General features: G+C 42.2%; 1 protein-coding gene across 1 annotated transcript; it reads right to left on the reverse strand.

Moving 5' to 3' along the window:
- Positions 1-3,997: 3,997 nt before the first annotated feature.
- Positions 3,998-85,972, reverse strand: TMEM131L (transmembrane 131 like). Its single transcript, XM_059818212.1, has 35 exons — positions 85,849-85,972; positions 85,430-85,500; positions 77,993-78,036; positions 51,352-51,423; positions 50,299-50,422; positions 49,118-49,234; positions 46,931-47,041; positions 40,457-40,534; positions 38,412-38,565; positions 36,117-36,175; positions 35,644-35,752; positions 34,535-34,640; positions 33,733-33,886; positions 32,938-33,108; positions 32,581-32,650; positions 30,494-30,611; positions 29,596-29,734; positions 28,547-28,656; positions 26,838-26,910; positions 24,555-24,697; positions 23,764-23,906; positions 23,250-23,436; positions 22,020-22,205; positions 20,239-20,388; positions 19,044-19,660; positions 16,502-16,656; positions 15,070-15,194; positions 13,382-13,539; positions 12,304-12,489; positions 11,155-11,233; positions 9,991-10,073; positions 8,519-8,639; positions 6,805-6,893; positions 5,832-5,974; positions 3,998-4,367 (listed from the first exon to the last, which is right to left on the reverse strand). The coding sequence occupies exons 1-35, from the start codon at positions 85,970-85,972 to the stop codon at positions 4,089-4,091; spliced, it is 4,848 nt and encodes a 1,615-aa protein (XP_059674195.1). The 3' UTR covers positions 3,998-4,088.
- Between the last annotated feature and the right edge of the window lie 19,579 nt (positions 85,973-105,551).

Here is a 105,551-nt window from a genome sequence, read left to right on the forward strand (position 1 = left end):
ATTTCTGCAAGTGCAACAGCAAGCTGTTTGCTGGTCATTGCCTTTGAGTGGCTGGAACGGTCCTACACATCCAGGTCCAGCTGCAGAAGCTGCAGGACAGACCCGCCAATTGCCACCGTGCTCATGCCAAAGCTGTGCCCCCCAGGTGAGCCTGCCTTCAGGGACTTGTACTGTCCCCCAGGTGCTCTGAACCCCGTACGCGGTATTTGCCGCTTGGTCTGGCCAGTCTGTTGCTCCCAAGCAGTTCAAACCCGGCTCTCAGGCTGGACCAGGGGCAGCCAGGCTGTCGGCAGTCCAAATCCCTCCCTGCAGAAGCAACCTCAACATTGTAGCAGCCCCCCTTACCAAGAAACAGGGTCCCAGCGGAGCGTTGCCTCCTACTACTGAGAAGCTGCATTGGATGCTCCTCTTCCCTTAGCTCTCCAGCTTAATATTGTGGGGGGCTTGTTGCAGCCGGGGGAGGTTATGGCACCTGAAGACCCCTGCAGTCCAAATGTTCTCTCTCATAGTATCTACAAACATTCACAAAACGTGCCAGGAATATCCCCTGGCTCCAGGAATATCCCCTGGCTCCAGGATGGAAATTCTGGACAAACCAGGCAGGCTTGGCCAAGATGTCCTGTGTGTCCTGTCCAAGGACAGCAATAACACGGTACCCCCAGCTGCTAATGCACATCTAAGAAGCCACAAACCTGCTGGGAGCCAGGGTGGCTGTCGCTTCTCCCATGTCTTGTCTTAGGAAAACACTGAATGTCGTGAGTTTATGTAGCATTCACACTGGGCTAGAAATCAACACTGAAGGCTTGGAACTGCCCATGATCTTTCTTCCCCCTCCATAACCAGCCCTACTAGTGAACTGTGCAAACTATTCCAATTTTATACCAGTTCTTTTGTTTTTCCCTTTGCAATCTTAAGCATTTCTTGGGTTAACCAAGAACTTCTTTTGCTGAAGTTTCTCAGAAAAACGGTACCAGTTTCAGAGAGATCAGTGAAGCCCCCGATCCTGCTATAAGGAATTCCTGGCACAAGGCAAGAAATTAGGAATTATTTTGCTCACGACAATGAGATGTCTTTAGAGCAACCTCTCCAGTTTCACTCCAGTAAAATTATAATCATTTTGGTACAAAGAAATCTGTAGTGATTTATTTCATCTTCCCCTTTACTGTAGGAAAAATGATTTTTAACTGAGCCCAAATCCACTTGCGTTCAGTGGATTGCTAATTAAGCTACAGATGTCTCCTGATGGCAGCAATTATTCCTGGTAAGCTTAATGAGCTTGTTACATTCCTTAGTTATTGTTATGAAAAGTTATATGAAACACTTTGCCTAATACTACACAGCTCCTGGGGGAATTAATTCTTGATCTGTTCTGGTTTGATTAAAGAGAATGATTGTTTTCTTTCTTAGCAATATGTCTCAAGTTGTTTGTGGCTCATTTCCCTTTTCTTTTGCTGGCAGTTCAACAACTCTGACCAACTTTTTCACAGAGGTCGTCTCTTCCAAAGATTTCTAACTTTTTTGCTTTCCCTGAACTCTCCAGCTTCTTTGCTTGGTTTGTTGCATGGTTTTTCCTATTTTTCAGTGATTTAGTCTGTCCAGAACATAGACGTTACTTACAACAGGGACTCGGTGCCGATCAGAACTCTGTGGGGTTTTGTTGTTGTTACACTTTGTTGCAGATATAAGAAAAGCATCTCTTTACACTGGTACTTGCGGAAAAGCTTCACTTCAGTGCATGGAAAATACGTATCTCTAAGACAATTAACAGAATGAGCTGGGTAAGCTAACCGAGCGCAGCTTTGCACGTCCTCTCTTCTCTCCTGTGCCTTTGCACGTCCAAAATTCAATGAACATGCTTTACAACAAGCAACATTATCCAGGGAATAAAGAACTTCATTGCATTTCAAACCAAATGATCACATGGTTTTTTTCTCCGTATTTATTGTGTTTGCACTCCCACTCTATTCCTCCTGAAGTCTCCTGCCACAGGCAAGAGGTGCACAGAAAGCACGTCAGTAGTTATGACTAATTCTCATGGCTTAGTGCTGATTTCAGGAGCATCAAAGTTCATATGAACACTTGAACTTTCCTTCAGAATCACTGGCAATTATGATTAAACTCCAGAGTCAAACAGATTCCCACCCAGCACGACACATCATGGAAAGCGGCCAAAGACTCCAGGCGCTAGTCCCTGATCAAGCTGTTAAAACACCACGGTTTTGAAAAGCGTTCAGTGACGATCCCGTTTTTCTGACACAGAAACCAAAGGAAGGTTTAGGAGCACCTTCCACACGAGCAGTTAAAGGAGGTAAATGTAGCAGCTTTTGACTATCCCACCCAGTCGCTACCTCTTTCTGAGCTAATTCAAACGCACAGGAAAGCGTAGCTGGCAGGGTCTCTTTCAACAAAGCTTTCTTTGCAGGAACTGTTGATTTACTGAAATAAAACCTTCTGTGGAAACGCGCTGTCTCTGGTGAAACATTTCAAGACCTGGGATGGCATTTCTGGCTGAAAGCCGCAAGTCAGAGGAGCTGGTCCAACAGCTCAGCAACATGGCGAGACTGGCAGGGGCAGAATTTAGGTCTGGGAGCTCAGACTCCTGAGTAGCCTTGCACGCAGGCTGTCAGCTATTACGCAGCGCCTTTTCTGCTCTGCCTTCGAATGAAAACGAACGTGAAAGCCTCAACATTTTGTAGTCAAACAGAGTTCTTGTCTTCCAGTCAGCCTGCATTCAAAGGGCAAGAGAAAAACAACGTAGCAAAAAGTAAGGAACTTGCTCAAGTTCACAGAATCCTCAAAATGGTGACCGGACCCCAAACTCGCACAAGGAGCAGAACTGAAACCACCACTACAGCAGGTCACGTGAGGCTTCGTTCAGCTGCGCCATGAACTCCTCCAAGCAGAGATCTGTCCACCCCTTGGGGTTACCCATTCTCCTGCAGCACCCCCCTCCAAAGGAAGTCACTCATGTTCCACCTGAACCTCCCATGTGCCAACCTGTGACCGCTGCCATTTGCCTTAACGCCCGCAGCCACCACACAGGCTGTGCAAGGCTGCTACTGGATCCCCCTTTACTCTCTCCTTCTCCAGGCTTAACAAGTCCCCTCGTCCAGGAGATCTCTGAGTCTAAGGGATGCATTCCCCTTTTTCTGCCACCTAAGAGTGAAGATGCCCAGACTCACTCTGCCATGCCAGAACAACGGGCTCTACGGGAACGGTCAGCAGAGACAGCTTGGAGGAAGGAAAGATTCAGCCCCAACTGGGCGGCAGCACTTCCCTGGTTGCCTTTTCCACTACAAAGATTCAGTCTCATAACACGAGCTAACACAATGCACTTCTGCTTTGGAGAGTGGTGTGAACTCCGCTCTCAAAGAAATATTTGTTCCACTTCAAGCTTTAGCAGTTTAAACAAGGGCAATTAAATGCACTGAGAACGCTATTGCAACATGAAGGCTAAAAATATAAACACAAAATGTCAGGAGTCACTCGCAAGAAAAGCTCCTGACAGAAATGCCCATTCACCCACACTGCACAAGCATAACATCATCCAAGTGACAGCTCACATTTTGAAGCCAGACAAATAAGCCACAATTCAGCCTTTTTTCTATTGCAAGAAGTTTACACCCACAAATAACTATGTCAGCAGTAGGAGTGGCACCACTTGGAAAATCTCTGATCTACATCAACAGGTAGGACCGCAGTGTTGCTGTTTGGTACAGATGCGATTACTTATGGGTATAAGTTTGTACCTACAAATGCTAAACCACTCCTAGTGTATACGACAGAATGTAAACTTCAGAAGAAACATGTGCAGTACAGGTTCATGGACGCTTTTAAGAATCTAATACTGTCCTTATTCTTGAAATATTTGAGTTTTAAATTTATAGCCTTCACCTGACAATAACAGCGTCCTGAATATGCTTTGCTTTTTAAAATGCACTGAATGCTCAGACTTCAGTAAAAAAAAATTTATTTTCAATACAAAAGTGCCAAAATATCCACCAACATTGTAATCTATTCAACAACCAGCTTACTCTAGTAATCAAAATTGCAAGCATCTTTATTCACATTTTTAAATCAAATTCCTTTCACACGTTTCCACAGTAACCCGAGTCCCTCGAAAGTGGGAAATTTGCATTTCGATTGGCTGCTGTAGTCCATATGTCCAAGTTCATGTAGGCACGGAAGGGGTTAAACCTTGGATAGTATTCCTGCTTACACATAACTGCCTGGTTCTCCACGTGGGTCGAGTGTTGCGTCGTGGCACTGACGGGGCAGCAGTTTTCATAAATGTCACTCTGAGGTGCCCAGATGGAACCAAAAAGTCCAGACATTGGAGACAAGCTTCGGGTGCTTGAGAGGTAGGGCTGTAGGGCAAGATAAAATTACCACGGAAAACTGCAAAACGGACCATTTGCCAGAGAAAACGTACTAAATGGGAGGGAGCAGCATTTATGCAGAGAACTTAGGAAACACACAAGTAGAAAACTGCACGAGTTTACAAAGCAATATGGCTGCTGAAAATAGTACAGCAGCGCAGTGTGTGTGTGCAAAGGCACTTCACTAAATGAAGCCATATGAGCTCCTCCCTGCACGGCATTGACGCTACTGTAACAGGAACACAATATTCAGTTCTGGTCAGGCTGTTAAGAAAAATCAGGGAGAAATGGAAGACACGTGAAGAGCACCATGCATGTTTTGAGAGTTAAAAGAGAAGGACGCCTAAGAAATGACAAGAAAAAGGTTGAAGTATGTGTCAGTACTGAAAGACTATGCACACTGGGAGCAGAGAGGGATATTCAGTATGGAAAAGAGACTGTAATTGGGTGCTAGGGAATTTAGTTAGAAAATTTTGAAAGCTTATAAAGAACCTCCTGGAGGGCAAGATGTGTTAGTCTGCGAGGAAGTCTCTCTGAGAAGGTCATGGAAGTCTTGGGACTTTTAAAACTGAATGAAACACTGAAATGTATTGTAGGGAAAAGCTCACCAGGGAAATGAACTGAATTATCTAATGTATTTTCCAATCTCTACCTTCTGTGTTTCCTGGCATTCCTGAATAAAATATGAAACAAAGCCATGGGGTTTTTTAGGAAACAGTCTTCTACCAGTTTTGCCACTTCTTAACACAGCAGAATTCTCACTTTTGCAGTTGGAAATATTTCTTGCTTTGTTTGGTTAGTTTTATTCAAAATAAACCTAGTGTAAATAAAAAAAAATAAAATTCCAAAATAGAAGATTTTGAAATATGAACAGAAGAGAAGGTGGTTACAATTAAAGACCACCTTGAACTTAAGTCACTACATTGCACGACGGGATGACATAAACATGGCTAGTCTAGAGTGTAACAAGTCAAAGTCAGCATTCAGAAATCTGCACAAATCCAGCTTAAATCACTTGGATTTCCTAGCAAAAAAACCTGTCAAAGTCACTGAGAGCAGCTGTCCATTCAGCTCTACAATTTCCAAATCTCTTTGGGTTTTGCTGTCAACACTTTTTGTGTTTTACCCTCATCTGGAAAGGTTGATTTTGATAGGAAAAAAATCTCAGTAGACTATGTAAGTCCAAAATGTTTTTCCATATGTAAGATGATTTTAGTTGATTTTCAGGCAAAAGGATCTGTCTTAAAATTTCACAGACAAGCATCCAAGTAACAACCTTGACCAACAACTGGGAAAAAGCCATGCTACCAATGCCAGCATCAAATACATACATTAGGCTACTTAAAGTATTCATGAAGAACATGCGAGCAACAGGTAGGGGAAAGACAGAAATGCACTGGGAAGGCTTTGAAGAGGCACACGAAGGCAGCACCTCACAATGACAATACTCACTGTGGAGTTGACATAACTGGCGGGCTCCCAGGTAGGTGGCATGTTGGTAGGCGCGTTCCAGGTGGAGGGACAGTTCTGGTCAATGAAGGCTGTATTCTGCACCGCTGCAGTACCTGGGAAGCCACTGGGGTAGTTCATGTTTTCTGCAGTTTATAAAAAAGCAGGAGGACAAAATAAGGCTTTTGCAATATAAACACTACTAACATTTCTGTGGAGGAACATTGAATCTTCTCGGAGTGAGCCAGGCTGGAACCAACCTAAGTCTTCAGTGACTTCAGGCACCTTCAGGGCAGCACAGCAGCGAAGCATAACAATTTCTGTTAACAAGACTACCACTCTGTATTAGGGACTCACTAACAAATTGCTATCAGGAGGTTGGGATAAAGAATTGGCAATCTCTCTACTGGAGAACAGAGTCTTTATTAGCCACAGAACGTGCATGGCAGAGCCTACCCAGGCTTCACTGCCAACACGCCTCAGCTCTAAGCACCCGAGGGATCACCATGCTGCCTGTGATACTGTAGCCTGACCTTTAATTATTGCTAAAGAATTCTAGGTTGCTGCCAGTGTGCTTCCCAAGCCAAGAAACTCTAGCCTGGAAAGATAATTGGTCACAAGAGGCCTTCTGTTTCACACACTGGAAGGCAGAAGCCTGCCAGAGGGGAAACAAAGAAAATTGTGCAAAAAGATTTGTGTAATACTGTGGTCACGAGCATTTCTCTCTATCCCCCCTCAGACAGAGTCCTGTATACTGGCTTTTCAGGCTTAGCAACTCCATACGAAGATGAGCCTTCTCATCCGCCACGTGCAGACACTGTTTATTCCTACAGAACATCCAGTCAGCTGGAAACTGTAAAGTCCACTTAAGCAATGAATGCCCAGATGTTTATAGAGAAGCTCAGCCTTTTGTTCTACAAAACGTGAGAGAAAAAACCACGCTCAGTGATAATTCATAAGCTTTATTTCATCTTACCTTCTGGGAAAGCACCATATTCGTTCATCTCTAGTGGACAATACATATTGGAAAACTGGCTGTCACAAGCTGCATTCCAGTCAATGAAGCTGTGCCAAGAAAAAAAAAAATCTGCTGTGAGAAACAATTTGCAGAACTTCTGAAAATTATTCAGAAATACTTATTTAATGTGAAGCTGTTGGATGAAAAACGCCTGTAAATGATGATGAGGCTTTTCACATTCCACTTGCCAATTCTGCCAGTATCTACTCTGTGCCACTACGTAATCACAGTGATTCTCTTACTGAGCTTTTTCTCCTCTGGAAGGATGAACAACTTGTAATAACAGCTACCAGAGTCCTGCAACATCTAACTGGGTTCAACTTCTTCCTCTGTAAAAAGAAAATAATTGTACTTCTTTTCCACAGCCAAGGAAACAGTAGATATAAAGTGAAATAATGCGATTTGAAATAGAAGAAAACGTAACGCATTCTCAAGCGTTTGAATGCTTGAGAATAGCAATTAAAATGGAGATTTCTACTTTCCCTACCACACGTGTTAGTCCTGTTAAACACATTAATTTGTAGGGATAGGACTTGTTTTAATTAAAATAATTTCATAATTTCACGAAGACTTATGAAAAGTAATTCTTAAAGATATGCCAGAAGTGAAACAAGCCCTGCTATGCAGAGAGCTTGAAGAAGTCCAAGTCTGGACCCAGTCCCGACAAGGTAGGCATATAAAAGGATTTCAGGTCAAGTTGTGCTACTTCAGTTTTACTATTTGGGCAAGAAGTTATAGTAAGTTATCACTACTACATATGAATAAATAATTACATGAATTTTTGCATATAAAGTCCAACTTGAGATGGGCGTATGAAAGCAAAGTCGCATAATACAGAATCTGCCACAAATCATGTATTTTATCTGACTTAAGGGTCGGACAGACTGCTGGCCATTGCTCCCAATCATTAGGGCCACAGTTTGTTGACACGACAGAACGGAGGTTAGCAGGCTGGTTGGGATCACAAGACCATCACTTGGGGATTTCCCCGTTACCACTCTGTCATTTCAGATGACAGGATATGACCTGAAGAACTGGCCGTATTTCACTGCTATGTGGTGGCAGAGTATTTCTTCTCATTAGTTTGTTGTGCATCTTTCATTAGTAAAATTTGTGGTGTGGAAAGCCTGAAGTACCAAAATTACTCAAGTTCATTACTACAGGAAGATCAACCCAAATCTACACAGAACCTCAAAAGGACCAACTTTTATCCTTACACCACCTTCAGACTGGACTATTTGCCTTTATTTAACAATGACTGTTCATGCCATTTAACATGAGTACACACTGCATAACACACACTGTGACATACAGAAGCTATGTATTTAGCAAGAGGGAAACAAACGTAAAAGCCAGGCCCTCTGACTGGCTATGCAAAAGAAGTGGAAGAAATTAAAAGCTTTCCAAAAAGTATTTAATTAAATTTGAAAGAAGTTCTGGAATATCTACATATGAGCAGGAACACCAGTGAATTTGTCTTAGCAAAATTAATCATGATGTACTAATGAAAGAGCATAAACAACTAGAACTAAGATTGAAGTGACAAGCAAGGATTTTACTTTAACTATCACCTGCCTTACAAATATTGTAAGGTAAGCTCAAGTGCAGTCCTCTGCATCACAACAACCTGAACAAAGAGTTATCCATGCTGTTTACATAAAACATAACTTGCCTGTTGTGGACAGAGGGGGTTTCTTGGATCATGCATGGTATATTATTCTCAAGGTTGTAGTTTAAACTGTTTGTCAGACAGACTGGCTGGGCAGGCCACAAGTCCCCTGTTGGGTAAAGACCTAAAAAGGGAAAAGGGAATGAAATGCAGAACAACAGGAAGGAGGCTTCACAAACTCTGAATATCGCAATGACACTTTATTCTCAGTTCCACAATAAGGACTGTATGCTAGATAAAAAGTCCAGAGTTAATAACCAATTGGGGTTTTTTTGTGATAATTTCCAACTTTAAACAAATCTCAAAATCTCTATTTGTTAAAAAATATATATAAAAAGACTTGAACCGAGAAGCTGAAATTCAACAAAACAGGGCAAGATATTCCTACAAAGAGTCCTTAAGTCATCAGCTGCCAGTACCAAGGTGGCACCCTTTCTCACAGCAGGACGGATGGCAGGTATGCGATCCCCACCAGCCTCCCCCTCGCCCCATCCACCAGTCAGTAACCATCTCTGATATCCAACGGCACGAATGCAGCGGGAACAGGGTTGGGTTTTTAATAGACTAGAGCCATCCACAGCCAAACAACACATGAACCCGTTATGGCTGTATTTAGCCCCCAGGGCAGACGCTCATTGTGCTGCTCTCTATGGACTGAGTGCCCTGACGGCCCACAGATACTTGGTTCCTATCAACTCTGTGAGAACAGGGAGCTGGAGAAAGGAAAAAATCCAAATTAGCAGTCTCCGCAAGACAAAGGTTGCAAAGTTAGCTCTATTTCATTATTTCACACTATAGATATTATGCATATTGCTACTGCAGAAAAAGTTTAATCAGCATTTGTATCCTACCAGACACAGGTTAAACCTACAGCAGAAGGGACAGTCATGAGCAGGCAGTTCTGCTGCCCAAAGAAACACGTGTCCTAACCAGCTTTCAAATTCTACCTCACCAGATAGCCTGTTGCTTTTGTGAATCCCACTCAACAAGTTAATATTACTTCCTTTGAGATACAAACAATGAAAAGTCAAAGAGTTTTAACAGCCCAATCCAACCTCATTCATTATTGCTTTCAAAGACAGCAAGTCCCAACTGTGGAAATTTAGAGAGAAAAATGGTCATATTTGATTTGATGCCGAGCTTCTTTTAAAGACAGCAACCAGTGCTCTTGATCTCCCAACCGCATTACTTTTGGACATAAATCTGTGCAAAGCAAGAGGATGAAAAAACAAAAAATACCTAAAACATTGAGTTGAAAGCTAAACGCTGTCTTCACACAGAGAAGATGCAGCAAAAAATGTCAAGGTCATCAGCTTTTGTTTGCTATCTTTGCTCTTAATTTATTTAGAAGTTAGTCAAGTTGTAGTAACAACTTGTCTATCAAGTTGGTGTATACAACTGTCATTAGCAACATGACTGAAATGGCTTGACGAAGTGTGCAAAAAGCAGCTTCAGTTGTTAATAAAGTAACTGACCTTTATTTTTGTCAGGATCTGCAGCTATGTCAGTGAAATTCGGACATAAGGTTTCAGGATACTGGGGGATGCTGTTCATGTCTCTGCTGAATGAAAAGAAAATTTAATTTCTTGAGTCTAGGCACTGTTATGTTTCATAATCCAAAGTATTTACAAGGAAATATACAGAGATGTAAAAAATATTCTAATCAACATCATGTTTGCTATTACTTTCCCACTTTCTTTCCTGATTTTCCTTATTTTGAACAACCGCGTGCAATTTTTTTAACAGCTTTTTTTCCGAATTAAAAGCCAGCTACTTATTACACATGCAAAATGAATAAAATTAATATATCTCAATTACTGCACTTTTATTATCCAAGTATTAATCTATTGCAAATTAATTCAACAGCTCTTCTCTAAAATTGGAAAACAAGCTATAGTCCATGAAGATGAGTAGGATCTCTCATAATGTTTCAATGCTCCCAACAACTTTCAGGCAAGTTTACTTTTATGTGCATGAAGACACATAGGCACACATGAACATTGATTTCATATTCATCAAACCCTATCAAAGAAACTAGTCAAAAATGAGTGAAAAGGGAACATTTCCAAGCACCAGAATCCCAGAGAAAAAGGATTAAATTATTGCTGCTAGTGAAAACAGAGTCATGAATGAGAAGTGAAATGAGGACTCCTAGTAATAAAAATTGTAGATGCTATCTCTACTACAGTAAAGAGGTAGAAAGGAATGGGGGGGGGAATCAATTTTCATGCTGTGTATCCTAGGAGAACATTATTCCCATTAAAAAAAATAACATCAACTTGAAAGTCTCACTCCCACCTGTTGTTTTAAAAACCATTATTACTTTAATATAACTAAGTGCTAATGGAAATGTAGTAAGTTGCTAAGATCTGCAAGAAATGAGAGGGGAAAAACAATTTCCTTTTTTCCCCAGTTTTAGTTTACATTTGGAAGCATTTATCGTATTTCCCCAATATAATCCGTTTCGCATGTATCTTTTCACCTACTGAAGAAGGTTCTTCTTCCAACTAGAAAGTACAGTTAGATGATCACAAAAAAATGACAAGACAACAGGTAGGTATAATTTGTCAAAATGAGATGAGATTTCAAGTTGGTGGTGTTTCTTTAATGTCTTAGAGGTGTAGATTCAAATTTTTTACCTGGTATTGCAGATGTTATGAGACAGATTTAAAGTGATAGGAGTTTCAGATGGAAAATCATTTTGTGAAATATTCTCTCCTAAAGGAAAGAACGACTGTGAAAATCAAAGATCCTAAAAAAAGAAGTATGCACAGAATATACATACACACAAATAGACTCATCAATAGTGCTAACCAAGTTTTCTCTCAGACTGGAGTATCACTAACTGCATTTATTCCAAATCGTGCTATCTACTTCCACACGGTCTTAAATGTATTTTATGACTTACAAGTGATTACCACACTCTTGATGGAGGGGTTCCTTGTTATTACTAAATTAATTTTGAATTTGAAATGACTAATTTTCTTTTTTTTTTAAGAGGCATCAGAATTTGAACAAACAAAAAACTCATGTGCACACAATTCATTATCTATTAGATCGCAGGTTCAGATGCATCATGTACTATACCTTTTGGTAAGATAAAGTTTTATACATACAAAAACACACATGTAAGTACATGCACATTTTTAAATTATTCTAAACAGCTTTTTTCAGGTACTCAAAGCTGGTTTTACTTGTGTCACTTCAGCACCTTCTTTAAAATTTACTTCTAGTACTACATCAATCTGAATAGTGATGGCGGTGACAGGGTTTAGGCTTTCAACTATTTTAATGATATTCAGGCATTCAAAAAACTGCAGTAATGAACCACAGTTCCCATTTCTCATATAGTCAAGCAGCCCAGGTCTCCTGGCTACTTATGCCTTGAATACTGCCATCCAGTCACAGCATCCTCAGATCCTGCTTTCACACATTCCTCATTTGTGCATTTTCTTAAGTAACTCTAACAAACATAAATGCAAAGGAAGAAATTGCTTTGACTAGTGACTCTCAGTTCTTCCATCTTTGCATGAAAACCAACTGTGCAGCTTCCTCAGGGCAGAGTCTGACAACTTCTCCGTAGCCTGACAGCTCATCTTTGTCTTCACAAAACTTCTGGTACATTTTTTCAAGTACCAAGTTCTTTAAATCTCTCCTTGTGTTTCTGAGAGGTGCTCTCAACTATAAAAGGCAAGTTACATGCCCCGTGCCACAGTACCCCTTTCCATTTAGAAGGAAGGCTGAAACTCTGCCCACTGTGGTGCAGAGGTGATATTTGCAGAACTTACTGGATGGAAGATAATGCCTGGCAGTAATCATGGGCTTTTTATCTCCGTCTGAACTGCTGGTACTGCTCCAGCTACCCCAGCTCCCACGACTGGCACGAACGCTTCCCGATGAACTTCCACAATCTGAGCTTGAATCAGAACAGAACTTCTCCAAACACTTCTTTTTGGACCGTTGATAAAAGCTTTCTGAAGAGGTTGCAAAAACAAACCAACACAAAACATTTAAGAAAGTCTTTCAGATGAAGATTCAGTGAAAAGTCATCTGAAACATGAATTTACACGGATTCTCTGACAATAGGGCAGAAGATAATATTTACTGATAGCCTCAAGATAAATGTGCCAGCCCCTGCCACGAGGAGCTTATGACCTACATGACATCCCCACTGTAATGAATGCAAGTCAGGGTACAGTGCAGTTAGAGGCAATAGTTTGAAATGCGAAGACCGTACTGTTCTTTGAAATATATAGTTAATATTTTAAACATGAAGCATATCCTAGCTGTAGGAACATGCATACTGAAAGCAATGACAAATGTTGCAAGTAATTAATTTGTAAGTGATAGATGCTCCTTTCTTATTATCTCATCAGGGAGGCAAAGGACAATCCTATAAACATTGATACCTTCTTCAGCCCTCCTCCTCCCAAAAGCCAGGGAAAACAGCTGATTAAAATCCTGACAGAAAGGCAGGAAGCATGTACCCAAGCTAGTGGTGGTTTTTAAAAATGACCTGCCTATTCTAAAGGTGGCCTTCACAATACAGCCGCTTCAGTTAATACCGGCTTTAATTTGAACACACAAGCAGACTGTCAGTCCTTCACCCGGGACTGATGGATTATGGCTTCAGACTGATTCATCTTCTGATTTGCACCACCAACCAACCCTGCGGAGAAAGCATGCGGAGCCCTTCAGAAGTGAGCAGGTATTATTTCAGGCACTGCATCGTGCCAGGCCTGCCCTCTTCATGTCAGGGTTCGAAAGGGAGAGAAGCACAAGTCTCTCAAGGAAGGAATACAGCTCTACTGCCACAAAAACCACATTACATTTCTTCCCCCGTTTAAGACAATTAAGATTGTGTACCTGTTTCTCCTTGTATAGACAAGCTCCCAGCTTTTTGGTCTGCTTTACAATTTTCCCCGTTACTCTGAGGACACCAGGCTCTTATTCCAATATTCGCTCTCAGATCCGGCCTTTCATATTCACTGCACATATGCTTCAACTCACTCTGCTCAGGGACCCTAATACAACCCAAAGAAATATGTTTGCATTTTACATTTCAGCTGCATTTTTCCTTTTCAGGCATTAAACACATCAGCTCACACAGCTATCGAGGCAGGATGGGAGGCAAGGAATAGGTTTAGGAGTCTTATTCCCCAACTTTACAGAAACCTAAAAAACCTTTCCCAAAATGCAATATCCCATCACACAGACTACTACTTCTCAGGGGGAGAAGCAAACCAATGTGTGTATGTTTAATTCCATTCTCTAATACACTTGCAGAAGGAAATCAGATGGTATAGCGGTAAGCACAGCCTAGCACTGTATGAAGATCTAGATGCACAGAAAAATGTGACCTATGTCTATTTCACTGGCATAATTGTAACTAGAATAAAACCATCATCTTAAGTTTTTGCTAGTAAAACTCAAATATCTGGATCCAATATCATAATCAGAGAGTACTAAGGGAAAATTAATAAAATCCAGCTGTCAAGTTTTTACAGGAAGGAAATTATTACATCCTGACTCAGAAAGTAGCAACTGCTGAATCAGTTCAAGGAACAGGCACCAAATCTCAGTATTTCACTTCCGTTTTTTTATCCTTCCTACCTACAAAGGTGTGCATCCTGCCAAGATTTATACATGTGCTGACTTCCCACACAATGAGTAGTAATTTGTTTATAATGAGTTAAAACAGCCCCTTCAGATTTACAATCTCCTTGTTAAGTCTACTGACCTCAATAGGACCACTTGCAATAAAAATTAAGTCTGTGAAGGCTTTGTAGGATCATGACCTTAATTCAAAGGGCTGGGGGAGGAGAAGGAGGAGGATTTTCTCCTCCTAAGTGTTTCTATTCTAGCAGCAGTTTATAACTGGTATTTTTTAACAACAATCCAAACAACTTAGATTTTAAAAATATGAAAAAATAATTGAGTAGTTTACAGCTGACTTTAGAAATGCATTTAAACAAACCTCAGGGGGAAAAAAAACCCTACTTTCCCAAGATGCTCTCAATATTCTTTTGAGCCTAGTGCTGCTCTAATCTTTTTAATCATTATGGCAAAAATGCAAGCTGCTGCCTCTTCTCTACATATTTCTCTTCCTCTTTCAAAACTACAAGACGACAACATTCCCTCAGTTACTCAACATAGTAGATGATTCTCCTGAAGGTAGAATCATTTCAACAATTTTGTTTTCCTTTTTTCACTGAAGAGAATACACGACTGGATTTTATCCACGCAATGCACAATGGAAAGGAAGCTAACCATCCAAACTTCAGAGACAGCAAATGCCAGACTATAACGGAGAGCGACCACTGCTATGCAGAATGGGGTGTGTCTATATACATTCAGATTTACCAATGGAAAAACTTTTTTTTTTTTTCTGGTGATACTTAGTACTGCACATTCATAAAAATAAAGGCTTAGGCCAGGATTAAAGTGTGTTTATTTAAATAGATAAAGCAATCCTGCCTAATGTACTATGCAAAACCTGCGGAAACATTACAGCAGCTCCGGATTGCTTCATGATTTGGTGAGGCAATACACACCTTGTAGATATATTAACATTCTTCTTCTTATTCTTTCTAGACGTTCTATTTCTATTCCAATTCATATTTGGTACATTTCCTTCCTTCTTCTCCTGAGGTTTCTTCTTCCTATACGCATCTTCTTGCTAAAGGTAAAAATATGAGCTGAGACAATACATATATTATAAAATGAAGTTACCTCAGTAAATGAACTCCATTGGATTTTTCCAGCTAAATTACTCTGGACAGAACGACCCGACCCAAATGCATAGTTACTTCATGATTTAGTGCCTTTCCACAGCACATCCTCTTTCCAGCACAATCTATTTGACCACCCTTTCCAAGACTCTGCCCTTCAAGACACCAACAGATGATGAGAGAGAAATTTTTGAATTCCCAATGTTAGCATTTTCCCCCTCGCAGCATCTAGCTCTTACTTCCAGGGAAATAAAAAAATAGGGGGAGAAAAAGGAAAGCAGTCAATAAAATTCCCAATGTGCTAAAAACAAAAAACATCTGCCAGATTTATGATCAGTTTGTGTGCAAGTTCAGCAGCAATAAATCCTCCCTTTCCTCAGCAGCTGGGGGGGGTGGAGGGAGGCATTCATTTGAATTACAACTGAGGAAATTATGGGGTAAATTAACCAACAAATAATAGTCATTTTAAAAAATGCAAGAAACAAACAGAGCACCATCAGCCACAAAAGGAAAGAAGTTTGTAACAACCGTTTCCAAACAAGACCAGACTCTGTCTTTTCTGACACATATTCCTCAAGTATGCTAAGTAATTCCTCCTTATACCTTTTTGCCATGGTATTCCTACCCAGTAGACAGAACACAAAATAATCCAAATTCTTGGGTCTACTAATTACCTGATGAAGTTCTTGAAGCGTTTTACGCTGCCTGCAACAAAGGTACAGTCTGCTGTGTTTATTGTGCTAGAAACCAGGGGTGAAGAATGATCCTTCTCAGCAGCTTCACAATCTGTTAAGGGGCTTCTGCCTGCTGTATTCTCAAATGCAAATTTCTGATGCAAAGCCCTGTATTTAGAGATCAGGTCTGCAAACGAAGGCTGATATGCTCATCTAGGACACCTCCCCTCTGGTGTATGTTCCCACATCATTACTGTGGCTGACTGCTGGCATTAGATTCCAGAATGTTTGTGCCTGCTCTGACAGTAATGAAGAATATCTCTGGTTGTGATACAGCCAATATCACAATACAAGGGCTGTCTTAATTTTTACCCAAACTGTTCATCATTCTACAAAGCAGCATTAATACGCAATGGATGTGGGACAGCACATCTGCACATTTCCTCATTCATCTGATCTACAGTGTTTCAAATCTGTGACTGTATGTAATAGACCCTACATACACACACATACCTATATGTATAAATAAACAACAAAAAGATCATTTTAAATTTGAGTAGCGGAAAGATCACAATACAAACCTCAGAAGAGGTAATCTCCTCTTTTGCGCAGCATGGAGTCTCTTCCTTAGGTCCTTTATTAATCTTTTTCTCCATGGAAGGCTTTAGGTTGATCTGCTTTTTTAAAGTCTCACAGTTTTCTGTTTCATTCCTGAGAGGCACTTGCAGGCTATTCCCTACAATTAAACAGTAAAATTAGTTTGCTTGGGAAAAGAATGGGCTCTCAATCATAACCACAGTATCTTCTACCTTTCTTTAAAAACAGACTTGTGCTGCTTTCCAAAACACTAGGAGACTAACCTCTAGGCTGATCACACTGAAAATTTCAAAATCAAAAGCTATTGCTGTATAAAAATTCTCATAGCAGTTGCAAAAAGTAGTTCTGTATTGATTCATGCTCATCAGCTCACCACTCCTAGCACATGCATAGATTATCCCAAGTCCTGCTCATCTCATCTGAATTTGAGCTATTCAGGTCCCAGCCATGGGTCTGTAAGGTAGAATCTGAAGCCAGAGAACACTGGGCTAAAAAGCAAACAGAAAAACCCCTGCAAGCTGGGTGGGGAAGATACTTTTCAAAAACAGGTAGATCAAGATAAGGACAGCCTTTATTTGGAGCTTTACATCTCTGAAGTGCCCTCTGCATTCACTGTGAAGACAAAGGTAAGCCATCCTTTCTTTAGAATGGGTTCCACATCCAAAGTTCATTTTCTTGAGAGGCTTGTGAGGAAGAAGAATTATTCTTGTGTAACAAAAGCCAAGAGATGAAGAAAATGAAAGGAAGCCCGCCTCAACAACTAGTTGAGTTGCCCAGTTGAGTCACAGTCCTCCACTTGGGCCCTGCCAATGCTGGACAGGACAGAATTAACTTCAGTTCTGATCAGTTCCAGTTATCTCAGATACCTGCAATCCATCCACAGTGATCTGCTACCGAGACTCTCAGCTGCGCTGCATGAGAAATGCCATCACTTATCACATTGAACTGGTCTTCTCAAATGGGAAAGGCACACCCAAACGTTTTTACAGTTTCCTATCTACCAACCAACTACAACATCTTAGCTCTGAGTCAGCCACCCTCTCCCCTCTGGAAGAGGCAGTCATGATGACTGCAAAAGCAGCCCACGTGAATGAAACACCAGGGGAGACACCAGGCAAGGGATGCTGTCAGAGCTCTAAGAAACGCTCCGTTGCTCTCCAGCATACAAACATGCGAGTACCTGAGATCTTGAAGACTCCTGTTTGCACAAAACCAGCTCTGTAACTATAATCAAGATATAAACATTGCAACATGGTACTTTTTAGACTTCGTTTATCCTACCAAACTTCTTGAAACACAGAAATACTCACATCCCTGACAGTGCAGAAAACCACAACTGTTAATAGGCAATGTGGCAGATCACATTACCACTGAATACAAGTAACTGTCAGTACTCCTGAAACACTCTCTCAAGGTGGAAGTTCTGTCAATGAAAACAAGTCTAGTATCTCCCAACTGGTTTATGTATAGCCATGATTTGCACAGCCTGTATTCAAAGTTAGTTTCCTGTGCACGTAAATACAGTTAAGACATAATTACTGATTTTTTTTTTTCCCCCCAGCTGATTTCCTAATTCAAAGCAAAGAACGAACAACATTCTGCAGTTTAGGAGCACATGAAGAATTTCAAAGCACTTCGTAAGTATGAGTGAAATTATCCTGCCTCCACCTGAGACAGCACATGTGTACCCGCTGTGTCTCACAGATAACAACACAACGGGAAGCAATTGGCCCAGGGTAACAACTACACGCTACAGCAGGGCCTGAAATCCCTCTGTAATGGGTCACCCACTAAATAAACTCTGCCACAGCTACAGCAAATACCAGTCTGCAGCATTCAACTACTTTGTCAAGTGCCTAAGTAAAGCCAAGCTTCCAGAGGACACATTCTCCTACCCTGCTCTTGATTTCCCGCAGGTGCTCTTGGGCTGGTGTTAAAATTTTAAGTTGCAAAGCTAACAGGTTAAGACTTCCCAGGCAGCTTAGTTCCACAATTAAAAAAAAAAAAAAAAAAAAAAAGATAAAAAATATAGCTATGCAGTTACTAAGAGAAATGTTGATCTGCAGGTTCCTACAAAATATAATTTCACAATACTCTGATGTCAGCTTTTGTTATTTTAGGTGGTTTTATCAAAGGAGTTCTGAATATCCAGTACTGAATGTGCTTGCTTGGTGACTCTAAAAATCAGGTGTTAGATTTTCCGTGGACCTGAAAATCACAAACTGGGATGTTTCTGAGTATTTGACAAGGGCAATTTGAGTTTTATAAGCAGATCTATGACATCAGTTACTTGAACTGTTAAAATGCTACAGCACAAGCTTGAAATCTGTAAATCAAGGCAAATCTATGTTTATGAAACAACTTCTAATGCAAGCTATTTCCTTAGGAATGTAAACAGATAAATCATAGTGAACACATAAGAAATACATCTCCTTGTCCCACAAAAAAGACAAAATCCTTATCACAGTGAACTCAACAGAAGATTCCACCCAATAATTTCGATTGACAGAAATTGAAAAAAGTTACCACTATTTTTCCTAGAAATTTCTTGCAGTTCCGGCTGTTGCTGAGGTGAATTTCTGGACAAGTGACTTTCAGGTAGCTTCTTGGACATCTTCACAGGACAGAACTCCTGTTCTTTGAGCTCAACTAGATTTTCTGAAGTTTTAAGGTTAGTTTCCTTAGGAAACATACATGTTTGAAGATCTTCCTTCAGATCACACTCTGAAGAAGTATTTTTAATGAGAACTGTATTTTTCAGTGCACTTTCTTCTTTACCCAGAAAGTTTTCTGGAAGAGTTAAATTCTTGTTAACATTTATGCCATTTGCATATTTTAGAGTTACCCAGTTCTCACTGACAGCATCAGTGCAAATGTCCTCTTTTGGTGCTGAGATTTGGTTCTCTGCAATCTGATTTTGTTTCTCATCTGTAGTTGCAATGGCACTGCCAGCTGCTGTGTTTGGTTTCTGCTTACTGAAGTAAACTGAACATTTGTGTTTCTTCTGAGAGTGGCTGTAGGTTGCAGGACTTCTCTTTGCTGCATTCTGACTTCGGCTGGAAGAAGTGCCCACAGACAGGAAGCCCTTCCCTTTACCTTTATCTGAGGAACTATAGGAATCCATAAATGTCTTGCAGCTTCCCCTGGAGAAAAAATAAATTATCTGAGATTTGTTTTTATCTACAAAGCTATCATGAATTGTTTTATGGGACATTTTTGTAAGAAAAGAAAGGGGGGCATATTCACAAGCCATGAAATTGCATTAGGTTTTCAATTTATCATTGCAGCTAAGCACACTCTCATTTCAGTGGGAGTTGCGCAAGACTCTAAGTATGTATTCAGACTTCATATACATTTATATGCTTCAGTGAGTAAGTGCCTAACCGACCACCCAAGAGGGTCAGATTTGAGGACCATTAATGTATTTTCCATTCTTTCCACGGCTGCCGCACATGGCGTATCCTTTACTTTCATCACACAGTTTTCACCCTATGTACTACTGACAATATACAAGATTAATAAATCCTTGAGTTCTTCCATTTCTCTTTTGTGGAGATGAATATACACCACAACACTGAAAGCTCTCTGAAAGAGGTTGCCTGGAACACTATCTCCTCTAAACCAGCCCCACAGCAGTATCAAAATACAGACAGAAAGCATCACTCCACAATAAACAGGGTACAAAAAAAGGCAATTCAAAAGAAGAAAAAAGTATTTTTACTTGTAGGAATCAGAGCTGATTACATCAACAGAGTTGCTGTTCTGCTGCGGTGAAGAACTAGGATTTGGTCTCTGTCTTGATTTCATGAACTCTGCTAGAATATACTGGGCTTGCTGGAAGGCTATCAGAATCACTCCGAGCAGGGACAAACTGCCAAAGAAAACAAAAGATACTGGTGTCTACAATTTTCAGGAGTATTCAGTGGAAGAGCTAGAAAGCTTCTAACAAGATGCATTTTTCAAATTTTTTTTTTAGTAACTTCTAAGTAAGATGACAGATGAGAAAACTCAAAATACAGTTTAAAATAAATAACAGTTGTAACAGTCTTTTCTTTCCCTTTTTTCCTTATAGCCCTTGCTAGTTATTCTCTCAATAAAATAACTCAGCCATGGCCTTTACAAAGAAAAAAATCTAACAAAGAAAAAATCCATTCTAAAAAGCTAATACTTGATTTTTAACATCAGTTAGAAGTCTCACTACAACACAATGGCAATATATCATAGTATGATACCAATCAGCCTTCTGAGTACCTTCTATTCATTCATGATAGTTATGTCATTATTTTGATATTTATTTAATACTGTCACTTTCTTTTCCTAGAGAAAATGCTGGCATAAAATGGGCTACAAATGCCACCATACTTCTGAACTAAAACTGAAGCTGCAAAATATCCTCTCATTCTCTCTGGTGTATTAATTGCACCAAATCTAAATCGATCAGAACAAAAATGTGTATAATTCATCAAACCACCTTCTCAATCATGCAGTAAAATTTTTTTCAGCAGGAAAACAGAATGAGACTTTTCTGATTTTTCAGATCCCTGTAGTCGTCTCCTGTTGCATCTAGAACCACGTAACGTGGTCACTGATGTTGCTTCATTTGTGCTCTGACTGTTTTCAATGTCAAAACAACAACACAAGCAGAACCACAGTGTGCATCAGGATCTCAGTTAGGTATGCACCGGCACATACATGTATCACCATGACATTCACATGCACTGCTTGTTAGTACTGACTGTAGGAATTCAGGGTTGGTGTGATGAAAGCACTGGACATCATCTGTGACAAACACAACATCCAGTTCACACTACACAGTGTGAAAGGTTAATAAAGGAAGACAAAAAAAGAGTATGCGTAGGAGCAGAACCCTTAATTGTTTTACAAAGGTACAGTCCTCTTTAAAGCAGTTTACCATGTGCAAGCAATGAGTCAGCTAACACAAGCCAAATCATCTTTCTGGGTAGCCTGTTTAGCAGTGTGCCTAGCAAAACCTAATGATAAACACAAATAATTTTTAAGAAATGAAAGGAGGAAAGAAGCAGAAGAAAAAGCAGGTCCTCACTTGGTTGTCTGAAACTTTATAAATAAAATTCATGTTCATTTTCCAGAAATACTTAAAGACAATCTACCAGTCCACTCGATTCCATTTAGGGCGTTCAGATACTAATATGTTACATGTGCGTCTCTACTGCGGGGGGAGTAAGTCTTCTAGCAAGGGGAGTATCCACCAGGTATTCCTGTGGAGGTATGCTATCCCTTTTTCTTTGCAGCCTTAACACGGAAGTTTATCAGGAGGAGCAGCAAGAAATGCTTGACAACTCCATCACCAGCTACTGCATCACACCTAAGCTGTCACAGTCAGCTGGCAGGACTCTTGGGAGACAAATGCAGTAGAGATTTAAGCCCTGTCACCACTAAAAATCTAACACAAGCCAGAAGTGCTTGCTGATCTTTCACTGGCGAGTCCCTTTCAAACGGGTGCAGGGGCCCTGAAAGCATTACCTTACGAAGAGGACAGTGAGCCTCCAGAAAGACTCTTCCCAGCTGGGTCCTGGCACCACATCTGCACACAGTGGTAACAGATGGTGAGGAAGAGTAACATTGAGCGTGAAGTGGAACTCCAGATCAGCAGCAGTCACCAGCGTAAGCTCCCGGATTACCCATGAAGATGTGAAGTCAGGAGTGAATCTGTCAGGAAAGTAGATGCAGCTGGTGTTATTTTTCCATTGTATGGCCGAATTTCATTTTCTGAAGTCACACTGATACCAAAAAATACAAAATAACTTCTGATTTAGTAATATGAAAAAAAGACAATGAAATAGGTGACCACTGTCTGCTTAGACTATGCAGATGGCATCCACACCTAACAGAGGTAAGATTCTGAGGTCATCTTCAAGCAGTAAAATACATGGTTTTATTGGACTCTTCACAATACTCTGATTACTGTGACGCATTTTCCTTTTCTCGAGGAGGTGCACATGATCAACTCATGTTAACTGAAACACTCCTTTACCAAAAGCACAGTTGTCAAGCGTACAGGCAGTATTACGTCAGAAAGGGCCAGGGACTAGGGTAAGTCTAGAACAAGGCTGGAAAGATAGGGAAAGCAGAAGAAAACATCAGATTGGTCTCTTCTTCCACTTATTCCCCTGACCCATACCATTAGTCTGTTTGGCTGCCATGGGTACTGCGAGGTGGTATGACTTGCCTTTCCAAACTGTAGAGGCGATACTCACTGTATACAAAACCGCAGTTACTGTAATATAGTAATATTGACTCTACTTATGTTTAACTCATGACTTACACTCAACAGGATTTTAAAAAGAATCCATTTTAGACTGATTATGTGCAATGTTAGGAAAACATGACTAGATTGTGGTCAGGCTACTTGGAACAAACTAGAGAAAAAGAAACAATGAAAAAAAAAGCCAGTGGCAAAGCATTTCTTACTCATTTGTGACAACTCTTTTGCTTTAATTTGTTACTTCATAATGCACTGATAAAAGCTTGTATGCTGCTTTTTAAAAATGATGGGAGTCTTATAAAGAAACATTATTATATTATTGATTTGTTAGTACTACCTTTACTGAAAAGGGGAAATGCTTATGAAATTTATATTCACGAAATTTAGTGTGCTATTGGAGTGTCTGTTACTGAAATTAATTTCAATTTCTGAAATTAATTTCAAATTTCCACTGAAGTTAATTTCTCAGCAAATTTGTCAGTGCTTACACAATGCTGATCTCTCGTGATGAGTTCTGAGCCAGGAAAAATTCCTGACAGTCTAACACTTCAAATCCGTATCCTTGGCAACTGTAACCATTGATTTTCATTGATGAAATTGTTATAGGAAGAGGCCCGATATTCTCTACTTTGAAGTTCTTCGTAATGGATAGAATTTGCTTGCTGTCTTTCAGTTCTTAAAGAAGAAGAAAAAAAGAGTAATTATTTTACAGTGCTTAAAAATTATTTTTTTATGTTTATAAATAAATTGCTATTTCTACTTTCAATCTAATTAAAAATTTAGAAGTGACCAACATTTTAATACAGACTGTTTTGTATTTCCAGAATTTGTAACTATCCTCAGTCAGTGTTTTGAGAAAACAGAATCTACACCTCCCATGACCAAGCTCTTCAGCTTTTTTCTATTTCAGCATTGTTTACTTGACATTACTGTACTGTATCAGTACCACCACAGAGTAACACAGCCAGCTACAAAATCAGAGACCCATTTTTCCTTACTCACGTCGTCTGCAGTCCATTAGTGTAGCTTCTGGCACCTTGAATCGAAGGGATCCTCCTGCACCAGGTAGTCTTCCCCCTACTTTAAGCAATTCTTTGGCTCCAAAGCCTTCTACGTTGACCACGTCCAGAACAGTCAAGTTGTTTCTGCCATAATATAAAAATCACGCTATCAGCCACTAAAACACAAATGAAGTTTGCAAAATCACAGCTTTGCTATCTAGGTGCCAATCCAAGACAACAGTGTTTCAGTAACAGAATCACTGGCCACACCTGGATAGGCTTCCCCTAAATACAGACAGGATGACTCCGTCAGAGTCACCAGTGAACTTCACACAGTGAAGGAACCAGCTTTGTGATCACTGCCACCTGATAACAACAGTGCCACCTGCTAAAAATGGTTGCTTCTTCCATAAACTCTCTTTTCCTCCAGCGATAACCAATGTGTGGCTGCAAATTAGACTCACTGTATACTTAAATCCTATCATTATGGAGTTAAATTGAAAATAGCATAGCCACCCAAGGTGCTGCTCTGTTAATTCAAAATTGCCTCAGTACATTCATATGCATTTTATAACCCACTGATCACATATCAAGGAAAAAAGGATAGGATCAACTAAAGTTCTATTTTTTAATGACCTAGACACAAGGCACAAAGACCCTTTAAGCAATTTTTATTAAACTGGAGGTATTCTGACTTTCAAATTTTGACCATTTGCCTTTGCTCCAAGACTTGGCAAATTCATTTTTACATTGAGTTTTTAGATTCTCACTTAAAACTGAAATCAGGCTTACCTGATTAAAATAAGGGAAGCTACTCTTTTGTAGTCAACCGGTGTAAAAATTACACCAACTTTTCTGGTTTCCAGTGGCTGTAAACTTAACCGAAGCAGCTCAGAACTGCATTTCTTGTTGATAAGATCCTCTTGATGTGCATTCTGTTAAACAAAATGCACTTCTTATTCACAGAAAACATGTGTGTTTAGAGATCTCAATAAAGAAAGCACTACGTCTTTACTTAGCACCACATAAGATATTTTTGGCAAGGTGCGATAACTGCTAACTGACTTGTTATACAAAAGTCTTTCAATCTGACAACATAAAACATCAGATAAGATTGTTTATTTGAGCAAAAGTTCATATTACTGCACTTATTATGAGGAATGTATTACTTCATTTTTTAAAACAGCTTTTATTTGCTCAGATGGAAAAGAAATTATATAGTGCCTTTCATATTCTGAAACACTTCAGAACACAATGAGAACTGACAGTATACTGATTGCACAGGGAAATGTGGCAACCATTATACCCCCCAGCATAAGACTTGCAACTTGATTTAAGTGAGAAAGGGACTGTTGGCAAATATGTTGATGATTTGAGTCACTGGAAACAAGCCAAAGTTAACTCCCTACCATATTAATTGAAGACCATAACTACCAAAAGTTCACTGAGTCTGGAAATAATGTTTTTTGTTTTGGTGGTTTGTTTTTTTTTTGGGGGGGAGGGGGAGCAGATACTGCTGTTTATTCTTTTTCCCATTAAAAATAATGACAATAGCCCTAAAACTTTCTATTCCAGAACTGGGGGGGTGGGGGGGTGTCTCCTCTTAGAAGGTGATCGGACATCTATAACAGTCAAAACAATCATAAACATTACAAAATGTGTTCTTGCTGGGTTGTTTTTCAATTCATGGCTGTTATACTAATGGCCTTTACGATCAAAAATGTTTTTATTCTTAGTCTATATTATGAAAAAGGAACATACAATAAAGTTTCAGAACCTGCATTCAACAGTCAATATTTATTAAAAGCAAACCGCATATGGCATTTGCAAACTTCACCCTGTCACTCCCTCCAAAGAAAGATACACATGCACTCACATGTGAGCCTAACAATTCGTTACACATGTACATAAAGTGACTAGGGAAATGATAATAAATTTAAAATGTACATATTAACAACTAGTGATATGGTTAACAAGCCAAGATCCATCTCATACATGCTGAATACCTGTCTAACCATACATGTTCCTCCTAGCTCTTCAAGTCTCGAATGAAAAACGGATATTGGACACACTGGTGTAAAGATCTACTGTTATTTTTCCATTTGGTCAAGAGTATGGTGTACAGGACTCTGTGGAAATTCAGTCCGACCCATGTGCTCATGGAACTACCTTCTCTTTTTCAGTGTGTGCCTACAGGCTAGGATTTATGAACTGCTGTCTCCTCTCTTTTACAACAACTCTTACAGCTGTTGCCAGAAAGGAAAGGTCAGCTTTGATTAGTGTAGCAAACATAGTCTTTTCTTCTTATAAGGTACCAATCTTTCATTAAGGTCTTAAAGCATGGGTGCAGAAATGTGTATCTACACAGGACATTAAAGATGGGGCTGCAGCATCAGCAAGGAAAATATGTTAATTCCAGGCTTTTGTGCAAACTAGCAGTCTAAGAAGAAATTCTCCAGGTACCCTGGACAGTACTCTGGTTGTCAGAGTACACCAACATCCCTAATACAGCATCTTCTCTGTTTCTGTCATCCATGACACAACACCTCAGGGTATAACCACAGCTCAGCACTGGTGTGACGCAGTCAAGCATTATCACACTTGTGTTAAAAACGGGAACCAGAGAGAGCCACGACATTCCAACCTGAATCCGGCAGGTGCAGTGAGACTGAGGTGAAGTGTAGAAATCCAGCCTTCTCCTCCCCTTAACTATTGGACAGTACTTCCCCCTACTGAAAAGATTATCAGCTAGCTTCTGACATCAACTCAAAAGCCTGACACTTCGCGATCAACCTGGGGCTAAACATTAAGTCCCAACACAGAATGGTACCGGTGGCCTCTTCAACACGTACGCACACGCATGCAGGCATGCACACACTCCCTCCCTATAGCTGTTCTCAAAACAGACTCAAACTCTGAAAAAGAATTAACTGCAAAGATACAAGCCTGATAGAGAATCAAGAAAACACTATTAAATTGCTTTAAATAGCACTTGGTAACAACTCAGATGTAGTGTAGCCTGAAAAAGCTTTTTCTAATGTGTCAGACCACTTCTATCAAAATTAGCCATCTTACCCTCTGAGCACATTCATCCATGAGCCTGAATTCAGTGGTTGTGAAATTAATAGCTTGCACATTTATGCCGAACCTAAATAAACCAAAACAAAAAATTAAGCACTTCAAACCTAGTCTGTCAGAACTACATCAACTTACTTTTACATGCTGGCATCTGTTCTTAAATAAAGAATACTTTTACAATTGCATTTTGGCAGATGTGAAATACGGTGGAAATGTGGGTCTGCATTTCAACAGAATACACTACAAATCAGTTTTATGTGGATTCCACACATTTGGAAAACAGACAAATGGCTGGGCATTTTAGATCTCTCAGCATACAATATTGCAAAAGATCACAATCAAAGAAATGTAATTTCTAAGCCACCCAAGCCCCAAAGCTTTTTCTGCCCACGTAACTGTTAAGAGATAATTATTATCTAATCTCAATAATTTACTCAAATACCCCTCTTTCTGCTCATGATTTGTTTGGGACAAATTCCTATTTTCTTTCACATACTTTGCAAATCGAATTCACTTACAGCAGTTGGTTATTTGCCTGACAGCAAATAATAAGCATTTGACATTAAGGTATTAAAAACAGACATAAGAAAACCAATAGGTAAAATTTAGATTACAGATGACTAATGGACCTCCAGCCACTGAATTGGAAATTCAGTTGTCACAACTTTCTATGATACTAGCTTAAAAAAACCCAGTTAGTAGATGTGCTGGAAAACCTAGATAAACTGCAGAAACTAAAGTGTGCATACAGAGAAAATGTAATTTCAAACCACTAGAAAGAGTCTATGTGGAAATTATATTTAGTATGCAAACAGATGTAGTTATTAACATGCATATATATACACACATATCTATATATATGCACATACACATACGTATGTAAAGAAATGAGGTTGAGGAAGCAATTACACAGGCATTTGGACCCCAAATAAGCAAGTTACACTTAAGCACGTCAGTAGTCCCACTCACTCCAACCAAGCAAACAGTCCTACCAACCACACAGTTTTTCAAACTTAAGTGTGACAGCCAGGGCTTATTTTGGTGAACTTCAGCCCACCTCGACATGCCCCTTTATACTGTTCATCTAACGCTTATCTAGATTTCTCATTAGATCTTCTCAGTTCTATATCAGAAAGTTCAAAACAATGTAAAAACATTTGCTTAGCTGGCCCTAAACATTTACGGTGGGGTTGCTGGCTCTGGACCTGCATTTTTCTTCCTGGCTCCTGTTTCCTCTTCTTCAACCAGGGTTTTTACCTAAGAGAAAGCTAAGAAGAACACTTTTTTCTGGTGGGAAGGTTCAGTTACCTTCCTCCTCACCGATCAGTCTACAGACTGTGTACTTCCCAACCAGCCTTGCAGGGAGATGCACATTCCCAATTCTGCAAGTTGCTCCCCTCACCTGGGCAGCTTGCACAAGCTTGCACCAAGCCTCAGACCTTAAAAGATGACCAATTATAGTTTATGGCTGGCAGACATAAACTTGCTGAAAACACGCTCGATTTGGTTTTATCGATGATCAGGTACAAAGTCATGTGTCATACAGGGAGCTGTTCTGAACATGACTGTATCTTCCAAAATGGGTCAGAACATTGTCTCAACCTAAGTTACACTTTGAAATATTAAAACAAACAATAAGCAACAATCATAAGGCAAGGCAAATAGATCTTTTTAAAGGGCAAGCAGTATCCTGAGATAGTTATTACCATTTGTTGAGCAGACTCAGTGAAGCTTGGGGATCAGGGTAGTAAGAAAGAGGCAGAAGCTGCAACGTAACTGGGAAGGATGAAGGATTTCTTAGTACGAAATATTTTACCTGAAGAGTTTGGAGAGGAAAAGAAAAAGTTAAAAACTACATACTTGAGAACTGAAACGTAAAATAAGTCAGCACTGGTAATATGATCTGCATTTTCAAGGGACTTCAACCTGGCTTCTGTCTTAATGAAATATAATCATATGTGCACAAAACTGCATGGAAAAGCAGGACATGTCACCACAATGTCATCATTTGCAAAAACGGCTAAGAGTGCATGAAGAACAGCATGTGCAGAAATACAAACCTCCCCCACCCCCCAAACAACCCTTTCATTTGGATTTTGATTTAAGCAGGCAGGCATGAACAAAGCTCTTCCACAGAAGAAGGTGAAATTAGTCAGAATGCCACCCTTTTTACAGAAGTCTCAGAGCAAGCAGGTTATACACATTACTATAATGACTGACAATTAAATAGTACAAATGGAATATTAAGCTAATTCTCAATATGTGCATATGGAAACTATCTCCATATGACTGGTTCTGTCCCAGGCTAGGTTAGCAGTGACCTAAATCTGACAAACGAGAAAGAAACAACCATCAGTGTTCTGTTACCTAAGGTAGTGACATGAGGAAGGCCATCCCATAACCACGTGTCATTAATGACAGTATGTCCTATCCCTAGTCCCTTGTTCAATTATTTTATCACAAGCATGTAACTTATACAATGATGCAAGGAAAGCTTTAACAACCACAACCAACCGTTAGTTAAGACCTATCCTGCTTTACTCCAATCCTTGTATTAAAATATCACAACAAGGTAGCTAGAGAACTTATCAAAGAGCCAAAGGAATACAAATCTGGTGTCTTAAATTAGACTTCAAAACACTGATCTACAAGCAGTATGAAAATGCTAAGCATCACCAAATGTTAACTGCAGACTTTGTTATTTAAACAAACTAAACATACATCAACTCAGTAAATGCATAACAACCATCCTCACCATACTACTTTTAACTGCTGTGGCACTGAAGTTGAGTGCAAGGCCAGGCTCTGTAGTCAACCGTGGCAAGAAAAAGGCAAAGGACTCCTCTTCAGGCTTCTTCTGGTGAATAAAGCGAGCTGATGCTAAAACACTTCTCCTGCTTTATTGGCAAAACCAGAAAGCTTTGTTAATTTTACCTTATTTTTCTTTCAAAAAAAAGAACAAAAAACCCTATGATTTGCCAGGACCTACAATTACATCAACTTATGTTTCCTTCAAAATGGTCTTCACAAAATAAAGCCCATAAAGCTGTAACCTAGTAGTAAAGAGTCAATGTAACTTATGTGCACCCCTTCAGTCTTCACTTTTCCACCTGCAACACGACTGTGGTTTTCACAGCTCTACCTCCTTATTCTGGAAAGGGGCTGATGTCACTGACGCACCATCTCTACAAGAACTGCTCAGCCACAGTGACTGCTTCCTTCCCAACATCCCCAGTATGCAGCATCCTTTAGGCCAGGGACTAAAAACCTTAAAAGCTATTCAAAGACCCAGATCCTGAAAAGACTGCTGTGTGACCTGTTGATGAAGGGCTCATGCAACTCCATAACTGATCCGGTAAAACATGCTTTGATGCTTTCACACTGGATAGTTGTGGTGGGGTTATTATAGTCAGAACATTATTTACATTCTAAAGTTTGGGCATCTGAAACGTTTACTTATGGCTGGCAGTGCTTTGAAATGGAAGCTGGGGGTGTCTGAGGTGCTCTGAAACTCAGGTGCTTCAAGATAACTAACTTAAGTGCAAGAAGGTAAAAAACGTTTGTTCTAATTAAGAATACTTCAGCACAGAAATATTCTTTCTTACTACACTGTACTGGCTTGAATTAAGAACCTCAATAGATTCTGTACAGACCTGCAGGCTTCCCCACGTCTTATTTTTTGCCATCTTTCATAAAGTTCACTTGCAAGCTCAGAATCCACATCCCAGGCAGAACGGTCCAGAGAGAGACTCTTCTGCCAAAGCAGATTTGCTAAAACGATAACAGATTTTTCATATTTTACAGAGATAACATTTGCTCCTTCCATCAATCTACTTCTGAACACAAGTAATCAGCATCTGCAAAGGGTCGACACAAAAATAAGAAAGGCAACCCACTTTTTCCCTTCAAAGCAAGCATATGTGAGGGTATATATATTATTGTCCATATCTGATTTGCTTAAAGAAATACATCTGCAAAACCACAGTAATTCTACATGCAAGCAAGAGTATGGGTATTGCACAGGCTTTGTATGCTCTAGTAAGCCCTTTTTACTGTTGCTATTTCTAATGGATGCCATAGAAAAGTCATTATGCTATCAGTAGTCTTTAGACAGAACTCTCCACTGATGCCAATAAAGTATCAAGATCATATACTATTCTCTACATAGTAGCACAAAATTATAGTATCATAGCACAACAGGGAGCAAAACAAATCCCACAATTTGGCAGAAATGCTGTTTTCATTTTAGCTTCTCTTTTCAAGGTGCTGATAATTTTCTCAAATTCTTCTTAAGATAAAATTGCAAGGCTTTACATCAGTCTAAAGATTAATACCTTTTAGAAAGTTACACTCATATTGGTTCAAGCATTTTCACATAGTAGAAAAGAGTTAGAAAAGCAAATTTCTTTTGAAATAGATTTATTTTGAAAGTACAGGTACTTTATTTTACAATCCTTAGTGTTTAAAGTAACCAACTGAGATTGATGATGACTGGAATAATCCAGCTACAAGTTCTTTAGGTCAGTATTTTCAGGCTTGCATATTAGACTTTTCTATTTAACAAGTACTAGTATCCTAAATTAGAAGGCAGAATACCTGTAGGTAAAGATCTGATTATGTGTATTATTAGAATGGAAAGAAAGTAAGCAACGAGGACTTACTTGTATCAGCAATATTCCTTTATATAGATTTAAACAAACAAACAAAACCAAAAAAAACCCCAAACACTTGCTTCTAAGACATGTACCTAAGTGTGCATATGTATCAGTAATTCTTCAAGCCACATGTTTCCATACGTCACCTCAATTCTCCTTTTTACATCTGACTGACTACTATTGCCTTCTTCATATCCTCATACATTTTAGGAAAGCATCATCTTGAAAACACATTCAGGAGAGCACTCACTTAAACATTTAAAGCCTATGGTACCCAGCTGCCTACTGAAATTCCTTACTGAGCAGAGATTTTAAAAAAACCACTATTTGAATCGGCTTCCGTCAGACTCAACATTTTTCAGGCAGTATTATGTCCATGTAATACCTAACACTGTATTTTGGTAAATGCCAGCCAGGTACTTAAAAAAGCTCCCAGCATTACAGGATCTAGAGATAGATTCCTCAGTTCGAGAAAGAATGAGACTCCTTCTTTCTGTTTCACATAATACAGCATTAAGGATGCTGTTTTATAAGGCTGATAAATGGTCTCTTGCAGAAATCGGTGAAATTATTGCTGTGAGAAACAGATAAAGAGAAGGCCTTCAAATTTCATTCTGGCTAAAGGCAGGATATTGGTCAACGTTTGTTTTTTGTTTTTCATCAAATGTTTCTCAGGATCTGGACTCAGATTATGCACATTTTCTAATCACTTTGAGCTAGCTGACAGCTTTATCATTCTACCTCAACACCTCCAGAGAACGTGCATACAAAGAAAGGAAGGAGCAGTACACCACCAATGAGAACTTATAGGAAAGTCTTAAATATTATGCTCAAAAAATGTTGCAAGACAGAACAATAGCTTAGCGCTATGGAATTAGAGGCCTGAAATACTGCACAGTGTACTCAGTACAGGTTACTCAAAGCCATTTATATGCTCCCAGAAAAGTAGATGTTTTTAAAAAACATAAAACTAAGTACTTGTATGAACAGTATCAATATTCTCATTACAAGTCCTGCTACATAAAATGAATTTTCTACAATAAAACTACCATCAGATGCCTAAAAAAACACCAAGACGAGCCTACCTGAATCAGACTTTCCCAAGTAACACTGAAGATCACAGTGGGCAATGGCTTCAAAATGAAGATCTCCCTGCTGGAAGAACAAAACAAAAACTACAACTGACCATATGACAAAACAACAAGACAAATTCCAGTTTCTCAGTGCATAATTTGGACGAGTCAAAGAAGAGTATTAATGTTGCCTAGAGAACTGTTTAACTCTGAGGGCTTAACTTCTCAAGCTACAGAATGGTTTCACAGAGTGCTCTGGTACTGAGTTTTTCTTTCAGGACTAAGGGACAGATTTCTGGCCTAAGAAAGAAGCTGCTGCAGTTTGGTTTGGAGTGAATAATAATCATTCAACACAATCGAATACAATACCTTGGATACAGTCGAATATATCTGCAGAGGTATTTCAAACATTACTCCCACATTTGTGGCCAAACAAATACTAGAAAGCACATTTGTTACAGTGTCTTTCACACTAAGCTTCAAAGAAAATACATTCCAGCAGCCTGGAGGTAGAGTCAAAGGTTTGGCAAAGTTCAGAATCTAGAAAGAATCAAACGACAACTGAATTAAAATTGGTGCAGTATTTCTGGTGCAAGCGGTACCGTGAAGAATGTAAACTTTCTCTTCCTTCATGTTTTTGCTGTTATTACACACACATATGTGCCCGTAACTGATCCATACAGTGCACATATGTAAATCTCCTATCTAAATATACGAAGAGCCAATTAGATGCCTACATCATGTGCATATTCATAAACCAGATTTGTCTGGTTTGAATCAAGCAATTGCATGAGTAAATTATTGGCTTCGCCTTCTAAACTTCAAAGTTCATCTATGTACTAAAGACTTCCATTACAGCCTATGAAGAAATGCTGAATCCTATAGAACACAAACAACACATGCAACAATTCTGAGAACAGAGCAATGGTCTCTAATTTGACGCATCTGTAGCTGCAACTCAAATGAAAGAAGAGTTGCTAATAAAACAATACCAAAACAAGCTGGACAGTGAATAATGCCTATTGAGAGAGTAAGCTCTTCAGGACCTAACAGTTACAAACGGACATATACCTTTATATTTAACTGATTTCAACCAGCTCTGAGAACACAGAGTTCTTCCTTAAACCAAGGACAAAACATTTATGTAGCAGAAATAAAGCTTACCTTTAAAGTTTTCTTCGTTTCTCTGGCTATGAAGACTTCATTCAGTTCAATGCTGAAGTCAAAATTGTTTGTAAACCATATGGACCAAAATCCTGAAGTATTATGATGTGGTTCTATATGAAACAATGCTGCAGAAGGATCTACATCAAAATACCTGTACGTAAATACAGAATAAAAATAAATACATCTGCAGTTGTCCTTGAGCACACATAAGTAGTCCACATAAGAGAAGATAACTGTAATATTCTTGCATAATGAGGCTCTTTTAAGGGTTTAAGGAGAAAGAACAAAATTATTTCCTTTGGAATACTTACACATACTATCAGAGTGAAAATTGACAAGAACAATGTAGAAGAGGTAGGCAGATAATCACTCTACCCTCTGGCTATGCTATAGTACAACATTGCCTACCACTTCGTCATATGGTAGTTTGGATGAAATTGGCAAAAGAAGACTGAAGACAAGACATTTTTTTCTATAACTATCCCGCTTTTGCATTGGATTAACAAGGATGTTGGAAATTGTATCACAGACTCTCAGCAACGTTTATATGATATGAGCTGCTAAGGCATATTTTTTTACTGGCTCCTGAAATAATTCCTGGATAAAATACAGAACTATTGAAATGTCACAGGTCTGTTTTGGCAAATGACAGAGCAACAATAGGAAAAAGCCTCTTCACTGTCCTTGGAATTACTCAGTGACAAAGCAAGCTAACCTCATCTCTTAAAGTAGGGTATAATATTCTTCTTATAATATCAGTGAACATTAACAAACAAACAAAAATCCACTGTCAACCTACCCTTCCATCACAGGACAAGACAGACAGGCTTTTAGTGTTGTAGTGCCTTCCAACAAATTATGCTTCTTCTTGTCAGCGTAAGGACTTTCACTGTCACAGGATGCAGCTGGGCAAAGAACAGATACAGGAGAATACAACATCAGCCAGAATGAAAGCAGATTTGCAATTATTTTCATGTGAGGACTTGGAAGAATACTACAAAGGGGAACATTTGCTGGTCCAATTCTCACACAGGTAAGCAAAGCATCTAATTGCTTATGTCCTAATTTTCAGAGGTTCCAAACCTTGCTTTAAGAAGAATTTATGAATGCTATACACTTTCAAAAAACACACACACAGCAAGGCTGCAAAGAGCAACCTGACCGATTTTAACCATGTGTCGCTGGCACAGCATTCTTACTTAATCAATGCACACGGCCTCCTTTTAAGAAATGAAAAACTGTTCTGAAAAAAAGCATCACTTAACATATAGTCCCTTCTTTCTTCTTATTTGCCTTTTTTTGCTAGGAAAAACAAGTCCCAATGTCATTACGAAAGCAGCCTCTTTCATAAATGTTTAAAGTCTATGCACTGCAGTCTAGTGGTCAGAATAGGAAACAGACTAGAGTCAGGAATGCTTAAATGTTAATCTTTGCTCTTCCACAAACACACTTGGTCTCAGGCAAGCCTCTTCAATGATCCTGCCAAGAAATGTCATAGAAAATGACCACCCAAGCACAATAGCCTTTTAGAAAATATATTGGAAACAGAAAAATAACCACAAATTATAAAAGGATGTTGAAAAAGCATATTCAATAATTATGCTTATTGTAAAATCAGCTAACATTTTAGCACATGTTTTCTTCCCCTTTTTGAATTACGTATAGCTTGGAGCCTTCGATCAGCATAAAAGGAAGCATAGATATACATATGTGTGTGTGTGTGTGTATATATATTCACACACAAAAATGGTGGGAAAAAAATAGCAGAAAGAATTCATCTTCCTTCTCAAAAAAGTCCAGAGAAGTTGATTTTGAGATCTTTCAGGGTGTCTATCTGCTGAAAAAAGCTACCCTTTCATAATCAAATCCTGTTTAATCATATTATCTATAAGTATACGTATCCTGTACCTTTACAAGGTATAGAAGCAACTTTTGTAAAGTTAGCAGATGATGAAGATAGCAGTACTGGCTCAAACTCCACAGGTGATGTGTCTTTTTGTGATAACTGCCGTATTTCCTGCATGAAGACAAAACACAATGATCCTTGCAGCAGTACTACCATTATTTTGTAGCTCCTGTATTAGTGTATCTTCTTGTCAGATTTGCAAGCCAGTATCTGCCATTTTCTCACATCTTCTAAATCAAACCATGGATTTTTATTCAAGTTAACAGCTCTTACATCCTTAAAAAAATCCATCACTGAACTACAACTCATCATCTAAAAGATCTATTAGACGTTCGGGCACATTTTAAAAAATATAGAAGCATCACATTTGCCACCAGCAAAATCAATCTGCTATTAGAGAGTAAGCCAGTAGGCTAATTAATTCCCCAATCAAATTCAACACCCTAAAATACAAATTCCTGAAGCCCAGGATTACCTGTATATGCACAAGGCTGTTCCCAGAATGCATGACGTACACATCTACTGAGAAATCACCTGTCCAAAAGAATGAACACTGAGGTAAGTTCACCAAGGATGGAAGCACTCTTGCTTTCTCAGGTACTCACATGAGAGGCAATAGCGATGTAAATTTAAAAATCTTTGTGTGACAGCTACCCTTGTAAAAAGGAGGAACTATTCACATTTTGAGCTGGCAATCATTTTTCATAAAGGAGTAAAAATCCACTCAACAAGATTTTTGGCCACAAACATGATGGCAAGCATCAACAGTGAACCTTCATTATCTCCTAAATTCCAAGACTGAGTACAACTCCCCCTTTCCTAAAGGCAGGGAGACAGGAGGCACAGCCAAAGGAAAGAAGGATGGCTGACGCTGCCGTAGCTTTCTAAGTCTAAGGGCCAACTTATCAATAGCATGGGCGAGCCCAGTAAAAACTGTTCTGTATATGCACACAGCTACACAAGATCCTGGCTCACCTGCTTTGAACAGCAAGCATTCTCAGGAGACAATGCAAAGCTGGATTTGGTACTTAACACCTTTTGGGCTTAAAACAGGAACGGTCCTCTCACCTGGTAGGGTAGTAATCTATTGACTAGAGCAACAGGAGATGGGTATAACTCAGCTTTCACCTGCCAATAAGGTGGTACAACTATATTGGGTAAGCACCCTTCATCACTGGAAAAGCTACGTTCCCATCCACAGGACACTATGAAGACCAAAAGAGCAGCAGGACGGAACAAGAGATGACTATTATACCAGGGTGGTTATCACACTTCCATGAAGGAAGATGACTTGAGTTCTTGCCCTTGCTTATACTTGAATTACATCAGTAGATGCAGGCTGACATAAAAGGACATTCTCCCAATTCATCAGGCATAATTTCTAATAATGAGTGTGCTTTGCTCAGCTGCTTGAAAGCAAGACTACATGTGCCAGCTTCCAAAACAGGGTTCAAGATGTTGATTCTGAGTGAGCAGATGCTCCACATACCCACACATACTCCTCTTCAACCTTTCCAACTGGCAAGTTCCCCTGTGCAGACCTTGCCTACTTGCTGTCCCCCTCTAGGTGCCAACACATGTGCCGTACACTAACACAGCACTGTATTCCCTTCTGTTAGGTCTTTCCCTCAAGACCACGTCTCTCATTTAATTATACAAATGGAAGGCAAGCAAACATTGCTGTTTGATATGGTAAAGCCATCGCCGGTGCTGATGGAGCAAGACATGGAACTTCCCACCAACAGCAAATCCAAAGGGCTTATATGACCAACCTCTAACACAGTGAGGACTTATAATTGCATTATATTTAGTAGAAAACAGCCTTAAAAGCATAATTCTAGTACTTTAACCATCAAAAGTGTTAACAGCAAGCACCCTTGACATGACAGATGCGAACAATTCTCTACCAGCATCAGAATAAATGTACGTCCACAACTCAACATAACAAAGCACTGGCGTCTCACCGGCAGGAAATTTTGGTTTACAGTGGGTATTGCAGTTTCAGCTCTGTGTAAGCATCACATCACAGAACAGGCACGGGGGGAACAGCATATATTATTTTGTGACTAGATCTTGAACAGAACTTCTCAAAAAAGATCATGTTCTTTTTTTACTAGTGTGTTAAAAAATATTATTTTGATCTGGATTCTTAAGCAGTTGTTTCTTCTTCTTCAATCAAAGTAAAACTGGCAGAACTGTCTAAAAAAAGCTATTCAAACAGACTGCAAAGCTCTATAAATAATTTAAAATCCTCTGGGTTTAAAGGATTTGTTCACCCAATAAATGTAGCATAAAGAAACTGCAAGGAGTTGATTGTTTTGCCTGTGGAATTCTAGCTTACAAGAACTAATGATGCACACATCCGTATTACCTCATTATCCTACCTTCCACAACAGCCACTATCCCCAGTACTGTACAAACCATTCTGCCTTCATAGTCCTATTATGGTTAATTTAATTAATGGGAAACCAGAAATGCAGTTGTAGAAATCAAAGGACCATAACATCTTTCCATAATATTTAAGCAGATGCAAGAATGAAACAGATGTAATTTACAACTTTACAATCTTTACCTTTATACAGAGAACTGCGCTTACAGTCACTCTGCCCTAAACAAAGTGGCTCACAAGCTGTGTTCATCTAAACTGATTTGTTTTCCCTTACTCGCAAAATTTAGCTGTCACTGAATTTGATTCAATTTAGCACATCAAATTACAATTTATGTATAAAGTCAAGTTCTATTACAATTAACGGTCATATTTAGGACTTACCCGAGGTCTTCGTTTTTTCCATTGCTACATAAACTACAAAAAGATTCTCCAGTAAGTATTGTCTGTGCTCCACAAAATCTTGTTGGGCATTTTCCATTCTTACCGTTAAGCTCATTTCTAGCAGCATTGGGTCATCGGACATAAAACAGCAACTCTGGAGTGAGACAAGGGGATATGGTGTGTGTGGTGGGGGAGGGAACAGAAAAAATTCATTATAGTAACGTATCTTGAGAAGTTAATCAAAGGTATTATCTAACAGACAAGGTTTCCAGCACCAAAGTGCTGGCTAAACAGGAGTAATTAGGACCTCTGCTAAAATTCAGCAGAAACCGCAGACAGTGCAGGTACAGATAGCACAGCAAAAACAAAGACGAAAAACAACTAAAAGGACACTGAACCTTGAAAGAATGCAAATTTATAAACTGTCTTAGTCAGTCTCACCTCAGGGACTGCAAAACAGTTTCCTTTGTTAAATCCTCTGCCTTCAATAAAATGTGCCATAAACAGACTGATGCATGTGTCTTAATGGTAGGAAGACAGTTCATGTTCACTGGTCTGTTTATAGTTAATTTTTCCAAATCCTGTGTTTTTTGTCTCCATTTCTCACTGAAGTAATTTTAAAAAAACAAACATACATGTACAATTCTTAATAGAAAACACTGTTGTCTGGCTAGAATACTTCAGATAAATACAAATAGGATCTTATTTCCTTCCCTAAGTAGTGGCTGCTGTTAAGACAGCTGAGTCTTAGCAACTACAAAGACACAGACACCATTTTACAAAAAAGTAAAGCCAACAAAGCAAAACACAAGTAGACAACCAACAGTGAGTAACATAAATTTGTCCTGCATCAGACCATGAAGGTCGTTAAACTCAGGCTCCAATGCCCTACCAAGACGGCTAATTTGCTCAGGAGGAGGAGAAAACCTCCACCCCGGCACGTGAAGTGCTCTCCCGAAGCAGCAGTAAAACACCTTCAGCTAATCTGAAGTGCCGCAAGGAGGTACAGCGGGAGTGGGGAAGCATCTCTGGGAATGGGATGCCAGTTCACCACTCCCACAGCATCAAAGAAACCCTCAGCACTTGAAGTGGCTGCTAGGAGCAGGAGAGGAGGCTGCTGTGGAGACTGGAGCACAGGGATGATGCGCCCTTGAGAAGCTCATGCCGAAGAGCGAGCGGGCAGCTGCACTACGTGCAATCTGAAACGTTCAGGTGCATCTCAAGCCTATAGCCTTACTCACCAACGCAATGCAAGAATCAAACATGGGAGTAAAGCAGCACAGGATCACTGTGATGTGTAACGTACAGAAAAACAGCTATGGAGTCTGGGCCTCATCACACTTGATGAAAGAAAGGTGCTGCAGCCCACAGTGCTGGCCTATATATCTGATCCAACAAAATACTCCATCGAGTACCATCATCGCTGTGAACCAACACCCATTTACTGTGTAAGGACATTTGAGGAGAGAGGGGAAGAGGAGATTTGGATGACACTGCGCAGGAGAAGGAGGAGACCTACTGTCCTGAACGCTCAGATCTTTTGGAGGGGGCTTTTCTGCTGACAAGCTCGCCCCTCCTCAGCTCTGCCCAACACCAAGGCCACCTTCAAAGCCTCCTGAGCACACAGCCAGACAGCCCAGACTTCAGCCTCTCAGCTTACTGATCTCTTGTCAGTATGAACCAGAAGAATCTAATCACTTTTATACTTCATGTAAGTAATACAACACCTACACATTAAAACACTTAGCCTGTTGAGTTGATTTTGGGTTTGGTTTTTTTTTTTTTGGGGGGGGGGGGGGGGCAGGGGTTGGGTGTCTTTTTCCATCTTCCCATCTCCTAAAAGTTATAGTGCAATGTGTGTGACATTTAACTTATACCACAGGGTACAGTTTTATAAAAGCATAGCTAAAAGCACAATTCCCCTTTAAACTGAGACACTGGAAACTGCATTGCTGCTAAAACTTCTAGGGCTCTGGAAAGTGCCCCTCTAAACTTGGATTACAATAAGAAGACTTAAATAGATAGAAAATGATAATAAAACATACCTTAACTTGCTGATATGTGTCGTTAGGTAAACTGCATTCAAGGTGAACACGTAAGAGACTGGCATTCATAGTTTCTGCCTGTAAGAAAGAAAAGTGAAGAAAACATCAAGCACATTGCTCCAAAAGATGTTATCATATAAATCCAATTCACACACCACAATTTATAAAGATAATAGGACTGTTTCCACATATGCATGACACAGCAACGTAAGGAGTTTTTTTAAAATAAATACAATTACTCTGTACAGTAGGCCAGCAATCAATCTCTGATCCTCAGGAGCTCCATCAATATCTACTTACTTATCAAACTATTATTATACATTATTATTAAATATTTATACACCATCAACACAAGCAACCCTTATAAACCTTCATATGTCAATAAACTGCGTTCAACAGAGCCTTTTTTGTATAGTAAAAGCGTCTTTCCTTGTTTTCTGTATATTTTCTTCGCTGATTGGATACTGAAATACAGCTGTAGGCCAAGAACATAATGCTTCTTGGACATGGTCTGATACGTTTGGCTTCACGCCAAAATGGACAAGACAGAAAATACTTGTTTTGCTTTTTTATTGATGAAGAGAAGAGAAGAGAAGAGAAGAGAAGAGAAGAGAAGAGAAGAGAAGAGAAGAGAAGAGAAGAGAAGAGAAGAGAAGAGAAGAGAAGAGAAGAGAAGAGAAGAGAAGAGAAGAGAAGAGGAGATTGATTGTGCCAGCTTTTAAAGCACTCATAAATCTAACAGGGCTACAGCGCCGACAAAGCCAAGCATAGTTCATGAAAGCTATCTGGAAATCTGGACTGCCAAATTACTTGCACAAACTGTTCAGCTAGTATATCACGATTCTAAATTAAAAAAAAAATTCAGAATGACAGACCTGTCACTTTAACAGTGCCTTAATTACAGCAAAATTACCAGGTGATTTTGAGACTGATGTGTAACACCCCCACAGTTTCTCTTGCGGTACTGAACTACGTAAAGTGGGGTATCTGCAGGTTCAAGTTTCTGAAGGTTTCGATGCAATTGACTTTAAAGAATGTCAATAATTTGATACTGAAAAGTGCAACTGTGAAGAAATGTTCTTAAGTATCCAACACCCTATCTCCTATCTCCCTGGGACTGGCAGAAGGGGGCAGGGTGCATATGAGCAGAGAGTAGATTTACCACACGCGTGGCGTTTCATGGGGTCCAGTTTTATAAAAGTACAGCCAAAAGGATGCCAACGTACATTCTGCATTCCTGATTCAACTGGATTTCATACAAAATGACTGGGGCTTCACACAAGAGGGCGATGTAAGCTCTGCAAAGGTGGTTAGCGGCAACCCAAACCCTGTCCCCAGCCCAGCTCTCTGGGGGATGCAAACCCCTGCCACCTCCTTTCTTTTTTACAAACCCTTTTGTTCTCATCAAATTTTGAGAGCAGAAAAAAACCCCATTTGCTTCCAAAACACGCACCACTTACTAACCTCTCATGGCCATGACTGCTAGTGGAGTTTTAACAAGGCAGTAAGATTATACAGAGCAACTTTGGGGGTCACTTTTCTGGTCAGGTAAAACTTGATGGTTAGACTTCCCTTCTCAGTGGTTCTTGAGAGAACACTACCGCTTTCACAGTCCTAAGTAAGGAGTTGTTAGCCCTTATTCAATGTCATTGTATTTTAAAGTAGTTTAAGATCCTGCACCCCTATTAAAAAAAAAAAATCTGCTAAATCATATTTTCCAAGGGTTTTTTTGAAGTTCTTGACCTGGCACAGGTCTACATGGGAAACTTCCGTCACCTTAAAATTGAAGCTGCTAATGTAACAAGCGCAGAGGGGCAAAATTTTATTGGGCTGTATTTGATGTTGATCTGTTTTCACGGAATTTTTTATTTCTCTTTGTAAAGCTATCTTCAGTAAAGGAAAAGGGTTTTCAGTTATCTAAGGCAGACAATAGATGCGTAACTGTCATGCCTACTATCTTACAACACTGGTAGGACAGCTGTGTTAACCATAAAGAAAAAATAGAGCATCTGAGAAGAAAACACTGTCAGAAGCAGAGTTTCCAAGAAGACAAACCCAGGACCTCGTCCACATATCCCAGCGGTGCAAGCGCTCCATTTACGCTGTAAATATCACTGCCTATGAATCAGAGCAGAGAGCTGAGTTATGCAGCGTATGTTTGCACTAGAGGCAAACTGAAAAGGAGAGGCATGGCACAAGCGGAAAAGTTACAAAGAGTGCTGCAAAGCAGTACAACCACTGCCTGGTCAGTTCATTACCTGGTGCCTCTGTTTCGTATTAGGTACGCATGCATACATACTTGCACGTACACACACACTCAGCACCCACACATCCTATGTGAACTGAATAGAGAAGTCTGATAGAAGCCACACGAATGAAATTCTTACTAGTTTGGTAAGTTCTTACATTTAAATTTTAAAGACACAAAGGCTTCTTTCAAAAAAAACCAAAAAACCCACCAAAACTAAAAAACCTGAATCATCTCATCTGCAAGGAGCCCCGCTCTCCTGGCGAAGCTCTAGGATTCTCGCTGGGGGACAGTATAGTAGGCAATTACTTAGGAAATAATTCATCCATAAAAAGAGAGACAGAGCATCAACAGGACGGCTGGCACAGGCCAGCTCAACAGCCACTAAACAATCACAGACCCAAGGTCACTTTTAGGGGAAGAATTCCTTATTCTGCCTTAGCTGCCCTGTCAATCAGACACGACTCTATACAAGATTTTCACAGAGATATTCTTGCATCATTATCAGGACTGCAGAGTTCAAACCACTTCCTGGAGTTTGGCTACAGTATAATTAAAATAAAACAAACATTGAACAAGCCTCCCCTTCTTCCTGCAGGCCGATACTTCAAAGTTTATCCTGGACAGTCCCTGGCTCTAAAGAGCTATTTCCACTCTGAATGGTGTTAATAAGCTGTCCCTGTAATAATGATTCAGCAGAGTTTCATCAGTTTTTTGCAGGCAGTTATCAGGATGGCACACGAAGAAAACGCTACTGTCCTCCTACCTTCCTTCTCCACACCCAAGCACCACACTTGCACACATTTGCTTCTCTGATCCTCTGTCCACCAGCACAAAACAGCTTAAGGAGTTTTGGGTTCCTGCCAGTACTTGCAGTATTTCCCATGTCGTTGGTTCATAAACTCCGAAATCCTCTGAGAAGTCAACAAAGTGATGCCTGTGTCTCCTATGATAAGACGTTCCGCCCTGCAGGTCATTCATTCCTCCACTGACATTTCCAGTGAGTTCGTACAGCATTTTGAACACAACGAGGCAGTGATGTAGCTGCCCTCTTAGCGCCATCCAAGTATTGAACAATGCCAAAAACAGACAACTGGAGCAAAGACTACACCCAGAAGCTGGATAAACAAAGATGACCTGTATGGTCTCCACCATCTGTTACAGCTTAGTGGTAACTAGCCACTGCTGAATGGCCACGTGGACATACTATGAATACACAGTGTTGGACACAGCTCTTCTTTCCTCCCGACAAGTGAGCCAGGAGCCCAGAAATCCTAGGATCCAGGACCACAGCCAGAGCACATGCCAATCCTGAACCCTTCAAAAGCTGAAACTTTGAAAAGAGTAACAGAAAGAGGGTGAAATTCAACAGTAGAAAAGGCAACTTTGTCTTTCTTTTTCTTTTCTTATTAATCACAAGAGTTTCTGCTAAAAAAACCTGGGGAAATGATGGAGGAAAAAAAAGAAAGGCCTGCGTACCTTTGACTGTTAAAGGATAAAAACAACCCACAAGATCAATGGAAGTTCATTTTCTACAAAAAATGCAAACACAAACCTGTCACATATTGTATTTCCAATGGAAATACTACTGTAGAAGTAAACTTTAATCTATAATCCCCAGGGATATATCATACTTCCAACATAAATACTCTGTAGAGGCAAAATTTCATCCATATCCCTATGTACAATTCTGGCCATTCACCTTCAAAAGAAATTTTAACAAATTAGAGAAGCTGCAGAAAAAGGTTGTCAATTTGGTTAAGAAATGGACAGCCTATCACTGAAGATGATACTACAGAGCATAGACCGTTACAACTTAGCAAAGCAAAAGTTGAAAGATATGATGTCACCTACAAATGGTTCTGACTGTAAGTGTCAGAAGCAGAAGGAGTTACATAAACTAAACGCATATCTTACCGAACAAATATAAATCAGCCACAAAGCAATTGGGATTGGAAGTCAGGTGTAGGTTTCCAACTATGAAAAGGAGTAAAACCAAGTATTTGGGGTTGTGGTAACAATGCCTCCAGCCACTTCACCAAGCACATGATGGGACTAAATGACATTATCTTTCTGGCCTTGACTATCAAGGATGTCAGTATTACTACACAGCTTAAACACAACCACCTTTAAAACAGGAGACAAAAACAGGAGGCAAAAAATAGACACACCATGCAGCACTCAGTGAGCTTTCTCACAGGTTTCCAAGCAGTATCAGTAAACTTCAGAGGTAAGCATATCTTTAGCGTGTCGAACTAGACATTGTCGCCCAAGGTTACAACTCATTCATCCCAAGACGACAAGGGATGTGTACATGAGGATTATACTCTCCTGAACTTACACTGCTATTTTATTTCAATTAAAAATAAACAGGGGAAAGCAAATGTGCACAGTGAAGTGAGTATGACTGCCTTGTTTTAAATGCTTTTTCACTACAAATCTCCACTGTATGTTTAATAGTTATGTATTCTTAAGTTTGCACATGTGTAGTCACTCACTCAAACCTCATTGACTTCTCTTCCTTCCACAGCTTCTGAGCCTAAAATATAAACAGGACGAGACAGAATCATACCAATTTTTATGGGATTTGGATCAGAATATTAGTAGGGTGAATTGAAGGAGGCACTTCTGGAGAGGACAGCTATCTGTAGAGCAACACTTTCTAAAAGGAACCAAAACTCAAGCCACAAGCTCCTCTTCAGTATTTAAATCTTGCCTACTACCTTCAACAGCTGAGGAACCCATCCCAATGATTCTTCTGTCCAAAACAGTAACATTCAGTGAACTGAAGAGCAATTCCTCAATTACAGCCCGGCACAGGAAAATTACATCCCTAACTAGGAGAACTGAGTCAACACTCTCTCACAGCTCATGTCCTGCAACAAGACTGGTGCCAGGTGGTACCATGCTGCACTGCCAAACATGACCTCAAGCTTGTACTCTAGAGAAATAAAGCATAGGAAAATGTTCCTCACTATACAGTAAGGAAAATGTCAAATGCTCCCCAAAACTTCTCTACTCAGGAATTCAGACAGAACTGCAAAGCAGCAGAGTCTGCATCCAAACTTCAGACAGTACCTGACAATAACCCATCGAGCTGGATGTGAAGATGCAGAGAGACATGTCATGAACAGCACCCAAATAACTCTTCTCAGTTCTACCCCTAGCACCCCAAATTACAAAACCTGAAGATTTTTGGTTCCTTTGCAAGAGTCTGTCTGTGTACGTCCACAAGCAAGCACACCTGTGTGATTACAGGAAAGAGACTGGTACAGAGGAAAAGAAAGGAAGAGAAGGAAATTGTGCATTATCCTCAGGTAGAGGTAAGACTGACCTAATATATACATAGCAGGCTGAAAAATACTACCTGAGCTGAGAATTTTTCTCAGGTAGAACAGAAGACGACATCATGAAGGCAATCAATGCAGCTTACATTTAGATTAAAGATTAAATTCTGTTATGTGCTAAGACACTCTAAATATGTTTTTGAAAAAACTAAATCTGTGTACAATACAAAAGGAAATTTGAAAGATCAATTTTTCCAGTCAGTTATTCACTGGAAGACCATGAAAATACCTGCAACTGCAACCAAATGACAGAAATCATTAAAGCTTCTTTCAATTGAAATAGTTATGCCTCGTATATCCACCTTGCTGTATTCTCTACAGCTCCCTACTTCAGTCAAGCTGAGGTAAGCAAAGCTGATACCTTCAGCACTGATAAGGGCAAGAGAGGATAGTCCAGCCTGACTCCTAGATCTCATTCTCATCCACGCAGCACGCCATGCTTTTTAACTGTGGCAAACTGTTGGCGCAGCCCTGCTGTGAACTGGCATGGGGAACGGGTCTGAAGTGAAAAACAGAACAAACCAAAACAGCCCACGCCCCAACTTTATAGTACAAAGTTTATTTTTTTTAGGACAGATCAATTCTCCAGTTTAGTTCCGAGCAGGGCCTCACAAACGATTTTGTTGGCACAACTGAGAGGACAGCACACCACAGGAGCATAAACGAGAACAAGTGGGAATAGTTTAAATGCCAAAGACTGTCTCATAAAACCAGAACATCAGCTGATCATAGGAGCCCTGTATCTTGCAACCTCTCTCCTGCAGCCACAGGTACTCGGACTTTTTGTTAATGTTCCTTGCATCCCAAAAACCTGAGGACTAAAACCTTTTCTCTCTAAGAAGAATTATGTTTCATCTTCATTTGAAATGTGTACTGTACCAGTGTGTGTGATGCCTGGATGTTTTGAATGTGTGGAAGCAGTAAGTAGGCATTTGCTAGCTGCACTCTAGGTTCTTCTGGAGAAGACGTCAGAGTTCCCGTTCCAAAAACCTGGTGTTAAAAAAAAAAGAGTTCATTATATCAACATCCAGTATTTCAGTTATCCCAGTAACATACAAAACTATTTTGCTAATAATAACAATCTTCCCAAGAAACAGATTGGTTTTTCATACTAGATTATTTTAAAAGACAATTTCTAGATATAAAGTTCGAATATGGGAAGTAACTATACACATAAATGGCCCTTTAGCATCTTCACTCATTCAGGCACTAATACAAAAACAAAACAAAGTACTCCCCAGCAGAGCATCAGGTTATCTCAGAAAGAAAGTATCTAAACTCTCTTACTATTCTTCAAGGCAATTACAATACACATATCACGATTTGGCAGTGCAGTAATTTCTGGAAAAACTTTGTTACTAGTCCAACTGCATATTGAATGCAATGGCTTTGCCTTAAAAATTAAGTAAAATAATTTTTGATCATTTTGGTTTTTAAAGTCTGTAGTTTTCAGAGCACTGTAAGATTTGCAAGTTGAATGTTTGTACTGCATTCCTATTCCGCTCCACCGAGATTAATTTATGACAATGAGATGCAAGATAAGGGCGGGGGGGAGGAAGGAGGTAATCATTAGAGGTTAAGAAAAATGCCTTGGGGTTTTTCACTTGTATGCAAAGATTATTTTTTTTAATAGAAAAAAAATCACGTTTTTAATTAAGAGGATAATACAATGCATTCTGTGTTCACTGAAGATCTCTGACTACCGATAGAAAATATCAACTCAAAGGGAATATGCTTTTTTTTTTTAATGGAGGCATTTACAAAGTACATTTTACTATAATGGTACCTATTCTCCATTTGGGTGAATCTTCTGTACATAGAATCACAGAATCACTAAGGTTGGAAAAGACCTGTAAGATCATCAAGTCCAACCATACTCATGCATAAATGCATTAGAAACATCAAACATGTTTCAAGGCTCTTGGGCTCTCAAGAGCACTGTAACTGTGCATCAACCACTCAAGTTACAACCGATTTTGAAACTCAAACCTAATGCAAGCTGAAATCATGGGCAGCTACTTCCTCTCTTTCAGGTGGCTGGTCCCTGAAAACCAGTCCATTACTGATTTTAGCAGCAGTCCAACAGGAGACAAACTGATTTTTTGGTGGCACTGACAACTGCATCCCCACAACCTGTTGATAAAAGGCCCTGGCTGAGCCGACGGGGCAATAAATCAAAGGGTCAGGAGTGAGTGCAAGGAGATGAGGGCTGTCAAAAAGAAAAGGTCAGTCACTCTATAATGCACTCTTCCCTCATCCTTGATGAAAATTTCCTGCCAAATGTGGCACTACCTCTAATAAATACTAGATAAATGCCACATTTGCACCAAAAAACACGTATTTCAATTGAACTTATCTATGCTTCAATTTAAGGAGCTTTGTCTTCCAGAACAGTATCAAAGTATGGGAATGGAATAGCTGGATGGTTGATTAAAGCTGGCATTGTTTTTAAATCACTGAATTCAGAGTTGGATTTTTCTTTAAAAATTAATAAAAGCAAAGAATTTGGAGTATATAATGTCCCTTAGAAAAATAAAAAGCTTAAAACTTGCTTGAATTCACTAGTTAATTCGACAACAGACAGCTTTAATGCACAACCGTTACTCCATCTTTAATATTTTAAGGGCCTAAACCTCTCACCCTGGGCTACATCCCCAATGTGTTTACATAAAATCCTGCAAAGTATCTGAAAACCACCTAAAATTATTTTCTAAATAGGTTTTTTCATGACAAATGCATTCCAGCACAGTGCAGTCTAGGCTGCAGTATTGTATGAAACCAACTAGTAGTGACAGGACCATGATTTTGTAAGTACACATATACAAATACAGTTAGTTTTACTACTGCAAGTAGCCCTACTAACAGTAGTAATTTTAACCATATACATGTATGAGGGATCATGAGACTAGCAAGATCTGGTAAAAGTGATGAATTGTAAACATTAGTCCACCTGATTTGTATCAGGAATTCAATGAACTTTCAAAGTCTCTAAGTTCAAAATGTATGAAAATCACTTTTTAAAGCACAAGTAAATCCAAAACCCAACCTAAAAATAAGAGTAGTTACCTGACATGAAAGTACTCCATGAGATGAGGTATTTATAAATAATGAGCTTTCAATACTGCCTTCTTCTGTTGGCACAAAGAGGACTCTGAAAGAAATTCTTCCCATGGCTGGAATCACCTGCAGAGACCACAAAGAAGCTTGCTTGCTTGGTGCCAGTGATCACAACACCCACCATTCAGTCGCATGGCCCGAAAGACATTTCCACATGTACACTGCTATCTGTAGATCCCACTAAGCAGAACCTCAGCCCTGCAAATTTTCATCTGTCCACAACTCTTGACTTGTACTACGGAGAAGAACTGAGACCACGCAGCAGCTTGCTGTATTATGGCTGGAGTTTCTCTGCCAGCTTGGGCCTCATCAGTCGAGACTCCTTTTTGCACAAGTTGATCACGCAGCACCGACAGCCTCTGCGTGCACAAAAACGCTTCCCCACATACAAATATCTATTACAAAGTGAATCAATCCCCCCTGTGATACATAGTCAAATGAGTCAAAGCTGAACTTGAGCAACACAATTAGTAACCAAATAGGTCTAACTGAAAGAACAATGACGTTTATGTCTGCACAGTAATACCCATTCAGCCCTAGCAAAAACACAAATCAGATGAAAGCATAATAAAAACCCTTTGCACATCAGTGGAGGATAAAATCTGGGCTTCATCAAACCGAGATCAGAGCAATTCATTCTTAACGTGCGTTATATCGTTATACACAGTTAAAAAAATCAGAGTTAAAATAATGGTCTTAGATCATAAGGCAATTATGCTCATAATTGCAATACAAATGCATAAAACATTTCACTGCAGGTTTTTTTGAGGAATATGCAAGACAATTCAAAAGACTGAAAATTCAAGGCTGTAGAACACCCACATGCCTGTGGATTACTGCATAATGCTGTACAGAGCAGAATGAGATTTAAACAGCCTCTTTAACACTGCAAAATTCTTCTCTTTCTCTGTTACTGTAAAACACATTTCCTACTGTAGGTTTTGGATGTCTTCTCCCCTACCAGTCTAAGTAGAAGTGAGCAAAAAAAACTCTAGCAAAACAGAAAAAAAGTTGGAGGTCCTACAAAAAAGCACAAAGAGAAAACACAGAACGAAAAGCTTAGGCCAAAGGAAGCACGAAGGCTTGGCACTTGGCCATTACATAGTTTCCAAAAGTACATCAACACTCACCCGGCTATGAGCAGGAGACACATGAAACTGTCTAGTAGCTGTAAACACTGAATTCACTACAACTTCTCTATCTCTACTAGGGTTGTAGGCATGCAGTATTTTAGCTCTGGGTAATCCCAGTAATCTAAAGCAAGGGGGGAAAAAGAGAAAGAAATGTTTCAATTTATAAGCACAGGCAATGCACAAAAAAGCAAGAAACACAAATCACTCTAAAACATGTTGATATGCAACAATTTCCTAGTTGTAACTATTCTTCGGAAACATGCCAAACAAATTTTGCTCTTTAGCATACAAAGACAAATAAGTAACATTGAGCTGTGGGAGGTGCTCTTAGCCAAAACTCATCTGAGTCACCGGGAGTTTTAAGAAAAAAACAACCCTTACGAGGCACAAAGTTTTGAATAAAGAAGTTTAAATAACCGATGTCTTGTTTTGTCAGCTAAAGCAACTATTGTCTTAAGGCTTTTGCTTTAGCTAATACATCCTAACACCCAGCATCTTACACATTCATTCTGTGCGTCCTCTGAAACATTCCTTTACCTCACTTTGGGACCGTGTTTCTTTTTGGTTACTGATAGACCAAAGGCTGATTATCATTTAAGAGTAACTGTTAAAGTTTTCTTAGAGGAGAACTAAAAAATAAAATCTCAAGTATTCTACCGGTATGTTTTGCCTAGGACTTTATGGATTTTTTTTTCAGAAGTTAAAGGAAGCAACAAGCTCCCCCTCCACTAGGAAGGCAATTTTTCAAGAAATGAACAACCAGCACAAAGAACGGATTTGACATCCGTGCAGAATCACCTGAAATGTACCCAGAATGTGTTATGGTTCTCTATTCCCTTTTCCTGCTTCCTAGAACTATGCTGACTTTGATTTACGAAGTACTGCAAGGCAAGAAACACAGTTCCAGCTCTGTGGCAATTACTTACTATTTCTCTTTTTTTCAGAGGATGGCATGATCTCAGCTAATGCTCTTTACCCAAAGGTAGCCCAGTATAGTTGTTCCTCCCTGCTCCGTTATTAATCAGAATAACAATAATGCAAGATACTCACTGCATTCCAAAATGCAGAACTGATGGGTGAAAATGTAAGGCCTTCCCATTTGGAGGCATCTTTGCTGAGAAGCTGAAAAAAAAGGGAAAAGAAGCCACAGTTAATATTCAGTGGGCATGATGCTACATGCGTCAGGGAAGGAATATCTGTTACAGGCTCTGAATCTTGTACTCTAAACACACTCTGTTTCCAAACCTCTTCGTACATTCCTCTTGCTGCCATAAGACTGACCTTTTAAGAAGGTTTCCATACAACAGCACATGCTGGAAAGCTCATGCCAGTAAAAGTGCAGTTTGAGAAGTATCCCATTTTAGAGGCAATGCTGGCTTGGACGATCTCCCTTCCCTGCACATACCCCCTCAGTCATGTTGACACACCTGTTTACGGGGCTGCACAGTGAACTGTAGAGGGAAAACAACTTAAGAAGAGTCCTGGGGAATGAAAATTACATCAGCATGGAGCAGATCCCCAGTCTCATCAACTGGTCATTCACACAAGCACTGGTACGAGCACACCTGAGAGATGCAGAGGTAGAGGAGTAAATAGCAGCTTGGGCAAAAGCCGACGTCAAAAGAAGTGCTTGCCTAGCTGTGGCTTTAATGCAAAATTTCTTCGATGCAAAAGAGAGTAAGAACTAATGCGAAATGCACACATCATCATCTTTCCTTCGCCCTAGGAAAATTCACAATGAAGTTCCCATCAGTTCTAGCACATTTTTAGCTTATTTCAACATGAGTCGATGCCCTATAACATAGACAGAAATCGCAGGATATCTTCACCACTTTCTCAATTAAAACTTGTCCTCCACAAGTCCCAACAACCTCAGTGGTAAAATACAAGCCCAGCACTTGTTCATCACATCTATGTATCCAGTGCTGTGCTATGCTGTTAAAATCTTCCCCAGAAGCAGTCTGCATGTTGCATACCCAGAACCAGCTTCATCTTTCCTGGATGATGCTAATAAGCATCCTAGCAAAGATGAGTCTGAGAAGGGAGGGACGGACTGTCGTCTCATTAGTGACCCAGCTGCTTTGCATAATGTGTGGTAGTACAGTTAATTGGCCTCCAATTTAAAAATGTAGTTCTGTAACATTACACCTTTAATATATTAAAGTACCTATATAATTCTGTTGTTATATTCCAAACCAATAGAGACATCATAATTGATTACCAGTCAGGAAAAATCAGGTTTATTATCATGAAAACCCACAGCTTTTATGAAAACATTTCTCATACAAGGAAGCAAACTCCCTTGCTGCTGTAGCAGGAGGAATGCAATATATCCAGGTAGCGTTTCTGGCGAGCTGCTAGAAAATAATGAAAGAACAGATGATGCAGAACTACAAAGTCTGGGTGAATGAGTCTCCTTCCAACCACCTTGCCTCTGCCACAGCCAGCTCTTGCTCTGTTCCTAGAAACACCGCAGCAACCAGCACCTTCTTCCCCTTCCAAAAGTCAGCCTCAGAGACATAGCCAGAAGGAAAGTTTGAGTACTGTTGTTGTAAACACACACAAATTAGAATTACTACTACAGTAAAAGCCCCCGACATTTGGAGGAAGGCACATTTCTTAAGGGTCCTCAGATGCCTTTTTTTATACGCACACAAATATATGGCAAAATAAAAGTTAAGCCAGTGGTTTATACACTACAGTATCACCCTGAACCCCGTTACTGCTCAAGTTTCCAATATTTTACAGGTACTGCTGAAATACATTTTCGCACCAGAAAAACCTGTGCTGAGAAGGGCAAGAAGCTGAGAGCTCCTCTGTGCCAATTCGTGTAATTGGCAGCAGCTCTCCAAGACTTAGTAATCTTCCTTCTGGGGAGCTCTAGCAGCATCAGCTCTTTCCCTCTCAAGCCTCACTCTTTGCAATAGGCAGCCAAAGCACAGGGTGCAAATGCAGCTGTGGATGTAGGAGACTGCCTTTCATTCCGTCCGGGTGAACAAGGCCATGCTGTAGCACTGGTTCTTAAAAATCCACTGTATTACTGTTCAGACAACAATCACAGCCAATCCTCTTCTACTCAGAAAACGGGAAAAGCCCTGTGAGAGCAGCAGCAGGGATCCCAGGGCTGCCGTCCCATTCCTTCTGGAGAAGGCAGCCTGGGCATGGGATGGCTGAAGCTAAGCCTCAGCTAACGAGCTCTCCAGGCTCTGAGCTGACTCCTGAGCACGGAGGTAACTTCAGAGCATCCCTGCACACTGCTCCCCAGCAGACCCAGGAACAGGCTTATAGTTACAAGACAGCCAGCTTCTGCTCTGCACCCCACAAAAGCTGCTGAACTGCTCCAAGCCCCAGCCTGGCCCCAAAAGCAGAACAGCCACATTCCTACAGTGCTGTGCTCATAACCCTGCCTGGTGGTGAGCTCCAGGGCGTCTGTACCGCTTATCAGCGGCCCCAAAGCAGTGCCAAAAAATAACTTGAGAGCTGAGTTTATTCAGCAGCAGGACTAATAGAAAGAAAAATCCACCACTGGTTTGGGGTTCCCCACACACACACCCCCCCCCCAGGGGAGAAGACCACAGGTTGGAATAGTGGGAATGGACAGAGAATCATTCTCCCCATCCCATCTGAACAACCAGGATGCATTTTAAAGCCCACCACTATAGAAAGAAAGGGTCAAGCCCATCTACATTAGAAGTGTAATTCTCCAATGTGTTAGCACAAGTCTCTTAAAGCCAGGTGGAAGCTGGCAGAATACCCTTCTGCATCCCCGCACTCCAAACACAATTCAACACGTTCAGATCTCTGCAGGGGATCTGACATGGAAATAAATGTCAAAGGCGATTTTTTAACACATTAAAAAGTTGAAATCACTTTTTAAAAGAAAACATTAACTTTTTGGATTTTTTTTTTTTTTTAAAGAACCTCATCTCACTAATAGATTCACCTCAAATTATACCAAAAATTTCTCTTTTGGCTGCAGATGGCATGTTCAAAAAAGTACACGGGTCATTTCACGAGAATGTTACAGGCCTGGGAAAGACACACAAATATCAGCCTAAGAATGGAAGTCTTGAAACAACAAGTGGAGAAACAGTCCTCTTCGTAACAGAAAAAGCTTGGTTTCCAACTACTCTTTAATTGCTTTTAAAATCAGCTAACGTCACATTAAGGATGCCGTCTAACAAAGCCGGACTCCACACTCAATGGCATCTCTCTGTTTTTTCAGACAGACCAGTTGAATACCAACTTCTGAATGATAAATTTTGATACAGCAGGTCAATTCCAACATTTCAGGGGACATTTTTAAGCAGAAATGAACAGAACTGGAGGGAAATGGGAGAAACAAATAGCAGAGGGGAAGGAAATCCCTGGCAACTACTTTGAACACTTAGTAGCAATTGCCTTTGTATCAAAAAACTAGTTTAACTGGCCTCGTTACCACTTTCTAGCCTAACAATTCAATGCCCTTCCTCCTCTTCATCCTGACAATATATTTAAAATGCTGAACCATCCATCTCCAGAAAGAAAAAAATCAGAACAGCTGAAACACAGGGGAGGGGAGGGAGGGCTCCACACCCAAAGCACCCAGGGCAGGGGGAAGATGCGGGGCAGCCTCTGGGAGGAAGGAGCAGCAGGTTTGGTTTGGGCTTGTTTTTTAGAAGGAGCATGAGCTGTAAAATCTTAAGCCATCATATGCCCTCCACTGAGAAGCCCCAGAGGTGCTTATCTGTAGGGAAAAGGACATCAGAGGAGCATGGAGAAGTTTCAGCCTTTTACAACATTTCCTGCTCCAGGAAAGAACATTTTGATGTGGGAGTAACAAAAGGGGATGTTAATACAGGGATGCTCGCTACACATATGCTGAGGGTGTTGTTAAATACACAGCTGAAATTGTCTTGCCCTCGCTTCTTTCAGTTCTGTTACTCTGATGTAATTAGTAAAAACAGGTGAACAACCAGGTCAGTATGATTTTCATGTATTTATTTGCAGCCCCAAAACCTAATGTTTATATGCAAAGTATATTATACATAAACATTTGTTCCAAATAAGCAAAGACCCTTTTATTTCCCCCAAAGTGCAAGAGAAAAAGATCTTTCTTCATAAAAGTATTATTCATACTTCACTAGCCAAGAATCACAAGAAAAGTACTTCTTCTAAAAATCCAAACAAAGGCCAAAGCTACTCTGAATAAATTGCTGGGGTTTATGTTGGTGTTTTTTGTCTTTGTTGTGCTTTTTTTTTTTAAATAAAACTTCAAAACTGAGTTAATTCATCTAATTATATAGATAAAAAACACTCAGCAATCCGCAGAATAAGGTGCATCTGAGCAGAAGCAAAGGGAATTTTATCCACTGTCCCTTTTTCTTCTAATAGCTCCTTCAAGTCTTCCTTGTATCTTTATTTCTTTGCTTTAATTGATTACTTTAGATTATCTTAGGATGCATGTTATCTGATGATTCAGATAGCAACGCCTGTAGTTGAGAATAATCGTAATTGCTACTTGGTGCCCCTTCTTCATCCTTCCTTTTTGTGCCCTTTGTTGACAGCAAATGAAGAAAAAGCAAGTCGGGGGAAGGCATTTTATTGTCGGGTCTTTTTCTTTATGGTTGCAGGGTTTTCTTGGAAGAAGCAGGCAAAAAGGACTGGATTCTTTAACACACAAGAGGTCCTTTTTGAGTGCATCTGCTTAGGCAGTACTGTTTTATTTTTCAGTATATTGATAAAAGTAAAATTTGACTTATGTTTGGCATTTTGGCACTTCATACGTTCACTGCAGGAATATTAATGAACCCACAGGATGAGGTTTTGAGATACAAAAGCATGTATGTATTGTATAGGAAAGCACAATTTTTATATGTAAACTGAAACAGAAAAATAAAATTAAAAAACCCTCATTTACGGACTAATTTAGATTCATCCCTCTAGACTATACCTGAAGCAGACTAAAAGATATGAGATCACATGTACGAAAACAACCAAACCCAAATACTTGTAATAGTTCTGATTACAGATGATGCAAAGAAATTATTTTGACGAATTAAAATTGTTAATTAAGAAGAAATTAACACAGAAATAGAAACAGATCCCAGCAGCAGCTGAACCAAAGTCTTCTGCAGAGCTCATACAAAGCTTTGGTTTGTCACATCACCTAATCCCTCTCTTCTCTCAACCTCCCATTTATTAAAGGCAGTAAAAGCACCAAGGAGTAGTTATGAACGTTAAACTGCAGCTCCTGGAAGACAGACAGTAGCTTTAAAACAGGTGATAAAATTGTTTGGAAATACAAAATTGAAACTTTTGTTTACCATCAAGGCAACTCTGCCAAAAACACAAACAGGAACATTATTAAATTACAATTTTTTTAGCCAAACTTCATTTTTTTCCTAGAAGGAGAAAAAGACATCAGAAATCAGAAAATAAGCTTACCTTGCAAGAATACAGCTCACAGGAAAGCTGTATGTGCAGCACCTGGAGAAGCACAGCCCCCATGGCCTCAGCCCTGCTGTGCTCACCACCTCGGCTCTGGAGACTTACAGGACTTCTCCTGAAGCCCCATACCCACATAAGACTCAGGTGATAACATATGAACCAGTCTATGGACTTTTTTTTTTTTTAAAAAAGAAAAAAACATCCAACAGGTAAAAGAACAAAAATGTGGATTTTAAAGACTGGAAACCTAGAAGTCAAAAAACTCCAGTATTTTTAACACCACATTGTTTAGGGAAGAGTGGGAGGACTGACTCACTGCTTCTGAATGCCTCGGGATTGGCAACCCATCGTTAGGAATTCACTTACATGCTTTAATAGAGAACTGCGCTGCTTCTGGAAGAAGGGTGGTTGTCTTTATTTCCTCTGAACTACGCTATGTACATCAGGGACTAAACCCTAGACTGTGGAAAGCAGGAAAGGCCAAAATGGTGTCACCCAGCAAAGAACGTGTGCGTGTGCATGCCTGCTATTTTGCGTATTTTGGCTACAGGAAAACAGGAAAGAGGACCTAAACCAAAATAAACCAGTGAAATGGATGAGACAATCTCTCCCTCAAAACAAATCCCATGATTTATGGCCAGAGCCATGATTTAAGGGGCCAGACAGGTCTAGCACTTTTTTTTCTTTAACTTCTGAAGTTGGTCAAACAGCATACAGCCACGAGCTGCTCACAGAAGTTTCAATAGGCTGGTATTTAGTTTATTTTAAAAGGTACTGAGCTAAAGAGGTAGGTAAGCCTAGCGCAACGTGTAGAGCACAGATCGCTCTCCGCTACTTTCATTCGGCCCCTCGTGCATTGCCCTCCTCCGGCAGCTTGAGCAGCCTCCTCTGCTCCTCTCCTTTCGGCCCCGTGTTTCCATCGCCATTAGCTGTGTTTCTGGGTTACCTTCTCTCCTCTCGCTGCCGGTGCTCCCTCTTCCCATAAAATTCTGCAATAATGTTTATACAAACCCTTCGCAGAACAGTTACCTAAGCCAGCAGTGCTTCAGTTTCATTTATTACAAAACTACAACAAAATTGCAATCATCAAAGCCACAATATCTCACAGTATAGTGCTTATAAAGTCACATTTCTCAACGGGATGTAAATGGAAGGACATAGATTAAAAAATTGGCTTTTCTCCCTACCCTCACACCCAAACAGTCTGCTTGAAAAGTGTCCAAAGAAGTTAAATGCAGACTACGATAAAAATCAGAATAAGACTCACGAAGAAATCTAGCAGAGAAGATGAGCAGTGAGGCACAAAGCGCTATAGCAAGCATCCTGGTAAAAAGAAAACGCTTTCTTCTCCAAACGTGCCTGTGGTTTGTATTTTAGCAGCAGTAGCACAATAAAGCGTGTCTAACAGCGGAACGGAATTATTCTCTCTCATAAGTCAGTCCTCAACTTCTGAAATAACTGAAATCTGTACTAAATTAAGAAATTAATTCACAGTGACTTGAGTTCATTCGAAATTGTTTTCTGAAACCTCTTCTTTCGAAATCTTTTAGCCACCCAGATTTCAAGCAACAACCAATGCTCTCCAGAGATGGTCCGCGGGACCCTGTATTTTTTAGACATCTTGGACAGAGAGTCTGCTTGAGCAGGGGAAAAAAAAAAAGCTGAAATTTTAAAAATTAAAAGGTATATAAACCCCTAGAAACCCCCACGCACAGATCTGGGGGAACAATATGTGGGTTATCAGTGAATTGGGCATGCAAATCAGGCACCCACGTGGCCTAAACTGAACCTGCAACTACTTGTGGACAGAAAAAAAAGGAGCCTTGTTTCAGTTAGGCTGAGAAATTTCTAAGTTATTTGGTTTGGATGAGTGTACGGGGCCTACTAGTTCAAAATGCACATCAAACATATTTTCCTCTGAAGCATCTCTACCACTGCCAGCAAATCCCAAATATCCTGGCAAACAGAACATCCACCTTCATTTTCCTTTTTTGCTTCGTATAATTTAACAATTGCCTGTTCATTTTGCAATGGTTTATAAGGCGATCCCTAAGTATCTAAGAGGATGATAACTGCTCTGAAATAAAACCTTTAGTTTGCTGTTCTTTTTTTTAAGCTTCTTTACAATTTAATTTTTTTAAGAAGTCAGCCATCTTCTGTTAAACTGTTCAAATCACAGAAGCGATCAAGTTTACTCTTTTTTTTAAGTTCTTCCCAAAACAAATTAAAAAAGTCACTTGCCTAATACAACAAACACTTTTAGCTCCACCAGAAGCCTTGGCATTCTTGACGTTTTATCTTGAATTACCAGGTCCTGGACTTCTGGGGTTATGAAAATACTGCATTTCACGTCTTTTTAAAGAATGCTTCTAGCCCACGAGTATGTGAAATAAAAACACAAATCCCAAAGGCACACAAAGCAGGTCATGCTTTTTTTTTTCCTTTTTAAACCTCAAAGCTTTTTAGTCAAATTAACTTTTTTTGAGTAATTTGCTTACCCTGTAGTTGTCAAACCCTCCAAAAAAAAAACCCAAACACACACAGACCACCTTTAAACTGGCTGCATAACCCAGGTTTATTCTTCAAAAACTGACACTAAGATCACAAATCATTTCCGAGATGTTAACTTTTGCCTATCTTACTTAATTAACAAGCATTAAGAAAGGCAGTCAAACCTGCAAGCACCCTGGCCTCCTTTATACGTGTAAATAAATGGCTGCTTTTTCAAGAACACTGCTCATCTCTCACAACTCAAGATCACCTGAAGAGCAGCTATGAGACTCCACACCTCTGAAAAATCACACCGTTTATCCAAGCTCCTGCCCAGAGTCTCTAAACCGAAAACGAAACATTTTCAAGTGGAGATGTTCTGCTCATAGCCTTTCTCAAGACACTTTGAAAACATGAAACCTAGAGAAAGAGTGCATGGAGAAGTACCTGGAGAAAAGGTTTCCACGGTGTCAGCACGCTGCCTTCTCCGGCTAAAAGCAACGCACTAACTGCAAGCCTTGTGCTGAAATACCATGAAATTTAAATGACTGTTCGCTACCCGCAGTCTTCAAAGCATTTTACTGAAAGCAGTCAAATTTCACAGCAAGGCTCTGTGAAAGAGGTAGGATAAAGGAACCTTAAGACAGACAGAAGATAGACCCGCCCTGCCTTGTACCTAAGGAGAGCGTGCTTATTTTTACTTAAGAGGTAGTAAAGTATTTAATTCTGCCTTGCAGTGGCAAAACCATGGCAGAAGATTTTAGTGGCAAGAGCTGTTTTTAAGCATAGTCCTGTACTAACATAATTAGGAGTCTAACAAAGGAAGAGACAAATACCGATTCCATCGCACCTGTCTCAACTAAATCAATTCCCTAAAAATAACAGTGAACTGGTTTTCTGTTCCTGCAGAGCGTCTACAGGACAACTAATAGTAAAGAAGGAAGAGAGCCAAGTGAAAACAGACCTCGCCTTTTTAATGTATCAATTGCAATTCTGTTTTTACTAGTTAAAATAAAAATTCATCAAGCGCACGCAATTTTACTCAAAAAATCTCTAGGCTGAAGAGCAAAGGGCCAATTTCTGTCAACTCAGCAGCAACCCTCCTTCAAGCGTTTCACATGCCGGGGCAATGCAGAATTTCTCTGGCTCCGGGGATGTGGCTCCTGCCTTGAGAGAAGGGGGAGGCCATTGGCAGGAAGCACAGTGGGGCTGCAAAGCTCACGGCAATAGGAAGTTACATTCTTGTCAAGTATCATTGCACCCGACCATTTCCTTTTTCTATTTACAGCCGCAGCCAAAAATTTCCACCTTGACAGAAGCCATTTTAAATTAGAACAGTTCAGCAAAATGCATGAAAGAGCTCTGTGGTCGCTGATAAGCTTGACCCGCTAAATAATTAAGAGTGATAATCTTCCTACAGCAATTAAGAGCGATAATATTCCCACAGGAGCTGCCTTTTGCTGTTTCTGCATTAATCCAAGCCTTTTAGTTTCTTTTTATAATGAAAGAGTACAGGCCTGTAGGACAGCTAAGGCACAGATGTGCACGGTAGATCTTAGGCCCATAGGAAACCTTTACACTGAACCTGTTAAGTACTAAAAATCCCCTTCGCTTTTTCCCCTGAAACAGGAAAAAGAATATTAACTAAAAAGGAAACTAAGCAAATACAAGAAAACTCAGACTTTAAAAAAAAATTTCTGCTTTTAAATTATTCCCTTTGGTCTGGACAACGTACCTGATACCACCTGCCCTGAAAAGAAGCCACAGAAAAGTCAGTAAGTTCACATCTCCTAAAGCTGCAAAATCCAAGTTTGACACAAGAGTGGAAAACATCAGCCTGGACTTTGCATTTCTTCTTCCTCTGCAAATTTCAGCTCAAATCTTTAAAAACAAAGTATAATCTTTGAGCATCAACCCTTAAGCATAGTAATTTACCTACAAACATCCAACACCATTCCATGTTTAAGCCAACATATGAAGATGGACAACCAAAATGGGTTCACTATGGAAAATCATACAAGTTACCTACACAGTACTTTACCAGATAGCTTCAAATGCTACTACTGTGGAAAAGCAAACACTACAATATACAGTTTAGACACATTAGGCAGTAAATTAGTTTACAAACTGGTAAGACACTGGGGAAGTCCCTCTTGAAAACATAATACATGCACCTCTTACAAAATCCTTTTACCAAACATTTGCTTGAGTAACACATCAAGACTAGCTTTCTCAGTGCTATGTTTCAGTTTTATAAGGAGAAAAACTATCGCTGCTATTGATTGCCAGACTTAATAAAAACTTAATTCTCTTCTCTAACAGAAAAAATGTCATACCAGACTTTCTGAAGCATGTGCAAACTACCCAGAATTTAAACTACATATGCTAGCTTTCTAAGAATACCTAATTTTTCATGTCATTGAATAGCATTTTCACAAGCCGTATTATACGACTGCGAAAATACGATGCAAAGAAGAAATATAAAGAGAAGGAGCAAGGCTACACTTTTCTTAAAGGTCCTGCAAGCACGGTGCTGCAGGGTGAAGCTGTGGTTGCACAGTTGTCCTGCACAGGGCAGGGGAGCAAAGCTGCTCTCCCACATCCCAGGGACCACTACCAAATCTTAAGGAGGAAAAGTTAAATGTAAGTCACTAACCAAATGGCAACACCGGAAAAGTAGCTTCGGCCCAAAATCAACATGTCCGTTGCACAGGAGCATCACTCTCTTGTTCTTGTTTTCCACCCCTCCCAGCTGGGGTGTATTATATCCTCTTTAGTGCCCCTCCAGATGTTTCTGCGTCACTTGACAAAGCTTTTTGTTCCGGTGCAGTAACCTACTGGATCTATGCCATTTTACAGATGTGATGTGTAGTATTATTTATCAGACGGGACATGTCTTTTCTCCAGAAAAATACAGAACTCTTTTCTTATTAAGAACCTTTTAAAATTACAATAGCACTAAAAAAAAATTGCAGACTACTTTTATTGTTCATTCACTTTTTATTAACTGATTGCACTGAGCATTTTCATCTTCGTCAATATGTTTCAATAACACAGTCATAGATACCTACTCTCAAACTAAAAGCTTTTCTTTTCCAACTCTCCATACAAAACTCCAGTTACACTTCCAAGTACATCCCCTCCTGCGGGCAGAAAAAGAACGGGGGAATCCTCCACAGCATCGGATCATTTCCACTTTCTCACATAAAGCCAGTAAACCCCCACAGTGGCAGGACACCATGCAGACAGCCTGCCAAATTCCCCTGCTTGCCTCCCTTGAAAAGAGCAGCGTGCTGCGCTCGCCTGTCTTGTGTCACTTGGCGCTCTGGGTCATGGTATGCAAAATGAAAAGACAGCTCCATGATTTAGTGCTATTAATAAAAGGAAGCACTCTCACAGCGTATTTGTGACCTACTCCTAAGTACTACCATGTATTTATAAGTCATTAGATTATGTTGTTAAAGAAAACATAGATATGAAAAAATTTATACCAGAAAATTCAAACTGGCAAAAATTCAGAAATTTTGGCATTACCAGGATTAGTAGTTACAACACTTATTGCAGTATTTACCAGGTCCTTACAAAACATCTGGGATCTGTTGAAGCCAATGGACAGCATATGCTCTGAGCCAATTCTTCTGACGTACAAAATGCTGCAACCTTCTGCTATTAAACAAAGCAGAACCATATGAAACACACCCCGATTCACAGGTTTATTAACAAAACGTGTACCACCAGAAGAACCTCAGGTATGTTATGGCTGGCACGTTAACCTCTAGAGCTCTGATTTCCAGCAAAGGGCACCTTGAGCCAACAAGTTAACATTTGTTTCCTTCGGCAGGATAGCTGGTGGGGGAAGGAAGAGGAGAAAAATGAGCTGAAAAAAATAGCAGGAAGTCAGCTTTTGATTATTTTGTATCGCTTAAAGAAAAAAGTACTTGCAATCAAGTACTATATTAAGACTCCACCTCCCCTAGATTCTTGCATTTCCTCATTTATTTCAAAGCTAAGAAGCTAACTGGAGTTCACCAACTTGAAATTTTCACCTGTGAAACTAAGCGCAAAGAATCAGTAACACTATTTTGAGTTTCTTAACAAGCCTCAAAACAGAGGTGTGCTTCCACTGCAAGAGAGGATGCCCTTTGCTCCTGCACGCTCCACACATTAACCTATTTGATACAGAGTTTTTCAAGCTGCCCGTGAGAGGAAAAGCTCCTTCAACAGGCTAAAGATCTCTCTGCAGCCCAAAGGTGTATTTAACCGAGCTTGGCTGTACGTCTCTCACTGCTCCTTCCTCTGCAAGATAACAAACAAATAAATGTCACGGTCCCGCGTGGGAACTCTCCGGGACCTGCGCAAACTCCCGCTGAAGCCAGCGGGGCTTCTCACGGGCAGAGGGGCAGGTGGGGTGTGCCTACCAGCAGGACCGGCATGGAGCACTTCGCCCCTTCCTACGGCCGCATTGGAAAGCATGGACACGTGTGTCCAAGTGCATCAAAGCAAGCTTGGCAAGTGCATTCAACCTCTGAACAGGCTTCGTCACGTCACTCCACGGCAGCATTTTGCACTAGGAAAGGAGCAATGAGGCTTTGTAAGGCAGATCTCTGACTGTTTCAGAATGGAAGATGTGGCTTTTGGCAGGAGTATGGCAAAAAGACAGAGGGAATAAGGAAGCGTAAGGTGCTGGCCCAAACCACGGCAAGCATCAGGTTAACACGTGGATTTGCAGCTACCACAAGATCACGTTTTCAACACCTCCTCTTACCTTTCCACAGACTGTAAAATTTCAGCAGCTAGAGGGAAAATAAGAAAAGGTGCAAGTGTTCAAACCAAGCGTCACCGTCGCCAATCCAGTGCTCACGCCCAGCAGGACCTAACCTCCAAGCCAGACCTCGCAACAAAGCCACGACAGACATGGGGCAGCTTGCAGTTCTCCAAGTCCCAAATGAGCTTCCTCAGCTTGGGAACAAAAGCAAAGGTGTTCGTCTTAATATCTGGAAGCGTACGCTCTTTATGGCTGCGCACTGCCCTCCCCTCCCTGCACAGCAAACATTTCAGTAATTATTCCAGAACAAACCATCCACCAAAACGCAGTCCGCTGCTTCCATGACCAGAAAGCATTAACAATTGTATTTATTTACACGAAGAAAAAAAAAGATTCCAAGCAAGACTGAAAGCATGGGGACCAGGGCAGTGGTGTGTGTTTGTTTTAAAGCAACTACCCGGAGCTGCGGGATCAGCCACACTACCCCAGCAACACTGGGAATGCTCACAAAGGCCAGAAATGCCCCCTTTTCAAAAGGGCAGTTTAAATGCTGCAGAAACTGGGTCAGCAACAGGCCACAGAAATACCTAAACGGGCAGCAGGCACCTCGTGGATTGTAGGCAGCAGGCTTGCGGCAAAGGACTTGAATAAAAGATAGAACACACCAAGACAGAAATCAGACAATAGCTATTGAAGAAAGGCAGTTAGTAGCAACAAAGCACATAAAGCACGGGTCAAGGAGTCGGTCAAGTACAGGCCCTTCAACTCCCTACCCTCCTCCAGTTGCCAGGAATCAAGATTTAGACATAAACCAGCGATGCACATGGCACACCGCACTAGCAGGCAGGCACAAAAACTAAGCAGGCATGTTAAATCCACAAAATGACAAGGAACCGCAAAACTTATTCTACAGTATTACATGGCTGCTCACTTCGAAGGCAGCGCAGTGCTCCTTGTTGTTCTAGTCTCATTCAAAAAAACCCCAGGAATTACACAATTTATGCTTACATACGTTCAGCATATTCATCATCTCTGTGTTCAGGTCTTTACTGTTTGTACATTTATTGATGTGTTTATTGCAGAGACCTTAATCTTAAAATGCCAACCCACGACTTCCATCGATAGGACAATGTAATTCAGCATAAAAAAAAATATATAAGTAGGCAAAATGTAAAAGGTGACCTACAATGTCACTAGTGAGGTCTGACCTGCTGACTGCTTTGCACCCGTGTAATAGCTGACATTAAATGAGTGTGCAGCAGGACTGTTGCACACTTCTGCCAGCCAGAGTGGGGAGACCTGATTCCGTTTCGCACAGACCCTTAAAAATCATTTTACATAAACGGAGGTGGTGGTTACACAAGGTGCAAGAAGTTATGAATCAGTCACTCCCTCATTTCTCTCATTTCACTTCCCTTTTGCTATTGTGTATCTGCCTTTCATCATTAGATTACAATCTGCTGTTGTCCCTTATCAGTTTTGCCTATCACTTGAAGTAAGCAAGTTTTCATTTTTCCCTTCCTACCAGCATCTTTGTTCACTTTGCCTTTTTTTTCCAGGGGCATCTTTTTTTTTTTTTTCCCTCTTTTTCTTTTTCTCTCCACAATCTTTAGTCATTTTTTCTCTTGTTACCATACTTGCCCCCCTGCCTCTGGCAATTACACCCCATCCTTCCCCTGCTGCCAAAAATCCCGAGCGTTTTGGAGTGGTGTTGCTATTGGCATTAACAACTACTGCCCAGCATCACGGTGTGATATTACTGTGCAGGAGCCGACCTACTACAGCATTACTTCAGCCAGGAGCTGGTGTCCGATGCCCAGAGGGCACCGAAACCGTGGGTGTCCAGCCCTGTGAGTGATGACAGTCACTTGCCAATAACTTTGGAGAAGTCCTAAGGTAAAAACACAAACCTTTTATATTTCAGAGACTTCTAATAATCCTTGCTGGACTGTTCTACTTTTCAAGTAGAGAGCAAACAACTTCACACAGTAACTTCTGCATTAACTCCCGCAAAGGCAACCAGACCTTTCAGGACAACATCTAGTATCTACAACTCCGAAATTTCACGCAATGTACATCTTCATACTCTAAGCAGTGCCTCAGTAGCAGCAGTCATGAAAGTGTAATTACCTTAAACTTTAAAATTACAGCTTTTATTTTCTACCAAACATAACCAACTTTTTTTTAATGAATCACTGCAATTTATCCTCGAAGAAAATAGAACTACTGTATTGTCAGATAATTCACTAATATTCAACCAGTTTTGCTTTTTATCCTACAACTCCCTCAGGATTCAGCTCTGTTGTGTAACAACTGCTAACACTGTAACATACGTGAAGATGGGTTTCACACTAAGTGAAATGTACCCGTAGACCCCACCTGTTTAAAAACCATCCAGCCTGCAACAGATGAGTAATTAACAGCTTTTACATATTCCCACCAAGAAAAGCCTTGAGAACAGGGTGCACTTTGCTCTGGCGCTCTGAAGGCAGCACAATATACAGGAACCTCAAGACCTTGGAAACCACACAAAGGGTCCTCCTCACAAATAATACAAAAACAAGCATGCATCTGTTCTTTCTCTCTCCAGTGCTAAACACATCACACTGAGACTGGTGGCTCAGAGTCAAAGAAGTCTCCGAAGTCTCTCCTTGATCCAAGTGTATTCCCAATGGCAGCGCAACACATTGCTCCGACAAATGTGGACTGGTGTCCTAAAAGCCAGGAGACAGCATTCAAGCACATACACATGTATTCATCTGGCCCAATTTCAGTTCGATACTTGACTGCTGAACCCATTTCTGTTCTCACTGATAAGAAACAAATACCAACAGCTGAAGGACTGCAAAGAGTTGACTGATCCCCCCCAAAGCCACATGCTGCCCATGGAAGAACTCTTCGAAAGCTCTCACGGGGAAAAGAGCACCAGCAGGATGCAGGATGCCAGGTGGCCTTTTTTTTTTGGCTTAATTTTGATAACCAGAAATCACAAATAATTGAAGCAGCTTCATAGGAAAGGTCAAGACCTCAGTACGCCAACAAACTTAAAAAAAGTCAAGTATTAATATTTGGCTCCACTGCTTGCCAAACACTGTCAGCCCTGAAAGAAGTGTGCAGGAGTTGATGGCAGCACTTGTAGTGACTCAAAGCTGGTCTCTAGAGCTTCTGGAAATCGGAGAGTCTCTATAACAATCCCGTTTTGGACCCTCTCTTAGGACCTGCAAAAGCTTTTCAAGCATATACCCCCCACAAGGGTGACCGGGAGAAATCCTCCAGTAAATCAGGAGGGGAACCAGGGCTGTAAGAACATGGCAGCATTCAGGGGGCACAGAGAAGAACAAAGAACAGTAAAACAAGAGATTATTAACTTTCCACTAGATCAGGTATCAGCATTCACACATGATTAAAAAAAGCTGGGAAATTCCAACTCAGGAAATAAATATATATGTGCTACCAACAAGGCAGAAAGCAGAAACTAAGATAAGCAGATTACAAACTGGTCATTTATCTCTATCTACTTTGTAAACTGAGACTGCCTATTTAATTCAAAGTTAACTTTTTTTTTTGAGACAGAGTTGCAGAGATATGTGACAACGGAAATATGTTTCAGTCTCTCAAAGAAAATAAGCAGGTCCCAGAGAGAAACATTAAAACAATGAACAGCCATTAAAAAAATTGGAAAGCAATATATAATTATTTATATATGCAAAAGAAATAGAATGTATGTCAGAACAATTTTGAGTTAAGGTCACTTTTTCTTCTTCATATATATCATTCAGGTTTCTGAAAGTCTTCCCAGGCATTTTGAAGTATGTCAAATCATCATCCTGTTGATACACAAGCGTCTCCAAAGGCCAGACCAGTTTCAAATCTTAGGACTGCAAAGGAACTGAGGTCTTTTATAACGAAAGCTCAGCTACATTACTGCAAGTGTCACCATCCCATCATCCAAAAGAACGGTTTCTAAGCTTAAAAAAAAAAATAAAAATAGGGTTTTTTTGCCTTTTTCATGTTTCCTTAAGGAGCTTGCTGTTGCAAACAAACATCTTAACAAAACTTTTCCTTGCTCAGAAAGCCCACCTTCTAACTGAAACACAACAAAACCATGAACCAGAGACAACACAGCCCAGGCTTTCAACAGCACTGAACGTGATCTACTGTCTTAACTTTCTTCTTTTTACTTCCAAGTCCTTACAGTTTCTTCATGTGTCTTCACACAGTTTTGAAGTAGAAGTTGGCTTTTATCAGGCAGTAACAAAAAGCATTATTTTGCACTTCAAATTTCTTAATTTTGACATCTGTGGAGTTCTGGTATCCAGGTGGGTGAGACGGTAAACCACTGACTACAGCTCACTAAGTACTGCAACAGTTATCTTGAAGCAGACTAGAGGCTATCAGAAGATGAGAGCTTCACCAAAAACAAGAACAGAGGGCTACTTCTCACCCTCCTCTTGGAAAACATTTTCCCTTCTCTCTTCTTTTCTTCATAATTCTGAGCAAAAAAACTTCTTCACAGTGATTGTTTTTGATTGAGGAATTCCTGCATTTAGAATTTATATGAAGTCCATTTGTTCTACAGAAAGCAAGGTCTGTTTCCTACACACACATAAAAAATATCCTGAGTTGTCCTTGTCTGATTATAGTTCTGTTGCACTTTCTGAAAGTTACCAAGACACAAGAAAAAAAAAAATGCAGCTTAATTTGTACACCACTTTGAGGGCAGGAAGTGGAGAGGAAGATAAGGTGACTATTAACACAGCCAGCTTTGCCTTCTATCTTCCTTATCTCAGGTGGTAGCCTGGACATAACATAGAATAGTGGACCCCTGAGAGGACAAGCAGACACCTAAATTATTCATACCGACCATGTGTTTCTCCTAGGCGATTAGCTTATTTTATTAAAGCAAACTCTTCTACAAATACAAAGCAAATATTTGCAGCGAGTACTCAGAACTCTGCAGAACAGTTAATACACACTGTCGTCACATGCAAGTATAACATTTGATATATTTTTCCTCTCTCTGAAGTGGACAGGACCATTTTTTCCTGATGAAGAAGAGAGTTTGTCATTCTGCAACAACCACCACAAACAAAAAGTCTCTTCTCAAAGCAGCTACCGAAGAAAGTGGATAAAAAAAATCATATTTAAGACAATGTAACTAAGATGTTTCTTAAAACTTGGGCTTGAATTTACAACCAAGACTGAACTGAAAGTGGTACAGATGAGCTATTTGCTTTGTTTTCCTCTCCATGTTTTTACTTATGTTACTATGGCAAACGCCAAAATTACTGAAAAGGCTCCTTCACCTACTTGCCTACAAGTTATGCACTCAGAGCCACTGCCAGGGCAGGAGCGCAGCTTTCCCAGAGCACATTTCCCAGTCAAATACAAGTATGTGAGACATTATAAGCTAGGTTTGTGTTACCTTTGAGTCTCTAGAAGATAAGAGGAAGGTAAGAGCATTGTCTATAACACTTTATTACACCACATCCTATAGATTTCAGGAAACTATATACTCAGTTCATAAAAATCAAGCCAGCATGCCAGGGTTGATGATTCCGAAGTGGACTGTCTGCAAATTCCTGAAAGTGAGCAAGCTGTTTTGTTTTTTTCTATTTTGCCACAATTTGCCAATCTGCAACAGCAGAAAAACTAGGAAGCTAAATGCTTAGAGTGTCAATTTTCAGTTTGCTGACATTGGTCTATTATTCCAGATGTCTATCATTTAACTGCATAATGGTAAAATTAAAATTACTGCAAATTAAGCCCTCTTAAGGGCAGCTATTAGGGAAGTAAAAATAATTTATTAATAAATGTATAGATATAAAGCTAAATCTTTTGTGGCCCACTGCCCACAAATCAGAAGGATTAGCCTGAGATCAACACACATCTGAAATTCATTATTAGCGTATTAAAAAGTAGAAGAGTAAGAAGAGAGTTCCTATTCTGAACTACTTATTATAGAAGCAGCATGATTGGGCTAAGGGGACGCTAAGTTTACAATGATTAGGACAAGGGCAAACGTGCCACAGCAGCTGTTTGCTTTTGCTTTTCTTTCTTTTTTTTCTCTCCTCTCTAAAGATACAAAATGTGTCCTAACATCCCCTTTTTCAAAACAAGGCAGGTTAAGTTTAACAAGAAAAATGCCATGTTCCAGAGGGACTTGCAGAGCGCTCACAGCATGCAGTTGCTTGGCATCAAGAGCTGGCCCTCCCCATGAGTTTGCTGAATGACTATACCAACAGCCTGTGCCACCACGAGATCTGTCTGTGCTCCTGCACAGCTTTGCAGCCAGTACTGAAACAAATACAGAAAGGGAAATAAGACACCGTACGTCTTTCTCCCACCTGCTCAGATGAGGATTGTCCTAACTCCAAAGGCCATGCATTCTGGGTGGACTCTGTCCCAAAGCATAGGCTACAGCAGTGTACCAAGAGCCTGAAAAAAATTAAAATTGTGCACAACAAATGATGTACATGTGTGTGTGCACTTGCCTTCAACATTCCATAGAGTGGCAGGCTGTGTGATTCACCACACCATCCACCCAAAACCCACCAAGTGCCTGCAAGGCTATCCATCACACCGATGCAAGTGCTTTACCCTCCTCCTACCCAACAGCCACTGATTTGATAAGGCTTTACTCCCAAAGTACAACAAGGTGCTCCCCCTCTCAGACCCACTTTTGGGGACTAACCTGCTCATCTATCTCACCAGCAGTGAGCAGAGCAAGAGATTTGGCTGGGCTCCTCCCCAGCTCCTCCTGTGCTGCAGTAGATAAGGGAGCAGAGAGTCAGCCTTGGCACGAGTACCACCACGCAACCACCCACCCCAACAGCCAAAAGGCAGGTGGAAGAAGAGAGGGGACACACGGACTGAGGAAAGAGCAGGAAGACACCACGACGTCTGGACCAGAGCCGCACCGAGACACAGGCAGGCCTCCCTGGGAGCAGCTTGGGAGGAGGGCAATGGAGATGCTGTCCTGCAGATGAGCAAATGAGGTAAATGTTAACCTGGCAAAAATACACCAAAGAAGTGCTTTTAATCCAGAGGAGTTTTCTGATACAACTTGTAGGGCTGCACAAGGCAGAGGACAGCAGCGGGGCAACGGAGAGGGCAAGGCAGCCTCTTCCTCTCACGGTACAGAAACTGCAACCGTTTCAGGCATGGCCCAGACAGAAACTAAAAAGAAAGAAGAGATGCCATAAAAAGGTATGCAAGGGATCTGCAGAAGAGACAGAAAGCTCAGAAAGTGGGAAAAGAAAGTAAAGAAATCATTAACAAGAGAAAGGAAAGAAAGACACAGGACACCAAAATGTAAAGCTCAGTTTATTTGTCCATTTAAAACTGGTCATTACATGTGAGAACGTTTACTCCAGTAGCACATATTCACAAATACAGCTTCTTCACATACACTAATCCCTGTGCAAACAATAACCTCACAGCCCCAGCTGGAGGAGACTGTCACTGCCTGCTATTTTTACCAGTATAGAAACTGGGGTAAAGACAGCCTGTGCAGCTTTTCAAGGCAGCGTGAGCCATATGAAAGCACAAGTGCCAGTTCTCAATTACCACAACAAGATTGCCTTCATTTCTTAAAGTCAAATTGTCACCCGTAGATGAGAAGGTCCACTTTAGGTCAGTGTACAAGCCGACGTACAGATCAGTCAGTCACTGATCTGACCACGGGCATCTTCCAGCCCAAGAGGGCTCACAACGGCGAGGGAAATAAATCCATACCAGCAGGGTTTTTTCAGTGCAAGCAGACAAGATTTTGACTATGAGTGGGATTGCAACAGCATATCAAAGAGTAATTAAATCCGGCCATGCATCGCCTTTAAAATATTTCAGTTAAGGTCAATTAGATCCTACACTGAGGACAAAAGTTTGACAGCTCTTTGCAAAACGCAGCAAGACTGTCTCATTTGCCATTAACTCCAGACCCTAGAAAGCCATAGCATTAGCTCCTCAGTCTGATGCGAAACACAGTACAGCTGGCCTAGGCCACTGCTCTCATTTCAGAAATATAGGAAAGCAACTTGGAAACAAATAAATAAATGGATAGCTGACTCATTTGCTAGCACAGAGCACTGGCATGCCATGTCCCAGGAAAAACAAAAAAACCACCAAAACAGGTTTTTTACTCCCTGTATCAGCAGACAAGCAATACAATTTTGCAAAAGGACAAATATTTTGGAAGCAGCAATGCACACAAGGGCACAGCTGTCCCTAACAGCATTTAATACAAAGTTCAGCAAGGCAAAGTTCATCAGTGAATGAATTACAACACATAAAACAGAGATAAAAGATTAAAGCAGCAAGAGTTCAGCCTGCCACCCTGGCTGTGCCTGGCAGAAGTGTAAAGAAGGAGAGCAAGAGTAACACTGATAGTTCCTTCCAAAACAATCTGTTTCGTCATCTACAAGAGATCCCCCAGCTTTGCTGACCTTCTAGCAGTTTTCTTCAGGAAGCTTTTATTATTCTAGCTTCACATTATCCTCTGTGTTCCCCTACAGGTGTTTCCTTAGGGATTTTCACCCAAGCATAACAGGTAAGCGTGTGCATCTCATTTCGACTCCTTTACTTTTAAGGAGTAAATTTCATTTCTTTAGGCGTTTAGTAAATCTTAAAAGTAGTAGACCCTTGGTGATTTGGTGCAATTGTAAGTAGGATACAACAGCAGTGACTTAGCAATTAAAAACAAAAATTAACCAATATCAAAGCAGTTTTTGGTGCAACCCAGTAAAAACACCCATTCTGTGCATAGAAATGTGTTACTTGATGCAAGTGCATTAATGGTAACCAAAAAGCTTTTTCCCCAAGAAATGCAGTTTTTTTCTTTTTTAATACACACATAGATTTCTGCTTCTTTTTAAAAAAAATAAAATGTAAAACTATTAAAAACTTAGTAAAAGCAACTTTCGCTATTACAAGTTAGGACCAAGCGTATATCCTAGGGAAAGTCATGTGATTTTTCAAATACTTTCGGGGGTAAGTTTAATGAGAATCTAAATGATTAATGGTATTCGATACAAGCTTAGGTTTAGGGTGGTTCCTTTCAAACAGTTTAAGCACTCACTGACATTCTCAAAACTACTTTTCAGCTCTTCATTTTGAAACACTTTCTCAATTGATACTCAGTTTGACTTTAATAAAGACGTTTAAAAAGTAAACACAACATAAAACAATGGGGTATTTTTAATATTTGGACATTTCTTCTGACACAAAATCAATTTTTATTCTTTTTAGTAAGAAAAAGCAGAAGGAAAAAAAATCCATTTGATCCTAACCTATTTTTCCATCTTTTTTTCCTGGCTTAGCCACCACCCGAGCTAGTTATCTGGTACACACACATACCACCAGTCCCATGCCATTACTTTCCAAGAACTGGACTGTCAGAAATTATGGCACTAAGACCACAGGCTTTTTTGAAGGATGAATCACCTCTGAAGCGTCTTAACAGTCCATCCACAGCACCAGACTCATCTGGGCCTCTTGACTGGAGAAGAGATGAAGTTGTGGCCAGTGAGAAATTGCCTCATACGACCTCGCAAAGCGAAGCAGCCTCATTCTCCCCAGCCACTCTGGATTTTTCCTGGAGCAAATACTAACTACATCTCTCAAGTATCCACTAAACCCCCAAGTAATTTTGGAGTCTGTGCACCTTAACTGCTTTGTCGTCTCTTAGGCAACTAGTAAGCTACTCCCTTGCTACCTTTACCTTCCAATTTCTCTTCCGTGTATGAAGCACCATTTCATGGAAACAGCAAAAATCACAGGATTAGGAGTAATCCCACTTGGGAATCAGGAGAGGTCAAAGTGCCGGGCACCAGCTGTCACTCCTGGGGCTGCACTATCACCCTAGCAGGAATCCAGTTGGGAGCTGATACCATCTACTGCCCCAAGCAGCTCCAGTCCACGGGGTCAAAGCCTCTCCCAGCGATCAAAGGCAAAGGTTCAACAGAAATGCTTGATTGAGCTAACTGCATCACATTTATAATTTTCTTAGCCGTTGATACCTATCTACTCAAACCAAAATATGCCCTAACTGTCACAGATAAAGGCTGGAAAATGTCCTCTTACTCGCTAATTACATACCATACTCTTTAGTATTGTATGGCTTTCCTTTCTCGTGGACTATTAATGCACATTATATATAAAGAGTGCATGCTCCACCTCTTGAGTACAGCAGTTTATTCTGGTGCAAACATTCTTTGACGTGTGTGCTGGTTTTGGCTGGGATAGAATTAATTTTCTTCGCAGTAGCTAATATGAGGCTATGTTTTGGATTTGTGCTGAAAACAGTGTTGATAATACAGGGATGTTTTAGTTATTGCTGAGCAGGGCTTACACAGAGTCAAGGCCTTTTCTGCTTCTCACCACCAGTGAGTAGGCTGGGGGTGCACAAGAAGTTGGGAGGGGACACAGCCGGGACTGCTGACCCCAACTGACCAAAGGGGTATTCCATACCATATGGTGTCATGCTCAGTATATAAAGCTGGGGGAAGAAGGAGCAAGGGAGGGGACATTTGGAGTGATGGTGTTTGGCTTCCCAAGTAACCATTACGTGTGATGGAGCCTTGCTTTCCTGGAGATGGCTGAACACCTGCCTGCCAAAGTAGTGAACGAATTTCTTGTTTTGCTTTGCTTGTGCAAGCAGCTTTTGCTTTATCTGTCAAACTGTCGTTATCTCAACCCATGAGTTTTCCCCACTTTCACTCTTCCGATTCTCTCCTCTTTCCCACTGGGGGGGTAGTGAGCAAGCGGCTGTGTGGTGCTTAGTTGCTGGCTGGGGTTAAACCATGACAGTCCTTTTTGGTGCCCACGACAAAGTGTCAGCTGGGAAACTGGATCCTCAAAGGCCTTTCTCCAGAAGTCCTCAAAACCAAGGATTAAGAATGTCATGCATGTGAAAATTTATTTTTTCTTTTGATAGTCCAACATCTACTTCATTGAAGTGGAAAGCTAAAAATTGATAACATCATTTCTGCACATCACCTAACAGTATTGTCCCTTTATCTGTGCCAGACTTCTGCATTTGACTCATTCTGCTGCTTTAGCAAAAGCGTTAGAAAAAACCAAGCACCTAAATCTTAAAAATCTGCTACTGCCAGCTGTGGCAAGTGAACAGTCACCAGCACGAAGGGAAAAAAAAACCCAAACTGTCTGTCAACACCTGTCATTGACTTTCTTCTAACAAAACTTTCTGAACGAAAGTTTTTCTGGAAGGCATCTTTTTACTGCTGACTTTCAAATGTAATACGCGTTTTTTAAGGAAACTTGAAGCTTTTTTAATAGGCTAGTCCAAATACCTACGGCTTTAATTCTGTCAAAGACTGTGGCCAGAAGCAGTACATCCAGCAACTCCAGTATCTACTGTCCAGCATTTCTTATTCCAGAGTCTGATCCAGAGAGACACAAAACAGTGGAAAGCAACCTGTGGTAGCACCCAGGCAATCAGAAAGACAGGACTCTTAGTCTGGAAATTAAGGAATTGCTAATTACCTTTTTCTCACTCAGGGCAGCTGCAAACCCACAGACCTCCAAATCAACCATTTCTCATTCACCTCTGAAACAGCTCTTTACAAAATTGCTATTTTGACAACGTCTTTTTACCTCCATACAAACTTCTGTATTTGTTAAAGATAACCTAAGGCAGAAATAATGAGACTACATCCATCCCCCTTGTGCACTTGCCACAAAAACAACAGCAAACCAAGAAGCCCACCCCAAATGGAAGATTCTGTGATGCACATGCACAGGAAGTCAGTTAACAGACTGTTAATACTTACCTTTTTTTTTTTTTAAATACATTAGCAAGCTCCCAGAAGAGCCCATTACCCTACAATTAAAAACCGAATAAAACAATGTTTTGGGGAGAGACTTTCTCCTTTATGCCCCAAGATGCTGAACTCTACTTTCTTCAGCTCTGGGGAAGATTTTTGAATTCTCTGTCTCCGTTAACTTCTGTTCATACTGCTACTTTAAGGTGCTTTGCTTATAGGGGCTTCACATCAAATTTCAGTAGCTTTAGCTGATTTCCCTAGGGCATGCTGGCAGACAACGAGATGGAGATGCCACAAGCTCTCAGATTTTGCTGCTACAGGAAAAGGAAATCCCCATGATTTCACCATATAGTAATATAAGCCAAGGGAATGAAAGTTAATCTGGAAAGAAACTAATAAATTCTAGTCTTTCTAATGTACCTTTGATAGATCTTCTTCATAAAGTCTACACTAAAACATTCCTTCAGTATACAGATCGGTGTTTACATACGGAAACAAACCAAAACAGTTTAAAACATGCACACAAACCAGTGTCTGTTTTGGCAAGGTTCCTGAAACATTTCAGTATGACAATAGAAGGGTGTTTCCATCCAAGCAAGTGAACCTTATACACTTTACTTTCAGAAAACAAGTTCATTTTTGGAAATGAGTAATTACTAGAAAAATCTTTAAGCACCTGAATGACAAAAAAAAAGTAATGAAGCCACTTTTTCCTATTTCCTATCTCAGTCTCAAGAACTATTTATCTCTCAATAGTATTTTTATTATTGTCAGAGTAGCCAGTTAGTCCATCCACCTCCATAGGTGGAGATTTTTTTTCCCTAAACTACATCTCTTTGCCTACTAACAAAAATCTCAGAAACCACCTTAAGCACAGCACTTGAGAATGCTGTCTTCTGACTACTTCTCAATAAAGAGAGCATGCTTAGGTAGGCAGTGAAAATTTTGCATCAAAACCATAGCAGTCCCCAGCTGATAATCAGAAAGTATTTGTATTTGTGCAGGGAAAACGCCAGCTTTCAATAGTTTACCCCTCTTTTCGCAAGGGGAGGAGGAAAAAAAACACACCTAAGCAGGTAGGAATTGGGGGACATAGGTAAGCACAAACCATCAGCACCAGCTGTCAGAGGCAGCAGTAGTTCTCCTATCCTGGTTCTATACCACCTTTGTCACTCCCACAGAGATGAGGCACCGTAGCCCTAATGTGATGCTGGGTTTGCATGAGAACGCTCCGATGGAGCAAAAAGAGGGGGAAAAGCCACGCTAAGAAGCATTGCAGTCCAGGACAGACCCATCACAACCATCCCCTTCCCGCCCCCAGGCTTACCCCTTCTGCCAGCTCCCAGCAAGGCTCATGTTTTATCAGATCTATTCACTCTCAAACCCAAGCTAAGGGCAAAGACAGGAGATAAATGAGAAAAGCATTTCTGGCTAACTGCAGCCATCAGAGCACAGTGGCGTTACACCTTTATTTTCAGTCTTGTGATCCTTCTGGCTGGCATGGCACTAAAAGCTGTACCCACATTAACACATACCAAAGGAAGGAAGTGTTTTACTGGTAGATGTCCAAGCATTTTAATCTGGACACTCAGAGGAAACAAAATGTGTATTTAAAAAATAATCTGTGATGCTATTTACCCAACCTTTCAAAACAGAGGAGGCCTGATATTAACAGAAACAGCGGAGTTGAGGCTACAGTTCTTAAGAGCTTTATTATTTATCTGATTTCAAGAAATAAGGCACGATATTCCTTGTTCCACAGCAACAAATTAATAAACCTTTGGCTTTAAATCTTCTTGACCTCCCTCCCCACTTTGGTGCACATTAACACTCCAAGACTACTTACGTTGGCAAATTTTGGAACAGAAAATTGTCCTCTTGTTTAAAGAAATTAATGACAAAATATACAATAAACAAGAATCAACACAGAATTTTTTGTGTAAAAGCAATGAAAAGCAAACGCAGCTTAGAGATAGAACAAGGAGAAAGAGCTGCAAGAGGGCATTTCAGTCTCATATACGCTGCGCACTATTTTTTGGTTTTGCTAACAAATTAATATTAACATTAGTTGAGAAAATCATAAGCCATAAGTAATGAAAATCTATTTAATATGCAGCAGAAAAAAAATCATATTTAGTAGTCTGCCCAATTACACTTCAGTATTTCCTAAAGCAAAAACCAAAACCAGCTTCAATACTCTTATTTTCATTTGAGTTTTGCTTACCTTTGCTCTTGTGGATGCTCTTCCACATCCTCCTCCGAATCAGTCTGACAAACAGAGAAAATACTATGTAAGCATCTCAGAATTGTGACAGGTTGCACTGGACATATGTACCATTTTTAACTCCTCCAAAGATGGACTCGCACGCAACTTGTTTGCAAAACAAACTCAGAAATCTAAAATTGCTACCACTATTCCTTTATGATTCAAGTAAGGTGGATGCTGGCCATCCCGTTTGAGGTTTCAGCTCATTTTGCCATGATAGATGGTGACTTAACATGGCTAATCCATTATTTTTTTTCCAAATGTTGATTGAACAGACTCATTTTCCATTTATACAAATGCATATACACAAAGTTCTGCTCACACACATAATTTCAATCTAAAACCATGTCCTTAAACTACAGGAAGTCTACTTCCTCCCCCTTCAAATTATCTGCCCCTGTCAGTAAATTTCATTAGCCAGTACCTGAGAAAATAGGATGCAGAATGCCTTGAAATTCAGATCATGTGGTAATGCCAAAAGCAAAGGCAAGGTACCACATTCCAACGGGGACGGCGAGATCCCAAACCCAGACCTTACCAGTGATCAGCAGCACATACAGAAATCAGAGAGAGTACCAGCTTTAAAGACAACAGCTTAGCTCAGTTGCCAGACTAAGGTAATTCTCAGGACACGCAGTTAACAAACTGTGCCAGCTTGCCGTTCGTAACTAACCATTCTGAGCTGTCTACAGAAATGAACTCAAGCGTTGGTTCAATGAGCTCCCTGCAGAAAATCCACTTAAAACAAGCAGGTAGCTGCTCTGAACCGGCCAAGATCTCCAGGAAAGCTTTAGGTACAACTCAAAATGGAGTGTGTTACAGCCACCCAACCCGCACTGATGAAAAAAGGGACAACTTTAGGGAGATTAACATTTTTCAGGAAGAGGTCACAGTTATCCTGCCAGGAACAGCTGGGAAGTTTTCCCAGCTAATGCTTCTGCAAGTGATGGTTCCACAAGACATGAGCTACAGACCTTAGCAATAAAAAGGTAGAAAAAAAAACCTTTTAATTTTAAAAGAGTGCACCTTCTACCGCCCCTCCTACACGTTTCCCATGTAAGTGCATCACGGAACAGGCCCCAAGTCACCAACTTTGACTCTAGCTCCTATTTTCACTACATACTGGGGGGGAGGAAAAAAAAAAAAAAAAAATCACCTGCACAAACACTGAACATCTTTCTACAGGCTTCAGATGCTTAAGTAGACCAGGCAGCCCTACTCATCTACTGAGCAGGACAGACAGGATTTCTGAAGACCTGAAACTCATAAAGGTGAAAAAACAACAACCACACTAAGGCAGCAAGTATGGTTAATATTATTGTTAATAATTAACATTATTATGGCTAATATTATTGCAGACCTTGCCAAAAGCTACGAGATGCATCTAAACTTCAAATCTTTTGCCACCAGCAGCTCATCAACAGAAGCAGCACAGCCTTCACCATAGCATAACCAAACCTGTAACAAGAGTGCCAGGGAAGTACAAGTTAATTTGAGAACTTGACAATCTTTCACACGCCTGCCCTTAAACGGAGGTTGGAGACACCATGACAATTGTCCAGGACCTGCAGCACATCACACGGCTCTTCAGCACAGACGTACCTATCTGGAGGTCCTAGCGCCTGGCCCTCACGGCCATTTCCTCTAACAACTGAGCTGAACCTTGCTGTTAGCCTCTACCAGTGAGGCACAACACAAACCCATCATCTCTTTTCCAGCTTCTCCAAGCTCCTTTTGTACTTCCAGGACCTCAGTACGATACCAAGCAGAATTACACAACACCTCATCCACCTCCTCCAGAAACAGCTTCTCTGCCACAACAGGCTGGCAAGCTATCCTCATTTTAACTGGCTTAACTCCTCCTTTAAATGGCTTAACATCTGGCAGGCATCAGAAACCTGGGACTGTGTCATTACACAGTGCTCACCCTTAACCCTATCTTACCACTTCCCCTCTTCACTTTTTCTCAAGCAACGATGAAGAAAACCTTCCCAATCTACAGTGCAGCCACAGCATAAAATCTCAACTGTGCAAAAAAAAATTTTAAAAATCACCCTTGACTCTGAGCATGCACACAGAGCCCCATGTCCAGCTTCCTCCTATCTTCTCTCCTCTGTATGCCACAGGCTACATGTATACTTACACTAAAGATTTAAAAAAAAAAAACAAAAGCAGCTTTCTCAAACTACCATATTGCAAAACAAGTACTACAGGAGGATAGGAGGAAGGGAACAACTCCTGAAGCCAAAATGCAGGTCCCAGCACCCTATCCATGACAAGAAAAAAATCCCCTTCCTCCAAACCTCATCCTGAATACAAGGCAGGTGCTTATCTTGTGCTAAAAAGCCCCTGAAAGCGCCCCTCTCATGTCACAGAAGTCATGAGAGCCTGGGCTGACAGCTTCTGCATAATCTGCACGGCCAACCAGCCCCAAGTCCTATCAGCGCCATCCAGAAGCTCAGCTGGGAGTCTGGAGGAGACTTAACAGCCCAAAGAGGAACACAATTCCCACCCCAAGTCTGTCTCTGACTTTCATACAAATTGTGCGCCTTCAGACAAACCCTGCTTTGAAGTAGGTGACTCCGTACATTCAATTTGTGCATAGCTGATGGGATGCGCCTCTGTTAATGACATACTGCAGTGCTGTGTATCTCAGATACATATGCAAGATCAAGGTCTTCAGCAGCTTTCGAAACTGGCAGAACAATTAACCTTATTAGCCCCTGAGCTGCACTGAAGAACAGGAACTGGAGACGAGTTGCTACGACACGGGAAAAGAAAAAATAATAAAATTATCTTTCAGAACCGAGAAGAACCTTTAAAGTGAAAACCCAGGCAGCAGCTCTATTTGCCCAGTATCTGTAACAGACTACGATACAGTAAATACTGTGGCATCTTTCTCTTTCTCCAAAATTCAAGCACCTGAAACATTATCACAGTAATCTGAAATAAGCAGTCACTGTAATCTCCTAAGTATCTGCAAGCAAATTGAAACATACACAAGGCGTTCCTCTAATGAAACATCTCACTCATCTCCTACATGCAACAAGCAGGAACAGTGCAAAACCCATCACATCAGACAGACATGGCACTGACACCAAAAGAGTTTGGTATATGTTGCCTTTGATGACTTACTGTCATTTTCAATCGTGATAACGAGACCTACAACTTAACCATCATTATTTCATTTTAATTTAGTTCCTCCCTCAAAACTGAAGGGGCTGAAAGGGAAGTGCTGAATGCTCTGCAGGTACCCAACCTGCCTGCCCCTGCCTTCGGATGCTCACAGTAATCAAAGTGGTTTCTGACGGACAAAAACGTGCAATTGTGACTTTCCAATACCTCTTTTAAGTGGTGTCCACCATGAACAACAAATGCCATTTGTGCTTCTCCTTTCATACACCTGTGGCCATGAAGACAGCAGGCCTGATACCCTCGCTGTGCTTTTCCTTGGGTTCTTTCCTCTCCAGCAAAAAAAAATATAACTAACTCTGCTTTGCACCAAAGTGCTCCAACATGGCTGGCTGTATTTGGAGCTCTTTCAGCCTTTAATGGTGAGGGGCTTCGGCGTCAAGTCCTACACAAAGGAGCTTTTCTCCCAAGCATTTTCGTTAAGTATCAACAAGTTACAAACAAACAAAACCACAAAATTATCAGGAGTCCGAATAAAAACCACAACTGCTCTAATCAAGCCTCCCGCTCTTGAGATTGTCCGTGTCAAAATCCCACCCGTTTTCCACGCATCACCCAACCATCAGGGCAAGCAAGACTTTACTTTTTCCGCATTGAGGACAAATGATGGGAAGAAAAACAAAAACCCAGCCACCCACCGCAGGGATATTTGCTATAAAAATGTCAAGGGCAAGGAGGAGAATGAGAGCAAGGTGGGAGCTCTGCAGCTACCCCACACTTCACACCACCTTCAACAAAAAAGAGGAACTGTGCGCAAGGGAGTATGGATGCCACATCCGACCGGGAAACCCAGCTCGTCTCAAAGCAAAAAGGGAACCCAGGAAGAACCATTAAAATGCTGGAGGAAGCTGCAGACCAGTGGAAGACTGTCGGCACACTAGATACAGCCAGCTCCTCCTCAGCTCTGGCACACAAGCCCACGCACACCCTCACCGACTGCAATGCTCCAGGCACCCATCAGCCTCGGCTGCGGAGCAAGAGCAGTAGGTGAGCCATTCCCAAACGGCTCTGCAGCTTCAGAGGAAGCCAAAATCCAGAGGAAAGATCCCAAGCATGGTGGGGGGGAGGGTGAGGGTGCGGGGAAGAAGAAAAAGCACAAATACATGTAAAGAGGGAAGCTGGGAGGGGGCACACGAGAAGCACAAACAATGAAAGGGAAGCAAGAGGAAACAGAAGGTAGAACAACTGACTGGGGTGGAGGCATGGGGGCCCTGGGCGGCTGCGCTCCAGCATGCAAATTCATGCAGTTCACGTAGACAAAGCGATGCTGTGAGAGGCCTAGAAAGCAACTACAAATATTAAAATGCTTTGTTTCCCCCCTCCCCGCCTCTTACACAATGTCTTTATTTGGTATGTGTTCTTGGAACAAAAGCACACGCAGGCAACCTGACGGCTGAATGGGCTACCCACCCGTCCAACTTTAACCCTCAATCTCTGCAGGCAGCAAGGAATGCTCAAAACTGCTCTGTCACAGGCAGCTGATGATGCATGGAAAATAAGATAATAGTGCAAAGCCACGACAGAAAAGGAAAAGCATCCATCAGACAGCGTTGGTAACCTGCCAGAAATAGGCAAAAGGGCTGGGCAGACAGGGCAACCTAATCCATACCCCTGCTCAGAGCCTGTGACACGCAGGGGGGAGGCAGGTGCTTTGGGTGAGGAGCACGTACAGTTCCTTCCCTGGATTTTTCACTGCTGCGTGCGAAGTCCTCGCTCTCCTTTGCTGCACTCCCACCCTCCCTCCTCCAAAAGGGAAGAAGAAGAACCAGATCGAGGAACCAGGACACTTCCCATTCCCAAAGTCTTCCCTGAGACCTATCTTTAAACACATGAATGAAGCAACCCTTGGATATTCCCTATCAAACAACATTTGTTATCCACTCAAAAGCCAGGAATTTCTTCCTCTTACTAGACCCTTACCGTCACATCACCACTGCTGTGGTACACGAACACTGGGCAACAACCCTCTGTGAGGGTTTAAGTGAGAAAGTCTGTTCTTGCAAGGAAGAGAACATGGACAACCTCCTCATAGCGTTAAGTCAGACCATTTTTTTTAGTGGAGCGTAGAGACCAACAAGCAATAAATCTCTTGCAAGCTTAAGCATCCCTCTAACAAAGAAAGGGCAGTCAGATGTTAACAGATGAAGCGGTTTTCCAAATCTCTGGAGCCGATACCGGCACCTCTGCTGATGGTCCTCGCCAACCCAGAACAGTCACCCAGCAAGCCAACGATGCTGAACTGCCCTCAGGACCTTACAGATGCCGCAGGGCATCGCGGCAGCGCAGGTAATCCTTGACTCCTCGGGCGCTCAGACGAGAGCCACGACCAGCCATCGCAGAGCAGTGACACCATGCTGTGGAAGCAGTGCTGGAAGGGTCACTCGCCACATGCGCAGGGACAGAAGGAGATCTCCTTTCCTCCTCTCCCCAACAACTGGAAAAGGCAGCTTCAAATTCAGCCACAGTCCCCAAGCCCGAGAGGTGCTGGGTAAAACCCAAGCCCACAAGGCAACAGAAATTCGGGCATCAGGGTTGGGCCTGGAACCAAGCTTTGGTCTTAAAACGTGTCTGAGGAACCCAGGCCCTTCTGCTTCAGCTTGAGCAGTCACCGATGTGTCAGATGCTACTGCGGTCCCCAAGCTCGGAGGGGAAAACCATGCAAAACAGACTGCACCACTAATGCTCAGAGCCTGGTTCATCTGGCTTTTAACGTCCGCCTTTTACTTCAGCGAGCCTATCGCGATTTTCACTTCTCGCTCTGTCACAACTGAAACTAGAAGACCTATTTTCTTTCCTGCATACCTAACACAGCGTCTACAGAAACGACAGAGGAGCAGCAGCCTCAGCTTCACCTTTCACTGCTGCAAGGACTCGGCAGGACCATACGCTCAACCACACCAAGTTCAAGGGCCATTCATGCCTGGTTTTGCTTCAGTCAGGCTAGAGCTTATTTTTATGAGGATGCTCAAGAACAACTGTTTTCCAAGAGGACCTAATCTCCTCAGGAAGTAAACATCACATCATCTTCATTCAGTTGCAGCTTTGCAATGAGGAGCAACTATAAATGACGGCATTACACGGTTCTACATCTAATGCATCTTAATATCTTCAAGGTAAAGACTGCACAAGCAAAAAGCTGAGTTCCCGAAGCATCCCCGGGGCACAGAGACTCTGCACTTTCCCTTAGCTTCTACCACATCTGCACCAGGCAAATTCTGAACAGCATAATATATAAAAATATTTTTTTAAAGTACTTGTATGTACAATAGATAATACTTTCATGACACCATGATGCAAAATGCTGGGCCCTGGTAAGCAGCATCAATTGTTAGCTAGCTGAGGAGAGAAATAACACTTCTGCTGTTTTTCCCCATGTTAATGGATATCAACGGCTGAGCACTAAACAGAGAATGATATAATGCCTTAAGAGAAATAAATTACTCTCTTTTCCCTCTCACATAAGACAATGTCCCTAAGGACTGCTTCTTCCCATTTACGAGCCTGGTGCCTTGAAGTCTAGGAAGGCCCAGCTCAACATATGGCAGAGTCCGTCAGGGACTGCCTCAAATGCCATAAACTCCAGACCACCGCTTCCAGCACCCCTCCTCGCTCACCCGCCCGGCCACGTCTTTTACCCTGCTGGCTCCTCTTCCCATACAGAGCATAACAAATCACGTTACCGCTCAACAAAAGCGGCTAAACAAAACAAAAATGCGCTACAATGAGAGGAACATCACCATAGACGATGTGTCATTTGAGGGGGAAAAATGGCTTCACCTGAGCAGGTCTGAGATATAAATATATGCATGTTCGTTATACGCACACCCAGTATTTACCTTGCACAAATACATTCATTAAAAAAAAAACAAAAGGGAAACAGAAAACGGGAAAAAACACAGAAAAAAAACCCCAGAGCTGAAAAATCACATTGCTGACTGCAGCCTGAGCAGGGGCGAAGCGCTGGCGGGGCGGGGGGGGGGGGGGGGGGGGGGGGAGGCCGCGGGGACGGGGCTGCGGCGTGACAGCGGGCGAGGCCGCCCCCGCGGGCCCGCGGCCCGGCTTGCCCCCCGCCGCGGCCCCCCGCCCGCCCCCGGGCCCAAACCCACTCCCCCCCCCCCGGCCCCTCAGGGCCCCGTAATGGCCCCCGACCCCCCTGGGCCCCCGCCCGGCCCCAACCACCGCCCCCCCCCGGCGCCCCCTCACCTGGGCGGGCAGCAGGAGCTCCCCCTCCTCGGCCTGCCACAGCTCCACCACGCCGGGGATAGGCTCGATGGCTGCGGGGGCAGAGAGAGAGAAACCGCGGATGGGCCGGCGGCGCTCGCAGGGGCCGGGAGGCCGGAGCCCGCAGGCGGCGGCGGCCCGGGGCGCCCCGCGCCGGAGCAGGCCCGCAGCGACGCGCGGCCCGGCTGACACCGGGACGCGGCGGGCACTGCGGGGCGCGGGGCCGGCAGGAAGGCGGGGAGGATGCGAGCCACCTCCCGGCTCCCTTTGTGTCCCCGGGCTGCCACCGCGGCAGCCGCCCGAGGGACGGCGGCGGGGGCGGCGGCCCCGCTCGCACGCCCGGAGCGGGCAGCGGCAGCACCCCCGCTCCCTCCCCCGACCCCCCCGATCGGCGCCCTCACCTTGCCCCTGCGCCTCCCCGGGGCGAAAGCAGGGCAGGAGGACGTGGAAGACGCCCAGCAGAAGGTTCATGGCCGCGGCCGCGCGGCAGTAGCCGCCCTGCTGCGGGTAGCGCAGCCCCGCCATGCCGTGCCGCGCCGCGCCGTGCTGCGGCTGGGCGGGGGCGGCGGGGGGGCGGGGCCGACGGAGCCGCGGGCACCGCCCACCGCCACGCCGCGCGGCTGCGCGCGGCCACGCCCCGCCCGCGGCCACGCCCCCGCCCGCCGCCGCCAGCGCCGAGCACATGGCGCGCCGCCAAGCGGGGAGCACCGCCCCCCGCCCCGCGGCCACCCGCGCCCCGGTGCGCCCGGAGGTGCCCGACCCAAACCCCCCCCGCAAAGCAAGAGGGGAACGCAGGAGGCGGGGGGGGCGTTGGGGACAAATGATGCCAAATCCTCCGTAGGACCGCGCTTGTGCAGTCGGCGCATGGGTTGCGGCGGGACCGGGAGCTCCCCTCCTTCCCTTACACCCGTGCGCGATGTCACCGCGCCGGGACTCGGCTGCTCCCCCGTTATTTTTAGAAAAAAAAGCATTAAAAGTGAGCGAAGGAAGAAAAGCAGGAGGCAGCGCGAAGGGGGAGGGGAGACCGCAGAGAGAAAGCGTGAGGGGAGGGGGAGGGGGGGGAAAAAACCCCCAAAATCGCCCCGATCTGGTGACCTGACTGCAGACGTGCTCGGGGAAGATGCTGCCAAAACACACGGCGGGTGTAAGGGTCGGAAAAGAAATGGGCAGTGGGGTTTAGTTCCCTGACTGCTTAGCAGGGCTGTATGTCAGAGGATTACTGCCGCTGTTCTGATCCGCTTTGGATCTTCAGTAACTGTTCTGGTGCCTAGAGCTTTCTGATGGGTCCCTCCAGCAATTACGGTGTTTATAAAACAGAAGTGTAGAACAGAGGCCAGCAATAGCGTATGCCGGTCATGTGGTTTTAACAGGCGTCTCACACGCCCTTCTAATTGTATTTTAAAGCACTTGTCCCTTTTGCTCAAAAAATAAACCCTCAAATACTTAAATTACAGGAAAAAACAGTTGTTAAACTAGTTCTGCAAACCTCGAGGAAAAAAGAAAGCAAATACTCCACTAACGAGGTTTGCACAACTCCAAAATTGCATCTGGTTCTCTCCTTACTGATCGCACATAGTAACTCACTTAAACAATGGAAACATGGTGCTCACTCACCAAAGGCTCATAAATAAAGCTAAACAAATGACAAAACCCATTTTCAGCCCCGGACTGAGACAACACACGAGGCCATTCGAGACCTTGGTCCCCGTCGGCAGCGGGACAGCTACGTGATGCCCTCTCCGCTTAGCCGTTGTAAAAGCTTTTCCCACCCAGAGGCTGTCCAGGTTTGACTGAGCAGCCGGGGTGAGGGTAGGTCTGTGCGTGGGGAGCGCGTCTCTGCCTGTGGCAAAAGCAGTGCTGACCCCCTCCCTAAAGGAAAAGACTTTGGCGTTCGCCCATATTGCGCAACGACCGACATATGGCAATGCAGTCTTGCCTCCTGCCCACATCCTCCTCTCACTTTCTTCTCTTCCCCCCTTTTTCCTGCTCTCTGCCTGTTAGATGGGTCTTTTCTTTTCCACCCTGTCCCTCTGCGTCTTTAATCGCATTGCCCATGCTTCCCCACACGCAGGCAGAGGAATGACTGCCCCGGTTGTATGGGCACACCCCGTGGCACCCCTCTGCCTGTGCCCCTGAGCACCCCAAGGCTTGCAGGTAAACAGCACCTTTTAAAATGGGAATGGTGGGATGTTCCTCTGCCGGCAAACGTGCAGCCGCACTTGGACAGGTGCTTGAATAGATGCTCTAGAGAGAAAGAGGGTTATAATGGCGTAAACTTTATATACCAACCCCACCCAGGGGCTGCATGGCACCATGAACATAGTGTGCATTCGGTAGGCAGCTGTTCCCACCACTTTTGCAACTGGTCCCAGCTGGAATACCAGTTAGAGCCGTACACTGACGTTACTTCAAATTACAAGCTTTTTCTTGCTGAGTTTTTAAAAACCAACTTCAGCACGAGCTGATGATTTTGCCTGTCTGAGTCTGAAAGTCGACAGCATTTTTAACGTCTGCAGAAATGGGTCTGCCTGGCAGTAGGTCGGTGTTTAGAGGAAAACTCTCCTAGGCAGTCTTGAGGCTGGTTTAGCTAAACAGGTTTTAGAATGATAGGTGAGAGAAGTGGCCTGAGCCGCAGTCCGGGTTGGGACCGGGCTCCCCTGGGAGACGCTTCTCCCATGAAAAGCAAGGGGCACGTTTGCAGCCTTGGAAAGGTGGGGCTGTGAGGCTTTCTGCAGGTGTGGTAGAGCCACCCCAATTTGGCAGCAGGGCTGAACACCTTGCTTTCTGGAGGCTTTTTCAGATGCGACAGGCAGGACTGGGAAGAAATCAGGGCCAGGATGCAGATGCTGTGATCGGATGGGGAGGTACATGTTGCATAACAGACATCAGATGGGAGCAGGCAACCTAATTACGCACCCGCTCCTGTGCCTCCGTGCATCCCTTTACCAGCTAAATATGCCTGGGACTGTTCTTCATGTGTGAGATGAAATGAAACGTACTGCTGCTAAATACACAGAGATGCTCCTGGGCCAGCCCCAGGGCAGCCTGGAGAGCTGCCACCCGCTGTACAGGGCGCAGGGGAAGACAGGGCAGGGACAGTGCTGGCTGGGCAGAGCGGAAGAGAAGTGGAGGGGGAAGCTTTTCATCCCAGAGAAGGCTCTAAGTGACTTCTGCAATCATAAGAAAATGGATATTTGGGTTCCTCCAGGCTGAAACATCTGCCTTTATTGGCCTCAATTGCACAGGAGGGGATCCGAGACCCCTCTGTCCCGCAGCGCTCATTGCCCCACTGGTTTCAGCCACCCCGTCGTCTCTCAGCCGCGCTCGGCGGGTGCTGGACCACACTCCCGCAGGGAGGGTTCGCCTTCCCCCGCAGCGTGTGGGGGCTGCGCTGCTCTTCCTCCCCTGTGGCACTGCCTGCAGCGAGCGGCGTGTGACATGCAACCCCGCTCTCTGCTCACATCGCCTTTAGGCAGCCTGGGCATCCCTAACACCGCATCCCTCGCTGGCCGGTTATGTGCGCATCTGCACCGCCGCCACCAGCTTTCCAACTGCATCCGACCTACATTCGCCGCCTTCTCTCTGCCGCAGCTTGATTTTATTTAGAGCAGCCTCGCTCCTCTAGCCTCACTGCGGACCCATCAGCGAGAAGGAGCTCAGTGCACAGGGCGCAGCAGGGGTGGACAAAAAGGCTGCCGGCATGTCCCTGCTGGCCCTCTTCGATGGGCCACCACGGTACTCTTCTGTTCCCCAGAAATGAGTGACTAATCTGGAGCCGATAGGGTCACCCTGCTCAACCTCTAAAAGCAAACAACTGCTAAAATGTTGGGATGAGGAACTTGTCGGGCAACGCTGCGGGAGGGGATGGTCCCACCGTGTGAACGCAGCCTGGCCTGGCCCGCGCAGCTCCCCCAGCTACCTGCAAATGTGTCAGTGCTCTTCCAAAGCTCGCAGACCTATTGACAGTGCTGTTTTCCAGCTCGGGAAGATTTTTTGAGGCTATACATGTCCTTACTATTGATGTGAAACAAATCCCTCCAGTGGCATACTTTAAGATCTTTGACTTGTTTTTCGGTAGTAGCACGTGCTGCTGAAATATTTGTTTTTGCTGTTTCCCTTGCCCTTGAACTACAAGGAAAAGGAGGTGAGTTCTACCTACAGCAGTCTGGAGATAATGCTGTAAACTTCTGCAAATCATAAGCACACAGCAATTAATTCAGCCCTAAATGCTGTTACGAATCCCCATTACTTTCAGTGTGGGAATTGCTACTCTCCTTTCAAAAAAGACAGGGCACTAGGCAAAATTAACTCCTCGGGGAATTGAGCCCAGCAGAAGCCTTTCTAGTCCAAGTGTGCAATCATTTCATTTGCAGCCATGTACTACACCATATGCAGTTAATGGTCAAAATAAGTATACTGGTCATCTACTTAGGGGCTTCCATTAGGTACAGTTCGAGAGGTGGTATGCACCGAAGGTGATATATTTTTTAAAAAAAAGCCCCAGGGAAGTGGTCAGCCCACTTTGGAGTATTATCTTCTCCTTGCCGTCCCCAGCCAGGAAACTGGCAGTGATAAGCCCCTTTGGCATGGGCTGAAATGTGCCCATCCCGGGGTCTGCAGTGGTCTACGGTTGAGCCCAGGGCCTCTTCTTGCCCTCCCCGGCAGCCTCCCTCCCTCTTCGGGCTCCGCTTTATCAGCCCCGTGGCTGTACATCCCCACACCCGCCCCACACACCCAGGGCTGGCCCTATCGGCAAGTGCAGTGGTGGCCAGTATCCCCTGATAAGGCTACAAATCCCAAAGAGAGATTCAGGGCGAGTAACGCCTTCATCTGGGTCATTTCTCATCCAGCTAGCTGCTTCTTCACTGAAGGGACAGCATTTCCCCAAACACCCACTGCCGGCACTTTGGGGCCGGGCACAAATCCCCGGGGGCTCAGTCCCACCCAAGGAAAGCCAAGTCCCACTGACCTCTGCCATAGGGCTGCGTGCTCCCCAAAGATCAGCTCACGGGTGAGTTCACAAGGAGAAAAAAAATAGAAAAAGAGGACCTGGCAGGGCACAGCCATAAATTTCTGTGCTCGGTTCCCCGTGTGACAACTGAAGATAAGCAGCCCTCCCTTTTCTCCCTGGTGTCTGCCCAGCTTGCTTAGCCAGCCGGCTTTCTGGGAGCAGAGACTCTCCTACCATCTCAGTGTTTGTGTAACTCCCGGCGGAGCAGGGCCGCGATCTCCGTCGGGGCGCCTCCGCATCATTAGAATAATAAAACAATACGGGAACAAGAGATTCTCTCTTCCTCCTGGTGACAATTACCGTCGTGCGCTCCCCCCCACCCGCATCCCCAGCAAAGATTTTTAGCAAAGCCGGTCCGTGCAGCTCGAGCTGGGCAGAGCCTCATTCTTTTAAAGACTAATTCAGCCCCAGGCTTGCCCGGGACAAAGCCTGCCCTGGCAGCGTAATTAAAGAAGTACAAATTGTTTCTAAAACCTCACGCTGGCAAAATTTTTACAATTAATGACCACTCGTCACTGTTGGGGCTTGTTGGGGAGGAATCGCTCTCATCTTACATGCCCGATCTGGGTCAGCAGCCCATCCATCACCTGTCTGAGGATGGGAAAGCAAACAGGCAGCGCGGCACTGCCCCAATAAGCTGTTAATGACATCGTACTCATTACCGTGGATTACAAATGTCGAGCTCTTGTTTCTAAGCAGAATTTTTGCCAGCTCGCTTTGACTTTCCAGGCTATGATTAAACGCAGCTAGAAAAATAGGGAGCTTACCTGGCCTACTTTTTTTCATTTTCCCCCTCCTCATGCATTTTTCATCGAAAAAATCTGCACAGTAAAACAAGCGTCTATATGATTGCATGGAAGACTTGATGAACGTAGGACAATATTAAGTTATTTTAAAAATGCAGCTTATGAAAGATTGAGAAAAAAAATAATATGGTTACGCGATCTATTAAAAAAGAGCCACTTGTTCTGGAATCTCAACTAAGAAAACGGTATACATAGATATATATGTATATCTATCCCAAACTTCTCTGTGTGCTAAAGAAGAAAGGATAGTAAACGTTTTTATTTTTAAAAGCCATGTTCCCATTGCCGTAGCAATCAAATGCTAGGTAATTCAAAAAATACGCTGACACGCTCTGTCCTTTCCTTGCCCTGCTCTGCCTACATTTTTTAGCACATACAGTGCATCCACTTGAAAGCGTGGTGGATCCTTGCACACAGCAGGATTTTGCAGTCTCCTGCGGGACCCACCATGTTACAATAGCGTTCAAAGCTTTATAAGCTTCATTTAGTTTCAGCAAGCCTGTTGGAGCATTGTCTGTGCTTAAAGAGGCATTTAAAACTAAAGCGAAGCTTTGAAAGCTTCAGAGACAATGACGCTGGACTCCCTAAACCCATGAGTTCACTGCATGGTTTGAAGTGATGGCATCATGTAGAAAACATGACACGCTGCTCTGAGAGCCCTACGGTACCTAGGTACGAAAGGGGGGGGGAGCAGGAAATCTGAGGAGCGCATTGAGATTCTATCGCTGAAGGTCACGCCTGTACCAAGGAGAAGAAAAGCATCCTTAATTTTTCCTGCCCTTGAGATTTGTACCCATGCATATTTATTCTCTCCTTCTGGAATGATTTCTAAGCCATTGCTATGTGCATTTCTAAGCTGTTACGAATAAAAGAAAACAACTCCCGGGGCGCACAAAATAAAAACATGCAGTGATGCAGCAGCCGTGCCACGAGGAGATGCCCGGCTTCTGCGACTCCTCCATCCTGCGGTGCTGCGTTGGTGCGAGCAGTTTGCACGTCCCTGGACCGAGCAAAAGGCACCATTTAATGCAGAACTACGCTATCTACGAGCCGAAGAAAATAGCTGCAAAACAGGCGCCAGTAAAGCTGTGCTTTCCCGAAAGGCACTCATTTTTCAACACGCAACCATGCCAGTCACCATTTCTAGGCAAGGACATGTCATTTGTATAACTACGGTGATAAACCGCGCCAATAACATCTCAAGGCAAGAGGAAAACATCCCCTTGAGTCCCAAAAATAAGCGTCCACTCTGCCCATGCCACCTTTCTCAGGCTGTGAAAGTCACCCGCGTCCTCGGGCTGCAGTGGCACAACGTCCCCGCTCCCGCCTTGTAGGACTTCACCGGCGAAACCCTCAGTGCTCGGCCACGGGCAGCAGCCTCTCGGCCACCAGCAAGAATGACGAGAAGAGGGAGACCCACGCAAAAATTGGAATGATCCATGTAAAATAGCACCTTATGGATCAAGTCAGCTATGGGATGCCCGTAAGCAGATCGAAAGGACAGTCTGCAGCAAACAGGTGTAATAAATACCAGCTTTGTGAAAAGCCATCGGGCCTGAGTGGGATCAGAAATAAAACAGTAGAATAGGATTTCACAGCGTGACAAACACTGTCAATAAAAGCTGGACACACCCCGGTGCCTAGGCAGCGCTTGGAGAGCCGTGTCGTGTCTCGCAGGCTGCATCTCGGTCATAAGACCACGGTATTTCATCGGGGCGCAGCTGCAGGCAAAGCTCGATGGAGCGGAAAAGGAGACGGCGTGAGCCACAGCAGAGTTACCATGTGGCTTAATTTTCAACTCCAATAGCTGTAGAAGGTTTTAATAAGGGTAAAATGTAGTTTTATTTAACCTCAGTCCAGCAGAGCTGTTTTTCACTACAACTAAAAATAAGGAAAATAAACCACTTGGAGGCAGATAACGGGCATGGGAAATTTTAGCCCAAAGGGTTAAAGCCTGTTAAAGGTGGAAAGCAACCAGAATCATTTTAGTACCGCAGTATGTCAGAAACAAGCTTAGCTGTCCAGGATGCAGCAGTTCCACGTGTGTGCAGATGCATTTGAGAGAGGAAGATGCCCTTATAACATTGAAAAAACACAGCACAAAAATAAGAAAGATTTCAAAATACATCCAAATTGGAAATGCTACTGTTAAAAGCTTACTTAAACACAGTAAAATATTGCTGTAGCTCTTTTTTGAAGTCCTGAGGTGCTACTATAACAAAAATAAACATGCTGATAATATATTGGAGAACAGCAATGCCAAACTCCCGGAGAAGTGAATGACCGATTTGCCCGAGCCGTGCTTCAGGCCTGGCTCCAAAGCTGGCTTCGCAGCCCAGGATCTGATGTTAATGGGTCACAGATGTTCTCCTGTAAGAAAAAAGAAGTTGAATAGGTTTATTTCTTTCGTGGTACAGGCCAGAGGGCAGTTAGGGGAGCAATTGGAAACCTACGAGTTGCAGTTATTTGATCGAAAAAGATGTTGTCGTGCAAAATTATCCTGCTCCCCTCCAGTTTCAACAGCAAGTAAGAGTTTCACTTCCATCTGAAACTGAGCGGGGAATTAGGTAACCTGGAACAACAATGTAATGTGCACAGTTTGTGAAGTACCAGGGATTTTTCATGCCACAGCCTTAAGGCCACCTCTTTTTTTACACCCGCGGTGTCAGGGCATCTCGCTGCACGCGCAGGTCGGGCTCTCCCGCCGGGGCAGGACTCGCTGCATGTTGCGCGAGAGCTGCCATGAGGAGGCATCACCTCCGGGCACGGCCCATCTTCTCGGCTCGCCTATTTCCAGACAACTAGCGTGGGGGCAGCCACCAGTTTCTCACCAAGCGCCCTTCCCCGGCACCTTGTTCTTTCACTAAATTAAGTGAGGGGCTAATCCTTTAGCGAAAAGAAAAGCCAGAGGATTATGAGGGAGAAAATAAATCTGTCCCTGAGTACAAGGACCACTATTTCAAAGTTGCCCCGACCACCCCAAAGCATTGCAATTTGATTTTATTGATGTCAGGGCTGGTGTTAATGGGGGACGAGGAGAGGCGCTGCCTTGCACCCGGGCTGCGCGGGGAGCAGTGGGGTGGGTGGCAGGCTAAGATAGAGCAGTACAACTCATCTGACATGGAAATGGGAAGGATAAGGGGACCCGCGCTCAACCCACAGCATCAACAACAGTCCTTTCTGGATGCCTATGTTGCATAGAGCAGTAAAATCCTGGGCAAGAGTTGAGTGTCTCATGACAGTCCTGTGGACATGGGGTACTGAAGTCCTCTCCAGCCCCAATTACACCACCACTGAAATTAAATGTCACATGTGAATATGGGGCGCTTCTTCCAGGGTGGCAGGTGTGGGTGCCCAGCTAAAAACAGGCATTCCTCAAAGGGTACACAATATACATGAACGCCCCACCCCGCTGACCTGGAACCACGTGGTACCCCACAGACGGCTCCGCCGAGGAAAGGTGGGGAGGTAACGCTCGCCCTGGGTCAGAAGCCACATCACCCCCCTCACTTGAAATGGTTTGATTTCTGGAGGAGCCTCTGCAGAAACCCTTGCCGTGTGGCAGACACCAGAGCACAGCGGGGAGCAGGGAGGCTGGGCCGCCCTGGGAAAAGCCAAAAAAGCAACTTTTTTCTCTTACTCCTATAGCCAGGGATCAGCCTGGATACTTAGGACTTTCTAATCCACTTTCAAATGCTACCTAAAAAAGCGTTGCAGAAAAATCAGATGATTTGGAGGTTTTGAAGATTATTTTTTTTTATTTCCCAGAAAGCAATTTTAGGCTTGTTCATTTCTTTTCACAGAACATCTGCAATTCCCTGCAACTGTAATCGCTGTCATTGTCTTCTGAAAATGACACTGGCACTTGTACAGCCTCCTTCCAAATAATTGCAGGTACTTTCAGTTCCTTAGGGGAGTGCATTTTTGAAGTGCAGGGCTTCACCTCATAGCACCTCTGCCCTTTCCCCAGGGATGTGTATGTATTCATCTGCTGTACTGACATCCCAGGGGCCATGGCACTTCGCTCACCAGCTCTTCCCAGCGGCACGGCACTCACAGCTGGACGGGAAGCGGTACAGCTCCAGCACAGCCTGGATGAGGAGCCGTGCGAATCCCGTCAGCCACAGGAGCCGGGTGCCTAATTCTCCGCATGCTATGCCAAAAACATACTCTGCCGGGTGCCTGGCAGCCACGCTTTTCCAAACCAATCGCATATGCTGGGTGACGCTCAAATGAGATGCAACTGCGGTATTGCTCTGAAGGGCTTGATAAAACATTAAACAAGTAGACCTCTGAAAACAACACCTCTGTCCTAGGAAATACATTTTGGTTGTTCTAATGAATTACATGTTTACATCCAAAATCTGTTTAGTTTCCAGCAAGAAATCAGAAGATGCCTAACATAAAATATTTCCTTAGATTCTGCCAGAACAGCCATCTGGTGGCTGGGTAAGTACAGAAGGATCCGGACTTTCTTTAGGATATTGAAGACTATCACACAAATAGGTTACAAATAATAGGTTGTGTTTCTATGTAAAACTGTTAGTCTTTTAACATTCAACGCTCCAGCTTTCCTCTTGGCTTTCTGAAGCATTATTCCTCATGCTGCTGACTACACACTTGCACTTACATGTTTTCTTGGTTTTTGGCTCAGTGGAGCAAGCAGTCAGCTTTTCCCTCATTCCTGAGGGATATCAGGTTACAACGAATGCTGTTCTGCTCTTATATACTTACCCAGTGGCATATTAAAAATGCATATTTTCCATTTGATTTCTCTCCTTGCCAGAGCTGGGTTTAATGCCACTTTTCTTCTCCCACTTGCTAGGTACTGTTAACAAGCTACTAGCTTATTCCCACGTGTAATAAGGCTGGCAACAACACATACCCTGTTTAACCCCAGCTGGGGATATAGTCCGTGCAAGTCACAAAAGTGCCAGTTCATTTTTAACTAAGGATAAAATCCCGTGGGGCAGGTTTGACTCCCCACAGGCGTTCTCCAGTGCTGCTCCAGCAGCCTGCACCACCGCTCAGCTGCCCAAAGCCCATTATCTGACCTGAGGAGAAGCCCAAATGCCACAAGGCAGCATCTGCCTGTGTCTTCCCTTCCTGCTCTCCGTGCTACAGAGGGGTGGTTCGTCAACCCCGCGCTCTCAGGTCAAGGCGTTGCAAACCTGTCTTCATGCACGTGTAGTAACCACGGCACCTTGTTCTCAGTCTCCAAACTCTTTAGGTCCAGGAGCAGGCTTACTGCCTTCCACATACGTGTGCATTCAGCAGTATAATAAAAAAAACCTTACAACTGATTTTTTTTCTTGTTTACAATTAGGTTAAACACTGAATCATTAAGTAGGACTGATGCTAATAATATTCTTTTACAGATGTGCTACGAAGTGTTAGTATCGGAATCTCGAGACGCAATTTATCACTATCATAATTCCCCAAAACACCAAGAGGAGGATTGTAACTGCTTTTCTTACAGCAAAAAAGGGTGAAAGTTTCAGCCTGAAAATACATTTGTGACTGGGTAATTGCCAGGTGTGAAGAGCATGAACTAGAGCACTAGGCAGACAGAGAGGGACAGTAAATCATACAGACGTAAAAGCACGCAAGCTAGAAATACTGTTTAAAGGAATTGTATTGTCTGTTGGCATAGTATTTTATTTTCTCTTAATTGAGCATATAAAGAAGTAGATCACTACTCAATGCCAACTTCTGAATTGGTGCCTCACTGCTTGGATTTATCTGTGGCCATACAATTATGGATGATCAAAAACAATTAAATGCATTTATTAAGTAATGATCTTACCAAATGAAAAACACATGAAACCAAAAAGTCATGCGATAAAATGTTCGAAAATTATTTTTATATTCTAATATGATGTACAATAGCAAAGAGGACAGACTGATATTTCTAAAAGGTCAATTTTTTGGGCAAGTAACCAGCAATGAAAATACCAGAATCACATATTCCACACGATTCATAGTCCTAGCAGCCAGAGGTAGAGAGTTTGCATGGACATACTGTAACTCCTAACCTACGAAGGGACATAACTAGGTTTTATGGCAACTCATGAATCTTCAGCAAGAGAGCGAGGTTATCTTTCTTTGCTTTATACAAATCTAAGCATTCCATTGCTTTATACAAATCTAAGCATGCCAATTCCATCCATTTGGGAAAATTTCAAAAGATTTTTTATTCTGTTTAGCATGACCAGCATATGAAAAGAGAACAGAGGATGCTTGATGCAACTTTCTCAAGGAAAAAGAGTGCAAACTCACCTCTAACTCCCCTGGGAAACCCTCCCATTCCAAACAAGAAAACAAGAGCAAAAAAGCATAATGGACTAAACTTGAAACTTGGTTTGTTTCAATTTCTGGTTTAAGTAGTTGAAGATAATGCATCCATCCTTCGAAAGCATTGAAAGCTGATGAGACGGCTTCTCAAACTGAAAAAGGACACAAGACTTCCACCAATTCCAAAACCAGTTACTCAGAAAAAAAAAATCTCCTTTACTGCTGGTCTCTGTTGAGACCCCAGATCCTACCCAAGGTATTTGGGCTCTGAAAACAGTAGTAAGCAAAATGACTTTCATCTAGGTTGCATATTCCTGCTGTATGCAGAACCAGGCTCAATTGCTCCTGCAATAAAGGATGATTTACAATCCTGCTGTCTTTGACAACAGAAAGCTTAAGTGAAAAAAACCTCGCAATATCTCCCTTATTTACTTGCATTCATCTAGCTACCTTAGGGAAGAGACCTGAGACTAACTCAGACAGATTTTTAGGCTCCCAGTGATTTCAGTAGAACTTGGTCTCCTGAAAAGCTCTGAAGAGACACAGACTCACAAGTGCCTTGCACGGCATTTAGCAGAGCTGTACTCCGAACCCCTGGGGATGTCGAGGCAGATGCTGAAAAACGCTCAATAACCTGCTGAGGGGCTGGGAGGAAAAGAGACTGTATTGTGCTTGAAGCACTCCAGGAAAGCTTCTGTTGGAGAAATTGCACTGTGCAGTAAGATCTTTTCCTTATACCTCCATTTTACCTGCAAACTAAGGAAAAAATAATTCATTTAAAGAAAATAATTAGCAATACTGTTTATGATGCTCATGAAAAGGTATGATCAGGCTGGTCCCTTCCAGAGGCTAGGCTGCAATACAACCGCACTTTAAGTTGCATTCGACAGAAGCACATTTTTCAACAAAACCTCTTCAGTCTCAAAGCCTTCTGATGCTGCAGAGAGCTACTTTTCTGCACAGCGGGCTGAAGCTGCATCTCACGTCTCATTTCGACGCACGACAGCTGTTTCTGCAGCAAGACATTACAAAACACATAGCATTCCAGGCTTGTTCACAGAGACTCTTTGCGTGACTAATCTCTGAGCGATCACACATTTTCCTCGAGAGAAGCTCCACAGTGTACAGCAGATTGCCAGGCTCTGCCTTGGCATCAAGTGCTCCAGCTGAAATGCTTCCTGGGGCCGAGACGTGAGAAGACATCAGCAACGAGGGAAAGGCCAGAGGCACAATATCCTGCATCATCTTGCATTACACTACCTCCCGGACCCGCTGCAGAGAGCGCTCCAGCAAAGCTATTCTGTTTTGGTAAAAATCAGGTGCGATTCAAGCAGCTTTAGCCAAAAGGTAAGATGGAAGCCACACACCAAGGAATTCTGCAGCACAAACCTCCCGGATTTTTATTCCTGAAGCAAAAGGTACCGATCACAACTCAGAAGGCAGAAAGGAGTGGGAGAGGGAAATTGTGGGGGTGAAACCCAGGGCACGCTTGGTGGAGGTGAGTGGAGACAAGAATCCTGATTCCCTAGAGGTGAATAGGGTTCAAATAAAAAGGGAATTTTACTAGGCTGAGCAGTGGATGCCTACGAAGGAAATTATTTTCCTCCTTTTCATCGACAAAAAGATTGTTCCAGTGACAGAGTTACCATGGAAACCGATTTTGAGAATAACAAGAAAGCATTTATGTTACAGAGCTTATTTTAAAGGATGGTGAACCAGCAGCATCCCATTCCCCAAACTGGACTGATAACCTGATCAGAGGACCCAAAGAACTAAAATAACACGTTTTAAAGTGGTGTGGAATGGCAATGCTAAATGGAGCTGTCACAGCTTCATATCGCTGTGCCTTTATGACCTTTAAAGCTGTGGACAGGGGACTGGAAAGCAAGTTTCCCCCAGGACACAGCTTTAGCCAGGCTGACTGGCACCGCATCTCTCAGCCAGCAAAAGCCAGAGACTGGTGAGCACCTCTCCTTGAGTTAATTCAATCAGCCTGCCTTTTTCTTCCGTGTCATTCAGTTTTACTACAAAGGAGGTTTTTTTTTTCCCCCGGTAGACTTGAAAATTCAGTTGTCAAATGCAAGGGTACACGCGACTGACCGAAGCGAGGAGGGCTGCCCCCCAGCTCGACGCAGTACCTTTACGCTCACATACTTGGCTTCTTCCCGTGGCTGCCGCACAGACAAGGGAAACCGAGAAGTGCCTGCTACCCCAAGGGCTACCGTGATGCTGACTGCGCACCTTGGTGGAAAATACTTTCCTCACCAGCTGTGGGGAAGCCGCTGAAAAAAAGCAACTAACGTTACCTGTAAAATCTAGCATACATCGAAAAAGGCACATAGCCCCAAACTGCCCATCTGTGATTTACTCCAGCTGAAGCAGAAACAGGTCACCCCTTTACACTGAGCATGCAGGGCTTTTCCCGTTATCCCAGCCCTTTCATCTTGAAAAGCCAGGAAGAGCTGTGACCTTTCAGACAGGCCCATCACCTTGCGAGCCTGCTCTTTACGGTGAAGGGGTTAATTTCTGCCAGGGTAGCTCAAGTCCTAAGGAAGGAGGGGGAGATACTACCTTGCACAGCTGGAGGTATTCTCAATGAGAGAGTGTCCCTCTGCAGCGGGGAATAAAAAGCTGCTATAATAATGGTTATTGCGAGTGTGAAGTCACTGGCACCTAAAATTTTCATTCCTGTTTTTCAATAAAAGCTACTTGTATATATTGCCCCAAGGTTTCCCATCTTGAGAGTAGCCGTGTGAGGCTGCAAGTGATAATACTGATCCTCTATGAAGAAAAAAAGTCTGATTTACATTGATCTGGGATTCAAGCATGAGGTAGAGATAAGAAAAGACATTTCTAGGGTCTCTCTTGCACACATAATGTTAAACTGTTGACTTCACAGTAGGACTCATGAGGTTTTTTCCTTCCCCTCATCTTCAGTCTTTGCTCGGTTTTGTATTTACTTTCTATTTTTATTGCTTCTCCTAGAACTTCGAAGGCTGAGGGACGGGAGGCTGGACACGTACATTATCTCTATTCCAAACTTCAAAGAGAAAGAATACGTGGACATGAGCTTTAAACTAAAGGGAATAATGCTTTACTAGCCCTGCCACAAATTTTTTCAGGCAAGGCTATCGAGTTTTTCAGCTTTCCAGACAGATATGAGGCCGTTCTCTGCACACAAGTAACCGAGGAGCAGTATCTCCCCTCGCAGCCACCTGCCACACTGGAAGGAGAACCTCGCAGCCCAAACTCCCGGGGCCAGCCTCTAACGGCTAAAACCCAAGATAAGATGACACCTGTCAGGTGGAGCAAAGACAAGAGGCAAACCCTGGGCTTTTGCAGTATGTAAGAGCAGAAATGGATGAGAAAGTAAGTTAACTCAATCAGATCTGGATGCTTTCTGAAGTGCTCAGCAATCAAGTCTGTAAAGTCACACGCTGCAGAAATGTATCTTTTTCAAGCAGACTGGTGCTGCTCAGAAGGTTCTTCCTCTACCGGCTTCTTGGTAAAACTTCTTTCCTTTTAGTAAAAGCTGAAACCATGTGTCCCGCCATCATTGCCATCGTTCATACGAGAGGTGACAGAATTGTTCTGTTAGCATTGGCTTGGTGAATGAAACTAAAGCCTCTGAAATATATCATCTTGAAAAAAATTACATTGTCAAGTAGATGGCTTGATATCAAATGGTTTCTTTCAGTAACTCCATAGTACACTTGCAAGCTTGATCCTCTGAATTTTTTAATTTAATTGTAAATGGTTGATCATACTATTGTGTACTAGTTTATGATGCAAAAGCACTTGCATTAGAATACAATTATTCACCACTTACTTGCCAAGATAAGCGTTTGTTAGGGTTACTACGTCCGAAAAATGTTGTCTAAAAGAGCTGAGAGGGGAACTGCTATCAAATGTAGATCTAAGTGTAGATCTTCGTAGTGCTTTTTAGGCAGTGAACCCTCCTTCCTCTGGCCTTAATTCAGGATGGAGACATACTAACCAATAATAGTAACCATAGAAAGGCAAAAAACTTCACAAAAAACCTGTTGATATTATTTTATATCTGCTCCCTACCAAAAGCTGGATGATGCAGCTGGGGGGCTGGTATAGGAAATATTTGCATAGCAAATCAGGAATCAGTGCTTTTCATTTATAATTTTCTAATTCGGGAAGTCAGTCCAAAACAGAGTTCAGAAAACGCCCACTCTGTTGGCTCAAGACTGATGATGCAAAAGCCTAGAAAGAACCAAAAAGTTGAAATTAAATTCCCCTTTTTCATTTCCCAAGTTTCTACCAAGTTAACAGCCAAATTTGCATATCAGTAAAGAGCACTTAACAGAAAACTCTCTCCATTTCAGTAACTAGCATAAACATTGAAGAAAGAATAAGAAGAATGAACATACGCAACCCCAAAATGCAGATTTTAGATCATGCCTACCCAAAAGAGTGAAGATGTATGTCCTACTCAGACATGCATGATTTTCCTATGTTTGTACAGTCTTCTAACAATTTAGACAGTTAATGATAAGGAAAGGGCTCCTAGGCTTTTTTTTTCTGGTAAAGAAAAAGACAGCTTCAAAGATATGATAACCAATTTTGAACAAAACATTTTAAATTGAAGTTATGACTTTGAATTATTTTAACTATTTGAATTTTTACTGCCTCCAATCTGAAGACAGAACAGTAAACCAGTACCTCTATAACACCTTTACTTGAAAGGACCAGAAAAAGTTGATGGACTCCAAAGATGGATTTGAAGCTGGTTTGTTCAAAATAGCTGTTCAAAAAAAATTACTCAGTCACTGAACCTTTGACAGTAGTTACACCAAAACCAGAACATATGATCCAGGCTTTTTTTCCTTTTTTTCTTTTTTTTTTTTTTTCCCCTGTAATAGTGGAGGGTGCTAATTATAACTACCTAATTGAAATCAGTGCATAGTGGAAAAGAAAAATTAAAGTGTCTTGGCTTTCACCAGATGATACTGAGGCTGGTGTTTTGGAGCTCTTGGTATAACTCTCTTTAGCGTTATTTCTTACAGATCCTTCTCAAACAGATAGGGTATTAATGACCATGGACTAACAAACAGGTCTGCTACAGAGCCTTGACTTTTGGTTTTTCAATCACTGATCTCAGGAATTGACTGGCTTTTAAAAACATAGTGAAAAGCATATTCCCTAGAATATATTTTAGGAGGAAAGAAAGCCCACAGAGGAATATAGTTTATTATGATGATTAATTGATGTCCATGCAAAAAACTAATCAAAAAGCATTTCTGCCACTGGGAGTATGTCTTTGACCAAGTACAGCATAAGAGGGGAAAAAAAAAAATAATCTGACTCGACAGTCAATTATTTTTTCTGAGAAACTGAAAAGAAGATATGAAAATCTGACTTTTATCTTCCTTCAGAAATCCTCCAGAATGCTAGGATCAGCCAGATGCATTATTTTGCATGGCTAGTAATGGCAATGCAAGAAAATACGATGTGATTGACTTTTTTCCTCTACTTCCCCCGCCTTTAAAAAAAAAAAAAAAAAAACCACAGAAAGGGGAAGGGGAAAAAAACCGTAATTTTTCCCACTGTAGACTGCAGAAATGAGAAAAAACAGCTTTTGCACCTCAACATAAAAATCTAATCCCAGAATGCCACCAATGTGCAGCCTAAAGGCAGGTGACACGAGCAAAGGCAGCCAGGGAAAGCAGTGGGTCCCAGTAAGACAGGGCTTTGATACACAGAGAGTAACTCAGGCCCTTTTCACTTCAAACACAACTTCTTCCTCCACTGGCTCTCTCTAGGAGCCATAATTTTTAACAGCTTTTCCTTTTGAGCTTCAGCAGCAGCACAGTTCAAGTTCATCACCTCACCTGAAAAATGGTACCCCTCGGACTGCTTACGGGATTTACTTTCCAGCAGGTTGCCAGTAGACCAGTAAGACTTTTTGAAACAACAGGATGGACTATTTTTTTAAATGAAGTCTTTCATGTGGAAAGGCTCTTCATTTCTCAGAATAGCTTGAGTTTTCATCAAACAACTGGAAACAGAAAATTGCCCAGCAGGTTTTGCTTGAAAGCTGTTCTTTACAAATACTTCACCAGGAATTTTTTGTTTTCCAAAAGGAAAATTTTTCTGACTAGGTCAGGTGAAGTAACGACCAGGTGACCGAATTATCCATAATAGAAAAACTGTTCATACATTTGTGGGGCATTATAAAGCTCCTGAAGTGACCCCGAAATGTTCAGTGGTGCTTGTGGTGGTGTTCACAGATGTTTTTGCCCTCAAGTTTTCTTGACCTGCAACCTTCTGCACGTGCAGTTTAAAGAGGCAAGTCTAACATAGAGATGCTTGCCTTCCTATGTGCCTGTGCACTGGAAGGTGTGAGCTGACAGGCGCGTCAGCAAGAGGAGGAGTAAGACAGACAACCATCTGTACAGACTGCAGTGTGTTGCTCGTTCAGCCTACGTAGTTTCTGTAAGGAGATCTGAAAGGGAAATGACAGCGGAGGGATGGAAGAGAAAAAGCAAAAGGAACAAGGAGAAAAGGAAGCTGAAGAGAAAGGCTGTCGCTGCTGTGAAGGCAGATCCCTTAAGCACAGGGGTATTTACACAAGCATTGTATCTAGATGGCTGCTAACTGCACGCAGAGGAATCCATCCACCTGTGTGACACCGAGGATTAGCCAAGGACTTCAGCTGTTGAAGCCACCAGACATGCACTTCTGGGGTGTGCTGATTCTCTAGAGCAGGCAAGATATCTAATTGCTGCCTTGTGTAAATTTACAGTGCTACAACCCCCTAGACTAATAATCACAGCTCCATGAGCAGCAGAGGTAACAAAGTCAGGCTGCCAAGAGACCAGTTTCCTAGATCCCTGTTCCTTCCCACTGAAATGATGCACACCATCCCATCTCATCCCCAGCAATGCTGCCAGACCCTCACATAAACCCCCCCACCAGCAGGCACCAAATGCTTCCAGGTCTTTTACAGCCATCTCTTCCTCCTCCCACCCGCAGCATGCTCTACCCCTTCTCAGGTCCCTAAAGCGGCAGGTGGGAAAGGGAAAGCCTGTATTTATCGGGCAGCCAGCCAAGCAGAACAGATAAATCACGAGCTCGCACCACAGCCCCTCAGCCTAAATATGGCTGAAACCCACTGCAAAATTTAACAACTGTGGGAGGGAAAAGAAGGAAAGAAATGACAGAAAGTGTAATCCTACAGACCTCACCTCTACAAGAAAGAAGGTGAAGATAAGCACCAGCCAGTGGTGGAAATACGCCTGGGTGACAGGAGGACTCTGTAAGGAGCTCTTGCATCAAACTTCTTAGTCACCATCACAGGTTGGGTTTCTTTTCCCATCGTTCTCCCAGTAAGTTTCAGTTCCAGCTCTGCCAGTTGGTCACAGCATCACTGTGCCATTTGCTTCAGAGCCTGGATTTTCCCTTTTAAAACATGTAGGTTACTACACCCCAAAAAAGCAATGACATTTCAGAGGATGCATTAATGAAAGGTTTAGCAGCTGAATTATGTCAAACCTAAACCCTTGTGACTGTTAACATTTTAACGCTCTGCAAGTACCACAAAAGGAGCCCTAGCCCATGCTTGGCCAGTTAAAAGAAAAGTTAAGGAAGAATAGGTTGTTTCAGGGCAGATACAGTCAGCAAACTTTCTTTAAACCAGTAAGGTTGCTAAGTAGATCAGGTATAAACAAATATTTTCTCCTGTGTCTAGGTTTGCTTCACAGTGGCTAATCAACATCAGTCCCAAAGAGTAGGTTTACCCAACACCTCAGCCTGGTACTGTGCTGATAAACTCCCCGTGAGATTATTTTGAAAAGCTGGACCTGATAGTGCTCCTCTAAGAGCTGCAGTCTGCTGAAAACAACTGCCTTTGATTTCCACACTTTGCAGTAGTAGCTGCTTTAATTACAAACCTGAATTGTAATACGGGCCTGACCTCCTGACTTAGCTGTAACAGTTGAAAATATTTACCTTACATGGGCAA

Source organism: Gavia stellata, chromosome 5 (genome assembly GCF_030936135.1).
Source record: "Gavia stellata isolate bGavSte3 chromosome 5, bGavSte3.hap2, whole genome shotgun sequence".
NCBI classification, from domain to species: domain Eukaryota; kingdom Metazoa; phylum Chordata; class Aves; order Gaviiformes; family Gaviidae; genus Gavia; species Gavia stellata.

What these genes read in the sequence shown, in the direction of transcription:
- TMEM131L (XM_059818212.1), bottom strand. Translation starts at nt 85,972, where the DNA reads ATGGCGGGGCTGCGCTACCCGCAGCAGGGCGGCTACTGCCGCGCGGCC. An exon ending in CTTGGGAAAGTCTGATTCAG is followed by an intron (nt 30,612 to 32,580) that starts GTAGGCTCGTCT and finishes TTATCGTTTTAG; the next exon opens with CAAATCTGCTTTGGCAGAAG. An exon ending in CAGGCATTATCTTCCATCCA is followed by an intron (nt 11,234 to 12,303) that starts GTAAGTTCTGCA and finishes TCTTTCCTTTAG; the next exon opens with GAGAGAATATTTCACAAAAT.